The sequence below is a fragment of the Heloderma suspectum genome, chromosome 6, assembly GCF_057233095.1.
Source record: "Heloderma suspectum isolate Gila_16-S chromosome 6, 16-S_ref, whole genome shotgun sequence".
Taxonomy (NCBI): Eukaryota; Metazoa; Chordata; class Lepidosauria; order Squamata; family Helodermatidae; genus Heloderma; species Heloderma suspectum.
Window position 1 is genome coordinate 84,504,927 of NC_139463.1, and position 144,179 is coordinate 84,649,105.

At 45.6% G+C, this 144,179-nt stretch overlaps 7 protein-coding genes and 3 pseudogenes across 7 annotated transcripts; all 10 read right to left on the minus strand.

The window, feature by feature from the left end:
• Positions 1-3,941: 3,941 nt before the first annotated feature.
• Positions 3,942-4,868, minus strand: LOC146341629 (olfactory receptor 14A16-like). The gene has a single exon (XM_084807582.1). The coding sequence runs from the start codon at positions 4,866-4,868 to the stop codon at positions 3,942-3,944; it is 927 nt and encodes a 308-aa protein (XP_084663708.1).
• Positions 4,869-12,059: 7,191 nt separating this feature from the next.
• Positions 12,060-12,974, minus strand: LOC146341630 (olfactory receptor 14J1-like). The gene has a single exon (XM_084807583.1). It carries the CDS (start codon positions 12,972-12,974, stop codon positions 12,060-12,062), a length of 915 nt encoding a protein of 304 aa, XP_084663709.1.
• Positions 12,975-23,071: 10,097 nt separating this feature from the next.
• On the minus strand, positions 23,072-24,022 carry LOC146341631 (olfactory receptor 14I1-like). Its single transcript, XM_084807584.1, has one exon. The coding sequence runs from the start codon at positions 24,020-24,022 to the stop codon at positions 23,072-23,074; it is 951 nt and encodes a 316-aa protein (XP_084663710.1).
• Positions 24,023-47,535: 23,513 nt separating this feature from the next.
• LOC146341632 (olfactory receptor 14I1-like) lies at positions 47,536-48,486 on the minus strand. The gene has a single exon (XM_084807585.1). It carries the CDS (start codon positions 48,484-48,486, stop codon positions 47,536-47,538), a length of 951 nt encoding a protein of 316 aa, XP_084663711.1.
• Positions 48,487-58,132: 9,646 nt separating this feature from the next.
• Positions 58,133-59,083, minus strand: LOC146341633 (olfactory receptor 14I1-like). The gene has a single exon (XM_084808391.1). It carries the CDS (start codon positions 59,081-59,083, stop codon positions 58,133-58,135), a length of 951 nt encoding a protein of 316 aa, XP_084664517.1.
• Positions 59,084-64,853: 5,770 nt separating this feature from the next.
• On the minus strand, positions 64,854-65,805 carry LOC146341634 (olfactory receptor 14A16-like; annotated as a pseudogene).
• Positions 65,806-86,222: 20,417 nt separating this feature from the next.
• On the minus strand, positions 86,223-87,149 carry LOC146341635 (olfactory receptor 14I1-like). Its single transcript, XM_084807586.1, has one exon. It carries the CDS (start codon positions 87,147-87,149, stop codon positions 86,223-86,225), a length of 927 nt encoding a protein of 308 aa, XP_084663712.1.
• An 11,902-nt stretch (positions 87,150-99,051) lies between these two features.
• LOC146341636 (olfactory receptor 14A16-like) lies at positions 99,052-100,004 on the minus strand (annotated as a pseudogene).
• Positions 100,005-116,588: 16,584 nt separating this feature from the next.
• Positions 116,589-117,545, minus strand: LOC146341637 (olfactory receptor 14I1-like; annotated as a pseudogene).
• Positions 117,546-118,273: 728 nt separating this feature from the next.
• On the minus strand, positions 118,274-127,353 carry LOC146341638 (olfactory receptor 14A16-like). The gene is made up of 3 exons (XM_084807588.1): positions 126,319-127,353; positions 125,283-125,365; positions 118,274-118,446 (listed from the first exon to the last, which is right to left on the minus strand). Exons 1-3 carry the CDS (start codon positions 127,209-127,211, stop codon positions 118,274-118,276), a joined length of 1,149 nt encoding a protein of 382 aa, XP_084663714.1. The 5' UTR covers positions 127,212-127,353.
• Positions 127,354-144,179: the final 16,826 nt, after the last annotated feature.

Here is a 144,179-nt window from a genome sequence, read left to right on the forward strand (position 1 = left end):
TTCTCCATTTATTTTGATCCAGATGCTCTCCATGGGACTACCAAGCTCATCCTCCAGTATTTCAGTGCAGAGATATGTATTTCTCACATACAGTGCAACCCCATCTCCCTTTCTGTTCCTCCTGTTCTTTTTGAACAAGTTATATCCTTCAATTGCTGTATTCCAGTCATGAGAGTCATTCCACCAAGTCTCAGTTATACCTATCAACTAGTCATAATTTCCCTCTTGTATTAAGAGTTCAAGTTCGTTCTGTTTGTTTCCCATACTCTGGGCATTAGTATATAGACATCGAAGACCATGTGCTTCATAGTCTGGCCTTCTTCCTACATGTGTCTGAAGACTATTATTGGGCACTATTAGAGCTGTTCTCTCCATTGTGGTGCATGAGCCTTCATCCATTGTTACCCCCAACTTTACATCTCCCTTCCCCGTAGGATTCAGTTTAATGCCCTCCTGCTGAAGTTCTTCATACTGTCGTCAAACACAGTCTTCCCATCCTTTGTGAGGTGCAACCCATCCCTTGCCAACAGCCCATCTTCCAGGAAGTATAGCCCATGATCCCAGAATCCAAATCTCTCACATCGGTACCACCTTCGTAGCCAGTCATTCACCCAGAGTATTATTCTTTCCCTTTCTATCCCTCTTCTAACTACTGGAAGGATGGATGAGAAAACTATCTGGGCCCCAAAGTTCTTGAGTTTCGTTCTCAAAGCTTCAAAATATGACATGATTTCTTCATAGCTCTGCTTGGTGGTATCATTTGTTCCCACATGGATGAGAAGAAAGGGATACCTGTCAGTGGGCTTTATGAGTGCAGGCAACCTTTCAGTCACGTCTCTAATCCATCCTCCCAGGAGACAATATACCTGGCAAGTCCACGGGCCTTCACAACATACTTGGGTCTCGATCCCACGCAGCAAGGAGTCTTCCACTACTACTACCCTTTTCTTCTTGTTGTAGGCCTGGGTTTCATCGCCTCTGCTTGACTGACCTTCAGCCTCTTGCTCACTCTCATGCAGGTTCCCCTGTGATTCTTCCTCTGCAGGCTGTCCTTCAGTCTCATCCGCAAGTACCTGGAATCCGTTCCACAGCTCCACTGCTTCCACTGGTGCAGAGTGGCATCTAGTTCATCTTCTCCTAACTGTCACCCTTTTCCAAGGAGTATCCTCTACTCCATTTTTCCTTGCCTCAGCATTTCCCATTTCTGCCTCATCTTGCTGTTGCTCTTCAAGCTTCTGGTCTTCACTTTGCTGCTGTAGTTCCCCCATTCTGTCCAAGAACTCTTTGTGTTCTCTTGTTCCCTGGAGGGTCAACAGTCGCGACTCCAGTCCACTTACTTTGTCTTCCAGCAGCGTGATCAACTTGCACTTGCAGGTGTAGGCCATGTTGTTCTCAGGCAAGAAAACAAACATAGAATATAATTCTTTATAGAATAGAGCTGTTCTCTCTGTTGTGGTGCATGAGTCTTCATCCATTGTTCATCCTTCATCTATATTCTATAGAACAGAATGTAATTCTATTCCTTGGCCTGTTAATCCCTCCTGGCTTCAAATGTATCATCTACTAAACTATGCACTAGTTGGGGAAGTCAGCAACTACTGGCTGAGAATGTTACTGCAGGCTTCAACTTCATGGATCCATCTAAATTCATTACAATTATTAATGTAGTTTAAAAGCAATGTAGTTTCGTTGTTGTTGTTGTTATTATCATAATTATTATTATTATTATAGATACACAGAATCTGAAGGGGTTTCTGTCCAGAAAGCTACATTTTAGATCCAACAGGTGACTAGCCTGTGAGATGTTTGGGCGAGACCACCCGGACTTTGGGTGTGGTGGATTGTGACCATGACCCATCAGAGCCACACATTTCTAGGTGATTAGGGAGGCCTTCCCATGTCACCCCTTTCCAGGATCCCACAATTCTGACAGGGATGACAACCCTGTACCCACCGTGCGTGACACCAGGGATGTAAGAACTCACTCTAGCTCGGTTTCTCCAGGCACTCGCCAAAGCAGTGCCCCTGCTCGCACTCCTCTGGACCCGTGCTCGGGCCATCCATGAGCTTGGCAAGTTCCCAGGGCTCACCGCAATCCCATTTGGTGAGCACCTGCCATTTTCACACCTTTGATTTCTACGTTAAACAGGAAGTTAAAAAATGTGCATATTTATATATGCACAGTTTGGAGCTGAGAAAGCTAAATAAGCGCAATATTAGAGATATAATCCCTCCTTAAGATAGGCCCAGCCTAACTTAAGGAACGCCTCCAGCAACACCAGACAGGCCACTTAAAAAGATCAGCCTCGGATGGCCTTCTCTCTGTCCCATCAGCCAGGACAGCTAGACTGGGGGGGGGGGTGAGGGAGAGGGCCTTTTCTGTGGTGGCCCCCACTCTGTGGAACTCCGTCCCTAGGGAACTCCGTCATGCCCCCTCTTTAATGAGCTTCCACCATGCATTAAAAACGTGGTTGTTCAGGCAGGCATTTGCGGTGGGTTAGGGTATTTTAGAAAATGTTTTTATTGTAGAATTTTATTGTTTTAAACTGTTTTATTATATGCTGTACATCACCCAGAGTGGCTGGGTGACCAGCCAGATGGGTGATTAATAAATTTAATAAATAAAATAAATGCCAGGCGCTCACCGAATGGGATTGCGGTGAGTCCTGGAAAGCACGAGCGGGAACGAGTGGGGGGCAAACAAGGAGCGTCTCATTGAGCACAGTCCAGGGGTTGAGAGCAGGGGGAGCCCAACGAATTCCCAGACCCAGTCAGGTGCCCATGACATCCCTATGTGACACTCACTGAACCCCCAGGACATGCAAATGGGGGCCTCAAAGGGGGAATGTCCACAACATTTCAGGTATATACACCTGTAATGTTGCAGACATTGCCATTTAAGGCCCCTGTTTGCAAAGATGAGATACAGAAAAGAATAAGCAGCCATTTGAGTGGGGATTGGTGGTTGAGGGAGTAGACAGCCATGTGCTTGCCTGGATCAGTGCATGCCAAGCTGGGAAAGCACTGGGGTTCGGAGACTGGCACTTCAGGGGCTGAGCTGGAGATTTCTCATTGGGCTTTGAGCCCCAACCCGCACCTTCCCTAAATTCTGAGTGGGTGAGCCAAATCAGCCCCAAATGCAAACCATACCTCACTGACTGGTCTTATGGACAGGTGCCCCCGATCTGGTTTCTTCGGGCACCCGCCCAGCCCCTGCCCCCACTCATATTCCCTGGACCCACATTCAACCTGCCACACCCCTGCACTCACTGAGCCACCCACACTCATCCAGGAGCCATTGGCGATCACTGTGATCGCCATTTTAAACCTAATAATAATTAACAATGGCGATCGCAAAATATGCACAAATCTAATTGTGCACGAAATGGGGGCATGAATGGCCCTTATATGCAAGATTACAGGTGGGTGGAATGGATGCAGGGTTTGGTGCATGTGGCTTGCTGTCGCAGGTGCGGAGGAATCTGCTGGACCCCCAGACCCAATCAGGCTCCCACACCATCCCTAACCTACAGCCCTGAGCAGCAGCCCTCAGGAATCACCAATCACCATCAACACACGTCAGCATGCTCACCTTTACTATACTCTAACTCCATATACTTGCCACAAATGTCATCAAACGAACCTAAATTATTCTATCAGCCTGAATAAATAACTTTATTGCCCAACTTAAGTGCATGGTAGGTAACCCCCCACCCCAGTCCCTGCTACCTGCCCAATCTGGTGGCAGATGTATGCATTCATTGCTACTTTGATGCTGGCATCATTGTACCTCACAATGCCCTGTCTGCAACATCATCGTCACATGGAGGCTTGCCAGCACGGGGGAATGGCTATGTTAATTATGCAAATGGAAACAGTGTGGGAACCACCATTTCCACACTGGAAAGCATACAATCCAAAGCTTGCAGAACAAGATCATTTTAGAGCAAATGCCCAAATCTTAACTTTTTCCACAAAGCAGCCTTGATCTCTTTGTTTCTCATGCTATAGATGAACGGATTCAACATGGGAGGAATTATGGCATATATCACAGCAAAAGCTATATCCAGATCAGAAGAAACATCAGAAGGTGGCCTTGCATAGGCAAAGACTCCACTGAATAACAACAAAGAGACAACAATGAGGTGGGGAAGACAAGTGGAGAGGGCTTTCTTCTGACCATGTGCAGAGGGGATTCTGAGCACTGTAGCAAAGATCTGCATGTACGTTATGATGATGAAGATAAAGCATCCCAGTGCTATAGTACAGCTTAGTACAAGAAGCCCAACTTCAACTAGGTAAATGGCAGAGCAGGAGAGCTTTAATAACTGTGGGATTTCACAGAAGAACTGCTTGACGATATTGGAACAGAAAGGGATTGCAAAGGTGCCACCAGTGTGTAATACAGCATAAAGGAGACTAAAAATCCACCCAAAGGCTACCATCTGAAGGCAGGCTCCTTTGTGCATAATTCTCTCATACTGGAGTGGTTTGCAGATGGCAACATAGCGATCATGAGCCATAATCGTCAGAAGGGCAAGATCTGATGTTGCAAAGAAGAAATAGAAGAAAACTTGAGCAACACATCCGGAATAAGAAATTGACCTGTTATTCATGAGGGACATTGCCATGGATTTCGGTACAATGACTGAAATTGTGCCAAGGTCCAGCATGGCCAAATTCATTAGGAAGAAGTACATGGGGGTGTGCAGGTGGTGATCAAAAACTACTGCAATGATGATGAGAATATTCCCTGCTAGTGTCATCAGGTACAATGCCAGGAATAGAAAGAAGTGTAAGATCTGTAGCTCTTGGTCATCTGAGAATCCCAGCAGCAGAAATGTGAACATGGATGTATGGTTGCTCATTTGGTCTCATTACTTGCTTACTACCTGTGGAAAGAAGAAGGCAAAAGCTTTTAATCTAGTAACATTGATTAGCTGGTTGATTTTTTTTTAAAAAAAGATTCCCCTAATTTACCAATGAAATCCACCAGCTGTTTCTATGCTAAACTAGTGGTGGGCAAAGAATTGCAGTCATTTTTTTTTTTTCTTCTCCACAAAGTTGTCATGGCAGTAGCCCTTTGTATTCTTCCCTGCATAGAGCAAATTCCTCTAGGGGAAAGCAGGGCTGTTCCCCCCCCCCCCCGCAATTTCTCCATATTGAGTGGAATGTTGGAAAGGAGAGCATCTGTGCAGAAATCTGTATGCATATACACTCCTTCCAATTAGGTCCTCCAGTTATGCAGAAATGTTGTATCATGATTTACTGTGGTTGATGGTCCAAAGATACGAAAAACAACAACAAAATCTTAATTAAAAAGTGTGGAGGAATACAATTTGAAATACATCATCCATTGCACTCCGGGTGTGCTGACCCCTGTGATTTCCCCAAATGCGAGATACTCGACTGCATAATTTATTTAATTAAGATAAATAAATCTTAATTAAAAAGTGTGGAGGAATACAATTTGAAATACATCTGTGAAAGGAAGAAGACTACGAGGAATAGTACTGCACATGGGGGGGTGTTATCTTTGTGGGTTTTCTTAAAATCCTGCCAATTCCTTTAAAATTGTTAATTTAATAATAGAGCTTAAAGTGATATTTTACCCAGCCTTGCTGCCACCATAAAATATTGCACCCTTATTTTGTTGTTGTTGTTCAGTCGTTAAGTAGTGTCTGACTCTTCGTGACCCCATGAGCCCATGGACCATAGCACGCCAGGGCTTCCTGTCCTCTGCTCTCTCCCGGAGTGTGCTCAAGTTCATACCCTTATTTTTACTAGTTACCATTTATCCCTACAGTAGCTGGGTAAAAATGTAGGACAAAATAGACAAGAAGTTCATACAAGTTAAACAAATGGATAGTAAATTTATTTTAAAAATCAATGTAACTATAGCAGAATAGGTTTACTTAAATGGAATCTGCATTATAGAGTTTAGGATTACTATGAAGTACCATATGTTATTGTTCATTTAAATACATCACTCATAAACAACAGTGGTGTTACTGTTGCTGGCTATGTGATAACTGTAATTCCACTCTCTATTCAGACCCTTAAGGCTGCAATTCTAGACCCATTTCCTGAGAGTAAGCCCCACTGAACAGGATTAATTCTGTTCTGTGTCCACATGTATAGGATTGTGCAGCCAGCCTAATTCCCTACAAAGTTCTAACCAAATGAACTCACAGGCTGGTTCAGAGGGCTTTACTTGCATTTCCCCTCTGGTTGGAGTTCACTGAGGTACTTCTCAGGTTTCTTCCAGGGCTTCAACTGCAGTCTTCCATCTGGTGGAGGAACTACTATTGCCTCATGTGCACTGCAATCCACTGTCACTCTGGCCTCAGCTCCTTCCTGAAGGCTGCCTCAGGAATCCACCACCACTATCTTACAAACCTTCTCAGCTCTTGCCATGGTTCTTCAGTTTTCCTTCAGCTCTTAATCTCCCTGCTCCAGGCTCTCATCAAGCTTCTGACAGCCACCTCTGAGCCTCTTCTTAAGTCCTGCCCCGTTCTTCTTCACTGTCCACACCCTGAGTCTGATTCCCCATATCTGACTGTTCAACTGATTGACTGACTTCCCCAACTGCCCTGTACTAGTGCTGCACCTGTCCTTATATTCTCTCCAGCCAGGATCCTTCAGCCAATCAGCTCATTTTGAGGTGGAATTCCACACCCTCACTATTCTCTAATAATGGACCAATTGACTTAAAACGGAATGTCCACAAACTAACCAATCGTAACTGACCAGTGAATGATTCCACCATTCCTGTATAAAAAGGCAGAGACCTCACCTAACATAGCCATCTCCTTAAGCAACACTGTTTACCTGTCTTTGCCAGATTGGTACCACAAAATTTAACCTTTGTATGTCTTCTGTGGCACTAGCCAAGGGTAAAAGGCACACCATTTTTCTCTTCTGCAGTTAACCACTCACAACTAGGGATGTACGAAATACTTGCCTGGTATCATCCAGGGACATCTGCAGTGGGGGGGAGGCACTCTGTCCCTCTCCCCAAAATTCTCCCCGGCCAGCTCCGCTCCGTGGCAACTCTGTGGAGCTGCCGGCCGGGGCCACCTGCAGCCGGACATCTGGCCCCTGGGCTGCACAGGGACGCAAATGGCGGCCGCCATAGCTGCCGCCATTTGCGTCCCTGTCTTTTGCCATGATAGGCTACGTATATATTTATGTAGCCTATCACGGCTGAAAAAAAAGGGAACGCAAATGGCGGCTACAGCAGCTGCCATTTGCATTCCTGTTTTTTTGCTGTGATAGGCTACATAAATATTTACGTAGCCTATCATGGCAAAAGACGGGCGCAAATGGCATAATGGCCGCCATTTGCGCCCCTAACTTTTGCTGTGATAGGCTACGTAAATATTTAACAATTTAACAAATAGGGATGCAAATGGCATCCCTGCATTAGCTGTGATAGGCTACGTAAATACTTACGTAGCCTATCATGGCAATAATGAAGAAACGAATGGCAGCCGCAAACGCGGTCACCATTCGCAAAGCAGTGTGAACGGCACCAGGTAGGTGCTCTGTTTTGTGCACCTTTTGTGGGGTGGTGGGGCAGTGGGCTTCGTTCCGCCACGGATTTTGGGGGGCCAAATGCACTGGCATTCAGCCTCACTGAGTTCTGTGGTGGAATTCTCCAACATCCCTACTCACAACTCAGTTCTTGTTCCAAGACAACATTTACCTTAGGAAAATGTCTCAGTTTCTTTACACAAGATAAGACATAACAACATAGAAATCAAATGTAAGGTTGGAAAGGTGAACTTTCAAAAAGATCACTGTTTTCTTTCAAATGAACAAGAAAAAAAAAAGCATGTTGCAAATGTTTCTATTAACGAAAGAGGAGCCATGATCTGTCATGAGCTCACTCTCACATTATCTCACGCATACACCCCTATTGAATGAACCGTTATTTCCAGGGCAACAGCTGGAGTGGATACAATGATGCCTTCATTTGCTCATATTAACTTTCATGTAGGATATACCACACCAGATGGCCAGTGAAGATTTATGTCAATCAGTGCAGTGATGTCTTCTTCAGCATTTTAATGTAGCAAGTAATTATGGAAGCACTTCTAAATATCTTAGCAAATGCATGATGAAATGGATCTGAAACTGTTGTTTTATTCTAGTTAAGTCCCATTGACTTTGTTAGTGGAGGGAATTCTGGCAGCAAAATATCCTTCCAAGATTAATCATTTATAAATCAAGTGGAATTGATAGTCGGTAGAAAGAAAGATGGATAGAAACATACATGCATGCATATAGAAAAGGGGGAAAAATGAACTGATAATAGTAGATAGGTAATTGGGTGGATGGATGGATAGAAAGTTTCAAAGAGAAATAGAAAAGTAAAAAAAAAAGACTACTCTGTATTACACCAAAATCAGAGTAAACTGTACAATTACCAAACACTATAAAACATTTCAAATACTCACCAAGATACAAGTTCCACCTTCATATTCCTTTAGGACATGATGTGTTAGCGATGCATGAGTCCATCCATTCTGCCATCCAAGTATTTTGAATAATTTGGTGGCATATGGGACTGACTGGTGTTTTGTCTACAGTAGTATTATATGAAAATAATATGGACAGAATTTTTCAGCAAAAAATATTACAGCATGTCACAGGTGAGTAATTTAAACCTATTTTGGTTTCTTGGGATATTATACTTTCTTGGGATCTTACTCCCAAGAGTCCAGAACATCTGAGCAGGAAACATTGTTGAAATTCCTACCTCTGCAATTTTGTTTCTTCTACTTCTCTCAAAAAAACTGAAACAGATAATTAGAACATGACAAATTCTACTGGATCCTTGGGAAAGGAACGCACTTGTGAGTAAAATCCATGTCTAAATTACCTCAGTGGGATTTTTTAAAATATCGAAGTACTGTTGGCAAATGATTTAGTGTCAAAGTGTGAGGATGGAAAACAAAGAAAGCAAATGTCACATCTTTATGTAAAAGGATGAGAATGACATAGACCATGCGATGAGATCTTTTATCCAGAAAGGCCATATTGCTAAGTCGGCAAGAAACTTTAACTGGTCTGTGAGCATTATAACAAAATGGTAGGCTTCCAAAAGAAGATGGAGGAATATGGATGAAATAACCCCTCCGAGACAGATCAGATTTGGATTCATCAAGAAAACAAAAATTAAAGTTTGTATTTCAACTGCACATCCAGAGGATATTCTTTGATGAGCTTCCACTGGGCTTTAAAAACCTGGCTGTTCAGGTGGGCATTTGGGGTGGGTTAGGGTTTTTTAGAACCGTGTTGCTTTGTTGTTTTGTATTTTTGGTCAGTTGATCATGTAAATTTGTTATTAGTAGTGTACACTGCCTAGAGTGGCCAGGTAGCAGGCCAGATGGGTGGCTAATAAATCAAATACATACATACATACATACATACATACATATTCAAGATTTGGCTCTCTTTGCTCCAGCACATCCTTGGTCTTAGCATCAGCAGCACACAAGTATCAACATATTATCAGTAGTATTATTAGTATTAGTATTATTATTAATAATAATAATGCCCACAATCCTGTATTACTTACTACTGACTTTGACCTCAATTGCCCTCATTACCTTCATAGAGTTAGAGAAGGCCCCATCTAATCAATATGGGAGAACATCCAAACTGGTTCCAAATCTGAAGCAGCCATCAGTGAGGTTCCTTCCAGTGAGGCTCTGCACCCTAGTGTGGGCTACATCCAACCAGCAGTCTTACTGCCTGTGAGCCAATTGTCACAATTCCTTGGCCCGTTAATCTCTCCTGGCTTCAGATGTATCAACTCAACTGCTAAGCTATGCACTGGTTAGGGAAGCCAGCACCAAGTGGCTCAAAATGTTACTGCAGGATTCAACCTCATAGACCCATTACATCAATTAAGAGAGCAATCCTATGTCCTCTAGAGGACTTTTTGGTTTCCCAGTTCTGAGCTCATAGACAGCGCTATGAGCTTGGAGCCAGGAAACTGCATTCCCCAGCTCCCTCATTCTCCCCCTCATAGCCAGAGCAGAGAGAACAGCACTGGCCGCCCCTCCGTGCTTGTAACACGGAGCATGAAGACAGCGAACAGGGGGTGGCCCTGATAGTGGGGCAGAGAAGAGACTGCAGAAGCTGTTTTAGACAGCTTCCTATGCAGTCTCCAGCCCTGTTCCTGCCCCCTCTCCAAAACCATGTTTAGACCCCCGAAATCAGGCATCTAAGGCAAACTGCAGGGCAGATGGCGCAGAGGGAATCCTCTCCTTCGTGCTTCAGCCACCCTGCACTGGATAGATGGTTGCCTGTGACTTCAGAGGAGTAGGGATGTACAAAAGTCACTTACCTTTTCAACAGGGTGATTTGCGGTGGGGGGGAGGCGCTCCACACCTCCCCCTGAAATCCTAATCCGGCCAGCTCTGCTCCGTGGAGATTCCGTGGAGCCGCCCACTGGGTCTGCCCGCAGCCGGACATCCAGCCGCTGGGCAGCCTTCTGGAAAAAAAAAACCGCATACGCAAATGGTGGCGGCTACAGTGGCCGCCATTTGTGTTCCCTTTTTTTCGCTGTTTTAGCCTACATAAATATTTACATAGGCTAAAACATCGAAAAAAAGGGAACGCAAATGGCAGCCGCCATAGCCGCCGCCATTTGCATACGCAGTTTGTTTTTCTTTAGCTTGCCGTGATAAGCTACGTAAGTGTTTACGTAGCCTATCATGGCAAAGGCAGCTACACAAATGGCATGGTGGCCACCATTTGTGTGGCTGCCTTTGCCACGATAGGCTACATAAATACTTATGTAGCCTATCATGGCTGCCTGGCCAGATGCAAATGGCGGCCGCTACGGCGGACGCCATTTGAGTCCGCAGTAGCCGGCCGAGAGACCAGCTGCTGCCGCTGGAGCTGCCGCAGGAGCCACCGCCGCTGGAACATCCACCCCAGGTAAGCTTCGTCCTGGGGGCGGGGGGTGGGAGGCCGTTCGGCTCGGGTTTCGGGGGGCTGAATGCCAGTGCATTCGGCCTCACTGAAATCCGTGGTGGAATTCTCCACCATCCCTACAGAGGAGGCCGGAGATGACCAAGGATCTCAATAGGATCACACCCTAAAAGTATTAACACATTTTTAAAACAAAACAACTGGGGTTCATTAGCATGCATGCCAAGTTTCAGGTATTGAGGTTTCATAATCTTGGTGCTATGGCAGTGATGGAGAGATAGATTACTGTTCATTTTATTATTATTACACATTTATTGTATATTATATTATATATATTTTACTATATTTCAGGAAGAAAGGGAGCATTTGAATCATCTGCTTCCCATCCACCCCACTCCTGGTCATGTGGATGCCTGAGTTGCATCCACTGTAAATTGGACTATCTGATTAAATTAATCTGGGCAATGCTGGGTACTTCAGCTAGTTATACAGAAACAGAATCTGAAGGAAGATTTGCAGGAAGCTACATTGTACCTCCATCAGGAGTCCACCCTGACTTTGAGAGTGGTGGACTTGTGACTACCTCCTCAGAGCCACACATTTCTAGGAGGGTTTCCGATGTCATCCCATCCCAGGGTGCCACAACTCTGAATGGGTGAGCCAATCCGTGTCTTGCCCACTGGTCCTACAGCCCTGAGCAGCAAGCTTCATGAATCATCAGTCACCATCAAGGTGTCTCAACATGCTCAGCTATGCTACATTTTAACTCCATTTCCCACGCACACCTGCCATGCAACTGTGACTAAATTGACATAAACCATTCCATCACCCTGAATAAATACTTTCCATGCCCAGCGTAAGTGCAGAGGAGGCAAAACAAACAAACAAGCCAACAAAAAACCTTCCAACCAGGGCCAATGTGGCGGCAACCTTATGCATCCATTGGCACTTTGATGCTGGCATCGTTGCATCTCATGCTACCCCATACTCAAATGTGTCCCTACATGGATGGAGGCTTGCTGCCACAGGGAATGTCTGTGTTATTTATACAAGCTGAACAACCACTTACAGACAGAAAACCATACAATGCAATGTAACAGAAGAAGGTGTTAGAGCAAACCCCCAATTCTTAATGTTTTCCACAAAGCAGCCTTGATCTCTTTGTTTCTCATGCAATAGATGAATGGATTCAACATGGAAGGCATTATGGCATATACCACAGCAAAAGCTATATCCAGATCTGAAGACGAATCTCTGGGAAGCCTTCCATAGACAAATATTGCACTGAATACAAACACAGAGACAACAAGGAGGTGGGGAAGGCAAGTAGAGAGGGCTTTTTTCTGACCATGTGCAGAAGGGATTCGGAGCACATCAGCAAAGATCTGCAAGTATGTTAGAAAGATGAAGCTAAAGCATCCTACAGCTATACAACAGCTTACTACAAGAAGTCCAACTTCAACTAGGTAAATGTCAGAGCAGGACTGCTTTAACAACTGTGGGATTTCACAGAAGAACTGCTTGACAATATTGGAACAGGACATGAGTGCAATAGTGAAACAGGTGTGTAATATGGCATAAAGGAGACTAAAAATCCACCCAACAGCTACCATCTGGAGGCAGGTTCCTTTGTGTATAATTCTCTCATACTGGAGAGGGTTGCAGATGGCAATATAACGATCATGAGCCATTATAGTTAGGAGGGCAAAATCTGTAGCTGCAAAGAAGAGATAAAAGAAAATTTGAGCAGCACAACCAGACCTGTTATTCATGAGGGACATTGCCATGGATTTTGGTACCATGATTGAAACTGTTCCAATGTCCAGCATGGCCAAATTCATTAGAAAGAAGTACATGGGGGTGTGCAGGTGGTGATCAAGGGCAACTGTAATGATGATGAGAAGATTCCCTGTCAGTGCAATGAGGTACAATGCTAGGAACACAAAGAAGTGTAAGATCTGTAGCTCTCGGTCGTCTGAGAATTCCAGCAGTAGAAATGTAAACATGGAAGTATGATTGCTCATAATGTCTTCATTACTTGCCTGCAGAAGAAAGAAGTCAAGATCTGTTAATCTACAAATATTGATTAGCCAGTTATTGAAAACAAATTCCCCTAACTTATCAATCAATATCACCGTAGTTTCTAGGGATGGGCAGATTCCCTACCTGTCATTCTAGAGGGGAATCCACCCATGGGGGGAGGCAATCCATCCCTCCCCCTGGAATCCATCCAGGCCAACTCCACTCCACGTCGATCCTGCGGAGCCGGCTGCCAGCTCCGCTTCGCTGGCGAATTTCATTGATATGGGCGGCCGGCAGCCATTGCCATGCTGTATCTCTGTATAAGTAAGTCTCCGGACACAAATGGCATAGTGGGCGCCATTTGCGGACATAAAGCTGGTAAATTAGCCTAAATGCAGCCATTTATGGCTGCATTTCGGTTAATCTACCAGCTTTACGGCCGCAAATGGCGTCCACTACGCCATTTGCATCCCTGGTTTTTGACATGATAGGCTACACAAATATTTGTGTAGCCTATCATGTGAATAGGGATGCAAATGGTGTACTGGATGCCATTTGCGTCCCTGTTCATGCGATAGGCTACGGAAATATTTGTGTAGCCTATCACATCAAAAAACAGGGATGCAAATGGCGTAGTGAATGACATTTGCAGCCATAAAGCTGGTAGATTAACCGAAATGCAGCTGTAAATGGCTGCATTTAGGCTAATCTACCAGCTTTACAGCCGCAAATGGCACCCACTATGCCATTTGCGTCCGGAGACTTACTTATACAGAGATAGGGCATGGCAATGGCTGCGGGCTGTATCGACTTTCAACAGTGATGTGGAGCAGGCGGCCAGCTCCACAGGATCGACGTCAAGAGGGATCCAACCCGGACAGATTCCATGGGGAGGCAGAGGTGAGTGGTCTGTTCTGCCATGAACTCCGGGGGTTCTAAACTCTAAAGAATCCGGCCTCATTGGAGTCTGTGGTGGAATTCTCCGCCATCCCTAGTTGTTTCTATGGTAAATCAGTAATGGGCAAACAATTGTAGCTGATTTTTGTCTCCTCGAAGTTGTCATGGCAGTAGCCCTTTGCATTCTTTCCAACATAAAGCATATGCCTATGGGGAAAAGTTCCACTTTTCCCACCAGCCCTGCCCATGATCTCTGCACATTCAGTGGAAAGTTGGGAAGGGGAACATCTGCACAGACATTTGTTTGCGGGTTGTTTTGTTGCAACTGTGCAGACATTTGTATGCAGTAAGCTCTGTCCAATTAGTCATGCTCATCATGAAGACTTTATGATCAGGTGGAGAGCCTTCTTCCAAACACCAATACATACATAGGTGTCCCTTTCATGCCACTGAACACACTCTTGGCCGTGATCCTCCTATATGCACAACTACAGTAGACTTTTGTGAGGAGGAAAACACTGGAATCAACCTAATATAAGGGCATTAAGGAGAGGGGCATCATTCTAGTCCATTAGATTTCCTGTCTCCTTCATGAATGAAACCATGAATGACACTGACCAAAAAAAGGTTAAAGCAGGCAGAAAGGATGAAATGGTGGCGGGGGGAGAAAAAAAGATGTATCAGGGGAATGTGGGGGGAAACTACAATAATAAGAGGCACAAAAATTCAGGAAAATTGTACTCACTGGCAGATGAAGAAAGAAAAGAATTGGAGCTGTAGAGGAGAAGAGTCTAAGGGCCACAATAATGTAGTTTCACAGTCTGAAGTACTTTGGCCACATCATGAGAAGACAGGATACCCTGGAGAAGATGCTGATGCTACGGAAAGTGGAAGGCCAGGGCCTGCAGGAGAGGCCACCACCACCACCGGGGAAGAGGCGGGCCTGCTGCTGCTGGGCCTGCTGCTGCTGGGCCTGCTGCCGCCGCCGCCACCACCGCCACCAGGCCTTCCCTGGAGACTTCTGCCTGGCAGACCGCCAGTCCCTGCAGGACCAGGCCCCCAGGTACCGAGCCAGCTGTGCTGCTCCACCTGCCCTCCCTGGAGGGGCTACATAAGCTGGCTGGCTGAGGTGGCCTGGGAGAGCCAGGGCCTGCAGGAGAGGCCACCACCGGGGAAGAGGCGGGCCTGCCGCCGCCACCACCACCACCACCACCACCACCACCACCACCACCACCCCCCCTGGCCTTCCCTGTGGACTCTGGCCTGGCATTATTTTTAAGGGGATTTTTAATTGTTGTGTGTGTGTGTGTGTGTGTGTGTGTGTGTGTTTTTCCTGGGGGATTTTGTTGTGGTTTTAGGGGTGGGTAGCCTGCCTGATAGGCGGGAGCGAGGGGGCATGTGTCCACCTGATGGAGGCAGTGGGGGGAGTGTTGGGGCCCAGAAGATACCGAGGCTGGGCGGCAGGTGGTGGCGGAGTGCTAGGGGCAGGCCATGCCAGGTAAGGGGAACAAGGGAGAGATGTGTAGTATCTGTCCCCTGCTCTGGGCCTGTCCAGAGCCAAAGGATGGCTGGGGGAGGCGTGACCCCATCTTCTGGCCCTCGTTTGCTGCTCTGCAATGCCAGGTCTGTTACCCAGAAAACCTCCCTCATCCATGACATGATCCTGGATGAGGGTGCAGACCTGGCATGTATTACGGAGACCTGGCTGGCCGAGGCTGCTGCTCCAACCCTTGCAGCCATGTGTCCAGCTGGATTTTCGTATGCACAGCAGCCGAGGGCTGGGGATCGGGGAGGGGGAGTGGCTGTTATCTACTGAGAGTCCTTCGTCTTCACCAGACCCCCTCTCCGGGAGACCAAGGTTGCTGAGTGCATGTACTGGAGGTTGGGCCCGAAGGGCAGTCTGGGGATTCTGCTCATGTACCGTCCACCCCGCTGCATGACTGACTCCCTGGTCAAGGTGCTTGAGGTGGTCTCTGATATGCGTGTACAGTCCCCTAACTTACTGGTGTTGGGGGACTTCAACGTACATTCGGAGGCCATCCTCACAGGAGCACCTCGGGACTTCATGGAGACCATGGCCTCCTGGGAGCTGCACCATATTCTAACTGGGCCCACCCATGTAGCCGGTCATGCACTAGACCTTGTGTTTGTTTCTGGAGAAGTGGGGAGTGATCTGGAAGTTGGGGGTATATCCACCACCCCCTTGTCATGGTCAGATCACTATCTGGTGACGTTGGACTTCTCGGTTCCACAACCCCTCCGCAGGGGTGGAGTACCCATTAAAATGGACCGCCCCAGGCGTCTTATGGATCCAAATGGATTCCTGAATGCGCTTGGGGATTCTCTGGGGCATGCCAACGGCCACTCGGTCGAGACCCTGGTGGGTGGCTGGAATGCCGCAATCACTGGGGCGTTAGATCAGGTGGCTCCGAAACGCCCTCTCCCCCTGAACAGGGCTCGGACTGCACCATTGTTCAATCCATGGTTACGAGCTCTGAAACAGGAGGTGAGGTGGTTAGAGCGCCGGTGGTGGAAGTCTCGCTCCAAAGATGATCAAACACGGGCTAGAGCTATATCTTCAGCCTATCACGTGGCGGTGAAGGCAGCAAAAAAGGAATATTATGCTGCCTCCATCGTGTCTGCAGAGTGCTGTCCCAGGAGGCTGTTCCAAGTGGTCCGGAGCCTGGTCGGTCCTGTGGCTCCGGAACCACTGGAGCATTCTAAGGCCTCCTGTGAGGCCTTGGCAAGGCACTTTGCAGATAAAATTGATCAGATTAGGTGTGTTACTCTGCACGCTGTGGATACAGTTAGTGAGCAAGAGGCGGCCTGTGGCAAACCGGTTTTGTGGGATCGGTTCCAGCTTCTTCCTCCTGATGAAGTGGACAAGGTGCTTTCATCTGTACGGCCGACCACCTGCTTACTTGATCCTTGCCCATCTTGGCTCATTATGAGCTGCAGAGAGAGACTGGGTGAGGGGATCAAGGCAGTGGTGAACGCCTCCCTTGAGGAGGGAGTGATGCCATCAGCCCTCAAGGAGGCAGTGATAAGACCGCTCTTGAAGAAGCCCTCCTTGGATCCTCAAGTTTTGAACAACTTTCGCCCAGTCTCAAATCTGCCATTTTTGGGCAAGGTGATTGAGCGGGTGGTGGCGGTGCAGTTGAAGGCACACTTGGAAGAAACTGATTATCTAGACCCATTTCAGTCGGGCTTCAGGCCTGGGCATGGGACAGAAATGGCCTTGGTCGCCTTGGTAGATGATATGAGGAGGGCTCTGGATAGGGGTGAATGCTCCTTCCTTGTTCTCCTCGACCTCTCAGCTGCTTTTGATACCATTGACCACGGTATCCTCCTGGACTGCCTGGAGGGGTTGGGCACTGGGGACACCGTATTGCGGTGGTTCCGGTCCTTCCTCTCTGGCAGGTACCAGAGGGTAGCACTGGGAGAGGAGGTTTCGGACCCGTGGCCACTTACTTGTGGGGTGCCACAGGGTTCCATCCTCTCCCTGATGCTATTTAACATCTATGTGAAGCCGCTGGGGGCTATCAGGAGGTTTGGGGTGCAGTGTCATCAATATGCGGATGACACACAGCTCTACCTCTCGTTTAAATCTTCACCAAGGTTGGCCGTAGAATCCCTGTCCAAATGTCTGGAGTCGGTGAGTGGCTGGATGGGGAGGAATAGGCTGAAGCTGAACCCTGACAAGACCGAGGTACTTTTGGTGGGAGACAAGAGGAGGCTGGGGGATGTTGACCTGTAGTTGAATGGGGTATGGCTACCCTTGAAAGACCAGGTCCGCAGCCTGGGAGTCATTTTGGACTCCCAGCTGTCCATGGAGGCTCAGGTATCAGCTGTGAGCCGGACAGCGCTGTATCAACTCCATCTGGTACGGCGGCTGCGCCCCTTCCTTCCTGACCATCTGCTCCCATCGGTAGTACATGCCCTGGTCTCCTCTCATTTAGACTACTGTAATGCGCTCTACATGGGGTTACCCTTGAAGACAGTTCGGAAACTGCAGCTGGTACAGAATGCGGCGGCTTGCCTGAACAAAGGCAGCCGCCAGCGAGATCACATCACTCCAGTGCTGAAGGAGTTGCACTGGTTACCAGTTGTGTTCCGGGCCCAATTCAAGGTGTTGGTTTTGACCTTTAAAACCCTATATGGTTCCAGCCCAGCCTATCTTAAGGAGTGCCTCCAGCAACACCAGACAGGCCACTTAAAAAGATCAGCCTCGGATGGCCTTCTCTGTGTCCCATCAGCCAGGACAGCTAGACTGGTGGGGACGAGGGAGAGGGCCTTTTCTGTGGTGGCCCCCACTCTGTGGAACTCCCTCCCTAGGGAACTCCGTCATGCCCTCTCTTTAATGAGCTTTCGTCGTGCATTAAAAATGTTGTTGTTCAGGCAGACATTTGGGGTGGGTTAGGGTATTTTAGAAATGTTTTTATTGTAGAATTGTATTGTTTTAAACTGTTTTTATTGTATGTTGTACATCGCCCAGAGTGGCTGAGTGACCAGCCAGATGGGCGATTAATAAATTTAATAATAAAAATAAAATAAAGGCAAAAGGAAGAGGGGCTGACCAAGAGCAAGGTGGATGGATGATATTCTGGAGGTGACGGACTCAACCTTGGGGGAGCTGGGGGTGGCGACGGCCGGCAGGAAGTTCTGGCGTGGGCTGGTCCATGAAGTCACGAAGAGTTGGAAGCGACTAACTGAATAAACAACAACAACAACAGTCTGAAAATGAGTCCCCACACACCAATAAATCCTAGGGGAAAGCTCCCATTCAGGGCAATGGTGTGTTTTTTCCCACTAAAGCTGCCTTTACACTAAAGAAAAACCCCTCAGTCCTCCCGTTCTGCAGCCTTTCTGCATTTACACTGGGCTCCCAGATAGCAACCACGTGATTGCTGAGAGGGGAAGCTTTTAATTTTCAATTTCAAAGGTCCCCTAGAACTCAATGAAACAGTGTCATCTAGTGGCTGTTTTAATCACATAACAGTCTGAGTTTCAAAGATAGTTCATTAGTTCCAGATGTATCTGTAATGAGAAAACCAGGAAATACCTCTGGATGTGCCCTGGAGGTTCATACCCATATAATGAGGCCACAAACTTCTGTGAGTGAGCAATCTCAATAGCAGGATACAAGCTCCGTGTGAAGTAGCCATAAGGCTAATTGTTGCATGAAAAGATGACTTCCCTTGGGATCATGGCTGGGGAAAGGAAGGGGTTAAACCTCCCTTCCCCAGGCACTGCAGCCTGGATGAAAGGTGCCTCCTCCCCATACTTGGTATCATTATTCATTTTAAAAAACACACACACACATACCAGACATAGTTGCTAATCAAGCTATTTAACTAACATGGGGTTTGGCCCTAGGTGTAGTGGAAGTGGCTTTAGCTAAGACTGGGCAGGAAGTTCTTTGATAAGAAATTCCAGCTTGAAATTTTGGGGAAGGGGGGAAGGTGCCCTGAGCCCATCCCCAAGGTCAACTTTTCTCACTGCAGTGAACACAGCACTCCTCTGGACACTGGGACCCACCACCATTTTAATTTCTAGATGTCCGCTGGGAACTATATGCAGCATTTTTTTCCAGATGCTTTGGGTGGGGTGAGGAGAGTCCCCACTCACCAGAAAGCACACTAAGGGACCTTAGACCAGACACACACTTTTAGCTTAACCTATCTTACTGTAGGGATAAAATGGAGTAATCCCACCACCAGCACCACTGTCCTCCTTGGATGTAAGAAAACATGGAGCAACTGGGAATAGGATGTGTCTTCCCATTCTTCACTGTGAGAAGCAATGATGAAACTGCACTCATCGTGCAGCACAGGGACTCAGGGATTATTACCTAGTTGTTTGATTATGCAGATATGTGCCATTCTTTCCAACCCCCACAAAATGGGCTTATACCTTTTGCTCCAATTTTCAACCAACCCCCACCAGCAGGAAAAGATCACCAGAAAAGGAGCCCTTTTCACAGGGTGGAAGTGTTCACAAAAAACAGCACCCTCCAACATTTCAGTTCAGCCCTACACTGAAATAATCCAAGTGTAGAGACCCAGCCAGAGGAGATCACAAAGACTGTTCCAATTGTCAGTTGCTGGTTGTGCTGTACCCAAGACAGAGAAGAGGGGGAAACCTGGTGGCAAAGTAGAAAATTAGGACTCACCATACAAAGTTCTTGCTCACTCAAGAACATGGGTGTGCTCCATGTACAATGTAAACCACCACTATAGAAGAAAACGTAAAATGTTGGTATTTAAGAAAGAACAATGGTACTGTCTTAGGTGGTAGCTTCATGGAGAAAGAGGGAAAGGTTGCCGGAAAATAGGTAAAAATAGTCATTAAAACCAAACTACATGTGGCATTAAATGTCAGACAACGTCATCTTTATGTTCTTATAGTAACTGGAGGTCAGGATTAGGACCCTAGCAGGAAGGCAGGGGGAATTCAACTGTTTACTTCACTTCTGTGGTTCTCACAGAAATCAAAGCTACCCACATACTATTTTCATTTGAAAGAATAAGTTATTAATATCTACTGGACATTCCTTTCAAATGTATCTAGGAACTGGGTAGCTTCAATTTATGTTAGGAGTCCACAATCCTGGTTACATAGTGTTTGGCCCTTAGATATCCACTGAAGAGGACAATGTGGGTCTGGAAATGTTTAATATATTGAATTTCTAATATAGTGAAACATATAATTAGAACATGGCAGATGCTTCTGAATCCATGAAAAGATCACACTTCGTGTAACATCCATGTCTAATGTTATCTCAGAGGTATTTATTAAAATACTGAAGTACTGTTGGCAAATTATTTAGTGTCAAAGTCCCATGATGGAAAACAAAAGAAAGCAAATACTAGGCTTCAAAAAGAAGATGGAGGAACAGGGAAGGAATAACCACTCCCCAGACAGATCAGATTTGGATTTCTCCAGGAAAACCAAAATTAATGGTGGGATGCCAGCTGCACATTCAGAGGATAATCAAGGTTCAGCTCTCTTTGCTCCAGCACATCCTTGATCTTAGCATCAGCAGCACACAAGTATGAAGAAGCCTACCACCCTGTATAACATTCTACTAACTTTGACCTCCTTTGCCCTCACTAATGTCACAGAGTTAGAGAGGGCCCCATCTGATCAATATGGGAGGGCATCAAAGCAGTGTGGCTCTGCAACCTACTGTAGGCCACATCCAACCAGCAGTCTTACTGCCTGCGAGCCACCTGCCATTTTGACAATGCCATAAAACATCTCCTATCCTCCTGCTCTGTAAAGTTGAGCCAAAGAGAGGCAGCAGGTGGGCCACCTCAAACACTGATGGGCCTTCAGCAGATGTCTGGCTATGTTGTGCTCTGCCAGCAATTCTGGAGGATGTAACAGATGTCGCAGAGCCAGAGGCATGATGTTGATGGAGCTTAGAGGCCTTCAGGTATGCCATGTCCCTCTGGCACGGATTGAGCCCTCCCTGCTGCACAAGCACCCTAGTGAATCATTCGGGAGTGGACTGGGCAGGGCTCAAAATATGCCAAGGTGGTTTTCAGACCACCATTGACAGCAGGTTTACCAAGTGGACTTTTTTTAACCATTCTAACTTATTTCATGCTGCTTTCAACCACTTGACAGATGAAGTTTTATTTTAAAATGGGGGAGCCCATTTGCCTCTGCTGATGTTTGTCCCATCAATTTATTTCTTTCATTTTGCACATGCGTCCATTGTGCATGCATGCATAGACAGCTGGAACCATGGGCTCCAAATCTGGGAGAACCGGGGAGTGCAGTGGCTGCATGTTGCATTGGGGCAGAGGAAGAGGAGTGTGTGTTGGGGGGGGGGAGACCAAGTGGCAGAACTGGAATGAGGGCTCTGGAGCGAATAGTGCTACCTAGCCTACTAGGTGACTTTCTCTAAGTGATGGCTGATGGGGGCTATGGTGGCCAATGGTGCAACTACATAGTTTTAGGCCCTGGATGTAATGGTCTTATGTGGGGGGGGGATTAGATGATGAAAAGGTGTTTGGCAACTAAAAGAAGAAGAAAGAGTTTCTGGGAATGTGCCATGTTTTAAACACACTTAACTCATTAGGGCATCACCATGACTACAGGACTACAGTTGCGTTTGCTTCTGTTGTCCTGATGCAAAAAATATTCTCTTGAGAGTAAGCATGATTTTGCTGCAGAAAGTGATCTTGTTCTAAAGTAAAAAAAATCTATTTAAAAAAAAAACCAAGAAGGAAGAGAGGATGCTGTAGCAACCAGCATCTGGCCCTGTTGGTTCTGGCACGCCCCTGAAATCCCAGATACTGAAGCTTGGCCTGTTTTCCACACCCCTCATCACCTCCTGCTCTCTAGGTGGTCAGGAGTGGGGGGCTGTGAGGCCCTGGACTTCAGCCCAGAGGTCCAGTGCTAGCTGCCTCAAAGGTAGCAGCAGCATGCTGGCACTGGCAACAGTGAGGGTGATTATTATTACTTATTTATTATTCAATTTATGAGTTGCCCTATAGCCAAAGTTCTCAGGGTGACATACATAATACAAATAAATACAGTAAAACCAATGATAAAACGATATTAAAATAATGTAAAGGAAGCAACAATAATAATTTAATATAATTTTAAAAGGAGGAATAAATGTCAAAGCAGCTAAAACATGGAAACAAATGGTTTTAAAAAGAGCGTAAGTCACATCATTGCAATCAAAACAGTAGCTCATAAGTGTTGTTGTTGTTGTTGTTGTTTTTAAAAAAAGGCCTGGGAGATCAAACAGGTCTTTGTAGTGCACTGAAAAGTCAAAGAAATAGGTGCCAGGTAAACCTCTCCAGAAAGGGCATCCCATGATTCGAGGGCTACCACAGAAAATACTTGTGAATAGACACCCACTGAGTGTATGTGGGGCTACCATTGAAAATACTTACTTGCGAATAGACACCCACTGAGTGTATATTTGGGCACTCAGAGCAGGTCCTCAGCTGATGACCTCAGGGCATGGACAGGAACATATGGGAAGAAGTGGTTCTTCAGATACCATGTAGCGAAGAATGAGAGGAAATGGACAAACAGGGAAAAAAGCACCCAATATAAGCTAGAGGGGATGGAGAGCAATCCATGTAACTGCATTAATGTTTATTGAACACTGAAAGGTTTGTAGTATAAGATTAAACATTGCAGGGACAACCATTTATATGCAGAATACAAACCACTATCATCGAACAACTCTAGAAAGTGTTTTACGGGAATGCCCCAAATCCAACCATTTCCACAAAGCAGTCTTGATCTCGTTATTTCTCATGCTATAGATGAATGGATTCAACATGGGAGGAATTATGATGTACACCACAGCAAAAGCAATATCCAGATCAGAAGAAGCGTCAGTGGGAGGCCTTGCATAGGCAAAGACTCCACTGAATACAAACACAGAAACAACTATGAGATGCGGAATACAAGTGGAGAGGGCTTTCTTCTGACCATGTGCAGAGGGGATTCTGAGCACTGCAGCAAAGATTTGCATATATGTTATGAGGATGAAGATAAAGCATCCTAATCCTATACTACACCCAAGCACAAGAAGCCCAGCTTCCACAAGATAAATGGCAGAGCAGGAGAGCTTTAATAACTGTGGGACTTCACAGAAAAATTGCTGGACAGTATTAGAACAGAAGGTGATTGCAAAGGTGCCACCAGTGTGTAAGATGGCATTAAAAAGACTAGCAATCCACCCAGTGGCTACCATCTGAAGGCAGGCTCCTTTGTGCATAATTCTCTCATACTGGAGTGGGTTACAGATAGCAATGTAACGATCATGTGCCATTATAGTTAGGACAACATAATCTGTTGATCCAAAGAAGAAATAAAAGAAAACTTGAGCAACACATCCAGAATAAGAAATTGACCTGTTTTTCATGAGGGACATAGCCATGGATTTGGGTATCATGACCGAAACTATGCCTATATCCAGCATGGCCAAATTTATGAGGAAGAAGTACATGGGTGTGTGTAGGTGATGATCAAGGGCAATTGTAATGACGATGAGAAGATTCCCTGTTATTGTTGTCAGGTACAGTACTAGGAACACAAAGAAGTGTAAGATCTGTAGTTCCCGGACATCTGAGAATTCCAACAGCAGAAAAGTGGACATGGAAGTAAGATTGCTCATTTTGTCTTCAGTACTCACATGCTACCTGTAGTGGGAAGAAGTCAAGACCTGTTAATCTACTAATATTGTTTAACCTGTTAATTTAAACAGCATTCCTCCATTTTAAGAATGCAATCCAAGAGATGTTCCTTTGCTTTCTCAGTAGTGGGCAAACAATTAAGATGGAATGTTTTCTCCTCAGAGATGTGATGACAGTAGCCCTGTTCATTCATTCCCCTTTCACACTTAAAGCAAATGTGCAGAGGGAGACATGGGATTATGCTTGTCAGCCATGCCCCTGATATGCAGGTGTTCAGTGGAACATTGGAAAAGAAGCCTACATAGAATCATAGAATCATAGAATAGTAGGGTTGGAAGGGAACTATAAGACCGCTGAGTCCAACCCCCTGCTCAATGCAGGAATCCAACTCAGAGCATCCCTGACAGATGGCTGTCCAGCTTCACCTTGAATGCCTCCAGTGTGGGAGAGCCCACTACCTCCCTAGGTAATTGGTTCCATTGTCGTATTGCTGTAACAGTCAGGACATTTTTCCCGACGTTCAGCCAGAATCTGGCTTCCTGTAACTTGAGCCCATTCTTCCATGTCCTGAACTCTGGGATGATCCAGAAGAGATCCTGGCCTCCCTCTCTGTGACAACATTTTTGGTACTTGAAGAGCACTGTCATATCTCCCCTCAGTCTTCTCTTCTCAAGGCTAAACATGCCCAGTTCTTTCAGTCTCTCTTCATAGGGCTTTGTTTTAGTCCCCTGATCATCTTTGTTGCCCTCCTCTGAACCCTCTCCAGTTTGTCTGCATCCTTAAAGTGTGGCACCCAGAACTGGACACAGTACTCAAGATGAGGCCTAACCATTGCGGAGTAGAGGGGGACTAGTACTTCCCAGGATTTGGAAGCTCTACTTCTATTAATGCAGCCCAAAATAGCATTTTCCTTTTTTGCAGCCACATCACATTGTTGGCTCATACTCAGCTTGTGATCGACAACAACTCTAAGTTCCTTCTCACTTGTAGTATTGTTGAGCCAAGTATCACCCATCTTAATCATAGAATAGTAGGGTTGGAAGGGGCCTACAAGGCATTTGATTTCTTTTTCCTAGGTGCAGAACTTGGCATTCATACCTATTAAATTTCATTCTGTTGTTTTCTGCCCAGTGCTCCAACCCCTCAAGATCACTTTGAATTCTGTTTCTGTCTTCCAGGATATTAGCTATCCCACCCGATTTTGTGTCATCTGCAAATTTGATTAGCATTCCCTGTACCTCCTCATCAAAGTCATTAATAAAAACATTGAAAAGCACTGGGCCCAGGACTGAGCCCTGCGGTACTCCACTCGTTACCTCTCCCCAGTCTGAGACGATCCCATTGATAAGCACTCTTTGAGTCCGATCCTGTAGCCAACTGTAGATCCACTGGATCGTTGATTCATCTAGCCCACTTTGAGCTAGTTTGCTCATCAGGATATCATGGGGAACTTTGTCGAAAGCTTTGCTGAAGTCGAGGTATATGATGACCACAGCACAGCATTCCCACAGTCCACAAAGGAGGTTACCTGATCAAAAAATGAGATCAGATTCGTCTGGCAGGATTTGTTCTTGACAAATCCATGTTGGCTTCGAGTAATCACTGCATCGTTTTCAAGGTGCTTATAGATGGATTGCTTTATCATCTGCTCTAGAATTTTCCCAGGAATTGATGTCAGACTGACTGGTCTGTAGTTCCCAGGTTCCTCCTTTTTACCCTTTTTGAAGATAGGGACAACATTAGCCCTCCTCCAGTCATCCGGCACTTCCCCCGTCCTCCATGATTTCTCAAAGAGAATAGACAGCGGTTCTGAGAGTTCTTCTGCCAGTTCCTTTATTGCTCTAGGATGCAGTTCACCTGGCCCTGGAGATTTGAACTCATTCAAAGTAATTAGGTGTTCCTTGACCATATGCCTATCAATCTCAAGCTGCAATCCTGCCCCTTCAGCCTGTACTTTGCCTTTGCCAGGGGGCTCATAGTCCCTCTTTTGGGAGAAGACTGAGCCAAAGTAGGAATTGAGCACCTCTGCCTTTTCTTTGTCATCTGTTATCATTTTGCCATCCTTATTTAATAGCTGAACAACCATTTCCTTCCTCTGTCTTTTACTGTGCACGTAGCTGAAGAAAGACTTTTTGTTGCTTTTAGCATCCCTCACTAACCTCAACTTGTTCTCAGCTTTAGCCTTCCTGACGCCATCCCTGCAATTCTGTGCTATCTGCCTGTACTCTTCCTTTGCTGCTTGGCCTTCTTTCCACTTCCTATAAGTGTCCTTTTTTTGTTTTCAGGTCATCTCTAAGCTTTTTGTGAAGCCACATTGGCTTCTTCTGTTGTCTTCCATCTTTTCTTCTTGTTGGAATTGTTTGTGATTGTGCCTTGAGAATTTCCTTTTTGAAAAGCTCCCACACATCTTGGACTCCTTTTCTCGTTAGAACCACTTGTCGTGGGACCTTACTGATCATTGCTCTGAGTTTATTAAAATCAGCTTTCCTAAAATCCAGGGTACGCGTTTGACTACACTCGGCTTTTGCTTCCCTTAGAACCAAGAACTCAAGTACAACATGGTTGCTACTTTAAGTATGTAGCATACCAGTGTTCCTTTCTTTTTTATCTTCAAGTAACCAGTTGGGGGCTCGATCTGGATCAGGAGCAGCACACACAGGTAGGGGAGATTTAAACCTTCCCAAACAGATGCTTCACTAAATTATCCCCCCCAAAAAAAAAAAAATCATGGTGCCAATGGAGGTTTCCCCCTGCCCCCAATGTTTAGCCCTGGCATGGGTGGTGCATGTTGGTCCCAACCTAGATTAGGGCCCCACACATTTACTTGAAGGGAAAAAGAATTTAGGATAATCTGCATGCTATGCAATTAATGCAGCACGTGGTTTAGCCCCAAGTGTACTGGAAGTGGTTTCTAGTAAAGTTCTGCATTGAGAACTTTGGGGTTGGATCCCAGTTTAGCTGCATGTAATGGAAGCTGACTTTGCTGCCCCTCCTCCCCACCACAGACCCTTCAGCTTCCTGAAAATGTCTCACAGAGTGACAAGGGGCTCTGCTGAATTAGCTCAATTGTGGTGTGCGTGTGTGTGTGCAACGCTGTGCATGCATGCGTGCATGCGTGGGTGTGCGTGGGTGGGTAGGTGGGTGCAAACAGGGATAAATCCATGAAAATCATGGAAGCATCTCTCAAGTGCATCTCCTCTGTCTGTGGAAGGCAGCTCCAATCCCTTGGTTGCAAAATGTGGGGAGAGGAGGGGGAAATTATGCTGAAGTTATCCCCACTCACACACATACACACACTTTGCAGCTCACCTTTTTCCACTGTTGCTAGCTACTAGCTGATGGAAGTGGGCAGATGGACAGATGAGAACCAGCAACCAGCTTTCCAATGTTGCAGAAGTCCACTGAGAACAATGTTGTATGTCATCACAGAGTGTTCTTCCAAGGGTCCTTCTCAGCAGGATGAGGAAGGCTGCCCACTCACGATAAAGCTCACTGGGTAGTCTCGGGACACTCATGCACTCTTAGCCTCACCTAACTTACAGGGAGGATGAAATGGAGGAATGGTCCAGGCAGCATTGTTCCCATGGGCATTCTGGCCCAGGAAATGTGGTAAGGAAGCTGCAGACTGGTAGGGAAGCTGCAGAGAAAAAAGGAGGTAAGAGTGCTTGCCCACCTTGTATAAAGTTAAGCCACAGCATTAAGCACCCTTGCCCTCCACCCCTGTCAGGGGCATTTTCATAGCCAATGAATATCTATGGATTACCAAGAAACAAAACAAAAAAAGCAATGCTGTTCATTTCAGCACAGCTCTCTTTTCATGTCAGCAAACTATAAATATCATAAAGGTAGATGACATTTTACTCTAAGGCTATGAACACCATCGGATTAATTTGTGTGACAAGAAGGTGGTGGTGAATCGTAGAGTGCTTCTAACACTCTAGAGATTCACTGCTTGAATCTGTTGTGAGCATTCATAGAAAGATACTTGCATCGCGATCCTGATACAGTTACTAATACGGCTGTTGACTCGCACATCCCTTGATGACTACAACCTCAAATGTCTATTTGCATGTCAGCATTCATAGATCAGCCAGGGGGTTCCATATAAGCTCAAACACAATACTTGTCAAAGTCAAGGCAGTTCATCAGACACTGTTCTTTATCAGGTCAGACTATTTGTCCATCAACCCAGGATTGTGTACTATGACTATCACTAGCTCCCCAGCAACTTTGGCAAAGATCTTTCACATCAGTTGCTACCCAATCTTGAACAAATAACTGGAGATGCCAGGGATTGAAATTGGGATCTTCTGCATGCAAAGCGTATGTTCTGCCACTGAGCTATGAATTCTCCCCCTTCTCAGTTCTGAGTTACTGAGCAATGCAGCATAGAGTAGGCATGCATTTATGAATCAGGTCAAAATCTAAGGTAGCAAACAGTGTGAATTTATACTGCTACAATTAAATCTCTAACTGTATGCATCAATTTAACTGAAAACCACCAGATGAATTTCACTGGCCCAAAGGGCTACTGTTCATGTCAAAACATATGTCCAACAGTTCAGTGGGTGATACGGATCCGCGTTCCTAATGACTGAGACATGGAGTTTGGTGTAATGTTGGAAGTGTGTACTTACACAAAATCACTCTTTCCTTTGGGTGATCAGGTCATAAACATCACGTTGCACATTTTCTAACTAGTGAAAGAGAAGCTGTCATCAGGCATAATTTCACTCTCCCATCATCCCGTGCACATATACACAGCTCAGCTGAATAGACACTTATTTGCAAGGCATTAGCTGAATACAATAATCATGTCTTCATATTTATTTATGTAGAGTTTTTTTTATCATACCAGGGATCTATTGCCCATTTAAATCAAACTGTATAATGATTTCTCCCTCAGCATTTTGACGTATTAGGTATATTTGAAACTATTTGGAAAACATTTTTACAAATGCATAACCAAATGAAGCTGAAGCGGTAGCTATATTCTACTTTAGTCCCGTTGACTTCAGTAACTGGAAGATTCTGAGAGTAAAATATACTTTCAAGAGGAATGGTTTATAAATCAAGAGGATTAATCAAATACAGATAGAGACAGAGATGGAGTAGTAGATGACATGAAAGGAAAAAGCTGACCAAAAAATCCAGCTTTCAAAAAACAACAGAACTTACCCAAGCACATGACATCATTTTTATAGAGAGAACTTTTATTGAAAGATACAATTTCCCCTACAACTGCTTTAGGAAATTATGTGTGAGTCCATGCCTCCTCTCATCCAAGCAGTTTAATCTTCCTGTCACAGTTGCCACTGTTTGTGTAACTGTTTTTGTTGTTGCTGCTCTACTTTTGTAACACAACACAACAAATATTATGACATAGTTGCAACGTGCATGGGAAGGAGAGTCACTTTTACCAGCCATTTATGCTTCTTGGGATTTTATTCTCAAGAGTATAGTACACCTGATGAAGAAACATTATTGAAACTCCCAGCCCCATGGTTGCCTCCCATGTAATTAAGCTAAACAAATATAACCACATAATATTAATTATACTAGGTAGATATGAAAATATGGAGAACTTCGACTGCAGGTCAGGCTGACTGTGGAAGGTCTCATTGTAGATTGTATTGTGAGTTGTTTTCTTTTCTGACAGTGCTGCAAAATCAAAAACCAGAAAGGTCCTAAGTAAGTATACATACTCAAGGCATATACAGCCTTGAAGTTATATGCTCTAGTACCCTCACTTTAACCATCCAATGAAATCCCACTGCCCCAGCAAAAACACAGTTATTTATAATGGGGGGAGGAGAGAGAGAGAGAGAGAGAGAGAGAGAGGTTTCATTTATTGTATCCTCATCTGTAACAGAAAGTTGGAGGTAAAATCATCTGGATTGTCCTGCAGATAAAGTCAAAGCATCAGATAAAAGCATAGGGCAGAACCAAATGAAATTAGGGCTTCAAACACAAACAACAGTACAACGAAGTGTATGTGTACTTTGTTCATGATGACATCTATGTAGAGATGTCATCTCTCTGGATCAGTCTATTTTTGGCTCGTGTCAATATTGCAGTATTGCATGTCTTCATTCATGAATCTGTTATGACCCATTTCTGCATTAATCTCCATTGAAAAATGTAACAATCTGTATGAACATTTGTACTTAAATATGTACTGAAATGCATATTTTAATATATTTTCTCACAAAATGCAGATTCCTAAATGCATTTCTAAACAAATATTATTTCAAAAATACAGTGGAATGGTGGGGTCTCCACCAATGAGGTAGGGGTGAGAGTGGGAGTTCAGCTAAAGACTTGGGATATGGTGCTTGTAACCATGTTTTCTAGCAGCATCACTGTAATGAAAAAATATCAAAGCACAGTTTGAAAATAATCCATCTGTTTCAAATCTTCCAGAGGCATAAAAAATGGTGCAACTTGCCAGTATGGAGCTGGGGAGAGAACTTACTGATTTTTAGTAGGAATGGGTTGCTTAATTATTTGAATTTCAATGCACTGGTAGGCCAGCTCCTTTTCCCCTCTAAAATGTGCTCATGGGAACTTACATAGAACATGACATTAGACAACTGAGCTCACAAAAATTAGCCTGCACCTCTTTGCTGTTGTGACATTGGAAGAATGCAATCTGAAGAAAAGAAATGGTGTTCAAGAAGAAAGTTCTTAACTCTACCATTTGTCACTTCTTTTCAACTGCAGTCCCTTACCACACAAATTGTTTTACCCCCACCAAGCATCTCATGTTCCAAATAGGGATGTCAGAGAATTCTGCCATAGATCTCAGTGAAGCCGAATGCCAGTGCATTTGGCCACTCAAAATCCGTGGCGGAATGAAGCCCCCCGCCCCACCACCTCGCGAAAGGTGCGCGAAACGGAGCACTTACCTGGTGCCGTTTGCACTGCTTTGCGAATGTCGGCCATTCACTTCTTCATTATTGCCGTGATAGGCTACATAAATACTTACATAGCCTATCACGGCTAAAGCAGGGACACCATTTGCGTCCCTGCGGAGGCCGTGATAGGCTACTTAAGTAGTTACGTAGCCTATGACGGCAAAAAAAGGGAACACAAATGGCGGCCGCTGTAGCCACTGCCATTTGCGTTCCTGGTTTTTTTTTGCTGTGATAGGCTATGCAAATATTTACGTAGCCTATCACGGTAAAAAACAGGGGTGCAAATGGCATGGTGGCTGCCATTTGCACCCCTGTCTTTTGCCGTGATAGGCTACGTACATATTTACATAGCCTATCACGGCCAAAAACATGAATGTAAATGGCAGCTGCCATAGGGGGTTGGACTTGATGGCCTTGTAGGCCCCTTCCAACCCTACTATTCTATGATTCTATGTAGCCGCCGCCATTTGTATCTGCAGGCTCCAGACGCCTGCGAATGCACCCGGCCAGCAGCTCCGTGGAGTTGCCGCAGAGCGGAGCTGGCCAGGTTAGGATTTCGGGGGGATGTGCGGAGCGCCTCCCCCACACTGCAAATCACCCTTGCAAAAAGGTAAGTGACTTTCGTACATCCCTAGTTCCAAAGCAATTGTAGATGTCTTCCAGCATATCTGCTGGTGGAAATATCAGTGTTGTACATTATTATCCCACCCCCCTTCATCATGTTGTATTTCCTACTCGAGAACAAGAAAGATGAACTCCCATGTTATTCAGTCTTAGTAGTACCCCAGAGAAAACAGCTGCTCTGCATTGAGCAAGCATAAGAATGGTGAAAGGTCCAAGAAGAGGTCCCCTCCCACTGTTTAACACATCCTGACAACTACTGAGGTAAGCAACAAACCACATGGGATTCCTCTAGCAAAACAGATGCCTTATAAGGCAATACAGGACCAGGACAACATGGGGCATCCTTGCTGGTCCCAGGTACTCCATCATCTCCATCTAGATTTGGGCCTGAAAGACCAAAGACAAGTTTGGGTGCATGGAGGGTAAGTTGTGAGCAAGTACAATTTGTGACATTGTACAACATCATTCCTGCTCATAGGGCATGACTTCTAAGGCATCGGCCTTAGCTTCCTATATCCTGGCTTTGAGCAGCTTGAGCCAACATGAGATAGCTTTAACCAACTCTGGTCTTAAACTGGCAGGTGTTTAAATAACTGAATATAGAAATACAAGAGAAAATGGAGTAGAGACATCTACAGCTAGATGTAATTAAATAGAGGTCTTGTGTAAAATTGAACATATCCTCAGCTAGTATCTGAAAAAAATGCAAATTATAACATACCAATAACTATCTACTCACCCTTATAATAACTTTCTGAAAATAGAGTTTTCAGAGGTTCTACTAGTGTTTTCTGGAATTTCAAATAATTCCTGCATTTATTCCAAGCACTCCTCTAAAGCCCCCCCCCCCAAGAGAGAGAGGGGTGGGGGGAAGGAGGGAGAGACTTTCCTAAATGGAAAATTTCCCAGTTGGCCAGTGCCCTACTTGAAATAGCTTCTATGTTAAGATCTTGTATTAGGGACATTAACATTTTCTTTCATTAACAATGTCACAAATGCACGATAGAATTGAGGATAAACTTGAGCCCCTAGTCGACCTCCAGTTTGTTGTTTCATATTGTACTGGTGGACAATTACTACTCATGGTAAGAGCCCTAACTTCTTGAATAAGGAGATTCATTTTTTCTGTATAATGGGGGGATTCCTGGAGAAGGGAACAGGCTTGCCATTTCCTGACAGGAGGGTAGAAGTAGGGATGTATGAATCCCACTCACCCATCTGTTCCGGGGCATCCGTGGCGGGGAGAGGTGCTCCATCCCTCCCCCTGGAATCCTCCCCGGCCGGCTCCGCTCCGCAGCAACTCCACGGAGCCGCCAGCCGGGGCCAGCCACAGCCAGAATTCTGGCTGCCGCCGGGCTGCTGTAGCCACGAATGGCAGCCACTACACCGGCCGCCATTTTCATGGCTGCCAAGCCGTGATAGGCTATGTAAGTATTTGTGTAGTCTATCACAACAAAAGGCAGCCATGCAAATGGCGGCCACTGCGCCATTTGCGTGGCTGCCTTTTGCCGTGATAGGCTACGTAAATACTTACATAGTCTATTACGGCAAAGAGCAGGGGTACAAATGGCGTAGCGGCTGCCATTTGCGCCCCTGCTCTTTGCCATGATAGGCTACATAAGTATTTAAGTAGCCTATCATGGGAAAAGGCAGCCAGGCAAATGGGCAGCCACTATGACGGCCACCATTTGTGGCTGCAGCATCCACCGCCACCACCGGAGCCGCCTCCAGGTAAGTTCCATCCCAGGGGGATTCCGCGGGGTGGTGGGGGGGAGGCTGTTCCGCCATGGAGTCCGTGGCAGAATTCTCTAACATCCCTAGGTAGAAGTCAGTAGAAAGGGTGCCATCTTTCTTTAGCATTTGTGTTGGCTCTCTCCATAATGACTGTGAGGAGGTCATGATCCCTCAGTAAGAGATAACAAAGGAGTGGTACAGTCAAGTCAGCCAAGCAGAAAAGTACTCAATCAGTAAGGCCCAACAATATCTTGCATTGTCTGGGGGAGCCCAAGTCCCAGTGTGTGCACATGAACCTTCAGATTTCCAAACTTGTTTTGTACTGTTGACTTTGTTAGGTCAAATGCAGCTTGGCTTGGCTTAGTTTATTCATCTAGAGACCATTCTGGCTGGGTGCCTGGGTCCATGAGCAGGTAGAAGAGATTTAAGGGCCTGTCTAATGTTGCCTAAAAGACATGAACACTTATAATATTCCCTGATGTCACAGATGGAGTGAAACAAATATTTTAATGTTGCCTCAAAAACCGCTGTCTCCTATTCAGTAGAAAATGGATGGGTTCACATGTCACATTAAGCCAACCTACAAATGAGCTATGGTGTGGGTTGTTCTGCGAATGCCCAACAGACCAGCAGGCTTACCATGGCTTGTTTTCCCCCTTCCTCCCTTTCAGTCCTCCAGCACACATCCCAGTGTCCTTCATGGCAGAACCCATCTTGTCTCTTTGTCCTGGCCCCCCTCCCACTCCTATCATGACCCCTATCAGTTCACCACTCCCCCCCCCCAGAGCTTCAGGAGAATTCAAATGGGGTCATATTTTCATCTATCTATCTATCTATCTGTCTGTCTGTCTATCTATCTATCTATCTATCTCCCTGAGAACTGCACAATTGTGTTTGTTATTTTTATGTTATATTATTATTATTATTATTATTATTATTATTATTATTTTCCTGTTCTTTTGCAAGTGCACAAGTGTGCAGATTCGCCTGTCTGGTACGTGTAGTCTCACCTTGTCAACGTCTTTGTGTGTTTCAGCTGTTAAAGGGAGTGAAGTACAGTATGTAGCATACAAAGAAATTGACAAAGTGAAATTGCATATAGGCAAATTTATGCACACTTGCCAAGGACCCAGGGGAAAGTCATACTAAGGGAGAAGAGGAACCCATTACTGCAATTGAGAAGCACCAAAAAAGGTGGGGAAAGCAGGAGAAGTAGGTGTACCAAAAGGTCAATATCTCCCACTTAGCTAGGTAAACTTCTTGCTATTAAGAGTTGAACTGACACTTGTCAGTGTCCCACTTCCATTCAACACTTCTTCAAATCTCCAGCAAGTCCAGAAATGAGATAGTGGTTCCCTCCCTTTTCTGAGGCTCCTTTTCACAGCATTTTCTTAAGTTGTGCAAAATGCTCCTTTCCCTGCGAAGCCTCTAAATTTGTGCCAATTTTCCCTCCATTTACATCCCTGCCTTTACATTTGTGCAAATATTTCTGAGAGTTTAGAAAAACAACAACAACAACCCTACTGCAGGAGTAACCGCTCCAAAAAGAAGTCCTGAAAATGGGAGGGGGGAGTAATCTCCGTGTTCTGGACTCACTGGAGACTTGAGGAAGTGTTGAATGGAAGCAGGACACTGATGAATGTCAGTTCAACATTTAAAAGTGAGAGGATTGCATTGCTAATAGAGAGCTATTGTCCCTCCCCCCACCTTTTTGGTTCACCTATTTCTCCCACTTTTCCCCGTTTTCCTCTCCTTTAGTATTATTTTTCCCCTGGACTTTGACAAGCGTGCCCAAATTTGCCAATATGCAGTCTCACCTTGTCAATTTCCTTGTATGTTCCCTACTCCACTTTGCTCCCTTTGACAGCTGAAACATACAAGGACATTGACAAGACAAGAGTACACACGCCAGGCAGAGGAATCTGCATACCTGTGTCCTTGCACACTTGCGATGCTCTGGGATACCAACAACAACAATAGCAATAACAATAACAATAATAAAAGATTACTAAGACATTTGCACAATTTTCTGGGATCAAAACATATATATATATATTTTTAAGTAGTGGTGAACAAGCGATGGTCCCTCCTAAGTGCCGTTCAGGCATCAGTGTTGTTCATGACAATTCAGCCACCCTGTGAAAACTGCTGGGTTCAGATGACTTGACAACCTATTGTGGCTAGCAGCCCATGACGGGTTGTGTCATGTGAACCAAGTCAGTGACTGGGTTTGCATGACATGACAACCCACCATGGGCAGTCAGCCATGGTTGGTTGTCATGCTGTGATGCCTGGGATACATGCCAGAGCTTGCTGGAGGACTGAGGATGAACAAGGGAGAGAACAAATTATGGAAAGCCTGCTTGTCTGTCAGGCGTACTGTGGGTTGTTCTGCAAACAAACAACCCACCATGGCGTATTCACAGCACAGGGTGGCTTACCATGATGTGTGAACCCACCTAGCATGTGAGAAGCTTGTTACTTTCTGAATATATGGACAAAATATTTATGAACAATATGTATGTTACATAATAAATACTAAAGCAATGTTTTTCATTGATAAAGTGCTTTCAAAGCATTACACCTATATTACCTCCATAATCCTTACAACATTATTATCACCAAATTGCAGATGGTGGGCTGTTATGCTGACTATGACCTGGACCTTAAATCAAGCTATGGGTTATTTGAGGGATTGTCTAACTCTGAAACATTCCTTGCCACCTGAGCTCACATGACATGACAAGCCATGGCTAGCTAGGCATGACGCAACTGCCCCCATGGATAAATTAATCCATAGTGGGCTGTTGTGTCATGCAAACCAGGTTATAGTGTTCTCTTTTACAGAGAACTGTCCTTTGTTTGAAGGGCTGCCAGAGGACTACCCTCTATTTGAAGGGCTGAAAATTCCAAGTCCAGTTTAAAGATGAGAAACCATCAGAAGGAACAACTGGGCCTTGAAGTTGCCCATCAAGACCACCTGGACAGCAAACCTGCTCAGCAAACTTGGCAAGGAACACAGATAAAAAAATAATAATAATCCTATAATTGTAAGTTGGCTTGAATATAATTTTCTTGGAAGAAAGTCAGGGTTCAAGTCAAAGCTATATAAAAATCACATGGTCACTGTCTTCTACACTATGGTGGAATGTACTATATTGTATTTAAATCATAATACTTATTTCTAAATTTGCAACTATGCATATAAATTATCATATGCAAATTTTATGGAGATTGGTGTCCTCTTCTGTCCTCTTTTTTGGTGCTGCATTTCCACTTTTTTGCTGATTCATAAGTAGCCATCCTATGGGCTATGTTTGTGTGTGAGAGACATAATGACTCAGCTAACATAACAGTAATTGTAGTTGTATAATAGTTCAGAGTGTTCAACTCACTTCACATACATGATTTATTTGTAAGATTTTGATCCTACCTCATTCCTTATTGCACATGGCTTCAAGAACCGTAACCTTTTCAAGACGCACTGTCAAATAGGCTATTATATGTCCATACTGAAGATGTATGGAGGGTATGGAGATGAGACATAAGGACTCACATAAAGCTACCTGATTGATTTCATAGCAGAGGTGAGATTTGAATCCTCAGACTTTTAGCTCTAAAGTACATAAAGCAAGCTCAACAGTGAGAATCTGGCATTTTGTTCTCAGAAGAACATTTACAATCTATCAGTTTCCAAAGAGCAAATTTAATGTCTTTGTTCCTCATACTATAGATGATTGGATTCATCACCACTGGTGATATCACTCTATAGATTGAAGCAACTATCCAGACATGAAGGTGATGTGGCAGTAGGCTTCAGACAGGCAAAAGTGCCAGTAAAGAAAAACAAGAAGACAACCATAAGATGAGGGAGACATGTAGAAAATGCCTTTCTCCTTCCATGAAGTGAAGGGATTTTCACCACTGCCCTAAAGATCTGGATGTAAGAAAATATTATGAACAAAAAGCAACCCAGAAGTCCAAAAGAAACTGAGATGAGAACCCCAGCTTCAATGAAATACAAGTCAGAACTAATGAGTTTAAGTAGCTGTGGAATTTCACAGAAAAACTGATTGACTTCATTTGAACAGAATGGAACTGAAAATGTATGTAGCATTGCATGAAAAAATGAAACCATCCAAATGCTAATGGCCATCTGGATACAAGTTTCTCTTTTCATCCTTGCATCATGGTGCAGAGGATTGCAAATGGTGACAGATCGGTCATATGCCATGACTGTGAGGAAAAAACACATCTGATGACATGAAAAAAAATCAAGAAAAAGGCTTGGGTGGTACATTTGGAAAACATAATCTTCCTAGTGTTGTTGGGGGAATTGATCATGGATTTGGGGACAGTGACAGATATAAAGCCCAGGTCAACAACGGCTAAATTCATCAGGAAGAAGTACATGGGGGTGTGCAGACTATGGCTGAATGCCACAAAAGAGATAATCAGAATGTTCTCAATTATGGCTGCTTGCTAGATAAATAATGAAAAATACAGCAAAGTGTAAATTTTGGAATTCAAATTTGTCAGAAAATGTGAAAAGCCAGAATTCAGTAACTGAGCTTTTGTTAGGCATTTCTTGTACATTGCCTGTGGAGGAAAAAGGAACAGCAGTTATACAGTATATTAGTGAAATATTCCCTCTGATAATTTCAACAGGGAAATTCAATTATTCTTAGAGATATTTTAAATGAATAAATGTTTTACAGTTTTAAAATATACAATCAGTAGTATGATGGTTCCTTCTTCATTTCCTAATGTTTCTGGGGTTTTACCTTTGAATCCACATGTTCAAGCTTTAGAGTTTAAGTTGGGGGGAGGCAACATAATCCTATTTTTCAGTGTGATCAAAACCATAGACTAATGTGCAATTCTATCCATGCCTAGCCAGAAGAAGTCCTACAATTCCCAATACTCTGCATGTCTAAACTTACATGGGATTGTGCCTTTATTTGCATACAAGAACATGGGTTGGATCCAGAACTAGTCATACATGGAGTAGATCCATTGTTTTCAATAGCTCTACTCTAAGTGTGACTAAGTTTGGATCCAACCCATCATGTACGAGTAAGTGGTTAATCCAAACAAATTCTATGTTTGCTACCATGTAATAAGTACAAAAACTTAAGCCAGTGAAAGTTAATGTCAGCAAAATCAGTACATTAAGGGTACAATCCTATGCAGATAGGTGGCCACCTCTGAATTCAGAGGTGACTGCCTATCCAATGCAGGGCAGGAGAAGAAGCAAGGAGGGGATCGCTCCCTCCATGCTTCTCCTGCCCTGCACTTGTGGCTAGACAGCCGATTGCGGCTGTCTAGTGGCAGGAGGGAGGAGTGGGGGAGGAGGCTGCTGTACGTCGACACATAGGATGTGTCATACTGGCATTTCCGCCCTCCCTGCCCTGGAATGCCCCCCAGAATGCCCTGTTTGGGCCGCTGCAAACACTCCTCTTGTGAGTGTGGAGCATGGAGCTGTTCTGCGCTGCCTGCGAGGCAGCGCAAAAGGCTGCAATGTCGGTTCTCCAGGAACCGACCTCGGAGCATGAGCTTTGAGGTCGGTTCCTGGAAAACCAGATATCCTATGGCTGTCTAGCTACTGACTAGTGGCCATAGGATTTCCCCCTAACATACTAAGGGAGATACACCTGGAAAGCATATTACAGCCATAGAGGTGAAGCTGCGGCCACACCCTGCGCTAGGGTGGCCCCTAGGGCATCCAACCCACTATGGGGCAAATTAGACATGTCAACAGTCATGCAAGTAGAGCTGGTTTAAAAAAGAAGTAGCAGCCATAGACTGTGGTGTCCATATTGAGACCATGGCAAGAGGGGGAAAAGACAGGTTTAACCCTTTTCCCACCAGCACTATAGTCCCAATGTGGATAGTCCCAATGTAGAAGCTTTTCAGTTGAAGCAAATATCAACTTAATGGGGTGGGGAAGGGTAATATACACTGGGACCAAAGCAAAAACAAAGGATGACACTCTTCCTTCCTCACAACATGGTACCCATCCAGAATCCTCCCATCCTGCATGCCTGCTATTTACTTATTTATTATGCAACAGTTGTTTTATTGTCATCACAACTAATTTGACCCTATATTAAATTTCTTCAGCTGATGCAGAACTAGTTATTTGAATTGCAGACTTTTAATGCAGTCTAAACTAGAGATACTTTTTAATATACCTTTAATAAAGTCTACACCTAAGCTGTTATCGCACTTAGGTCGGCTTATTTAAGTCTTCCCTCAGCAGCTGCACAGTTTATTCTCATATCTGCGGATGAGTATGGATAACATAATAAGATAAGAAAATGTTCTAGTTCTTATGTTCTGAACATATTTAAGTAGCAGAATTGTGTGTCTCCATGTGAATCAAGGTGTGTTTGTGTGTGTGTGCATTTGTGTGTGTTAGAGGGAGAATTGTGCACATGAAAGTATGTAGATAGATAGCAAAGGGGGAAAAAACACATATATGTTTGGGAATGAATAGTAACGCAGAAAGATCCATTTGAAAGAGAGGAATTTACCTAGTGATTTCTTTGAACCAGATATCTGGATTAGGCAACGAGCACAGAAATGACAAAGAATTATAGGTTTTGAGATTCAAAGAGATGAAAGAAATGAAGGAGTATGTTGATTGACATAATCATTAATATTTGCCTGAGATAATCATGCACAGAGAGCAAGAGAGAGACAGAGACAGAGAGAGAGATGGCGAGAGGGGGAGCATTAGAGCTGGGAGAAATACAATGTAAGTTTTTCTTCGTACCTTTCAAACATTGAGATGATTTTTCCTTGCAGGCCAGCTGTATTTAAATAGAAACACGCCTCTCTCTTTTTATATCACAATATTTGATTAGATCCTCAGTGTATTTGTTCCTAAATATTGTTCTCTAAGAAATATTACTTCAATCGGTGTAAGTCGACATGTATTTGTTAGGTGTGAGTAGGTGATTTCAGGCCACACTAGAACTAAAAGGGTTGTTTGTGATATGTTTATCTACATCTGGTCTTGTTCAGTTCTTCAAAGCTAACTCCATAGAGTCCCCATTAGCTTAACAGCAGATTCCCAGAGAAAGAACAATTAACTTTTCTGTCTAAACCTATCAGCAAGTAATGTGAAAGGCCCCATGTTCAGTCCCTGGCATCTTCAAGCACCACAGAGAAAAACTCTTCTCTGAAACCCTGGAGAGATGCTGTCAATCAGCAAAGATACTACTGGCCTATGTAGGTGAACCAATCTGACTCAAAATAAGGCAGCTTCCCATGTTCCTCATTAGAGCAGATGACAGTTTGGCTTAATGCATATCAGGAGATCAGGAGCATGGAAGATTTTACTCTGTGTGTGTACATGTGTTAGTCACTGATTCAGCAATACATCTATTAAAAAAACAAACAAACACCTGCCCATTAAGACCTGAATTAAGGCCTCTCATGACAGCTCAAGTGCCACAAAGCCAGGAAATTGGAGGCTAAGGCTAATGCCTTAAATGACATGTCCTCAGTAATGATTCCAACAGCACAAGAGACGACTCTACACATGGACATCACCAGATGGTCAATATCGAAATCAGATTGATTATGTCCTTTGCACCCAAAGATGGAGAAGCTCTATACAGTCAGTAAAAACAAGACCTGGAGCTGACTGTGGCTCAGATCATGAGCTGCTTCTTGCAAAATTTCAGCTGAAATTGAAGAACGTAGGGAAAACCACTAAACCATTCAGGTATGACCTAAATCATATCCCTGATGAATATACAGTGGAGGTGAGGAATAGATTTCAGGGATTAGACCTGATAGACAGAGTGCCTGAGGAACTATGGACGGAGGTCCGTAACATTGTTCAGGAGGCAGCAAGTAAATCCAACCCAAAGAAAAAGAAATGCAAGAAAGCCAAGTGGCTGTCTGATGAGGCTTTACAAGTAGCTGAGGAAAGAAGGGAAGCAAAAAGCAAGGGAGAAAGGGGAAGATATATCCAACTGAATGCAGAGTTCCAGAGAATAGCAAGGAGAGACAAGAAGGCCTTCTTAAATGAACAATGCAAGGAAATCGAGGAAAACAACAGAATGGGAAAGACTAGAGATCTCTTCAAGAAAATTGGAGATCTCAAGGGAACGTTTTGTGCAAAGACAGGCATGATAAAGGACAAAGAAGGTAGGGACCTCACAGAAGCAGATGAGATTAAGAAGAGGTGGAAAGAATACACAGAAGAACTATACAGGAAAGATCTTAATGTCCTTGATAGCCATGATAGTGCGGTCACTGAACTTGAGCCGGACATCCTCGAGAGTGAAGTCAAGTGGGCCTTAGGAAGCATTAGTAACAACAAAGCTAGAGGAGATGACAGTATTCCAGCTGAGCTATTTAAAATCCTAAAAGATGATGCTGTTAAAGTGCTGCATTCAATATGCCAACAAATTTGGAACACTCAGCAATGGCCACAAGACTGGAAAAGGTCAGTTTACATTCCAATTCCAAAGAAGGGCAATGCCAAAGAGTGTTCAAACTACCGCACAATTGCGCTCATTTCACATGCCAGCAAGGTGATGCTCAAAATCCTACAAGCTAGGCTTCAGCAGTATGTGAACCGAGAACTACCAGAAGTACAAGCTGGGTTTCGAAGAGGCAGAGGAACTAGAGATCAAATCGCCAACATTCGCTGCATCATGAAGAAAGCAAGAGAATTCCAGAAAAACATGTATTTCTGCTTCATTGACTACGCTAAAGCCTTTGATTGTGTGGATCACAACAAACTGTGGCAAATTCTTAAAGTGATGGGAGTACCAGACCACCTTACCTGTCTCCTGAGAAACCTGTACAAGGGTCAAGAAGCAACAGTAAGAACCGGACATGGAACAACCGAGTGGTTCAAAATTGGGAAAGGAGTACGACAAGGCTGCATATTGTCACCCTGCTTATTTAACTTATATGCAGAGTACATCATGAGAAATGCCGGGTTGGATGAATCAGAGGTCAGAATTAAGATTGCCGGGAGAATTATCAACAATCTCAGATAAGCAGGTGATACCACCCTAGTGGCAGAAAGCGAAGAGGATCTAAAGAGCCTCTTGTTGAGGGTGAAAGAGGAGAGTGCAAAAGCTGGTTTGAAACTCAACATTAAAAAAACTAAGATCATGGCATCTGGCCCCATCACTTCCTGGCATATAGAAGGGGAAGAAATGGAAGCAGTGACAGATTTTACTTTCTTGGGCTCCACAATCACTGCAGACGGTGACTGTAGCAATGAAATTAAAAGACGCTTGCTCCTTGGGAGGAAAGCTATGGCAAACCTAGACAGCATAGTAAGAAGCAGAGACATCACCTTGCCAACAAAGGTCCGTCTAATCAAAGCTATGGTTTTCCCAGTAGTAATGTATGGTTGTGAGAGCTGGACTATAAGGAAGGCTGAGCGCCGAAGAATTGATGCTTTCGAACTGTGGTGCTGGAGAAGACTCTTACGAGTCCCCTGGACTGCAAGGAGGTCAAATCAGTCCATCCTAAAGGAAATCAACCCTGAGTGCTCATTGGAAGGACAGATACTGAAGCTGAAGCTGAAATATTTTGGCCACCTAATGCGAAGAGAAAACTCTCTGGAAAAGACCCTGATGCTGGGAAAGACTGAAGGCAAAAGGAGAAGGGGACGGCAGAGGATGAGATGGCTAGATAGCATCACCGATGCAATGAATATGAACCTGAGCACGCTCCGGGAGAGAGTGCAGGACAGGACGCCTGGCGTGCTATGGTCCATGGGGTCACGAAGAGTCGGACACGACTGAACGACTGAACAACAACAACAACAGTAATGATATTGTGCAATGTCAGAAATCGTGCTTGCTTACAACTTCCCCTCCATGAATCCACACATTTCCTTGGTCTTTGAGGCACAAATTCAGATGGGAAGGATGGATTGCTTGAGACCACTAAAGATGTTCCACGTTGATCTGGTCCTGTATTGTCTTATAAAGCATCTGAGCTTTAGTGTCCTTCTAGTGGAATCCTCCTGTGAGTTGACCCATGCCTGTTTTTTGCTTACCTCTTGACTAATGTAAGACTTCATTGTCATATTCAATGAGTATCTCTACACAGGCCTAAAATCCTGCATTTAAAATGGGGCTTTCAGCTTCCATTTTAAATGCAGGATCATGACGGACTCCCTTTACATATGCTTCCTTCCCCCCTTCCCCCCTTATCTGAGTATTCCATATGTTTCATTATACAGCCGCTAGATGGCACTGTGGTCTAGCTCCTCTTATTGCGGGAATTATTATTCCTCTTTTCTCAGACTGAACTCAAGCATGGTAATTTGATAGCTCATTATCTCCAATCTTTTAAACAATGGAATAAAGGTCATTTAGTGTGGGAGCCAGGAGGTACCCTGGAGGTTAACAACATAATCTAAAGGACCCGAAACCTTCCATCAGTAACCAATGTCAATAGCAAGATAAAAGCTCTGTGTGAAGAAGCCCTGTAACTAAACCTGGATCCAACCCAATATTTTACATTGTTCCCAGTTATTTCCTTTGCTATTCACCCTTTGCAAGATTGGGACCACTACTGCTCCAGAAGAGATTTGAGATCATAATACAATACCGGCAACCCCACAGTACAGAAGACTGCCTGGATGAATCTGTCAACAGATCTGATGTTCTGTGAAAGTTCATAATAGATGCTGAAGCCAGTAACTCAGAATTAACATAGTTACAAGTACACATGACAATAGATGATCTATCCAAAGAACTAGCTAGGTGGCCTTATCAATGGAGCATGAAAAACATTGTATGTAATTCTATTATCTGGATTGCAGAGAAAAGAATCAATGTAAGGAAAGATGTACAGGTGGACAAACATTGGTTTTTTTTGTGATCTCACCATTACATTTTAATAGGGATATATGAATCCCTTACCTGGTTCCATTCCGGGGCATCTGCGGTGGGGGGGGGAGGCGATCTGTCCCTCCCCCCGGAATCCTCCCCAGCCAGCTCTGCTCTGTGGCGAGTCCGTGGAGCCACCGGCTCGGGCCGCCTGCAGCCGGACCTCCATCTGCTGCCGGGCTGCCATTTCCCCTGCCATTTGCCCTGCATTAGCGATGATAGGCTAAATATATATTTACGTAGCCTATCAAGGCAAAGAGCAGGGACGCAAATGGCAGCTGCTACGCCATTTGCAGCCCTGTGTTAGCTGTAATAGGCTATATATATATTTACGTAGCCTATCACGACAAGAACAGGGACGTAAATGGTGTAGTGGACACTACTTGCTCTTTGCCATGATAGGCTACGTAAATACTTATGTAGCCTATCACAACTAAAGTAGAGAGGGAAATGGTGGCTGCAGACCAGGGCCGCCATTCGCAGCCGCAGAGAAGGGCAGCGGATGGCCTAGAGCAGATAGGATCCATCCCGGGGAAGTTTCGCGGGGGGGGGGGGCATTGCTCTGTTCCGCCACAGACTCCGCAGTAGGGATGGCAGAGAATTCCACCATGAAATCGGTGGCGGAACGGCCTGCCCCCCTGCCCCCCCCTGCGGATCCCCCCAGGACAAGACTTACCTGGGGCAGATCTTCCAGGCAGCAGCGGCTCCGGCGGCGGCTTCAGCAGTGGCGGCTGCGGCAGCTGGTCTTCCGACCAGCTGCCGCCGCTGCCATTTGCAGGTTTGTTTGGGGTTTTTTTACACCCACGTGATAGGCTACGTAAGTTTTTACGTAGCCTAAAACGTCTGGGTAAAAAAAAAAAAAAGTGTATGCAAAAAGGGATGTATGAAAGTGACTTACCTTTCCGTGGATTATGTTGATGCTGGGGGGGAGGCATTCCTTCCCTCCCCCTGGAATCCTGGCCGGGGGGGGAGGCGCTCCGTTCCTCCCCCCCCCCAGAATCCTGGCTGGCCGGCTGTGCTCTGCAGCGATTCTGCGTAGCCGCCGGCCGGCTCCACCAGCAGCCGGACATCCGACAGCTAGCTAGCAGGGACGCAAATGGCGGCGGCCATAGCCGCCGCCGTTTGCATCCCTGCAGTCAGCCGTGATAGGCCACGTAAATGTTTACGTAGCCTATCACAGCTGATTTTTTTTTTTTAAGCGCATACGCAAATGGTGGCAGCCATGGCCGCCGCCATTTGCGTTCTTTATTTTGGCACATCTTAGTCTACGTAAACATTTACGTAGACTAAGACGGCGAAAATAAGGGGAACACAAATAGCGTTTGTTTGTGTGTGTTTTTTAAGTCAGCCGTGATAGGCTACGTAAACATTTACGTAGCCTATCACGGTGATTTTTTAAAAATCTAGCCAAGATAGGCTACGTAAATCTTTACGTAGCCTATCACTTTTTTTTTAACTGGAAATGGTGGTGGCGGCAGCCGGTCGGAAGACCAGCCGCCGCAGCCACCGCCGCCGAACCGCCGCCGGAGTCGCCGCCGGAGCCACCGCTGGAGCCGCCGCCGCGAGGAAGATCCGCCCAAGGTAAGTCCTGTCCCGGTGGGGACGGGGGGGCGGGCCGTTCCGCCACCAATTTCGGGGGGCCAAATGCGCTGGCATTCGGCCTCCCCGAGATCCATGGCGGAACTTTCGTACATCCCTATATGCAAATGGCGGCAGCTATGGCTGCCGCCATTTGTGTTCCTTATTTTGGGCCATCTTAGTCTATGTAAACAATTATGTAGACTAAGATGGCGAAAATAAGGGGAACACAAATAGTGTCCACTATGCTATTTGCGTTCCCCTTATTTTCACTGTCTTAATCTACGTAAATATTTACTTAGATTAAGACGTCAAAAATAAGGAACGCAAATGGCAGCGGCCGTAGGCACCGCCATTTGCGTACGCAGGTTGTGTTTTTGTTTTTTTCCCCAGAGTCCTCCGTGGCCGGAAATCCGGCTGCAGACGGCTCTGGCCTGGCTGGGCCTGGCCAGCTGCTCAGCCGGCTCAGGAGGATTCCGGGGGGGAGGAACGGAGCGCCTTCCCCCCCGTCCAGGATTCCGGGGGGAGGGATGGAGCGCCTCCCCCCCACCATCAGCATAATCCACGAACAGGTAAGTGATTTTAATACATCCCTACTCCATGGGTCCTTCTCTAGAATCCGGCCTCACTGGAATCCGTGGTGGAATTCTCTAACATCCCTACATTTTGAAAGCACAGATTCCTGTCTTCTCATTGGGATGACTGAACTGAACCTTGATCCCCTATTACACGTTTCTAATGATGACATCAGCATCTGATTGGATTCAGCTACATGAGCACTGGACAAAGGCATATGGATTCTCCAACAAGGATGATGGTCTGAATTTGACCAACAAACAAACAAGCAAACAACCCACACCAAAACCCACCACCCCATATTTAATTGAGTGCCAGACCTACATTGAATATTAGGTAAAGAAGATCATGGGCACCACTATCATGATTCTTGAAGTATCCCAAGATTCAGTAGAAGTATCCCAAGACTACAGGAATAATGCAATATACTGGAAATTTGGTTGAAAAGAATGATGTGAATGATCTAATTATTGATAGGTTGATAGACTGATTCATAATATTACCAATTTTCCCACAAAGGCAACCAAAGACATGTCATAATAAAATTTAAACAATAAACTATGATAAAGCAACACATCCATATATAGCTGTTATATAAATATCTTTGAATTTCATCACTTTGCTAGGTATATCTGAACCAAAAAATACTGACCCACATTTGCATCCCCATTTTCAGAAAGTGGAAGTGGGGTGACATTTTCTCTGATGTTCTTGAGTGGAAGGGAGCAGAAGAAATTCTGAAAAAAACTGGACACAGGAGGTGGGGAGAGGGGCTTACTGTGACAAATGGTGGGAGCAGAAGGTTGGGTTGCCATGTTCACCCATTATGCCCCAGGAACAACGCTACATCATGACACAGCTATATTCCAGAGTCATTGTTGGAGGTTGGATGAGGGTAACCAGTGGGGGTCACCTTATTTTTACCTGACAAGGCCTGTAAAAACTGCATTGCATCATGTATTGTGCAGGAACACGGTGGTAGCCAACTGCGGCCATCATGTCTAGTTTGGCTCACACTGGGGTGAATGCCATTGTTTTGTCGTGTGGAAGATAGTGAAGTGGGGTATTAGTCTGCCAGGGTAACTGTTCCCCTCCTGAACAAAGAACAACCCATTGGGCTTTCATCATTATTCTAATAATGGCTGCATGCCCAGTGGCATATTCTCCTTCCCAGTTGGACTATCTTCACTGAATAGTTCTGGAAATAACATTAAAAGAGTGCCAAACACCTAAGAGCTTCCGCAAGGCATCCTTGAGGTTCTTGTTTCTCATACTATAGACCACCGGATTCATCATGGATGGAACTGTGGTATATATAATAGCAAAGGCCAGGTCCTGGTTAGTCGAGGTGATAGTTGGAGGCTTGATATAGGCAAATGTCCCAGTGATCACAAAGACAGAGACAACAGTGAGATGGGGAAGGCAAGTGGAGAGGGCTTTTTGTTTCCCCTGCATGGAAGGGTTCCTAAGCACTGCAGTGAAGATCTGTATGTATGTCACAATAATAAAAATGAAACAGCCAGACGACATGCTGCAACCAAACACGAGAAGCCCAACTTCAACTAGGTACAAGTCTGAGCAGGTCAGCTTCAGTAATGCTGGAACTTCACAAAAGAATTGATTGACAACATTAGAGCAGAAAGTGATGGAAAACATGCTGCCGGTATGAATTGCAGCATACAAAAGACCACAAATCCACGCACTACATGCCATCTGGATGCAAGCTGTTTTGTTCATGATTCCCACATATTGAAGTGGATTGCAGATAGCAACATACCGGTCATGTGCCATTATAGTTAGGAGGGCAAAGTCTGATGCTGCAAAGGAGAAATAAAAGAAAACTTGGGCAACACATCCAGGATAAGAAATCAACCTGCTCTTCATGAGGGAATTTGCCATGGATTTGGGTACAGTGACAGAAATGGAGCCAAGGTCCATCAAGGCCAAGTTGACTAGGAAAAAGTACATGGGGGTGTGCAGATGATGGTCAAGGACTACAGCAGCAATGATGAGAAGATTCCCAATCATGGTTGCCATGTACAATACTAGGAATGAAACAAAGTGTAAGATCTGTAGTTCGCGGATCTCAGAGAATTCCAACAGCAAAAAGCCAGAGTTCAAGGTGAGATTGGACATCTTTCTCCTAATATTATATTTTATGTTTCCTGTCAAAGGAAGAAAAAGAATCATTACTCGACTAGTAACAACCATAGCAGTTTACAAGTGGGGGTACAAGTGCTCCTTTTCAGGATTCCAGGCATTTCCCATTTTTCTTTTGCAATTGACATTCAGCTGAAAGTATTCAATCCTCCTTTGTTTTTAATTTTAATTTTTACTTCTCTAAACCTCGGCATGCTCCTAGGCATGTTTATCTTCTTGTTTCTCAGTTGCCTCACTATGGATGTAATCCTGTCGTCATTCACCACCTGAGTTTGCTATAGGAGGGAGTGATATTAAACCCTACTTCATAACAACATTTTAGTCTACAAATGCAAAAAAAAAAAGTCATAAAACAATCATTTCTTATAAAGAAAAAACAACAACCCATGACTGTTTTAAAACGTTGGCCTGCATATCTTGTGGCAAAAGCAAAGGAAATGATCTTTTCCATACTCTTGCCATCAGTAGTAACTAAAATTACAGTTGCTACTACTGTGGTAAATTAATCAACCAGAAAGCAATGACAGAATTATTTATATCTTGCCTTCTTATATAAGGAATAGTTAAATGAATAATTGTATTATTTATTCAATTATCAAAAAACCTTTCAGTTTAACGTGTTGTTTTAATGGCTTTCCATGTTCCCTGAAGCCTCCAGAAAGCCAGGATATTATGCCTGTTAAGGGCCATGCCCTGAACACATGTGTTATTTAAGCAATATTCATATAGAATGGTATCTTATACTGTGGTTAGTTCCATCTTCACTACTACCTTGGAGCTGGATGGCTGTCAGTAGTAGAGTGATGGAAACACATCCTGGATTTGTCTATTCACTGCAATGGACACAGAGAGACCTGGTTCACACATCATTTCAGCCCATCAAGGGCTAATTCAGCTGCTGCACATGTCAGTCATTAGTATGAATATTATTCAGCTCATCACTGAGGGTTGTTGTTGCCTGCAGCCATTAAGATTGATGCGAGGGTTTAATGAACCTTGCATAACCCTACAACAGGCCATGGGTTATGTGAGGATTGTTTATAATATACCCTACCTGAGTTCTCACACAATGACAACCCTCTCTGGGGTGTTGCATATTCATACTAATCGCTGGCATGCCCAGGGGCTCCTCAAGGCTAAATTAACCCTTGATCAGCTGTCATGATGTGCAAACCGGCCCAGAGTCTATGCAACTGAAGCTATCATGCAACTTAACCTGCAATTCCACATTGCATGTACCCACCTGACAACCAATGCCATGTGTAATGCAGGTTTGTCTGGTTGCCTAGGCAACTCAACAAAAGCTCACCTCTCTCCCTCTGTGATCTTTGCTCATTGCAGATTGAAGAATGCAAGTGGCTACAGTGATTCACTGTAGGCAGCATATTCATCAAGCTCCAACAAGAAGGGGGGATTTCGGGTTCATGGTGCTTCACCTTTTGTTCCCTTCTACATTTGGTCTGCAAGATGGCAGGGTGATTGCTGTGAACAAGCCATGGCTTTAAGCATGGTTTGTAAACCACCCGGCAACCTATCCTTGCCACATTCAGATGTTATGGCAACCCATGCCCGGCAAAGGCGATTATGCTAATAAGGCTGCTTGTGACCAGAATGCATATGGAGGGAAAATAAGCCACCATGGCTTATTTTCCCTCCATGATCATGCAAACCTACCCAGTGAGTTCATGGTAAAGGTGAGATTCAAACTGGGGGTTTTCTGATTCATAGCTCAGTCTCTTAGCTAGGGATGGCATGGGCATCTTGTTGGGGCTCGAAGCTGTAGATTCCCATGCTTGCCCAACTCGGTGCACACTCAGCCACCTGCTCCCATGTCAAGATGCCATTTTGTGTAAAAATGGCAGCTCGGCCTTTTTCGTGAATAACCATTTATGCAAATGGAGGCTGCCAAGGGGCCATTGATGCAACATTACAGGCACACATAGACTATTTAATCTGTAATGTTGCATAAATGGCCGCTTTAGGGCTGCCATTTGCATAGATGGTTATTTACAGAAAAGGCTGAGCTGCCATTTTTACACAAATTGGGAGATGGGCGAGTGAGTGGGTGGCCACACATCTCTTGCCGGGTGCCTGTGGACCATCAAGCAGCTTGCCATGGGTAGTGAACAGGGTCAGCTGGCGGAGATCCAGCGAGGGGCCCATGGCATGGGATGGGGTGAGTTCGCCCATCCCTACTCTTAGCTTTACAGCACAATCATGACTCATGAGAATGCTTTATCAGAAGTACATCCCACAATGTTCAGTGAGGCTTACTCCCAGGTGAGTGTGCATTCAATTGCAGCCTTAATGTAAACTCCTGAAGATTTCTTGGAGCAGCCTTGTTTGACTGGGCCCTTTGAAATATGTCCTCCAATCTGTGTACAACAAAGTTGATGATGATCCTCTGCAGACTTACACTCAAGTAACTCCCCGTGAACTCTGTTATATATAATAGCTATAAGACTATTAGGTCCAGGGTCTAAAATTAGTTTCCTACCTACAATACTGATAAAACCATAAGCAGATGAGAGTGATCTTAAATGGAAAGCTACTACTACTAGTAGTAGTTATAGTAGTAATTAAACTTCAGCAAATCAGGAGAGAAGGATTTTATCACCAAAGCCACTTCTGTTTCCATGCCAAAGAAATCAGACAGCCCTCCCCCCCGACTATCTATAAGCTAGAATCTGAACATTTGGGGGAACACCGCTCATGGATACATTGTGCAGTTGTTCTGTCCTTCTCTCATTAATGAAATATCTGCTGTAAGAAAATAGATGGAATAACTGGTCGGGAAGCATTGGTTGGTGACAAGTGGAAGATAACAGTATCTGGAATACCTGAACAATTCTGAGAATGAGGCAGGCCAGTTACACAATACAAGCCTCATGTGAAAGTACCCAAAGGTCGCACTACAATATTGTGTACATTCTGATCCATTGTCTATTGACTTAGGAGTAAGTCCCACTGAGTTCAATTGACTTAGTCCCAAAGTAAGGTTTGCAGCATTGCAGAAGTGATTAGTACACTTAAACATGAGGGCTTATATTTTCAGATTCATTTAGCTCATGTGTATCAATCAGACTAAAAAAATAAATAAATCTAAAACTCATTGCTATAGAGTAAGTTGTTTTAACCTTCAGTGTGCTTCCTCATGTGAAGTAGAGTAGCCAAGTGTCCTACTTTACAGAGGAGCAGTCCTCAATGTGAAGGGTTAACAGAGGACAGTCCACTGTGGAAAATAGTTGAGCTGGGATGTGGGTGGAGTGCATAGAAGGAAAAGCAAGATGTCAAACTCTTCCAGCAATAAATAACTTTTCAAAATCTTACCTTTCCCCTAAATGTCATCCCACAATAGATAGAATGACTCCTCTAGCTGCATCCTATCATTATGCAGGAGTCCATCCTTCCATCCATGAGTTCTCTTTCTTCTTTTGAGGCTTGCTTCCATGTATGCAGCTAATGTCTATCTGAAGTGAAAATATAGGATTCTTATGATGAAAGGAGGTTTGCTCTCACTTCTTGGAGAGACTCACCTTGTCTCCCAAGAGTCCATTACAGTTGACAAAAAAAAGATAATGAGATCCACACCTCTCCTACACCTTCCCAACCTGTGTTTGTTTTCCTAGCAACCCTAATTAGATAATAAACACATGTATGCAATATCTGAATACATGAAAACCACCAGGCTTAGGATAGCTAAATAAATCTGTTGTGTCAGATTTCTTCCTTGATTCAGTTAAGTGTGAACTCCAGATGTAGAGGGGGGAGGGCTTGGGAAAGATGCCTTCAGTGGGTCACCCTCCCTGAGTGGATCCACCTCATTGGCCCCTGGCTTACTTTCTCCTCCTTAGCCCAATCTGCACCACTGCCCAAAGAGTTAGGGTGGCCAGATGTCCTCTTACATGTGCCCAGACAGCTGGGTATATCCCATGCTTCTTTAGATGAAGAAGAACCATGGTGGATCAGACCAAGGGCCCATCTAGTCCAGCCTTCTGTTCACACAGTGGCCAACCAGCCGCCCATGGGAAAACCTACAAGCAGGACATGAGTCCCATAGCATCCTCCCACCCATGTTCCCCAGCAACTGGTGTACATAGACATTCTACCTCTGATACTGGAGGTAGCATAAAGACTAATAGCCATGGATAGCCTTCTCCTCCAGGAATTTGTCCAACCCCCTTTTAAGGCCATCCAAATTGGTGGCCAGCACTACATCTTGTGGTAGCAAATTCCAAAGTATAATTATGTGCTGTGAGAAGAAATACTTCAATTTATCTGTCCTGAGTCTCCCATCATTCAGGTGTATGGGATGGTTTCCCTTCATCATGTAAAATTACAAGAAATCAGGTGCTCATGAAATGGTGCTTCAAGGTTGTTGGTGAGTGATGGTCTTTCCTTTATTTTTAATTTAATTGAGTCCAAAGATGAAACCAATTCCAGGAACCTCCACCCTCCTTACAAAGCAGAGGCACTGATCATACCTCCAGGTTCTGTCTCTGTGTAGAAAGAGGCAAATATATATTTAAAAAAAAAGTTCAACCTTCCAGAAGCCAATGCTGCATCCTACTGTGTAGCAGCTTCACACCAATGAATTAAGTCCAGCATCAAAAACAATGAGTGTGTTCGCATGTCACAACAGCCCACCATTGGTCAATTTACCCAAGGGGGCAGTCATCCTGTGCTGGGGGACCTCAAGTGCCATTTTGTCTAACCCTCAAACAACCCCTGCTGCCTGGTTCACACAACACAACAAGCCATGGTAAGCGGTCATGCAAAAATGGCACCCGAGAGCACCCAGTATGATGTGACACCCCGATGGAGAAATTAAGCCATGGTGGGCTGTCATGTCCTGTGAAACAAGTCAATATCTTTGACAGCTCCAGGAGAAGGTAGTATTATTCCAGAAAGAGAGAGAGAGAGAGACAGAGAGAGAGAGAGAGAGAGAGGAGAGAGAGAGAGAGAGAGAAGAGGAATAAGTGATTTGTGATGATCTTAGTGTATGTGCAAATTAATTAAAGAATCTTTTTGGTATGGTTTAAATGGGAAATCAGCTTAGCTTCTATGAAATTTAAATTCTAGTAATTATTATTTTGCATCTATACATAACGATTTGCATATGCAAAACTGATGCAAGGGCATCCTGTTTTGTCCTCTTTTTTGGTGGGGCATATCCTTTGTTTTGGTGAGGTGTAAATGGCCACCCTACCCAAAAGATTCAAGGAAACTTGCTCTTATCATGGCTTGCATGCTTGGAAAAAGGCTGGTGACCTGGAAGCAACAACAAGGAAGAAGAGAAGCAGGGGCAGGAGGCTTTGGGAGTCACCAGAAACACCCTGTTCCATGAGCGGAAGGAGAAAGTGGACCACACTCATTCCTGTGGCCTTTTCCATTGGTAGAAATGTTTCTCTCTCTCTCTCTCTCTCTCTCTCTCTCACTGCCTCCAGCAAATCAGCCTTAAAACTCTCTCTGGTTCTCAGGTATCCCTACTAAGACTTTGCCCTATCGACCTTTTCCTTCAATAAAATTTTAACTTCTGGACTTCTGGTCTCTATTTTTTCTGGATTTCCCACCCCACATCTAATAGCCAACCCCCACACTATGTGAATGAGATACCTGAGAACCAGAGAGAGTTTTAAGGCTAGTTTGGTGGAAGCAGTGAGAGAAAAACCTAGTTGTTGTTGTTGTTGTTGTTGATGTTGTTGTTTTCCATTTCCACCTAGTAGCACTGGAAAAAGCCACAGGAAAGAAAGGGCCAAAAGGAGTGTGGCCCGCTTTCCCCTTCCCCTCATGGAACAGGGTGTTTCTGGACTATAACAAGCCCTCTTACTAAAAATGCATATCTGTTCTCTTTGATACTGTGGGTAGATGGTGACAAAGATCTCAGATATGCCACTGAAACCACTGTACTGAACTCTGATTCATTCACCTACAATGTGTTGTGCTGGTTGAATTTCCACCATGCATGCATTTGGCAATGCACCACTCAACATGCAGCATCTTTCTATTGAAATGCAAATAAATAAATAAATAAACAAACAAACAAACAAATAAATAACTGAAAACCTATTGTGGAACTAAACAGCATGTACTTTGGACTTCTGGTTCAAAATGAATAAAAGCTTTGCATGACCCAGTGGGTAGATGGAGATGCGCTCTGAAGTCTGCTACTGAACATTACAAAAGTGTGATGAATTATCATCCATTCCCACACAATGACATGTTATTTCATCATATCTGCAGATACTTTGCCTGCCTCTCTCTTCCAAAGGTGTACCTAGTGAGATGGAGCTGGAAATGGGGAAATCTATAAAGGAGTAAATATATATATATATATATATATATATATATATATATATATATATATTGTTGTTGTTGTTGTTCAGTCGTTCAGTCGTGTCCGACTCTTCGTGACCCCATGAACCACAGCACGCCAGGCCTTCCTGTCCTGCACTCTCTCCCGGAGTGTGCTCAAGTTCATATTCATTGCATCCGTGATGCTATCTAGCCATCTCATCCTCTGCCATCCCCTTCTCCTTTTGCCTTCAGTCTTTCCCAGCATCAGGGTCTTTTCCAGAGAGTTTTCTCTTCGCATTAGGTGGCCAAAATATTTCAGCTTCAGCTTCAGTATCTGTCCTTCCAATGAGCAGTCAGGGTTGATTTCCTTTAGGATGGACTGATTTGACCTCGTTGCAGTCCAGGGGACTCGTAAGAGTCTTCTCCAGCACCACAGTTCGAAAGCATCAATTCTTCGGCGCTCAGCCTTCCTTATAGTCCAGCTCTCACAGCCATACATTACTACTGGGAAAACCATAGCTTTGATTAGACGGACCTTTGTCGGCAAGGTGATGTCTCTGCTTCTTACTAAATGGATGGTGTATCCTCACTATCCATATCTCCATATTTTATCATTTTATACATTATAATTATACCTTACATTTTGTTACCCTGAACTAAGTTTTAGAAAACTTTTTTTTTTTAAATCCTGAGGGCTGGTTTAGTCATGTAGTGGCCCCAACATGAGCACCCTGGGAGCGTGTGGAGCTTTTACCAGGCTTCCCATCAACCTGGGTGCCATGTAGGGATGTTGGAGGAACCCATCCCAAGGGTGAAGCTCACTGAGTAATCAGTTCAGCCCCCTGAAATTTCCCCCTGAATGTCAGCTCACTTTCCCATGATCTGGCTGACTTGATCTGCATCAAGTCAGGCCAGTTCACACACACACAAAGTGTAAAAAGCTGTCAAGTTTCCCCTTATGACCTGGACCCCCTAAGCAACACCTTAAAGATCTCTTGCCTTCTTAAGAGTCCCACCTTCCTTCCTTGACCTTTCCAGTAACATGGTGTTCGAGCTGTGGGAATGAGGTGACCAACTCTCTACTCATAGGGTTTAACCGTAAGACTTTACTGGCAAATTAAAGAAAGCAGAATGCAACTAAAGGTATTTACACAGTAGAGCTGAGTGTCACAAAACAAAAGGCATTAAGAGAAAGTAAAAATTTCAAAATGCAAGTTCCTTTGCCCTAGCTGTACTCACACTTCTCCAGGCTGCTTTTTCCTGCTCCCTCTTGTTCCTGCTCCTTCTCCCCCCTCCCTCCCAGACTTTGGTCTCCCTGACTCAGCTCTTACTGGATCTCTCATTCATAGGGATGTGCAAATGCACCCCTGTCTGGGTTCTCCCAGTGCCCTCTCAGCCCCTTCCTCCGTTTTCCATTCCCTGGACCATACTCAAGCCCCTCCTGCACTCGGCAAGTAGCCCACACTCACCCAGGTGGCCTCATCAAGCTCTGCAGTCACTGTTTAAAAAAAGATAACATAGCAATCTCAACAATGTGCGTATTTGCACATGCCCCCAAATGTGTATTTTGTTTTCCAAATGCATGTATTACTGTAAAAATTTGCATTTGTGTACATATGCAAATATGTGCATTTAGCGAAATGTGCATTTCCGCATAGGCAAATATGTGCATTTACAAAATGTACATTTTCACTCACCTACACACATATGTGTGTTTTTGCAATTACCATTTTATTTTTCCAATAATGTTGATCATGGAGCTCGACGAGGCCACCAAGGTGAGTGCAGGCCACTTGCCAAGCAGGGGGTGAGCAAGGGCAGGGGCTCAGCAAGCAGGGCTCAGGGGTGTGGGCAGGAGGGGGGGTCTGCTGAAAACTTGGATGGAATTGGGCCCCCACTATCTCCCTACTCATTCTCTTTGTATACACTCCTCCTTCAAAACTGAAAGTACTGTTTCAAACCTCAAGAAATGAAACTTAAGTGGAGAAAGGAAACTGAAACTTAACCAGGGAAAGGAAACTACTCCTCTCAGGGACACCCCCTCCCAACAAAAAACAACAACACTCCAGACCTCTAAGCCTGTCCTTTCCCCCCCCCATGCCTCTGTAGACGTCAAAACTTCACAAAAGCAATTTGCACCTAATTTGTGCAAATTCTGGCCAAAATTTGCAAAACTTGCACACATTGCTTTTATGAATTTTTTTAAGCCAAAAAAGTTCCCAGATTTCAGGAAGAAACCTGTGTCTGGGCTTGCAAATGCAAGCCAAGTCAGGGCTGCCATGGAAATCCGGCAAGCTCAAAAAAGGGCTGGATTTCCCAGCAACAGACATCCCTATTGCCTAGTGACATGGTTTCACTTTATTGGATTAAGACAATAATTGCAAGACATAAGGTATTACGTCCGTTGAAGCAATATCCCTGATGAGTAAACGGTGTTTAATTTCATGTGAATGTCTGCATGGATCAGAAATTAATGCATGGAGCTGGCCTTAAAGAAGCTTCAGGTGTATATAGCTAAGGAAGAAGGGAGATGAACAAAGAAGGAGGAATGACAGAGAACATAAGCAAGGGGAGGATGGAGAGCACTTCATGTGACAGAAATAATGTGTGCGGAACACTGAATTGTGCAATCAGGCAGTAATACAGAGAGAAACAATGGGTTTAACTAGGGCCACATGTATTGAATATATACAGAATCTGAAAGAGTCCCTGTGCAAGAAGCTATCTTTTACCTCCATCAGGAGACTAGCCTGTGAGAAGTACAGGTGAGACCACCCTGCCTTTGTTAGTGGTGGAATTGTGACTTCACCTCCTCAGGGCCACACCATTCTAGGTGAAAAGGGAAGACTTCCCAATAACACCCTCTGCCAGGGCCCCACAACTCCGAGAGGGTGAGCGAAGTTAGCCCCAAAGGCAATGTGGATCTTGCCCAGCACCCCCACCCCACCCCCAGGGAAATCACCAATCACCATCAAAGAGCTTCAACATGCTCACCTATGCCATTATCTACCTGAGATTCCTTCACATAGCTGACATGAAAATATGACCAAATAACTAAAATGAATTCCTTGAATAAAGAACTTCTTATTTGCCCAATATCAGTGCAGAGTAAGCAAAACAAAAGCAAAACAAAAACCCTGCTGCCTGGCCCAATCTGGAAGCAGCCTTATGCATCTGTCTTCTGGCATCATCACAACTCACACTGCCCCATCAGCAAACCTGTCCACACAGACAGGCTTCCTGGCAAAGCGAAATGTCAGTCTGTGTTTATTGTGCAAGGTTAGTAAGTAGAGGAGGGACTATTTACATAATTATGAAAATTCTCTTACAGAACAACTCTAATGATGGTTTTAGAGGAAAAACCCAGATCAAACAGCTTACACAAAGCAGCTTTGATCTCTTTGTTTCTCATGCAATAGATGAATGGATTCAGCATGGGAGGTATTATGGCATATATCACAGCAAAAGGTATATCCAGGTCAGAAGAAGCTTCAGTGATAGGTGTCACATAGGCCAAGAATCCACTGAATATAAATACAGAGGAAATAATAATGTGGGGAATACAAGTGGAGAGGGCTTTTTTTTTACCATGTGCAGAGGGGATTCTGAGAACGGCAGCAAAGATTTGGATGTATGTGATAATGATGAAGATCAAGCATCCAAATGCTATACAAGAGCCTAGTATAATTATCCCAACTTCAACTAGGTAAATGTCAGAGCAGGACAGCTTTAATAATTGTGGGATTTCACAGAAGAACTGATGGACAATATTAGAACAGAAGGTGATTGCAAAGGTGCCACCAGTATGTAATATGGAATAAATGACACTAGCTATCCACCCAATGGCTACCATCTGAAGGCAGGCTCCTTTGTGCATAATTCTCTCATATTGGAGAGGGTTGCAGATAGCGACATTGCGATCATGAGCCATTATAGTTAGGACAACAACATCTGATGATGCAAAGAAGAAATAAAAGAAAACTTGAGCAACACATCCAGAATAGGAAATTGACCTGTTATTCATGAGGGACATAGCCATGGATTTCGGCAGCATTACTGAAACTGTCCCAATGTCCAGCATGGCCAAATTCATGAGGAAGAAGTACATGGGGGTGTGTAGGTGATGATCAAGGGCAATAGCAATGATAATGAGAAGATTCCCTGTTATTGTTGTCAAGTACAGTGCTAGGAACACAAAGAAGTGTAAGAGCTGTAGTTCTCGGGCATCTGAGAATTCCAGCAGCAGAAAAATGGACATGGAGGTAAGATTGCTCATTGTGTCTTCCTTACTTGCTTGCAATCTGTGGGAAGAAGGAGATGAAACCTGTTAATCTACTTATTAACAGTGGGGCTGTGGTGGCTTAGTGGTTAAGACGCTGAACTGCAGACCAGAAGGTCGGCAGGACACCAGTTTGAGACCCGAGTGCTGCATGAGGGAGTGAACTCCTGTCTTCAGTCCCAGCTCCTGCCAACCTAGCAGTTCGAAAGCAAGAAATTGCAAGTAGATAAATAGGCACCGCTTTGGCAGGAAAGGTAACAGCGTTCCGTGCACCTCAGTCATGCCGGCCACATGACCACGGAAGCGTCTTCAGACAACGCTGGCTCTTCAGCTAAGAAATGGAGATGAGCACCACCCCCTAGAGTTGGACACCACTGGTTGGGGGCACCTTTACCTTTTAATCTACTTATATTGATTCACCAGTTAATTTCAACATGATTGCTTCAATAAAATCCACCACATATTTCTTGGCTAAATCATTCCTAGGCAAACGATTGGGATGGATTTGTTGTCTCCCCAAACTTGCCATGGCAGTAGCCCTGTACATTCTTTCCTACAAAAAGCAAACACCTGCACTGGAAAATGTGACTGAACCACCAGCCCTTCCCACACTGTCTCCACATTTAGTGGAATCTTGGAAAGTGGAGCATCTGTGAAGACATTTGTATAAGCGCCATCCAGTTAGGAATGTTAATCATGCAGAATTTTTGATCAGATGGAAAGTAAGATACACATGTGGGGTTCTCAGTCTTTCATTTTACTTAATGTCCCCCATCCTCCTTTACAAACATATATAGTAGATATATGGAAGGGGAAGAACTTTGGAACCAAACCAACCAACAGTAAGGGACTAAAAAGCGCAATTCAAAAGATTGGTAGTTCATAAGTTTTTTATATGTCCTTATCCAATGACACCAAAATAGTGGTGAAAGAAGTTAAAGAAGGCAGAAAGGATGGAAAGGAGGGGGTGGGTTGCACAAAAGGAATTACTGCTGTTACATTTACACCATGAAATACTTCCCCCTTCCATTTTGCCAATGGGAGTTTTCCCCCCAAGATGGTCACATAGAGGACTTTGTAGACACAGTCATGATTTTCTTTGGGCTCATTCCTTGGGTTTGAAACAGGAGTGGACAATTTTGGGGGCTCCAGGGGACAATTTCTAGGCCACCAAACTTCGAAGAGGCCAGCAGCAAAGCAGTATTATTTACTTGGTTTATATTCCACCTTTCTTCTATGAAAATAGCTCTCAATGAGGCCAACCACTGGTTTGTTGCTGAATATTGATGGCAAACTATGATGGTGGCTAAAAAATCCAAATTCAGCTCAAAAATGTGGCTTTAAAGGTAAATTTTGTCTTTTTAGTCCACCATCAGTTTCCCACCAAATTTTGGTGGCAAACCACAGACTGTCTTGCTGCTGCCACCACAGAGGCAAATTTGGAGGCAGAACTTTAGGCCAAGAGGCCACATGTCACCAGCCCTACTTTCAAACTTCTCTGAGTGCTGTGGTCTTGATGAAAGTCACTCTTTCCCTAATCTCAGAACATACATACATACATACATACATACATATATAATACCGAGACAAGGTTGCTAATATTGCTATGTAAGTAACATCTGGCTCGGCTCTAAGTGTCGTGGAAATTATTTCTGCTGAGACAATGGTCATTCCCTTCATCCCCCACAAGATAGGTGCATGCTTTGGCTTCAGTTTCCATGCCTTTAATTTCTTCATTTCATTTCTTCTCTTGCAGAAGCATCAAAGGGGGCAATTTTGACAGGAGTGAAAAGTTTCTCACAAAAAAGACTTTCCTTTCAGCCTTACACAAAAAGTCACCCAAGAATGACGGCGGAAGGTGCAGTGGCGGGGGCGGCCGCTGCTGGGCGCACCGAACGCAAATGGCAGTGGCTACAGCAGCCGCCATTTGTGTTTGTTATTTTTAGCCGTTCTAGCCTATGTAAGTATTTACGTAGGCTAGAATGGCTAAAAATAGCTAACGCAAATGGCAGCCGCCATAGCCACCACCATTTGCATACACGTTTGTTTGTTTTTTACTTTGCTGTGATAGGCTACGTAAATATTTACGTAGCCTATCACGGTTAAGTACAGGGACGCAAACAGTGGCGGCTACGGCCACCGCCATTTGCGTCCCTGCTGCCCAGCAGCCGGATGTCCGGCTGCGGGCGGAGCTGGCCAGGCAGGATTCCAGGCGGAGGAGCCATTTGCGTCTAATAGGGATGTCAGAGAATTCCGCCACGGATCTCAGTGAGGCCGAATGCCAAGGCCAAATAAAAAAGGGAACACAAATGGTGGCCACTGTAGCCGCCGCCATTTGCGTTCGCTGTTTGTTTTTTTTGCCGGGATAGGCTACGTAAATATTTATGTAGCCTATCATGGCAAAATACAGGGATGCAAATGGTGGCGGCTATGGCAGCCGCCATTTGCATCCCTGTGCAGGCTGCCCAGTGGCCGGATGTCCGGCTGCGGGCAGCCCTGGCCGGCGGCTCCATGGAATCGCCATGGAGTGGAGCCAGCCAGAGAGAATTTGGGGGGGAGGGACAGAGCACCTCCCCCCCACCATGAATGTCACCCTTCAAAAAGGTAAGTGATTTTCGTACATCCCTAGCATCCAATCACTTCCTGGTTCCATGGAACAGAATTGGACAGGAGGGGAGATTCGGCCCGTTGCATCTGGGATTGCAGGGGTAAGTACATATGTTCCACCACAGACTCCGGGGGGGGGGGGCGAATTCACTGGAATTCGGCCTCATTTGAGTCCATGGAGGATTTTGCGGCCATCCCTATATCCCACCTTTCTTCCATTGTGGAACTCAAAGCAGCTACGTGCGGTTCCCAGGTGGTCTCCCTTCCAAGCACTGACCAGACCCAAACCTGCTTCGCTTCAGCAAGGTGGCTGCCTCATGTCCTTTCAGGCCATGTCCTTTCCTCCCAAGCAGGGAGAGAAGAGTGTTTGCAAGCACAGGGGCACCAGCTGAGAGCCAGCAGACCCCACTCAGGAAGAGTATGTATTTATTTAAGAATATCCTTTATGAATAATAAATTAATGAATAATAAGATGAGATTAAAACCAGATAGGCATCGGATATTTAAGACTAAGAGTGTAGTGATTCCCCCCTCCCCAGCATTTTAAATAAATAATAATACCAGATAGCTCCTGAATATTTAAGACTAAGAGTGTAGAGATATTTCCCATCTGGTATATATTGGAGCACTTGAAAATATCTTAGCAAATGCATTACCAAATTAAAATGCGATTACTCACCCAAACATTTAAAACATTTTCATTGGTAAGGCTTCCTGCATACATCATGATGTGTCAATGGTGTGTCCTTCAGTAGCAATTGCCACAGTGTGTATATTAGTCCATGCTTAAAAGCAGTTCATGTGTGATGAGAATAGGGACCTAATTTTGCATCAACTAATAATTACAGCATTCATCAGAATACGATTCATCTACACCTGCTTTGGCTTCTTGGGATCTTACTCCCAAGAGTCCAGCAGACCTGAGCAGACAACATTACTGAAACTCACTCCACCCATCATATTTCTTCTACAGTAGTATGGTTTTGTAACAAACCATAACAGATAATTAATACATCCAATATATTTCTGAATACATAAAATGAGCACTCTTGGAAGTCCATGTCTAGCATTCTCTTAAATGGATTTTGTGGTCAAATTGAAGTCCTGTTGGGAAATGATAATGCATCAAGGTACCATAATATTGGGGCAGGGGACCAAAACACAATACCTTTATGTGAGAGGATGGGAATGGAATAGAGCATGAGAAAATATGAGATTTGATCCAGAAGGGTCATGTTACTGAGACAGAAAAGGAGCCCCTTGACTACAATTTCCAGAAAATGCTAGCCTTCTGAATGGAGATGGAGGAATAGGAGTAGTATACCCCCCTTCCTCTGAAAGACAAGACTGCAATTATCCAGGAAACCCAAATTTAATTTTTAAGTGCCATTTGGACACCCAACGAATAGTACAGATATCAGGTCTCTGTGATCCCGCACATCCTCGATTTGAACCTCAGTGGCATGTGAGTAGGTATCATGAGGCCTGTAAGCCTGCATCACTACTCTGTGCCCATACTAATTGCCCCTGTTGCCTTTGCGAGCTCCAGAGAGTTAGGGAGTGTCCAACTGAATCGATTCATAGAGGGCATAGAAAGTGCTTTCCAGTTAGAAGTAGCCATCAGCAAGGTGTCACCTAGTGGGGCCTCACCGAGAGTCCTAACGATTGTGAGCTGCCCGGGATTTTACAGTGCCTCTAGAGGCATTGTGGGAATGTCGACATGCGGTTCCCAAGTTACAGGAAAGGGGCAGTGTTGCAGTTATTTCATGAGAATTGGGGCAGAGCTAGTCTTAGGATCTCTATAGCCTACTGTGTGGTTTCCTAGTACTCCCCTTCCTTCACCCACCCACCCAGACCTCCTCTACTGCTGGAAGCAGTTGTGTTTGCTCTGTCTTGCTCCTGTCAGGGTTATAGAACACAACAAAATGGACTGAACAAAGTATTTTGAAACCCTATGCTGTACTTGCATCTTTTATTTATTTATTTATTAGGCTCCCAGAGCAGCTTACAATCAATGAACAAAGAAGACAGTCCCTGCCCGCAGGCTTACAATCTAAAAAAGATACGACATGCAAGGAAAAGGCAATCGGGACGGAAGAGGAAGAAAAAATAATTATGCAAAGTGTCAGCAGGGCTGGTGGGATGGCCCTGCTCCCCCTGCTCATCTCCCAAAAGGAGGGGAAGTCCAACTGGAGCAGGCCCTGATGTTCTGTTTGCCTGCCCCCTAGCACCATCTTCTTCCCCACAGGGCCATGGATGTCAGTTATCCCGGGGGGGGGGGGAGTCCAACTGCAGCACACCCTGATGCTCCCAATATGCAAGAATATTGTGAGGAAACAATTTTCCTGTTCTTCACTAAAGAGGAGTAAGGTCTTTTATTCTAAGATATCCTTGTGTGCACGTAGGGCTGGTGAACACTCATAATATTCTGCCTTTTCTTTCCTCTGCTATCTGTCTTTCCTGCAGGAGGCAGCAATACCAAATAATCCCATCAGTTTAACCTTCAATTAGTCAATAAGGCCAGGTTAGATCAATCCAATTGGGAGTTGTGCAATTAAAATGGCTGTAGCACTCACCCAGCAAACACAGCAGCTCATCATGGGTTAAATCACCCAGGATTATCTGGCTGTGTCATGAGAACCAAGTCATGGAGTCTATGCAATTGATAGGATCATGGACCTGAAGCTAAATGTCTACATTATAAATACCCGACTGGTAACCAGTGAAAAGTGAAAATTGAAAAGCGTGTATAGGAATGAATGATGGAGGCTTGGTGGGATGTGTGACTTACAGAATGGCAAAACAATGAGAGAATGAAGAAGCTCTATATGGGACTATGAATGAAAAAGGGGGAGAGAATATGTGGGATGAATGGGCATGTAAAGGGGTGTATGTAGATATAGACAGGAGAGAAGACAATATTAGAAAATTTGGTTAAGTTTTTTCTTTTAAAAAATACACATTTCTTACAGCCAGGCTGGCTCCATCTGCCAGCAGTTTTATGCATATCTCTGCTGGCATCATCACACCTCACAGCAACCTTTCAGCAATGTTGCTCCCAGCTGAGGTTGCTGGCAAATGGGAGCATTTGTGTTTATTGTCCCAAGTTACTAGGTATAGGACTGATCATTTACAGGCAGAAGTTTATACATTCCAGTGCTTACAAAAGAACTCTAAAGAAAGTTTCAGAGTAAAGCCCCAGATCGTAACTTTCTCCACAACGTAGCCTTGATCTTTTTATTTCTCATGCTATAGATGAATGGATTCAGCATGGGAGGCATTATGGTATATACCACAGCAAAAGCTATATCCACGTCTGAAGGAGTATCAGTGGGAGGCCTCACATAGGCAAAGAATCCACTGAATAAAAACACAGAGACAACTGTGAGGTGTGGAAGACAAATGGAGAGGGCTTTCTTCTGACCATGTGCAGAGGGGATTCTGAGCACTGCTGCAAAGATCTGTATATATGTTATGATGATGAAAATAAAGCAACCTACTCCCATACTACAGCTTAGTACAAGAAGCCCAAATTCAACTAGGTAAATGTCAGAGCAGGAGAGCTTTAACATCGGTGGGATTTCACAGAAGAACTGATGGACAATATTAGAACAGAAGGTGATCGCAAAGGTGCCACCAGTGTGTAATATGGCATAAAGGAGACCAGCAATCCACCCAATGGCTACCATCTGGAGTGAGGCTCCTTTGTCCATAATTCTCTCATACTGGAGAGGGTTGCAGATCGCAACATTACAATCATGTGCCTTTATAGTTAGGAGGGCAAAATCTGTAGCTGCAAAGAACAGATAAAAGAAAACCTGAGCAACACATCCAGAAAAAGAAATTGACCTGTTATTCATGAGGGACATAGCCATGGATTTGGGTACCATGACTGAAACTGTCCCAATGTCCAGCATGGCTAAATTCATTAGGAAGAAGTACATGGGAGTGTGTAGGTTCTGATCAAAGGCAACTGTAATGATGATGAGAAGATTCCCTGCTATTGTTGTCAAGTACAGTGCCAGGAACACAAAGAAGTGTACGATCTGTAGTTCTCGGACATCTGAGAATTCCAGCAGCAGAAATGTGGATATGGAAGTAAGATTGCTCATTCTGTCTTCCTTGCTTGCATGCTACCTCTGGGGAGGAAGAGGAGAAGAGCTATCAATCTACTATTCTAAATTAGACAGTTAATTTAAATATGGTTCCTACCCATCAAATCCACCAGATGTTTCTTTGCAAAGTCAGTATTGCACGAACAATTGAGATCAATTCCTTTTCCTCTCAAAGTTTTCATTCCAATGGCCCTGTACATTGTTTCCTACATAAAAGGAATGCCTGCAGGAGTCATATAGGCTTTTCCCACCGGCACTGCCCACAACGTCTCCACGTTCAGTGGAATAATGTAAAGGGGACCATCTGTGCATACATTTGTATGTATATAAGCTCCCCTCAGTTAGGAATGTCAGTCATGTGGATTGTTTGATCTAATTGCCTTTGCGAACCTATGTGCCTTTGAGATCTTACATGCATACAATGATACGTATGTATGGTACACTTCTTGTCATTCCACCGAATACATGGTTGGCTCCCATCTTCCTATACACATGCATATTGTAGACATATGGAAGGAAAAAAAACATAAGAACGAACCTAGTAAAAGGGACTTAAAAGGAGACATTACTGTTGTGAGGAAGATTTCCTGTCTCCTTATTCAATGACACAATTCATGACAGTGGTGAAAAGAAAGTTAAAGCAGGAAGAAGGGATGAAAATGTATGCGTGTGTGTGGGGGGAGGGACTGGATAAAAGGAATCTTCAAAAGAGGTGATGAATGCGAGGGCAAAACCAGACACTAGATTTATAGCATAAAATACCGCCTTCCCCTCTCCAATGTGCTGGTGGGAGCTTTTCCTCCTTAGGGTGTCACACAGAAAAATATATACACAGTGGAATGATCTTCTTTGGATCATGCATTCGGTTGGCATGAGGAGTGGGCAACTTTGGGTGCTCCAGGGGACAATTTCAAGGTCAGCAAATTTTGAAGGAGGCAAGAGCAAAACAATATTAATTATTTGATTTCTATCCCACCTTTATTCCAAGGAAATGGCACTCAAGGCAGCAAATCAGTGATTTCTTGCCCGATTTTGGAGGCAAAGTATCATGGTGGCCTAAAAAGTCTGTATTTAGCTTTAAAACAAGGCCTAACACTATATTTCACCTTCTTAGCCCATCATCACAGTTTCCCACCAAAATTCTGTGGTAAACCACTGACTATCTTGCCGCTACTGCCACAGAGGAAAATTTGGAGGCAGTACTTTAGGCCAAAAGCCCACATTCGTGATACAGGCATGAAATTTGGGGACCCTCCCACCCCCCATGGAGAGAAGGCCACCTGCCAAATTTCAGACAGTTACGCCCAGAGGTTTTTGCACTGGGCGGAGTTAAAATCTGATGTTTCCCACAGCAACTCTCAAAGCAAAGAGCTGTAACTAGGGATGGGAGGATTCCCTACCTCTCGGTCCATGGGGAATCCACCTGCGGGGGGGGGGGAGGCAATCCGTTTCTCCCCCCGGAATCCTCTTCAGACGGCTGTGCTCCGTGGTGATTCCATGGAGCCACCAGCTGACTCTGAAGCACCAGCGATATGGCTGCCATGCCGTATCGCTGGCTGAGGGGTATTGACTGACTGCAGACACAAATGGCATCCAGGATGCCATTTGCAGCTGTAAAGGTCTTAGTTTAAGGTAAATGCAGCTGCAAATGGCTGCATTTAGCTTAAACTATGACCTTGACCACTGCAAATGGCATCCTAGATGCCATTTGTGTCCCTGCTTTTCATTCACGCGATAGGCTATGCAAATATTATTATATTTATATTACATAGCCTATCATGTAAAACAGGGATGCAAATAGGGATGTACGAATCCCTTACCTGGCTCCGCACAAGGGCATCCGCGGTTGGGGGGAGGCACTCTGTCCCTCCCCCTGGAATCCTGCTTGGCTGGCTCCACTCCGCGGCCAAGCCGCGGAGCCGCCGGCCAGCTCGAGCCACCCCCAGCCAGACATCCAGCTGCTGGGCAGCCCTGCAGGGATGCAAATGGTGGCTGTCATAGCCACCGCCATTTGCGTACACTGGGGTTTCCCCCCCCCCCGCCATGATAGGCTACGTATATACCTACGTAGCCTATCACGGCCTCCGCAGGGACGCAAATAGCGTCCCTGCATTAGCCGTGAAAGGCTACGTAAGTATTTACGTAGCCTATCATGGCTAGGAAGAGGAGGAAGCGAATGGCGGCCAGGATGGCCGCCATTCGCAAAGCAGCGCAGACTGGAGCAGGTAAGTGCTCCATTTCATGCACCTTTCATGGGGTGGGGGCAGTGGGGACTTTGTCCTGCGTGCCTTTCGTGGGTTGGGGGGACAAGGGCTTCGTTCCACGATGGATTTCGGGGGGCCGAATGCACTGGCATTCAGCCTCACCGAGATCCATCACAGAATTCTCTGACATCCCTAGAGGTAAATGGTGTAGCCTATCGTGTGAACGAAAAGTAGGGACGCAAATGGTGTCCAAGACACCATTTGGGGCCTTAAAGGTCTTAGTTTAAGCGAAATGCAGCCATTTACGGCTGCAATTACTTTAAACTAAGACCTTTACAGCCGAAAAAGGCATCCTGGATGCCATTTGCATCCACAATCGGTCCCCTTCAGCCAGCGATATGGCATGGCGGCTGTATAGCTGGCACTTCGGAGCAGGAGGATCTGGCCGAAGAGGATTCCACTGGAGGTAAGTGTTCCGTTCCTCCACAGGCTCCGGGGGGGGGGCAGATTCTTTAGAATCCAGCCTCATTGGAGTCCATGGCGGAATTCTCTGCCATCCCTAGCTGTGCCTGTAACTTCTCCCTGTTTCCACACATACACATGACACCTTGGCCCTTTCCAGCCCCTTCGAGGGCATCACACTTCCCAAAGCTTGGGCAGTTTGGCCCACTGGCTTGTGTGCTAGGCGCAGATGAAATTTGAGGTTTTTTTCCAGGAAAACTCCCAAAGAAAAGAGCTGTAACTTCCCCCTCCCTGTTTCCATGTACACATGTGAAACCTGGGCCCCGCCCAGCCCCCCTTGAGAGCATCCCACCCACCAAAGTCCAGGCAGTTTGTCCCACTGGCTTATGTGCAAGGTGCTAGTGAAATTTGATTTGTTCCACAAAAACTCCCAAAGAAAAGAGCTGCAACTTCTCCAAGTTTCCATGGACGTGTGTGCAACCCGCCCTCCCAGCCCCCCTCGAGGGCAACCCACCAGCCAAAGTCCAGGCACTTTGGCCCACTGGCTTGTGTGCTAGATGCAGGTTGAATTTGATATTCCCAGAAATTCAGACCAAACTCAGAAGGGAAAGTGTGTTGAAGCAGAGGTCACTATCCCTAATCTCTGCTGCAGGTTTCTTTGAAGTGCAAAACAACCGTTATTCAGAAGAATCACCAGCTCAGCCTCTCTATGGCTGAATACAGACATTACCTGGCAGGCAGGCTGGAAGAGGTTATTTCACCCTACCTATTCAATCTGTATGCAGAACACATCATGGGACGTGCTGCGCTTGATGAAGCCAAGGCTGGGGTTAAAACCGCTGGAAGAAACATTAACAATCTCCGATATGCAGATGATACCACTTGGATGGCTGAAAGCAAGGAGGAGCTGAGGAACCTCATTATGAAGGTGAAAGAAGAAAGTGCAAAAGCTGGGTTGCAGTTAAACCTCAAAAAAATCAAGATGATGGCAACCAGCTTGATTGATAACTGGCAAATAGAGGGAGAAAATGTGGAGGCAGTGACAGACTTTGTCTTTCTAGGCACAAAGATTACTGCAGACGCTGACTGCAGCCAGGAAATCAGAAGATGTTTACTTCTTGGGAGGACAGCAATGACAAATCTTGATAAAATAGTTAGGAGCAGAGACAGCACACTGACAACAAAGGTCCGCATAGTTAAAGCAATGGTATTCCCCGTAGTAACCTATGGCTGTGAGAGCTGGACTATAAGGAAGGCTGAGCGAAGGAAGATAGATGCTTTTGAACTGTGGTGCTGGAGGGAAATTCTGAGAGTGCCTTGGACTGCAAGAAGATCAAACCAGTCCATACTCCAGGAAATAAAGCCAGACTGCTCACTTGAGGGAATGATATGAAAGGCAAAACTGAAGTCCTTTGGCCACATCATGAGAAGACAGGATACCCTGGAGAAGATGCTGATGCTAGGGAAAGAGGAAGGCAAAAGGAAGAGGGGCCGACCAAGGGCAAGGTGGCTGGATGATATTCTGGAGGTGACGGACTCGACCTTGGGGGAGCTGGGGGTGGCGACGGCTGACAGGAAGCTCTGGTGTGGGCTGGTCCATGAAGTCACGAAGAGTCGGAAGCGACTGACCAAATAAACAACACAACAAGAGCACACTAAATGTGTATTTTGAATGTATCTTGAATGAATAAGGTCAGTGCCTATCCCAGACAGGCTACAGGTTTTTGAAAGCGGTCAGTGCCTATTTCAGAAGGGCCACTGATTTTTGAATGCTGGAAACCTCCACCTGGTGGACTCATACTTCCCCCACCCCTTGGTGGCCTGCCTAAGCCTCTTGGGGGTGAGAGACAGAGAGCTTGCAGGAGTTCCAGGGCCACTACCAGCCTTCTGCTTGCCCATGCTGCCAGCATGCTGGGACGTGGGGTCCTCTTCCCCGAACAAGACTTATTGGTGCTGCCTCCTTAAGTTCAGGAGCAGGCTGCTGGTGCTGTAGTGCCCTGGCTGCCCCCCGTCCCCACCCCCTGAGACAACTTGTAGTGGTGGCACACGGCAGTGCTGGGATTGGCTCCCAACTCAAAGTGTTCCCACACAATGCTGCCCTGACATTCCCAGGGAGGAGGAGAAGCAGACTGCCTGCTTTGAGCCTGAGGGGGGGCACCACACAAGCGGGGGGAACAATGGAAGAAGGGCGGGGTGCTGGAGCCTCTGCCTGCTGCTCCTCCTCCAACACACCCTGGAGGATCTCCTCCTCTTCACCCTCCACCACACTGAGGACATGCGACACCTCTGACCTAATGTCCATCAGTGGGCTCCCCTCTTCCACTACAGAAGGAGATGCTGCTCCGCCTTGAGCAAGAGTGCGACTGCTGCACCCGCCACACCAGCCTCCTCAAACACTGACCTCCGAGGACTGCAACTGGCCTCTGCACTCTGCTGCCCTACCACACCGGGATGCACTATCTGGACTAGGGGACAGATAGCTGGCCTAATGGTGCTGCTACTGACAGCAGCACCTCGCCCACCTCTGCCCCTGCCAAGACCCTGAAGATGCCTCATATTGCGCTGGATTGCTTTGCCACACAGTGGAGTGTTATTGGAATAAGAAGGTAATTAATATAAATGTTATGTGTCTCATGCTTTTTCAACACTGCCTTGAAATTGGAATGTGTAGTGTTGGTGGAACAACAACCGAGAACGCACACACACATGGACACAGACATGCAAGAGATAAAGAAAAGCTGAACTACCTAAGCAAATGACGGGCGTCTTTAATTTATTGTTTTATATTTCATGTTCTTTGATGGAAGGCAGGACAACTTCAAGATATGCAGGGAGACGGCGGAGGCGATTAGATAACAGCCAAAACACCACCACCCCTTTTTAAAGACCATCTTTATTTTCTGTTTTGGGAGGATCAACACAGAGAAGACACAGATGGTTCAATTCCACAGGGGGAAGGGGGCAAAGACTACACATATAGGCTGCTATAATATGCCTTTCTTTAAGCATTTAGAAAGAAAGAAAAAACTAAATGCTTGAATAAGACTTAAAAAGGGGCGGGGGAGGAACATGCCCAGAAGACAATGTTTGCTTTTAAAAATCAAAATAAGACTGGATTTGTAAACATCTAAAAGAGACAGAGTCCACTGACAAAAGTGACAAGGAAATAGAACGGAGAAAGTAGAAGTAAGGGTCTATGTTACACAAGAAATGAGGACTTTTCTGGAATCCAAACTCGAGATAAACAAACACTGTAATAGTGGGGGAAGGGGGAGCATGGCATGGCAGCAACTTGAAAAGGAAAGCTATGTTAGTTTGAAAAAAAATATGGAAAGGGGAGATGAATCTAACCAAATACAAATAACACATGAGTTGGAGGTACAAAGATATAGGAGAAAGCGGCTGGAAGAGGTGCTGCAAAAGACCCAGTGGGGACGGATGATCAAGGATCGAGGGAAGGGAACGCTCCCGATACAATGAAGCTGTTTCTTTTTAATTTATATTTTGAGGAAAGCCTAACAGTGATCAAAATTGAATAAACTGAAGGAACAACTCCTAGGAATTCACCCACGTGCACGCACACACAGAGACACACACAATCATCTACTCACACCAGCCCTCTCTCCCAAAGACACAGCTAGCACAATAACCGAATGCAGCCTATTGCTGAAGTATATATACCCCCTTCCTCCACCACTCTCTCTAATTGGAGACTGCTGGCATCACTTCTGGCTGAGAGGTCCTATTCACCAAAGAACACTCCCTCCTCCTCCTGCGATGGCCTCTCCGCCTCCCCCCACCTTCTCACATCCGCTTGCCTTCCTCCTCCCTCCCTCCTCCTCATGCCCCTCCATGTTAGCATTCAGAAGTTGATACAATTTGGTGACAGCCTGTCTGGACTGCTCAGGCATTAAGTAGACCTCCAAATATACAAGGTGGAGTAGGCGCTCCATAGGGGGCGGACTTCACCCCAGGGCACCTCAGTACTGCTCTGAACCACCTCTTATCACGAGGATTTTGCTCTGAATCAGCCCACTTCACCTTGTTATTTGGGCTTTGTAAGGAGGAGATGCACACCCTAGTACTAAGTAGGGATGTCAGAGAATTCCGCCACGGATCTCAGGGAGGCCGAGTGCCAGCGCATTTGGGCTTTGTAAGGAGGAGATGCACACCCTAGTACTAAGTAGGGATGTCAGAGAATTCCGCCACGGATCTCAGGGAGGCCGAGTGCCAGCGCATTTGGCCCCCTGAAATCTGTGGCAGAACGGCCTGCCCCCCCACCCACCCCGCGGATTCCCCCAGGATGAGACTTACCTGGGGTGGATCTTCCGGGTGGCAGCGGCTCCGGTGGCGGTTCCAGCGGCAGTGCGTTTCATTCACAATTCAACCTGAATTGTTTCAGGTTGAAACTGGTGGAAGGTTCTCTCAGTCGGTCCCCAAGCCACCTTTCTTTGCTACTGCTGCAAGCATTACTGCAGTACACACAGCCCCCCTCTGGGAGCCATGATTTTAATTTCCAGAAGTCCCAGGAGTTCCCCAAACACCATAAAGCTCCCTGTGTGACCTTTTGGCCAACACAATCTCCTGGCTTAACCTTTCCTCCAGGTCTTTTGTGGGCTTGAAATGGGGTAATTATATGCCCATTGCCCTCATGCAGGGAGGAGCACACACACACACACACACACACACACACATACACACACAGGCGACTGGGCAACATTATGTGTCTTCCCATACATCACCGTGAGAAGCAATGAAACTGCCTTCAGAGTGCAGCAGAAAGCACAGGATATATCATCTACTTGTTCTGATTAGGCAGAGACAACAGGTCCTTCTATTCATCCCAGACCAAATGGGTGCACACTTTGGCTTGAATTTCCATGCCTGCCCACCCCCAAAAAGCACCAGAGGGGGCACTTTTCACTGGGGTAAAAGTTTTTCAAGAAAGGAACTCTTGGGGGAGCCCTGATAGCAAAGTAGAAAACTAGGGCCAACCATCCAAAGTTGGTTGTGAAGGAACACTGATGTGCTCCATGTACAATCCAATTTTTCTACTGAAGAATAGAGTGTTGGTACTTAAGAAAGAACTATGGTAAAGTCTTAGGATCCACCTTCTGCTCAAAGAAGGGACCATCTGCTCAAGGAAGGGCTCTGCTCAAAGAGGGTCCCTCTGTATAAAAATGGCAGCTTGGCGTTTTTCATGAATAACCACTTACACAAGTGGTGGCTACCAAGGGGCCATTGATGCAACAAAATAGATGCAACAAACAGACCTTTTGCACCTGTAATGTTGTGTAAATGGCCCCTTTCGGGCTGCCATATGAATAAATGGTTATTCACAGAAAAGGCTGAGCTGCCATTTTTACACAAATTGGGAGATGGGTGAGGGAGCAGGTAGTCACACATTGCTTGCCGGGTGCCTGTGGACCATCAAGCAGCTTGCCATGGGTAGTAACAGGTCAACCAGTGGGGATCCAGAAAGGGGCACACAGCGCGGGATGGGTGAGTTTGCCTATCCCTACTCTTAGGTGCATTGCTGCACTATCTTGACAGCACAATCATATGCATCCTTTATCAGAAGTCCATCCCACAATGTTCAGTGAGGCTTACTCGCAGGGGAGTGTGCATTTGATTGCAGCCTTAATGTAAAATCCTGACGATTTCTTGGAGCTGCCTTGTTTGAATGGCCCTTTGAAATATGTCCTCCACTCTGTGTACAACAATGATGGTGACCCTCTGCAGACTTACACTCAAGTAACTCCCTGTGAACTCTGTAGGCTATAAGGCTATTAGAACCAGGGTCTAAAATTACCTGCCTATACCACTGATAAAGCCATAAGCAGATGAGAGTGATGTTAAATGGAAAGCTGTTCATAATCATAATATTTGTAGTTCTACTTAAACTTCAGCATATGATATCAGGAGAGAAGGATTTTATCACCAAAGCCACTTCTGTTTCCATGCCAAAGAATCACCCCTGACAAATTTATCTATAAGCTAGAATCTGAGCGTTTGGGGGAACACCACTCATGGATACGTTGTGCAGTTGTTCTGCCCTTTCCCCATTAATGATTTTTCTGCTGTAAGAAAATAGATGGAAGAACTGGTCAGGAAACATGGGAGAGTGGCAAGTGGAAGACAGTGACTTCTGGAACACCTGTACAATTCTGAGAATGAGGCAGGCCAGTTACACAATAAAAGCCTCATGTGAACATATCCAAAGGTCACACTGCAAATATTGTGTACATTCTGATCCAGTGTCTATTGACTTAGGAGTAAGTCCCACTGAGTTCAATGGACTTAGTCCCAAAGTAGGGTTTACAGCATTGCAGAAGTGATTAGTACACTTAAACATGAGGGCTTATATTTTCAGATTCATTTAGCTCATGTGCATCGATCAGACTAAAAAAATAAATAAATCTAAAACTCATTGCTATAGAAGAAGTTGTTTGAACCTTTGGTGTGTTTCCTCGTGTGAAGTAGAGTAGCCAAGTGTCCTACTTTACAGAGGAGCATTCCTCAATTTGAAGGATTGACAGAGGGCAGTCCACGGTGAAAACTAGTTGAGCTGGGATGTGGATGGGGTGCATAGAAGGAAAAGCAATTATGTCAAACTCTTCCAGAAATAACTAACCTTTCAAAATCTTACCTTTCCCCTAAATGTCATCCCACAATAGATAGAATGACTCCTCTAGCTGCATCCTATAATTATGCACGAGTCCATCCTTCCATCCATGAGTTCTCTTTCTTCTTTTGAGGCTTGTTTCCATGCATGCAGTTAATGTATATCTGAAGTGAAAATAATGGATTCTTGTGATGGAAAGAGGTTTGTGAATGTTTTCCCTCACTCACTCCTTAGAGATTCTCTCTCGCCTTGTCTCTCAAGAGCCCATTACAACTGATTAAAAAGTTAATGAGATCCACCACACCTTCTCTAACTTGCCTTTGTTTACCTAGCAGCCCAAATTTGAGAAAAAGCACAAATGTATGCAGCATTTGACTCTATGAAAAACAACATACTTTGGAGAGCTAAATAAAGGCATTGTATCACACACACACACCCCTGCTTGCTTAAGTGAAATGTCAATTCCATATGGGGCAAGGGGGAAGACTTTGAAAACATATCATCAGTGGCTCACTGCCCCTGAGTGGATCTGCCTCATTGCCCATTGGCTTACTCTCTCCTCCTGAGCACAATCTGCACCACTGCCCAATAGGGGTGTATGAAACCCCGCTTAACTGGCTCTGCCGGGTTCTCCAGGTGGGGGGAGGCGATCCGTTCCTCCCCCCAGAATCTTCAATGGGGGGGAGGCGATCCATTCCTCCCCCCTGGAATCCTGCCCGGCTGGCTCCGCTCTGCTCCGCAGCCAGGCCACGGAGCCGCCGGCCCGGGCCAACCCGCAGCGGGGCCTCCAGCCATTGCCGGGCTGGTGCGGACACAAATGGCGTCCTGTGTAGGGGATGCCATTTGCATCCCTATGCCGGCCCGTGATAGGCTATGTAAATATTTACATAGCCTATCATGAAAAAAAAACAGCGAACGCAAATGGCAGCGGCTACGGCGGCCGCCATTTGCATTCCCCTTTTTTCTGCCGTGAGAGGCTATGTAAATATTTATGTAGCCTATCACGGCATGGAAAAAAGGGAACGCAAATGGCGGCCGCCGTAGCTGCCGCCATTTGCATTCCCTTAGTATTGCCGTGATAGGCTATGTAAATACTTACGTAGCCTATCACGGCTTCCGCAGGGACACAAATGGCATCCCTGCATTAGCCGTGATAGGCTACGTAAGTATTTACATAGCCTATCATGGCTATATGGACGAAGCAAATGGCAGCCGTGGACGCAGCCACCATTCGCTATGCAGCACAGACAGCAAAAGGTAGGTGCTCCGTTCTGGGCCCATTTCGTGGGGCGAGGGGCAGGGGGGCTTCGTTCCACCATGGATTTTGGGGGGCCGAATGCACTGGCATTCGGCCTCACCGAGATCCGTGTCGGAATTCTCCACCATGCCTACTGCCCAAAGACTTATGGTGGCCAGATGTGCTCTTGTATATCAGACAGCTGGGTACTTCCAATGCTGCCTTGGATGAAGAAGAAGAGCCATGTTGGATCAGACCAAGGGTCCATCTAGTCCAGTGTTTTGTTCACACAGTGGCCAACCAACTACCCATGGGAAAACCCACAAGCAGGACAAGAGTTCCAAAGAAACCTCCTGCCCATGTTCCCCAGCAACTGGTATACATAGGCATACTGCCTCTGATACTGAAGGTAGCATATAGCCATCAGGACATCTAGCCACTGATAGCCTTCTCCTTCAGGAAGTTGTCCATCCCCTATTTAAACCCATCAAAATTGGTGGCTGTGACATCCCCCTCCCCTTTTCCTCAGGCTCTTCCCTATTATCCCTTCTCCCTTAGATTAATAAGCCTAAACAAGTGGGACGTCACTGCCATGTCAGCTGTACCCACTGCCCTTGCTAACCTTTAACCCAAAGCACAAATAATGCCAAGTGTGCCTATTCTATTGTTGTTCCTGTTACTTCTAATTTGGGAAGTGAGTGCTGGCTATTATGTGTTCTTGAATAAGACAAGTAAACAAAGACAACACTGGCACATGGATTTAACTCAGGAAAATAAAATAAAAGTGTATTATTTACAAGATGTTATTTCAGTGTTATAGATGTTATTATTTCTTTTACATAGATATTGTTAGTTAGCCTAAACCTGCCTCATTACCCTTCTAAATCCTCCCTCCCCATCTAAGATGATGCTGTGTTGAACTCTAAACCCTTGAGGAAAGTCAAAAGGAACATTAAACCCCCCTGTGACATCTCTCACTCCCCCCATCCACCCCCAGGTAGAACTAAAACAGCCAATAACACAGAAGCTCCCTCCTGCTCACAGTTAACCCCTTCTTACCTGTACATACTTTCCCTGCAGAACTATACATACTAATATTAATACAACAGAACAGATCAATACAATAAGCAGGTGGTTTTGTCACAGTGGCCATCACTACGTCTTGGGTAGCACATTTCATGGTTTAACTATGTGTTGTGTGAAGAAATACTTACTTTTATCTGTCCTGAATGAATCTCCCACCACTCAGCTCCATGGGATGCTGCCCTCTTTCTCAGTTCATCAGGTAAAATTCCAAGAAATTAGATGCTCATTAATGGGAGCTCCAAGGTGGCTGGTAGGTGATGGTCTTTCTTTCCTTTTCTTTTACTTCACAAATCCAGAGATGAATCCAATTCCCAGAATCTCCACCCTATTTCAAAGCAGAGGTGTTGAACATATCTCCAGCTTCTGGCTGTGTGTTGAAAGAGGCAAAAGCATTTCTTTAAGTTCAACCTGCATCCTAGTGTGTAGCAGCTCCACACCAATGAATTAAGTCCAGCAGCAAAAACAATGGGTCTGTTTGCATGTCACAGCACCCCAACATTGGTTAATTTCCCCTCAGGGGATGTCATATTATGCTGGGGGCCCTTGGAGGCCATTTTGTCTAATCCTCAAACAAAACTTGCTGCCTGGGTTCACACGTCACTACAAGCCATCGTAAGCGTAGGGATGTCAAAGACTTTTTCCACGAATCTCCGGGAGGCCGAATGCCAACGCATTCAGCCCCCCGAAATTGGTGGGGAAATTGTCCAACCCCCCCCACCCCCCCCAGGATGGGACTTACCTCGTGCGAATGTCCCTCGTGGCAGCGGGTCCCGGCGGCGGTGTGGCGGCGACGCGGCGGCTGCGGCCAGTCTTCCGACCTGCTGCCGCTGCCGCCATTTCCAAATAAACTGTAAAAAAAAAAAAAACGTGATAGGCTACATAAAGATTTACATAGCCTATCACGGCTAGATTTTCAAAGTCAGCCGTGATAAGCTACGTAAATCTTTATGTAGCCTATCATGGCTGACAGAAAAAAAAGAAGCATGTACGCAAATGGCGGCACCCATGGGCACCGCCATTTGCGTTCCTTATTTGGGCATGGGTAGTCTACGTAAAGATTTACGTAGCCTGTCACATTTTTGTTTTGTTTTTTACACTTTACTTTTTTCTTTCGCGGCCGGGGAGATGGGGCGCTCCCCCCCCCGGCCAGAATTTCGGCAGGGAGGGATGGGGCGCCTCCCCACCTGCCAAGAATTTCGGGGGGAGAACCAGAGCGCCTCCCCACCCCCGAAAAAAGCTGCGGGACCAGGTAAGGGACTTTCGTCCATCCCTAGTAAGCAGCCATACAAAAATGGCACCTGTGGGCACCCAGTATGATAGCCCCATGGACAAATTGAGCCATGGTGGGCTATCATATTGTATCCCTGTTAAGCTTTTCCCTATTGAAGTTTTCCTTCAATAAAATTTTAACTTGTGGTCTCTATTTTTTTCTGGATTCCCCACCCCACATCTAATAACCAACCCCTGCGCTATGTAAATGAGATACCTTTAAGGTTGGTTTGCTTTAAGCAGTGAGAGACAAAGATCTCCACCTAGTGGCAATGGAAAAGGCCACAAGAACAAAATGGCAAAAAGGAGTGTGGCCCACTTCCCCTTTCCCCTCATGGAATAGGGTGTTTCTGGACTTTAACAGGCCCTCCTACTAAAACTGAGCATCTCTTCTCTTTGATACTATGGGTGGAAGTTGACAAAAATATCAGGTGTGTGTGCGCCACTGGAAATAGACAGTGGATTAGAGTTCACCGTACTGAACTCTAATTCATTCCCTACAATGTGTTGTTAGAAGGACGTGATATGAGAATATCACACCAGGTATTTTCCCTCCCTCTGCAAATGTCAGCCAATGATGCAGAGCAGAGGTTGAAGAAATGCATGATGGGATGATGCCATATCACCATTCTGGATTGCTAGAGATAGGCAAGGAAAATGAGGAAAAGCTCAACACAGAGCTGCCTTATCATTGGCAAACCATAGGAGGAGCAACTCTGATGCAAGGATGTCTCCATAGGAGGAACATAACATGATGATGGAGATGATGAAGATGATGATGCTTCAAGTTCAAACTCATAATGAAAAACAATTGTCAGCCAATGATCTCGGTATGAAAATGCACAATGGACTGATATATCATGAATTTCCATTTCTACAAGCCTCAAGTAAAATGAGTAAAAACTCAATGTAGACTTACAATTTTCAGTGATAAACCTATTCCTTTAGCAGGACATAGCATGATGCAATTGCATCATATGGTATACTTCTATTTTCTCCTGCTGCCCAGAAATGCATGGGTGTTGTGTCTTCATCATCCCCAGTTCCATATTAACAACATTGTTACACTGAAATACATTTTAGAAACTTTCTTTTCTTATACAGGACAGCTGGCTGACTCAGGCAGCAACCCACATATGAGCACCGTGAAAGTGTGTAGAACTGGAACAAGGCTTGTCACCATCTATGGAGCCAGGAGCAATTGAATTAGGAGGCCTCACTGCATTGGATTAAATGGAAAGGAGCAAGGAGCAAGCTGTTTATGCTTTTAAAACTATGATCCGGATCAATAAAATAGTCAGTAATCATAAAAGCTTTCAGTTGTACATGTTGTGTTAAGGTCTTTCCATGTTTACTCAAGCTCCAAAATTTCAGGACACTATGGCTGTTAAGGGCCATGCTCTTAAGAAATGCACTATTTAGTCAATATGCCTTTGGTATGGTATCCTGTGCTGTGGTGAGTTCCAGCTGCACCACTACGTTGGAGCTGGATAGCTGCAAGTGGCTAAGTCATAGACCCAAGTCGCAGATTTGTCTATTCTCTGGAATAGCCAAACAGGGCTGATTCTCACGACATGTTCAGCTAATGCTGGGTTATTTAACCCCAAATGAGCTGCACTGAGTTACACTGAAATAACCCGAAATGAGCTGCAGTGGATGTCGAGTGTATGCAGCTGCCATTTTATGTAACCCCTGATTGGCCCAACTGAGGCTCTCTCTGTATCCTCCAAATCCGGTCATCATGGGTTATTCGAGGTTTAAACAACCCCTATTGCAAATCATGGGTTAAGCCTTCCCCAGAAGGTCACCGCCCCTTTCCCCTGAACACCAGTAATTTGGTGTACTGCAGATCTAGAGAGCTTCTCCAAAACTGAATCCAGTGCTCTGGCTGAATGAACTTCCATTGACGGTGGATAATGTAGCAGATGTTGCAGGCTTGGAGCCATCTGTACAATGACACACACACTGATGATATCATCAAGGGTATTCTGGAGCTTAGGTGCCTGCAAATATGCTATGTCCCTCTGGCATGGATTGGGTCCTCCTGACTGCCCAAGCACCCCAGTGAGTCACCCAGGGACTGGAATGGGGAGGCTTAAAATATACCAGAGTGGTGTAGAGACCCTAATGAGAGTAAGGCTGCCAACTGTCCTGTTTCACTGCTGAAACAACCTGTTCATTTTTTTGTTCATTATTGTTATATGCTAGTTGCCAGATGAAGGTTTCTTTTCTTTTCTTTTTAATGAGGGAGACCATTTTTCCCCTCTGTTCCAGTTTGCCCCAATCAATGTATTTATTTTGGTTTGCACATGTATGGAGTGATGCTTAAAGGATAGCTCAAAGCATGTCCTAAGTATGTGAAAACATTGGTGAATGTTCACCCTGTGCTTCTTAAATTGGGGACAGAAGGAGGAGGAGGAGCCAGGGAAGATGAGGCCACAAAGTGAGGAGGAGGACATTACACCAAATAGGGCAACCCAGCCTGCTTGCTTGCACTCAGTTATGGCAGCTGACTAATGGAGCTGTGGTGGCAGGAGTGGCTTGACTGCATTTGATGGCAGCCTGGCCTCCCCATTAGAACCCCATGAGGCTGATCTAGTAGGGAAAGTCTGGCATCAGCTTGGCTCAAGCATGGCTGTCCCACATCCACTGCCCACCTGCCTACAAGGCTCAGGCATGCTAGCATTGGGTCTGGCAGCAGTGCTACACTACACAGCCCTGTGGAGATTTGTGTAAAGGAGAAATTGGGAGAGAATGACATCTGTGCCTGGGTGTGAGAGAGAAGCCTGGCTTACATATAACGAGAAATGGCGGTAGGTGTATTTCTCTGTGGGGCTTCTCATCTTGGAGGCAGCTGCCATTCTGAATATTCAGGGCATGGCAGGGGCACACTGTAGCATCTGACATTTGAAGCTGGCAAGAGTGGATTGTGGGGTGGTTGACAACCCATCCACAACCCTAAAACAGGCCATGGATTCTGAGTGGCTTACACACCACCCCAACAATCCACCCTTGCTTGGTTTGCATGTAATAAGAAGCTGTGTTGGTGGGGGCTTGGATTGGTAATCTGGCACCTGTCGAAGGTGCAACCCACCAGGGCTAATAAGCGACAGTCGGCTGCAGTTATCATGCAAACTAGTTCAGAATGAATGAGGGAGGTATGTTGGGGTGACTGAGTTATAGAATGAGAAAGTGAGAGAAAGAAGGTGGTCTGCGTGGGAATATGAATGTGATAAGTGGGGAGAGTGAGTATGTGGGATGAATATGAGAAAAATGTACTGTGGAAGAGTTGGTTGCTTTTTTAATTTAATATATTTCTTAGCTGTATACCACTTAGCTGCATTTCAAGACCATGGACTTCCCAATGTGGCATAAAATATAAAACGATAAGCACTCCTGAGTGTAGGTTTTAAGTTCCCTGCCATGTATTAGAGGTGGATTGTTCCTAAGCCCCTGGAAGCCGACACAGACTGGATACATTTGGTGTCTGAAAATCCATACATTTCCAGTCAATGATGTGGTCTGTGCATCAAAGAAACTGCATCTGATGAAATGCATGCACTTAACAAATACACAAAGAAAAATGTGTACATTTTTAAAATGCACATAATCAATGGGATCATGCATACAAAAGTGTGTACTTTAAAAAAATGTACACACAAAAGGATCTCTGCAAAATCATTGTCGTCATCATCATCTGCACATAACCCATCAGATAATGGATTTAGGGATGAAAAATGGTAGAAGTATGCAGAACCAGATATCGTGTACCCACCTGTCCTTACTTGAAACTTGATAACAACAAGAAGAATAGCAGCAGCAACAATGGAACAACAAAGAGAAAGTTCTAGGTTTGTGACATTATGTAGATGGATAAGGCACAAAACAATTTATTATATCAAGGTTTTCACAGTCATGTTACGGAGCAATTAAAATGCTAACAGCAAATATGAAAAAACTAGGATGAGGAATTGCCATCAGTGTAAAAACAAGGCAATACATGGATACTGTTGTGTTTTCTTCCAGTGTCTCTATGTAGCCCAGGGATTAAAACCAAGTGGTAAGGAATGATTCTAGCCTAAATGGATCTTTGACATCTGCTAACGCACAATACCATACTTCCGCCATCAATTACCTATCAGTGGTAGAGTACAAATGACTCCACTTACTTGCCCAGACAAGCTTTTCCAGGTTTAGTTGTGCTCCTATATGTACTTACATTCTCTCCTCCTGCTCAGAAATGGATGGTGTATCTTCCCCATCCACAGCAACATTTCATAACTTTATACTTTTAAATTGTAACTGTTTTTTGTTACACTGTAAGGACATTTGGGGGGGGATCTAAAATAAACTCCTAAGGGCTGTTTCACTCATGCAGTGACCACACATCAGCACCCTGGGAGTTTGCCATGCTGCCACCAGTTTGCCCTGCTTGCAATGAACCTGAGCGTGAATTGTCATTCAGTTATACAGCATTTCTACAAATCCCATATTTAAGATGGGGCTTTCTGCTTCTGTTTTAACTGCAGGATCATGACGGATTCCCTTTTCACATGCTTCCTTCCCCCTTTTCTCCCTTATTTGAGTCATTGATATGTTTCATTATACAGCCACTAGATGGTGCTGTGGTCTAGTTCCTCTTAAAGCGGGTTTTCCTCTTTTCATGAGGGAACTCAAGTGGAACTCTAGTGTTGCAATTTGATAGCTCATTATCTCCAATCTTTAAAAAAATGGAATGAATGTCATTTAGTTAGTGCAGGAGATGCCCTGGAGGTTGGCGACATCATCTAAAGGGCATGCAAACTTCTGTGAGTAATCAATCTCAATAGCAGGATAAAAGCTCAGTGTGGAGAAGCCCATAAGGCTTCACTTTGTTGGATTAAGATGGGAGTAACAAGAAGCATGGCCTTAGCTATTACAGAAATGGTCCTGAAGATGAATAAAAGGTTGGAAGTATTGATTGCCTTTTTATTATTTATTTATTTATTTATTTATTTATGTAATTTCTATACTGCCCAATAGCTGAAGCTCTCTGGGCAGTTCACAAAAATTAAAACAAAAGAGCACACAATAAAACAATATAAAATATATAAAACATTAAATCCACAGTATAACAATAAAACCAGAATAAAACCTAGCAGCAATGCAGAGATTTAAAATACAGATTTAAAACAGCAAAGCTAAAAGTCTAGAATGCTAAAATGCCTGGGAAAATAAAAAGGTATTCATTCACCTGACACGGGAAGGAATACAATGTGGGTGCCAGGTGAACCTTATTAGGGATCTCATTCCACTGCCGGGGTGCCACAGCAAAAAAAACCCACCTCACTTCCTTTGGCAGGGGCTCACGGAGAAGGGCCGCTAAGGATGATCTTAAGGTCCGGGCAGGCACATATGGGAGGAGGCGATCCTTCAGATAACCTGGCCCCAAGCCATTAAGGGCTTTGAACATTAATACCAGCACTTTGAATTGGGCCCGGAAATGGACTGGTAGCCAGTGCAGCTGGAAAAGTACTAGCATAATATGAGCTCATTGGCCAGTCCCTGTTAACAATCTTGCTGCCCTATTTTGGACCAGCTGAAGTTTCTGGACCATTTTCAAAGGCAGCCCCATGTATTAACACATTGCAGTAATCTAGACTAAGTATGTACAAAACCGCCCTTACCTGGCTCTGCCGGGTTCCGCTGGGGGGGGGGCTCTCCGTCCCTCCCCCCGGAATCCTCACTGGGGGGGAGGCGCTCTGCGCCTCCCCCTGGAATCCTGGCCAGCTGGCTCCACTCCACAGGGATTCCACGGAGCCGACGGCTGGCTCCGCCAGCAGCCGGACATCCGGCCGCTGGCTAGCAGGGACGCAAATGGCAGCATCCGTAGCCACCACCGTTTGCATCCCTGAATTCAGCCGTGATAGGCTACGTAAAGACTTATGTAGACTATCACATCTGGGTTAAAAAAAAAAAACGCGTATGCAAATGGCGGCAGCTACAGCCACCGCCATTTGCATTCCTTATTTTTGGCCATCTTAGTCTACGTAAATATTTACGTAGACTAAGATGAAGACAAGAAAGGGGAACGCAAATAGCGTAGCGGACACTATTTGCGTTCCCCTTTATTTTCACCGTCTTACTCTATGTAAATATTTACGTAAACTAAGACGGCAAAAATAAGGGGGAATGCAAATAGAGTCCGCTACGCTATTTGTGTTCCCCCTTATTTTCGCTGTCTTAGTCTATGTAAACATTTACGTAGACTAAGATGGCCAAAAATAAGGAACGCAAATGGCGGTGGCCGTAGCCACCGCCATTTGCGTACGCGTTTTGTTTTTGTTTTTTAACCGAGACGTGATAGGCTACATAAGGCTTTACGAATAGGGGAAAAAAAAAACAGACTGCAAATGGCGGCGGCGGCCGGTCGGAAAACCAGCCGCCGCCGGTGAAGCCGCCGCCGGAGCCGCCGCTGCCCGGAACATGTGCCCCAGGTAAGTCTCATCCCAAGGGGGATCCACGGGGGGGGGCGGGGGGGCAGGCCGTTCCGCCACGGAGTTCGGGAGGCTGAATGCACTGGCATTCGGCCTCACCAAGATCTGTGGTGGAATTCTCTGACATCCCTAATCTAGACGAGAAGTTATCAGAGCATGGATAACTGTAGCTAGGCTATCTCTGTCCAGATAAGGGCATAGTTGGTATACCAGCCTAAGCTGATAAAAGTGCTCCATGCCACTGAGTTCACCTGTGTCTCAAGTGACAGTTCTGGCACAGACCTGTGCCTATATCTCTATGCATGGTTTATAAATCAGGTGATGGAGCTGGACTTGAAGCATGTCATGGTGTATGTAGCTAAAGAAAGGAGGAGATGAAGGAAGGAAGAAGAATGATAAGTTAGTGGGGATGGAAAGCAGATTGTGCAGTAAAATATTGAATGGCAAGTGTAAAAAAGAGGCAGGACCAAAAAAAGGGCTGAACTAGAGGTACTTTTATTGAATATAAGCAGATTCTAAAGGGGTGTTTATGTGGGAAACTAAAGTTTGCCTCCATGAGCTAACTAGCCTGTGAGATGCTTGGATGAGACTACCCTCAATGCCACACCATCAGTGAGGCTTTCCCATGTCACCCTCTCCCAGGGCCCCACAACTCGGAGTGGGAGAGCAAAGTTATACATACCAATAGGCAATCCATATCTTGCTCACAGGTCCTACAGCCCAGAGTGACAAGCCTTAGTCATCACCATCAAGGTGCTCAGTGCGCTCGTCTGTGCTATATTCCACCTGCCTTTTCTACGCATAACTGCCAAATGTGACCAAATTAACCTAAGTGAATTCACCTCCCAGAATAATAATAATAATAAAAAACCAAGCCTGATGAACAGTAGTGCAGAGTAGGAAAAGAAGCTGCTGCCTGGACTAGGCTGGCCACAATTTTCCGGATGCATGTGGACACAGGCATTGAATGTTTGTGTTTATGATGCAAGGTTAGTAACTGCAGGAATAACCAATTACACGCAGAAGGGCATTCAATCCAATTCCTACAGAGAGTTTTAGAGTAACACCCCAAATCTTAACTTTTTCCACAAAGCAGCCTTGATCTCTTTGTTTCTTATACAGTAGATGAATGGATTCAACATTGGAGGAATTATGACATATATCACAGTAAAAGCTATATCCAGATCAGAAGACACATCAGTGAGAGGACTTGCATAGGCAAAGAATCCACTGAATATAAACACAGAGACAACCGTGAGATGGGGAAGACAAGTGGAGAGGGCTTTTTTCTGGCCATGCACAGAGGGGATTCTGAGCACTGCAGCAAAAATCTGCATGTACGTTATGACGATGAAGATAAAGCATCCAAGTCCTACACTACAGCTTAGTACAAGCAGCCCAACTTCAACGAGGTAATCATCAGAGCGGGAGAGCTTTAATAACTGTGGGACTTCACAGAAGAACTGATAGACAATATTAGAACAGATGGTGATTGCAAAGGTGCCACCAGTGTGTACTATGGCATAAAGAAGACTAGTGATCCACCCAATGGTGACCATCTGAAGGCAGGTTCCTTTGTGCATAATTCTCTCATACTGGAGGGGATTGCAGATGGCAACATAGCGATCATGTGCCATTATAGTTAGGAGAGCAAGATTTGACGTTGCAAAGAAGAAATAAAAGAAAACTTGAGCAACACATCCAGAATAAGAAATTGACCTGTTCTTCATGAAGGACACAGCCATGCATTTTGGTACAATGACTGAAATTGTTCCAAAGTCCAGCATGGCCAAATTCATTAGGAAGAAGTACATGGGGGTGTGGAGGTGGTGATCAATGGCAACTGTGATGATGATGAGAAGATTCCCTGTAATTGCTATCAGGTACAACGCTAGGAACACAAAGAAGTGTAAGATCTGTAGTTCTCGGATGTCCGACAATTCCAGCAGCAAAAACGTGAACCTGGAAGTAAGATTGCTCATCCCCCCTCCCCTTTGTTACTTGCATTCTATCTGTGGGAGGAAGAAGAGAGCTGTTAATCTAATAACCAGTTAATTTGAACATGATTCCTCTAATTTACCAATCAAATCCACTCAGTATTACTTTGGTAAATCAATAGTTTACAAACAATTTTGTTTATTTTTCTCTCTCAAATATCTCTCAAATTTAAATCCCCTCCCCCATGAAAGATCACCAGAAAAGGGCCCCTTTTCATGGAGGAGGGCTAGGATTTTACAAAAATGGAACCCTCCAACATTTCAGTTCAGCCCTATGGAGGAGTAACCCAGGAGCAGGAAGGGAGGAAACCAAGCCCCTACTCACACACTTACTAATAAAATATCACAAAGAAAATCATGGGTCTCCACAGGAATGGGGAAAGGGGTGCATTCCCCTCGAATGAGCCATAATCTCCACATTCCCAGCTTTCATTTAAAAGAAGAAGCAAGTCTCTAAGTCTTGTAGCAACCAGGCTATGAGGCAAAATGTGCAGCCACTATTTTGCCTATTTGTTTTGTGAGAAACTAACCTCCTCTTAACTTCCAATGTTGACAGCCAATGAATGAAGTCCTAGCAATGGTCAACACACCCACTGTCTGGGTGTGTTATCCCTTCTGGTTGTGTTAGGCCTTTTGTGGATTTTCCCGGTTAGGAGGCAATTGCAGCCTCATAAAACAGCAACAACAACAACAACAACAACTTAGAGAATCAGGAGTTTAGTGTGGCTGAGCTTGGGCAATAGCGTGTCTGCCAAAAAACAAAGTTAGCAGCAAAGACAGCAATTCATGAGCTTTCCAACTCAGGTCTTATTATTTTTTCCCTTAGTTTATGAACATTTTAATAGGGCTGTATACTGCTTTGGTCCGAAGCCCGACTAACAAGTCGAAGCGGGCTGCTTTGGAGGTGCCTCCGCATGATACGAGGCAGAGCAGAATAGCAAGGAGGTGCCCTGAAGCGAAGCGGCTTGTGTACAAAGCACCTTGTCCCACTTGGTGATTCGTTCTGAGCAACCCAGACAGCCTGGTGCCACAAGTATCAACTTGAGAAAGTTCAGTGAGGAGTTGAGGAGGATGCAGGGAGCTTTGGCAAATGGAAACTCTGGTTGCCACATGAGGGCTGAACATAACCCTGCAATCTCCAATCATTGACAGTGGAGGAGGAAGGGGGAAGACTGAATAATTGGAGAAAAGCAGCTACGTCTCAGAGAGAGAGATCATTCTGGTCATGTTACTCAGCGATGTGAGAACCCACCCCTGTCTGGGTTCTCTGGAACCCACCCCCCAGCCCTTGCTCTGTTCCCCAGTCCCTCCACTTCCACCGTGATCACCATGTTTTTAAAAATCATGGTGACTGGAAGTCTATGTGCACATAGACTTATATGCAAAAAGCACTGTGAATCTTGAGTATATTGGCGATTCGCAACACTTTTTGCATATAAATCCATGTGCATACATAGACTTATATGCAAAAAGTGCTGTGAATCACCCAGGAGGAGGAGAAGGCACAGCACACACCCCGCCACTTGATAGCCGTCTCCTCCTCATGCGCAGGAGACAGCTAATGGCAGGGGGCATGCTCCGCACCTCCTCCTCCTCCTACCTGGTTGGCTGTCAAGAACAGCCAACCAGCAGCACGGCACCTCCCCTGACTGGTTGCTACTGGTCTCCTCCTCATGAGCAGGAGATGGTTAGCAGACATTGACAGCTGAGCAGGCAGAAGGAGGAGGTGGGGCAGGGATGAGAGGTTTAGCTCTTTGCTTTGAGAGTTTTTGTGGAAAAAATTGAAGTTCAGCTGCACCTAGCACAAAAAGTACTGGGCCAAACTGCCTGAGATCTGGCAGGTGGATTCCCCTCCATGTCAGCAGAGAGGCCACCATGTGTCACATATTTATCCTGAAAACTGAAAAAGTTATGGCCATTTGTGTTTTCCCATCCAAGTCAATGGGAAAACGCCCAAAACAAGTGATCTGGATATCTGAATCTCATTTCAGATCTGGAACCAAGTTGAAGCAGACAGGGTCTGAATTGGTTGGAGTCAAAGTGGGGCTCATTTGGAGGGTCCAAAGTGGCATCCAAAGTGAAGGGGGGGTCTGTGCACAGCTCTACATTTTAACAATTACCCTGACAACTTATTTATTTATTTATTTATTTATTTATTGCATTTATACCCCGCCTTTTTTCCTCTTGCAAGGAACCCAAGGCAGCTTACATTACCCTTCTCCTCTCCATTTTATCCTCACAACAACAACCCTGTGAGGTGGGTTGGGCTGAGAGTCTGTGACTGGCCCAAAGTCACCCAGTGAGCTTCCATGGCCGAGTGGGGACTAGAACCCGGATCTCCCAGCTCCTAGTCCAACATAAAGTTCATTAGGCAGAGCTGTGATGAGAAAGTGTGGGTTATACCAGTCCTGTCAAGTAGCACAGTGCTGTTATTCCCACTCTTCAAGATGGAAGTTAGAGCATTATAAGACAATTCTACATTGTAGTCCAATGCTGTTACCCAAGCTCCTGCTGTATCTGGTGTTTTAGGGAGATTCAGATGGAGCTGTGAAGTTTATTGTAGACATAGTGTAATTTATTATGGGCCAGAGGGTGGTGTGCGTGCATGTGTGTGTGTGTAGCTTTCAGAGAACCTGCCATATTTAGCTCTTGCTGGAGGCCCAGGTGGAGCCTCTCCCCATCTCTCTCTTAGTCCAGGGCATGGAGCTAAGACAGTGTGCCACACAGAGGTTAGTGATTTCTCAGGTACTGCAGTAATAAATAATCCTGTTTTGAAGGTACTTGAATCTTTTGTGCATTGCCTGTACAGCAGACCCTGGAAGTGGACTGTGAGCTGAGCAGGTCACCCAGTCAATATTAACCACAGTCTTCTGTAATGGTCATTGGTCCAAGGGGTATTACATGGGTGAACAGAGAAAAAAGTAGGGTTTCAGTGAAAGGAAAGACATTGTTCAGATAACAGGTCTACCCACTGAGAAACAAGAAAAGGGTAGACCTGGTATACAAATTCATCAGAGGCCAAGTTTACCTATCTTAGTGGACAGGGTGCCCAGGCCTTGTCACTGCTTATTCTTCAGATATACAAGAAATGGTTGATCTGTTTTCTGATGCTATCAGGGCTTCTTTAAAAAAAAAAAAAGTGCAACCATACACAAAATGTGTAGTTCCAGGAAAAAAGATGCAGTTCCAAAAGAACATTGCTCCATTTAAAACTTAAAGCTCTGCAAAACTTGTATTCTTAGCTGGTGCCAAAAATGGTTGATAACAATATGGAAAGCAAAGTGAGGCTCCTCTAGAAACCTAAACCCTGATTAAGTGTTCTCATTTCTCTTCCCACTGCTAAAAAAAAAAATCTATCCACAGGTTCAACTGCTACTCCCTAGAGCCATATTCCTCAACCTGGTGCCCTCCAGATGTTTTGGACTTCAACTCCTATCAGCCACAGCAAGCATGGCCAATGGTCAGGAATGCTGGGAGTTATAGTCCAAAATATCTGGAGAGAACCAGGTTGGGGAAGACTGCTATAGAGAAAGAAGGAAATCACTCTAAGCAAGTCATGTGGTGAATGTTATGATCAGGGCAGTGATGCCATAAAATATCTGATATGATATTCTTAAGACTGCTGTATTTTGCTTGTTCATTTGGTTTCCTCTCCACCCCTTTGTTTCTAAGTGTGTGTGTGTGTGTGTGTGTGTGTGTTTTATCCCTCACTCCAAATAAAGCTTTGTTGGATTGCATGATGCTTCTTGAATATAACACTTTTCTCCATTAGCGCTATCCAGTTCCCAGAATCTACTTGTATTTTGTGCAGGCTTTTATATATCATGGAAGGTGATGTTAAGCAACAAAGTGCACACAGAAGAAAAGCGCACAGGTATGTTGTAGCAACACCTTCTATGCATGTGGCTTCCAGCTACAAACTGAAATAAACTGCAGCTTTGTGCCTCCTACCCCTGGAAAAATTCCTGGGGATGCCCATGAGGACAATCAGCTGAGGCCAGATCATGGTTGTGCTGTACGAAAAAGAGAAGAGAGGGTGGCTTGATGGAAAAGTAGAAAATTAGGACTCACCATCTAGAGTTCTTGCTCAGGACCATTGATGTGCTCCATGTACACTCCAAAATGCAATTATGGAAGAAAAATAGCTTATTGCTACTTAAGGAATCATTGTGGTATTGTCTTAGATGGTAGCTTGAGAGAGAGAGAGAGAGAGAGAGAGAGAGAGAGAGAGAGAGAGAGATTGGCTGAAGTTAGATAAAAAGTAACAATTAGGGCCAAATTATATGTGGCATTAAAGATAAGGCCTAACATTATGTGCATCATTTTAAAACAACAAATAGCAGTAGCTGGAGGTCAGGATCATGATCCTAGCAAGCAAGCAGGGTGAGCTTAACTTCCCTGTTTTGGTTTTGACACAAATCACAGCTACCCACTAATATTTTCATTTGTAAGGAAGTTGCTATTGATACCTACTGGAGCTTCCTTTCCAACATAAACGAAAACTGTGTAGTCTCAGCTCTTTTTGCAGTGCCTGGTTCTGGTAACGTGCAGTTTGGCCCTTAGATATGAGCTGAAGAAGACAATTTTGGTCTGGCAATTTTTGAACTGTTCTTCTCTGCTTAAAATAGGCTTCCAGAGATTAAACCAGTCCTTATACCATTATTCTGAGTGTGAGATACAGTATGTATATTCCTTAAAAAAATACCCCTGTGACATATCAGAACCACATCTGAGCCATACTCAGCTCTGAAACTCACCACAATTTGCTAACTTCTGGGACAGATTTGCAACTATGACCTCCTTGTTAGATCTGCTCAAAAGTAGGAAGCCACTTAAGATTGGCTTCTGGGTCAAACCAGACAGTACTTTTATTACAAAAAGGGCAGCTCCCTGTCTTGTTCTTACGTACTTGATATTTTAGAGCCTAAGCTATATATGCAGACACCCAATCTGGATCAGGACCACTGAATCAGGAGTATAGGACACTGCCTTTTATCAGGTCAGACTATTTGTCCATCTCCCCCAAAACTGTCTTACCTGACTAGCAGTATCTCTTCAGCATATTTGATCTTTGATGTCACATGCTACCTAATCATGCTTTAGAAAAAACAAAACCTGTCAGGGTTTAACACTGAGATCTCCTTCATGCCAAACATATAGTCTGCCACAGGCTTATGAGGTCCTTACCATTTTCGGTGGGAGATGCAGCATAAATATACATTCACTTACAAATAGACTCCAAATCTAAGGTGACAAAGCATTATGAATTCAGACCTCTACAATTAAATGTTTACCTTGAAACAAAAGCGCCATGATCCAAAGGTCCAAAGGGTTAGTGTTCATGCCAAAGTATGTCTAATAGTTCAGTGAATGGCACCCGTCTCAAATAGATTTATGTTCCTATGCAATGCAAAATAGAGATAGTGCAAATGTTATGGCAGATGGATTACCCTGCAGGTCACTGATTACATGAGTGTTCATCACCATCATCATATATACTATTATCAATGGAACAAAGTAAGAAACAAACACATACAATAATCTTAATTGCAATATGTAGAGGCACATAATGTGGAGGAACACATAGGTTCTTCCTCTGCTGCCTCTAACTGTGAAAGACTACTAGGAGTAGCTACTTCGAAGCTCAATCTTTGTCGGTTTTCTTAAAATCCCACCACTTTTTTTAAAGTCTTAAATTAAAATACAACTTCAAATAATCTTTTAGCCAGTTCTGCTGCCCCCATTTTATATGAAGCTTTTAATTTACTTGTTACCATTTATCCCTACAGTAGCTGGGTATAGGTGTAGGACAAAACAGACAAGTGGATTGTACAAGCAAAACAAAGTGATAGTAAATTTACTTTAAAAATCAATATACCTATAGCAGAATATGTTTACTTAAGTATAAGATGCAATACAAATCTTAATATTACTGTTAGATACCATATATTCTTGTTTGTTTAAATACATCACTCCCAAACATGAATGGTGTTACTGTTACTAGCTATGTGATAGCTTAGCTATAGTTCCACTCCCTGTCTAAAACCTTAAGTGCAATCCTATCCCTTCTTTCTTGGGAATAGGCCCCAGTGAACTCAATGGGACTAAGTTCTAGCAGAAATGCATAGGATTGTGCAATAAGCCGATTTCCCTACCAAACTCTACCCCATTTAATTCACAGGCTGGTTCAGAGGGTTTTACTTACATTTCCCCCTCTGGTTGGAGATCACTAAGGTACTTCTCAGGTTTCTCCCAGGGCTTCACCTACAGTCTTCCATCTGGTCCAGACCAGTAAGCACTATTTCCTCATGGACACTGCCACCTGCTGGCACTCTGGCCTCAGATCCTTCCTTAAGGGTCCCTCTCCCTCATGAATCTCCCACTCCTCACTTGCAGATCTTCTCCGGCTCTTGCCTTAAGCAATTTCAGCCACTGGGTTGGTCCTTCAGTTTTCCTTCTGTTCTTCACCTCTGCTTTTGCAAGCTCTCCTCAGGCTTCTCTCAGCCACCTTTGAGCCTCTCCTTAAGTCCTGCCTCATTCTTCTTCACAGTCCACCCAGAACTGCCTGTCTGTCTGTCTGTCTGTCTGCCTGCCTGCCTGCCTGCCTGCCTGCCTGCCTGCCTGCCTGCCTGCCCCAACTGCCTTGTACCAGTACTGAACCTGTCCTTATAGTATCTCCAATGAGGATCCTCAAGCCAATCAACTCATGTTGGGGTGGAATTCCACACCCTCAGTGTTCTCTAATAATATCAGTTACCAATCGTAACTGACCATTGAATAATTCCACCATTCCTGTATAAAAAGGCAGAAACCTCACCTAACATAGCCATCTCCTTGGTAACAAGAAGCAACCCTGTCAGTTTACCTCTCATTTGCAGACTACTGGTACAACATTTAAACAATGTATGTCTTCTCAGTCCCTAGCCAGGGGTAAAAGACACACTATTTTTCTCTTCTACAGTTCAACATTCACACCTCAGTTCTTGTTCCAAGACAACATTTACCTTAGGAAAATAACTCAGTGTCTTTACACAAAATAAGACATAACAACAAGACATAACAATATAGAAATCAAGTGTAATGTTGGAAAAGTGAACTTACACAAGATCACCCTTTCCTTTCAAACGAACAAGAAAACATGTCACGAATGTTCCTATTAATGAAAGAGGAGCCATGATCTGGCATGAGTTCACTCTTCAATTATTGCACACATTCACTGCAACTGAATGAGCAGTTATTTGTGGGGCAATAGCTGGATATAATGTTGTCTTCATTTGCTCATGTACCATACTAAATGGCCATTGAACATTTACATCAAAGAGTGTGGAAAGAACTGTGTCGGTAAAATGTTCTTCCAAGTGGAACTATTTATAAATCACAAGGAATACATGATAGATAGATTAGATAGATAGATAGATAGATAGATAGATAGATAGATGATCAGAGAGATAGGGAGATCAGAGATATAGGGAGAAAAACTGACTCTGTATTACATCAAAATCATACTAAGTAGTGCAATTACCAAATACCTTAAAATGTTTTCAAATAGGCATCAAGATCAAACTTCCCCTCAGTCTTCCTTTAGGACATGATGCGTCAATAATGCATGAGTCCATGCATTCTATCATCCACCTACTTTTGATCTTCTGGCGGCATATGAGGCTGATTGTTTTTTTGTTTTGTTTTTTTGTTTTGTCTACACTAATATTAAAAACACTTCATCTGTAAAGATAATAGGGACATAACTGTCAGCAGTAAAGATTACAACATGAATGGCTAGGACAGTCATTTAAGTCTGTGTTGGCTTCTTGTGATATTATGGTTTCTTAGGATCTTACTCCCAAGAGTCCAGTACACCTGAGAAGGAAACACAGTTGAAACTCCCACATCTACAATGTCATATTCTACTTTTCTAACAAACTGAAACAGAAAATTAGAACATGGCAAATGCTTCTGAATCCATGAAAAATGAGCACATTTGTGAGTAAAATCCAAGTCTAATATATCAGAGGGATTTTTAAAAAATATCAAAGTACTGTTGGCAAATGTTTTCATGTCAAAGTACCAGGATGTAAAAGTAGGGATGTATGAAAGTGACTTACCTTTTCCAGATTCTGTTCATGGGGGGGGGGGGAGGCGTTCCATCCCTCCCCCTGGAATCCTCGACGGGGGGAGGCGATCCAGTCCTCCCCCCCGGAATCCTCGACGGCCGACTGTGCTCTGCGGCGGCTCTGCGGAGCAGCCGGCCAGGCCCAGGCCAGGGCCATCCGCAGCTGGATTTCTGGCCACAGAGGGCTCTGGGTAAAAAAACAAACGCATACGCAAATGGAGGTGGCTATGCCGCCATTTGCGTTCCTTATTTTTCGCTGTCTTAGTCTATGTCAATATTTACGTAGACTAAGACGAAGAAAAGAAAGGGGAATGCAAATAGCATAGTGGGCGCTATTTGCGTTCCCCTTTCTTTTCTTCGTCTTAGTCTACGTAAATATTGACATAGACTAAGACAGTGAAAAATAAGGAACACAAATGGCGGCGGCCGTAGCCGCCACCATTTGCGTATGCGTTGTTTGTTTTTTAAAAACCCAGACGTGATAGGCTACGTAAGTCTTTACATAGCCTATCATGTCTATGGGGGAAAAAAAAGAAAAAAACACAGACTGCAAATGGCGGCGGCAGCAGCTGGTCAGAAGACCAGCCGCTGCCGCTGCCACCGCCGAAGCCACTGCTGGAGCTGCTGCCATCTGGAACATCTGCCCCAGGTAAGTCTCATCCCGGGGGGGGATCCGGAGGGGCCGGGGGGTGGCAGGCCATTCCATGATGGATTTGGGGGGGCTGAATGCAGTGGCATTCGGCCTCACCGAGATCCGTGGTGGAATTCTCTGACATCCCTATGTAAAAGCAAAAGAAAGGAAACACTGTACTTTTATGAAGAGGATGGGAATGGCCTAGAGCATGTTATGAGACTGTATCCAAAAGAGCCATATTACAAAATCAGCAAGAGACTTTCACTGGTCTGAGAGCATTCTAAGAAAATGTTAGGCTTCCAAAACAACATTGGGATGAAATAACCACTCCCCAGGAAGATCAGATTTGGAATTATCCAGGACAACCAAAAATTATGTTTAGATGTCAACTGGACATCCAGATAATATCCAAGATGCCAGCTGTCTTTGCTCCAGCACATTCTTGATCTTAGCATCAGCAGTGCACAAGTATCAAGAGGCCTATAACCCTGTGTCACATATTACCAACATTGCCTCAGCACCTTCACACAGTTAGGGAGGGCCCATCAGATCCATACAGGGAGCACATCAAAACCAGTTCCAAATCTGAAGCAGACATCAGGAAGGTGCTATTCAGTGAGGCTCCACTGTAAGGACCAGATCCAACTAGCACTTTCATTGCCTGTGAGTCCCCTGCCATTTTGGCAATATCAGAAAGGATTTCTTATCCTCCTGCTCAGTAAATCTGAGCAAAAGAGAGGAGGCAGGTGGGCTACCTCAAGTGCTGATGGGCCCTCAGCAGATGTCTGACTATGTTGAATGCTGCCAGCAATTCTATTCTATGCTGAGTGCTGTGAGGATGTAACAGATGTGGCGGATTCAGAGGCAAGATGGTGATGGAGCTGAGAGGTCTTCAGGTGTGTTTTGCCCTTCTGCCATGTATTTGGTCCTCCCTGCTGCCCAAGCACCCCAATGAGTCGCCCAGGACTAGAACCGTCAGGGCTCAAAATGTGCCAGTGTTTTGAGACCACTAATGACAGTACGCTTGTCTAGTGGGTTGTTTTTAACAACTTGTTTCATTGTTGCTTTCAGCCAGGTGACAGATGAAGGTTTCTTTTAAAATGGGGGAGGCCATTTCCCTCTGCTGAAGTTTGTCCCATTTATTTATTTAGTTTTGCACATGCTTGCATTGTACACACATGCATTCTGGAGGGCCGGAACCCTGGCAGGAACTAAAACAGTGGCAGAACTGGGAGGGGGATTCTGGAGCAAATAATGCTACCTAACCTCCTGGGTTGCATTCTCTGAGTGATGGATGATGGGGCTGTGGCAGCCACGAGTGCAGCTACATAATTTTATGCCATGGACTTAATGGCCTTGGGGGAAGGGGCAGTTAGATAATGAAACATGTTTGACATTTAAAAAAGGAAAAGGAAAAGAGGGAGATTTTGAGAATGTGCAGACATTCATGTTTTAAACACAGTTAATTCATCATGGCATCCTCATGACTACAGGACTACAATTGTGTTTGCGTCTGTTGTCCTGATATCAAAAATATTCTCTTGTGAGTAGGGATGGATGGACTCACCATCATCCAGTTTCTCCAGGTGTTTGCCAGCCTGGTGTTGCTGCTGGCTCCCTCTGGACTCACTCACTGAGTGGCTCTGAGCCTCTGCGCTCACTGAGACCTGCTCATCGAGCAGCCATGCTCCTGGTGAGCACCCAGCAGCTATCTGTCCCCACCTATCTGCCACCATTTTTGTTAAAAGAAATAGAGTTGTTGTTTTTCTTCCTTAACCTCCTTGGACCCCAGCCACAGGTTTAGATGAAGAAGCTGAGCAGGACCAGTGCCAGCAGCTTCTCCTGCCTGTCTCCCCTGGCCATAGCCACCACCACTATCCTAGGCCTGAAAGGACAGTGCCTAGGGCCAGCTGCCTCCATCACTATGCACCAATGGGAGAGGGAGGAGAGTGCAGCTCAGTGCCCATCACTGATGGCATTGAGCGACTGACCCATCTCTCAGTCAATCAGCTGGCCGGCTCCCTCATGGCCTACCTACAGCCACCATCCCCCATCTCACCCACATTTCCTCCTATGCCCTGGAATGGAAGCGGCTCCAACCCAAGCCTGATCTGCCTTCCTGCCCTTCCTTTCCCCTTCACAGGCCAGGCCTGCTCTCTCCTGTAATGCTGTGTACATGGCCTTTTTATGGCACCTTTTATGCAACATGAGATTGGGAAGGGGGGGGAGATGAAGAAAGAAAAGATGCTGTGGCAACTAGTATAAGGCCTGCATGGCTTTGGCATGCCCATGCCATACTAGCTGCTGAAGTTTAGCCTATTTTCCACAACCTTCATCATCTGCTGGTCATCATGGGGTGGGGTGGGGTGGGGTGGGGGGATGTAGGGCCCTGGACTTCAGTCCAGGGATCCAGCACTAGATGTACAATTGGTGGCAGCAGCAGCATGCTGGTAGCAGTGAGGGTGATTATTCATTATTTAGTTGTTTTTGATTTTATGACTCACCCTTTAGCTCTCATAATATAATATACATAAAAGCAATGATGAAACACATTAGAAGAATTTAAAAGCAGCCATAACAATAATTAAAAATAATTTTAGAAGGAGGAATACATATCAAAGCAGCTAAAACATGGAAACAGATGATTTTGAAATGCATCTTTAAACTTAGCATTACAATCAGACAAGCAGCAGTTAAGGTGTTTTTGTTTGTTTGTTTTCATTTAGGCCTGGGAGAATAAAAAGGTATTTGCTTGACACTGAAATTCAACAAAGCTGGTGCCAGGTGGGCCTCTCTAGAGAGGACATTCCACAATCTGAAGGCCATTCCAGAACATGCCTGCTCATTAGTAGCCACCCACTCACTGAATCTTAGTATGGGGTCACTCAGACCAAGGCCTCCATTGATGATCTCGGGGTATAGCCAGGAACATATGGGAACAGGTGGTCCTTCAGATACTGTGTATCTAAGAAGGGGAGGAGATGGACAAACAAGGAAGAATGGCACAGAATATAAACTAGGGGGGATGGAGAGCAATCTGAGTTGTAGAATCAGTGTTTATTGAATACTGAAAAGTTTACAGAACAAGATTAACCATTGCTAGGGATAACCATTCACATGCAGAAGAATATACAATTCCACTTTTATTGAACAACTCTAAAGAAAGTTTCAGAGGAATGCCCAAAATCCAATAGTTTCCATAAAGCAGTCTTGATCTCTTTGTTTCTCACGCTATAAATAAATGGATTCAACATGGGAGGAATTATAGTATATATGATATATCACAGCAAAAGTGATATCCAGATCAGAAGAAGTTTCAGTGGGAGACCTTGCGTAGGCAAACACTCCACTGTATACAAACAAAGAGACAACAGTGAGGTGGGGAAGACAAGTGGAGAGGGCTTTTTTCTGACCATGCACAGAAGGGATTCTAAGCACCGTAGCAAAACTCCGTAAGTATGTGATGAGGATGAAGATAAAGCCTCCTACTCCTATATTACATGCTAGCATGAGGAGCCCAACTTCAACTAGGTAAATGTCAGAGCAGGAAAGCTTTAATTACTGTGGGATTTCACAGAAGAACTGATGGATGATATGAGAACAGAAGGGGATTGCAAAGGTGCCACCAGTGTGTAATATGGAATAAAGAAGACCAGGAGTCCACCCAAGGGCTACCAACTTAAGACAGGCTCCTTTGTGCATAATTATGTCATAGTTGAGAGGGTTGCAGATAGCAACACTGAGATCATGTACCATTATGGTTAGCAAGTTACAATCTGATTATGCAAAGAACAGATAAAAGAAAACCTGAGCAACACATCCAGAATAAGATATAAGGGAGAATAAGGGAGATAGCCATGCATTTTGGTACAATGACTGAAACTGTGCCAAAGTCCAGCACAGCCAAATTCATTAGGAAGAAGTACATAGGGGTGTCTAAATGGTGATCAAAGGCAATTGCAATGATGATGAGAAGATTCCCTGTTATTGTTGTCAAGTACAGTGCTAGGAACACAACGAAGTGTAAGATCCGTAGTTCCCGGACTTCTGAGAATTCCAGCAGCAGAAAAGTGGACATGAAAGTATGATTGCTCATGTTGTCTTCTGTACTTGCATTCTACCTGTAAGGGAAGGAGGTGATGCTGTAAGGGGAAGAAGATGAGAACTGGGATGTGCATCAGACTCATCCAAAGCCTGAGCCAAATCGGATCCATGTAAACCATTTTATGTACTCAAAATTATTTAACTCTCAGTGTACGTCTTTTGAAATAGGTTCCAGCTGGTGAAACTTGAGGTACATATAAAATGCACTCAAAGCAGATCATGCAAGCATGAAGTCTGCCTCCCCCTGACATATAGTATCCCAACGGAGCAGACCTAGTATAAAGGCCTTAAAACTTTGCTTATCAAAATATTTTTGTTCTATCTATCTATTGCATTTATATCCCACCTTCACCCAATGAAAGAATTCACGACAGCGGCTAAAACGTTAAAGCACAAGGAAATAATTAAAAAGGGGGAAGACCAGGACACATCAGGAGAGGTAAATGAAGTGCAGTAATCTGAGGTGTAAACATGAAGAAACCATGTATTCAATGGCACCTGGAGGGAAATGGGTCTGGTGACTGCTGTTGTCTGTTCAGGGGATATCTGGCCCTTTTTTGGCTGGACGAATCCCCACAGTGCCCCCAACTTGGCTTGCATTTGTGATCCAAACTGCGAGACAGTTCCTGAAACACATGAACTTTATGGGGTGTATTTGGTATTTGTGCAAATTGCAATTTATGCAAAATTGCAGCTGTAGAAAGAGCAATTTGTGCAAAATTGTGGGTGCAAATGGTCTAACTTGTGCAAATTAGACTGGTTATTGTGCAAATTGTGCTATTTACAGCCACAATTCTGCGCACGTCGTGGTTTGTGTAAATTTTTAAAACCCTGAAAATCTGTGAGCTGGCCCAACTCGGCATGTGCCAAATTGGGCCAGCTCATGGATGAGCAAGCCAGAGTACTGGGAGTTGGGGGCAAGCTGGAGAAAACTTGCCAAGATCCACCCCTGAATGGATTTCTCCAACATCCCTACTGGTGACTCAAATCTGTGTATCTGAAGAGATAGAAAGTACACTTTTCGCTTGCTTTCTGAAACAAGTGAAACTAAGTGCATTGGAAGTTTCTTTGCTCAGAATCTACATCCAGATATAGTTATGTGCACCTAGGCTGCTGGAAATGGACTTTGCCACCCCTTCCTCCCCCACCATCCATGAGCTGAGCCCTTCCATCCAGTGGAGGCTTGTGGCTCTGATTTCAGTGGGGCTGTGAATCCATTCTGAGTTTCAATCAGAACCAGCCAGAACTCTGTGAGCTATCCAAGGTGCTGAACCAATTTGGTGGATAAGCTTCAGCACTTTGGATAGCTCTTTTAGATTTCTGGCTGTTTCTGACAGAAAGAAACCCAGAATGGATTTACAGCCCACCCGAAATCAGAGCCACCAGCCTCCCCTGCTTCCTTCCATGCAAGGCAGATCCTGGATCCAACCTTTGGTCTTGAGTAGGCATGGGAAATTTACCCTGAAGCTTCCTCCCCTTCTCCCTCCCCCTGCCCCCAGCTTACCTTTTTCCACTGTTGCTACTATTAGTTTTATGGAAATCACAGCACTACTCTTCTGGGCAGATGAGAACCAGAAACCAACATTTAAGTATTGCAGATGTCCCTTCAGAGTAGGGATGTTACAGAATTCCACCATGGATCCCAGGAAGGCTGAATTCCAGTGAATTCAGGCCCCTGGAATCCATGGCGGAACGGAGCAACCCGCCCCACCACCCCACAAAAGCCCCATGAAACAAAGCCTACCTGGCTGCAGCTCCGGTGGCAGCGGCGGCTCCGGTGGCAGCAACAGCTCTGGTGGCTCCAGCTGCTGCCAGGCTGTGGCCACAAATGGCAGCCGCTACACCAGCCGCCATTTGCATCCCTGGCAACCCATGATAGGCTACGTAAGTATCTACATAGCCTATCACAGCTCAGGGCAGGGATGCAAATGGCGTAGCCACCGCCATTTGCATCTGTGTCTTTTGCCATGATAGGCTACGTAAATATATACGTAGCCTATCACGGCAATAAGAAGGAACGCAAATGGTGGCCCCCATAGCCGCCATTTGGTTCCATGTCTTTAGCCGTGATAGGCTACATATATATTTACATAGCCTATCATGGCTAAAGACATGGACGCAAATGGTGGCGGCTATGGCGGCCACCATTTGCGTCCCTGTGCAGCCCAGCGGCCGGACGTCCAGCTGCGGGCAGCCTTGGCCAGCAGCTCCACGGAGTTGCTGTGGAGCAGAGCCAGCTGGGGAGGATTCCAGGGGGAGGGATGGAATGCCTCCCCCCCACTGCGGATTGCCTGGCATGGAGCCAGGTAAGAGTTTCGTACATCCCTACTTCAGAGCCATGTTATATGTCATCACAGATTGTTGTTCCAGTGATACTTCTTGTGTGTTTGGTGGGGGGTGGAGGAGGTGGACAGAAGCTCTACTCACCATAAAACTCACTGAGTGGCCTTGGGACACCCTTACACTCTTAGCCTAACCTACCTTACAGGCTAAAATGGAGCAACCCCCCCCCCATTAGCATCAGGCTCATGTTCCCATGAGCATTTGACCCAGGAAACATGGCAAGGAAGCTGCAAACTGAGGCTTAAAAAATGAAAATGAAGAAAGAACACATAGTGTAAAGTGAAGCCACCACCACAATCCTCAGAAATTTGCCTTCCCCTCCAATCCTCAGGGGTATTTCCTTTTTGCTGAACTCAATGAATTGCCCCCAAAACCTTAACCTATGCATTTCAGCAAGCATTCATAGATCAGCCCATAGCTTCTGTCTCGGTCAATAGCTTCTGGATCAGCTCAAACAAAATACTTTTCACAATATTTATTATTTATTCTATTTTATTTATTCAATTTATAACCCCCCTGTATACAAATATGAACTTGAGCACACTCCAGGAGAGAGCGGAGGACAGGAAGGCCTGGTGTGCTATGGTCCATGGGGTCAGGGTCACGAAGAGTCGGACACGACTTAATGACTCAACAAAAACAATATACAAATACTCTAAGTGGTGTACAGTAGGACATGTTCCTATGGAAATAGAAGCAAGCTTAACCAAGAAATTAATTGCTCCTGAAGAAGATACTTTATCTCAAAATATATAGAGCAGAGCATTTTAGAGATTTGTGCAGTGAATAAACAATTATTATAGACCAAACACAGTGGTGCTTTGGGATCTTTTTCCTTCCTGGTGTTTTTTTTGGCATACAAAGTTAAAAAAATTTAAACAAAAAATCCAACCATAAAAACAACACAGCATAAAAACAGTACATAAGAGTCAACAAAGAGCTATGTGTGAGAGTTCTAAAAAGGGAAGGCCTGCCAGAATAATAGAGTCTTTAATTCCTGCTTAAAAACCTTCAAAGAGGTCAGCAGGCACATTTCAGCCGGCAGGTCATTCCACAGGTGAACCTCTCCAGAGAGGGCTTTCCATAATTTGAGGGCCACCACAGACAATGCTTGGTTGCGAACAGACACCCACTGACCCCATTTTAGTATGTGGGGGTACTCAGACCAGGTCCTCAGTTGATGATCTTAAGTCGTGGACAGGGACATATGAGAAGACAGGGTCCCTCAGATACTTAGGAAGGGAGGAGATGAACAAACAAGGGGGAAAAAACAGTGGATATCATATAAGCTAGGGGGATGGAGAGCAATCTATGTGATAGCATTAATGTTTATCGAATACTGAAAGCTCTGTAGTACAAGATAAAAAATTGCAAGGAAAACCATTCATATTCAGCAGAACATACAATTCCACTTTTATTGAACAACTCTGAAAAGAGTTTTGGAGGAAAGCCCCAAATCCAGCAGTTTCCACAAAGCAGTCTTGGGGGGTTTCTCCAAGACAACAGAAAGAGACAGAGGGAGAAGCCAATCGTTGCTTAACTGGATTTTTCAAGGAGCCAGCTTTGGTCCTCATAGGGCTCCATGAGCAAGTGCATCACACCAGTAAAAGTCGCTTCACAGAACATACTTCCAGGTAGGGTATGTGAGTGTGTGGTGGTGATGGTGGTGGAGGAGTAAACATCATCTGACCGGCAGGGGATGCTCAACCAATAAGACAGGCTCTCCCCCCCTCAAGGCTCTCCCCCCATTTTGATAAAATCCTGAGAGGTTTCCTCCCCTGTCTTTAGGGAATTAGTGCTTTGAAATGGGGTGGGGGATCTCAGTAAATTGTAATCTGCGCACATTTAGGGGACAAGCCACATTGCCCACAATGGGAGTTACTTCTGAATAGGCACTAAGTGGTTTGTGTTGGGAAACACAAGGGGGGCAGGAACAATCTCCTTCTCTCCCTGCCCCCTGCATTACTTACTTCCTTAAATAAACAATCATTAGAGGAACACAGTGTTCTTGCTGCCTTGCTGAGATCAATCAAACCTTTGAAGCTTTGACATTAAGGTATTAATATCAAATAAATTACCTCTCTAAATGTGGTATTTTGATTCATGGGAATCTCAGTAACAGGACAAGCTGCGGAGCCGCTGGCCAGCTCCAGCCACCCGCAGCCAGACATCCGGCTGCTGGGCAGCCCTGCAGGGACACAAATGGCGGCTGTCATAGCTGCCGTCATTTGCATCCCTTTCTTTTGCTGTGATAGGCTACGTAAGTATTTACGTAGCCTATCACGGAAGGGGGAAAACCCCAGCGTACGCAAATGGCAGTAGACGCCGCCATTTGCATACGCTGGGGTTTCCCCCCCCCTGCCGTGATAGGCTACGTAAATACTTACATAGCCTATCACGGCCTCTGCAGGGACACAAATGGCATCCCTGCGTTAGCCGTGATAGGCTACATAAGTATTTACATAGCCTATCATGGCTGAAGAGGAAGACACGAATGGCAGCCGCAGGACGGCCACCATTCACACAGCAGTGCAGACGGGAGCAGGTAAGTGCTCCATTTCATGCGCCTTTCATGGGGTGGGGGCGGCGGGCACTTCATCCCACTCGCCTTTCGTGGGTTGGGGGTGGGGGCTTCATTCCGCGATGGTTTTCGGGGGCCGAATGCACTGGCATTCAGCCTCACCGAGATCCGTTGCGGAATTCTCTGACATGCCTACATCTAAGCCTGTTTTAATTCCTTGGGATCTTACTCCCAAGAGTCCAGCAGACCTGAGCAAAAACATAGTTAAAACTCACTTTCCCCCATGATATTTCTTCCACTATGGTTGTAACAAACCTAAATAATTAGTTGAATATAGTTCTGGATACATGAAAAATGAGCACATTTGTGAGTGAAATCCAGGTCTAGCATTCTTGTGAAGGGAATTTGTTGTTGTTAGATCAAAGTACTATTGACAAACGATTTTGTGTCAAGGTCCCATGATATTGAGGTGGGGGACCAAAACACAATACCTTTATGTGAGAGGATGGGAATGGAATGGAGTATGATAGATAAGAGGTTTGATCAAGAATGGTAATGTCTTTGAGACAGCAAAGGAACTCTTTGACTGGTCTGAGAACATTCCAAGAAAATGCTAGCCTTCCAAATGGAGATGGAGAAATAGGGATAGTATAACCCCCTTCCCCCAACAAACAAGACTGGACTTATACAGGAAACCAAACTTAATTTTTGGGTGCCATCTGGACATAGGGATGTACGAAAGGCACTTACCTTTCACGGATTATGTTGATGGTGGGGGGGAGGTGCTCCATCCCTCCCCCCGGAATCCTCGATGGGGGGGAGGTGCTCCGTCCCCCCCCCCTGGAATCCTGGCTGGCCAGCTGTACTCCACAGGGATTCTGCAGAGCCGCTGGCCAGCTCCGCCAGCAGCCGGACATCCGGCCTCTGGCTAGCAGGGACTCAAATGGCGGCGGCCATAGCCACCACTGTTTGCGTCCCTGCAGTCAGCGGTGATAGGCTACGTAAATGTTTACGTAGCCTATCACGGCTGACTTAAACAAAAAACAAAAAACGCGCGTACGTAAATGGAGGCGGCCATGGCCGCCACCATTTGCATTCCTTATTTTGGCACGTCTCAGTCTACATCAAGATTTACGTAGACTAAGACGGCGAAAATAAGGGGAACGCAAATAGCGTAGCGGACGTAGTGTAGCTATTTGCGTTCCCCTTATTTTCGCAGTCTTAGTCTACGTAAATCTTGACATAGACTAAGACGTGCCAAAATAAGGAATAGAAATGGCGGCGGCCATGGCCACCGCCATTTGCGTACACGCGTTTTTTGTTTTTTTTTAAAGTCAGCCATGATAGGCTATGTAAACATTTACGTAGCCTATCATGGTTTTTTTAAAAAACTTAGCCATGATAGGCTACGTAAATCTTTACGTAGCCTATCACATTTTTGTTTTTGTTTTAACTGGAAATGGCAGTGGCAGCAGCCGGTCGGAAGACCGGCCGCCACTGCTGCCGCCGCCGAACCGCCGCCGGAGCCGCCGCCAGAGCCACCGCCACCAGGAAGATCCACCCCAGGTAAGTCTCGTCCCGGGGGGGCACACCGTTCTGCCACCAATTTCAGGGGGCCAAATGCGCTGGCATTTGGCCTCCCAGAGATCCGTGGCGGAATTCTCTGACATCCCTATCTGGACATCCAAAGAATAGAAAAGAAATTAGAGCTCTATGCTCCAGCGTATCCTTGATCTTAGCACCGAGGGCACATAAGTATCAAGAGACGTACAACCCTGTATCACTTCTCTGTACACATCTTAATCTCCCCCAATGCCTTTGCTAGATAGGGAGGGTCCAATCTAATAAATACAGAGATGGCATAGAAACTGCTTTCCAGTTAAAAGCAGCCATCAGCAAGGTGTCATCTAGTGCAATGCATTACTGCAATGCACTCTATGTGGGGCTGCCCTTAAGGCTGCTCTGGAAGGTGGAGTTAGTGAAGAACGCAGAAACCCGGCTGTTGTCAGGAGTTGCCCCTTTTCAGCATGTAACTCCTTTGCTGAGGGAACTGCACTGACTGCCTGTTCGCTACCAGGCCTGGCTTAAGGTATTAGTACTAGTGTACAAAGTCCTAAACAGCTTGGGACCAGGATGCCTGATAGAGCGTCTTCTTCTTTACCAACCTGCCTGGTCACTGAGGTAATCAGAGGGCATGTCCCTGGTGGTTCCACATAGACCCATGGCCTGGCTGGAGTCCACAAGGGAAAGGGCCTTCAGTGTGGTGGCCCTCTTCCTGTGGACCTCCCTGCCTTTGGAAGTCAGGCAGGTGCCAATGTTGCGTTGCTTTCAGCGCCTCCTGAAGATGTTGTTATCTAGAGAGGCCTTCCTTGAGTGACCAGCTGCAGTTTATTAAGTTCAGAATCTGGTTCTTTTAAAATGATTTAATTGTTTTAATGTTTTATTGTTATAATTATATAATTGTTTTATTCTTTTATCTTTGTTGTTCACTGCTCCGAAATCTTTGGATGTGGAGCAGTATATAAATATTGTAAATAAATAAATACATACATACATACTAGGGATGGTGGAGAATTTCTCCCCGAATCTTCGGGAGGCCGAGCGCCGACACATTCGGCCCCCCGAAGTTGGTTGGGAAATTCTCCACCAGCCCCCCGCCCCCCCGGGACGGGACTTACCTTCGGCGAATGTCCCTCTCGGTGGCGGGTCCTGGTGGAGGTTCGGCGGCGGTTCGGCGTGGGCGGCGGTGGCGGCCGGTCTCCCGACCGGCTGCCGCTGCCATTGCAAAAAAAAAAAAACTAAAGTAAAAAAAAAAAACAACACCCATGATAGGCTACGTAACAATTTACGTAGCCTATCACGGCTAGATTTCCAAAGTCAGCCGTGATAGGCTACGTAAATCATCACGTAGCCTATCACGGGTGACTTTGGAAAAAAAAAAGTGCGTACGCAAATGGCGGCGCCCATGGGGCACCGCCATTTGTGTTCCTTATTTTGGCACGTCTCGTCTACATAAAGATTTACGTAGACTACGGTGAAAATAAGGGCACGCTATTTTACGGTGAAAATAAGGGCATGCCATTTGCGTTCCTTATTTTGGCACGTCTAGTCTACGTAAAGATTACGTAGACTACGGCGAAAATAAGGGCACGCTATTTGCATTGCCCTTATTTTCGCCATAGTCTACGTAAATCTTTATATAGACTAGACGTGCCAAGATAAGGAACGCAAATGGCGGCGCCCCATGGGCGCCGCCATTTGCGTATGTGCTTTTTTTTTTTTCCAAAGTCATCCGTGATAGGCTACATGACGATTTACATAGCCTATCATGGCTGACTTTGGAAATCTAGCCGTGATAGGCTACGTAAATCATCACGTAGCCTATCACGGGGTCTTTTTTTGTTTTGTTTTGTTTCGCGGCCGGGGAGACGGGGCGCTTCTCCCCGACCTGAATTTCGGCCAGGCGAGGCACGGCGCCTCCCCCCCCAGCCTGAATTTCGGCGAGGCGGGACGCCTCCACCCCCTCACCTGAACTTCGGGGGGAGAAGCAAAGCGCCTCCCCCCCACCACGAAGCCAAGCTGCGAAAAGGTAAGTGACTTTCATACATCCCTAATACATACATACATAAAGTGAGGCCCTACTGTGATGTCTTAATGATTGTGAGCTGCCAGCCATTTGGACATCCTCATAGTGCCTCTACAGGCAGTGTGGGTAGGGATGGCGGAGAACTCCGCCATGGACTCCAATGAGGCCGGATTCTTTAGAACCCCCAGAGTCTGTGACAGAACGGAAATCTTACCTCCGCCTCCCTGCAGAATCCTCTTTGGCCGGATCCTCCGGCTCTGGATTGCCAGCGATACGGCCGCCATGCTGTATCACTGGCAGAAGGGGATTGACTACAAATGCACATGGTGTCCAGATGCTATTTGCGGCCGTAAAGGTCTTAATTTAAGGAAAATGCAGCCATAGATGGCTGCATTTCGCTTAAACTAAGACCTTTACGGCCGCAAATGGCATCCAGAACCCCATTTGTGGCCCTGTTTTTTCATGCGATAGGCTATGCAAATATTTGCGTAGCCTATTGCATGAAAAAACAACCAGGGATGCAAATGGCGTCCAGGACACCATTTGCGGCCATAAAGGTCTTAGTTTAACCTAAACACAGCCATTTATGGCTGCATTTACCTTAAACTAAGACCTTTATGGCTGCAAATGGCATCCTGGATGCCATTTGCATCTGCAGTCAATACCCTCAGCCAGCGATACGGCATGGCAACCATATCACTGGTGCTTCGGAGCCGGCCGGCGGCTCTGCGGAATCACTGCCGAGTGCAGCCAGCGAAGAGGATTCCATGGGGAGGAACAGATCGCCTCTTCCCCGTGGGCAGATTCCCCATGGACTGGCAGGTAGGGAATCCACTAGGGGTGTATGAAACCCCCTCACCTTTGGTCTGCGGGAGTCCGTGGGGGGACTTACCTGGTTCCGGTCGGGGCATCCACTGGGGGGGGAGGTACTCCATCCTTCCCTCAGGAATCCTCGATGAGGGGGAGGCAATCCAGTCCTCCCCCCCGGAATCCTGCCCGGACGGCTCTGCTCCGAGGCAGCTCTGCGGAGCAGACAGCCAGGGCCGTCTGCAGCCAGACTTCTGGCCGCGGACGGGCTGCTGCGGACACAAATGGTAGCTGCCGTAGCGGCCACCATTTGTGTCCTTCCAGGCTGCTGTGATAGGCTACGTAAGTATTTACGTAGCCTATCACAGCATGCCCCCCCAAAAAAACTGGCGTTCCCTATTTTTCGCCGTTCTAGCCTATGTAAATATTTACATAGGCAATTACGGCGGAAAAAAAGGGAACCGCAAATAGCGTAGTGGGCGTTATTTGCGTTCTTCTTTTTGCGCTATTTGAAAAAGAAATGCAAATAGCGCCCACTACGCTATCTGCGGTTCCCTTTTTTTTTCACCGTAATTGCCTATTTACGTAGGCTAGAATGGCAAAAAATAGGGAACACAAATGGCGGCCGCCATAGCTGCCGCCATTTGCGTACGCTGGGTTTTTTTGGGGGGGGGTTAGCCGTGATAGGCTACGTAAATTCTTATGTAGCCTATGACAGCTGTAAGGATGGCAATGGTGGCCGCAGCAGCCTGGCCACGGCCAGCCAGGAGACCAGCCGCCACAGCCGCCGCCGCAGCTGCCGCTGCTGCCGGAATCGCTGCCGCTGCAGCCGCCCCAGGTAAGTTCCATCCCAGGGGATTACGCAGGCGGGGGGGCAGGAGGCCGTTCCGCCATGGATTCTGGGTGGCCAGATTCTACAGAATCCAGCCTCAGTGGAATCCATGGCAGAATTCTCTGACATCCCTAGCCCTGGCCGGCTCCGCTCCGCGGTGAGTCTGCAGAGTTGCCAGCTGGCTCCAGCTGCTGGGACACAAATGGCGTCTGTGTATCGGATGCCATTTGCATCCCTGTTCTTTATAGTAATAGGCTACATAAAGATTTACGTAGCCTACTACTGCAATGAACAGGGACGCAAATGGTGTAGCAGCCACCATTTCTGTCCCTGCTCTTTGCTGTAATAGGCTACATAAATATTTACATGGCCAGTCACCAGCAGGGGCACAAATGGTGGCCACTACGATGGCCGCCATTTCATTCCACAGCCCGGCTGCCGAAGGAAGACAACGACCTGACCCGGAGCAGCCCACACCACCAGGTAAGGTCCATCCCAGGGGGATTTCGTGGGGGGGGTAGTCCGTTCCGCCATGGACTCCAGGGGGGTGGATTCTTTAGAATCCTTTAGATTCTAAAGAATCAAGCCTCACTGCAGTCCATGGCGGATTTCTCTGCCATCCCTAGAATCTGCTCATCCCTAATTGTGGGGATGCCAATGTGATGTTTCCTATCTGCCTGCTCAGTAAATTCAAGCCAAAGAGAGGGGGCAGGTGGGAGGGCCCATGTACTAGTGGACCCTCAGCAGCTGCCTGTTGAGTGCTGCTACCGACCCTGGATAATGTAGCAGATGGAGGAGACTCAGAGACATCTAGACCATGATACGAACAATGATGATGACATCAATCATATAACGGAGCTTAAGTGGCTTGAAGCATGCTATGTCCCTCTGGCATGGATTGGGCCCTCCTTGCTGCTCAAGCATCCCAACGAGTCACTGAGTCACTGGAATGGGGAAGGCTCGCAATATACCAGAGTGATGTTGAGACCATAATGAAAGTAAGGTAGCTATCTGTCCCCTTCATGGATCACTGCCTTGTTGTGGTGAAGGGGCTTGTGTAACTCAGTGAAGCCATAAGCTATGCCGTGCAGGGCCACCCAAGACGGACAGGTCATGGCAGAGAGTTCTGACAAAATGTGGTCCACTGGAGAAGGAAATGGCAACCCACTCCAGTATTCTTGCCAAGAAAACTCCATGGAACGTATCACAAGGCTAAAAGATATGATGCCAGAAGATGAGCCCCTCAGGTCGGAAGGTGTCCGATATACTACTGGGGAAGAGCAGAGGCTATTTCCAAGTAGCGCCAGAAAGAGTGAAGCGGCTGGGCCAAAGCCGAAAGGACACTCAGCTGTGGATGTGTTTGGTGGTGAAAAGAAAATCCGATGCTGTAAAGAACAACATTGTTTAGGAACCTGGAATGTAAGATCAATGAATCAAGGTAAGCTGGAGGTGGTCAAACATGAGATGGCAAGATTGAACATCGACATCTTGGGAATCAGTGAACTAAAATAGACAGGCATGGGCGAATTTAATTCAGGTGACCATCATATCTACTACTGTGGGCAAGAATCCCTGAGAAGAAATGGAGTAGCACTCATAGTCAACAAAAGGGTGGGAAAAGCAGTACTGGGGTACAATCTTAAAAATGATAGAATGATCTCAGTACGAATTCAAGGCAAACCATTCAACATCACAGTAATTCAAGTCTATGCTCCAACCACTGATGCCGAAGAAGCTGAGGTTGATCGGTTCTATGAAGACCTACAACACCTTCTACAACTAACACCAAAAAAAAGATGTCCTCTTCATCATAGGGGATTGGAATGCTAAAGTAGGCAGTCAAGAAATCACTGGGATAACAGGCAGGCATGGCCTTGGTGTACAAAATGAAGCAGGACAAAGGCTAATAGAGTTTTGCCAAGAGAACACGCTGATCATAGCAAACACTCTTTTCCAACAGCACAAGAGGCAACTCTACGCATGGACATCACCAGATGGTCAATATCGAAATCAGATTGATTATGTCCTTTGCAGCCAAAGATGGAGAAGCTCCATACAGTCAGTAAAAACAAGACCTGGAGCTGACTGTGGCTCAGATCATGAGCTGCTTCTTGCAAAATTTCGGCTGAAATTGAAGAACGTAGGGAAAACCACTAAACCATTCAGGTATGACCTAAATCATATCCCTCATGAATATACAGTGGAGGTGAGGAATAGATTTAAGGGATTAGACCTGATAGACAGAGTGCCTGAGGAACTATGGACAGAGGTCCATAACATTGTTCAGGAGGCAGCAACGAAATCCATCCCAAAGAAAAAGAAATGCAAGAAAGCAAAGTGGCTGCCTGATGAGGCTTTACAAGTAGCTCACGAAAGAAGGGAAGCGAAAAGCAAGGGAGAAAGGGGAAGATATACCCAACTGAATGCAGAGTTCCAGAGAACAGCAAGGAGAGACAAGAAGGCCTTCTTAAATGAACAATGCAAAGAAATCGAGGAAAACAACAGAATGGGAAAGACTAGAGATCTCTTCAAGAAAATTGGAGATCTCAAGGGAACGTTTTGTGCAAAGACGGGCTTGATAAAGGACAAAGAAGGCAGGGACCTAACAGAAGCAGATGAGATTAAGAAGAGGTGGCAAGAATACACAGAAGAACTATACAGGAAAGATCTGAATGTCCCTGATAGCCATGATAGTGCGGTCACTGAACTTGAGCCAGACATCCTCGAGAGTGAAGTCAAGTGGGCCTTAGGAAGCATTAGTAACAACAAAGCTAGCGGAGATGACAGTATTCCAGCCGAGCTATTTAAAATCCTAAAAGATGATGCTGTTAAAGTGCTGCATTCAATATGCCAACAAATCTGGAACACTCAACAGTGGCCACAAGACTGGAAAAGGTCAGTTTACATTCCAATTCCAAAGAAGGGCAATGCCAAAGAGTGTTCAAACTACCGCACAATTGCGCTCATTTCACATGCCAGCAAGGTGATGCTCAAAATCCTACAAGCTAGGCTTCAGCAGTATGCGAACCGAGAACTACCGGAAGTACAAGCTGGGTTTCGAAGAGGCAGAGGAACTAGAGATCAAATCGCCAACATTCGCTGCATCATGGAGAAAGCAAGAGAATTCCAGAAAAAGGTCTATTTCTGCTTCATTGACTACGCTAAAGCCTTTAATTGTGTGGATCACAACAAACTGTGGCAAATTCTTAAAGTGATGGGAGTACCAGACCACCTTACCTGTCTCCTGAGAAACCTGTACGAGGGTCAAGAAGCAACAGTAAGAACCAGACATGGAACAACCGATTGGTTCAAAATTGGGAAAGGAGTACGATAAGGCTGCATATTGTCACCCTGCTTATTTAACTTATATGCAGAGTACATCATGAGAAATGCCGGGTTGGATGAATCAGAGGTCGGAATTAAGATTGCTGGGAGAATTATCAACAACCTCCGATATGCAGACGATACCACCCTAATGGCAGAAAGCGAAGAGGATCTCAAGAGCCTCTTGTTGAGGGTGAAAGAGGAGAGTGCAAAAGCTGGTTTGAAACTCAACATTAAAAAAACGAAGGTCATGGCATCTGGCCCCATCACTTCCTGGCATATAGAAGGGGAAGAAATGGAAGCAGTGACAGATTTTACTTTCTTGGGCTCCAAGATCACCGCAGACAGTGACTGTAGCCATGAAATTAAAAGACGCTTGATCCTTGGGAGGAAAGCTATGGCCAACCTAGACAGCATAGTAAGAAGCAGAGACATCACCTTGCCGACAAAGGTCCGTCTAATCAAAGCTATGGTTTTCCCAGTAGTAATGTATGGCTGTGAGAGCTGGACTATAAGGAAGGCTGAGCACCAAAGAATTGATGCTTTCGAACTGTGGTGCTGGAGAAGACTCTTACGAGTCCCCTGGACTGCAAGGAGGTCAAATCAGTCCATCCTAAAGGAAATCAACCCTGAGTGCTCATTGGAAGGACAGATAATGAAGCTGAAGCTCCAATATTTTGGCCACCTAATGCGAAGAGAAAACTCCCTGGAAAAGACCCTGATGCTGGGAAAGACTGAAGGCAAAAGGAGAAGGGGACGGCAGAGGATGAGATGGCTAGATAGCATCACGGATGCAATGAATATGAACTTGAGCACGCTCCGGGAGAGAGCACAGGACAGGAAGGCCTGGCGTGCTATGGTCCATGGGGTCACGAAGAGTCGGACACAACTGAACGACTGAACAACAACAAATAGTGGGGTGGTTTGCCATTGCCTTCCCCAGTCGTGACTACCTTTCCCCCAGCAAGCTGGGTACTCATTTTACCAACCTCGGAAGGATGGAAGTAGGGGTGGACGAAAGTCCCTTACCTGTCCTCGAAGGACGTTCGCGGTGGGGGGGAGGCGCTTCGCTGCTCCCCCCGTGAAGTTCAGGCCGGGGGGGAGGCTTCCCGCCTCACCCCGGCCGAAATTCAGGCCGGGGGGGAGGCTTCCCGCCTCGCCCCGGCCAAAATTCAGGCTGGGGAGGAGGCTTCCTGCCTCGCCCGGCCACGAACGCGAAAGTTAAAAAAAAAAAAAAAAAAGCCCCTTGATAGGCTACGTGACGATTCACGTAGCCTATCACGGCTAGATCTGCAAAGTCAACTGTGATAGGCTACGTCAATCGTCACGTAGCCTATCACGGCTGACTTTGCAAATCTAGCCATGATAGGCTACGTGAATCGTCACGTAGCCTATCAGGGGGTGTTTTTTTCTTTTTCTTTTATTGCAATGGCGGCGGCGGCAGCCGGTTGAAAGACCGGCTGCCACTCCCGCCCCGCTCGAACACCCGCTGAACCGCCGGCCGGACCCGCCGCCAGGAGGGACATTTGGCGAAGGTAAGTCCCGTCCCGGGGGGGGTGCGGGGGGCAGGGGGGGTTCAGAGGATTTCTCCCTGAAACTTGTTCGGGGGGCCGAACACATTGGCGCTCGGCCCCCTGAAGTTTCGGGGAGAAATTCTCCGCCAACCCTAGATGGAAGGCTGAGTTGACCTGAGCCGGCTACCCGGGACCCAACTACTGCTGGGATCGAACTCAGGTCGTGGGGAGAGTTTCAGTTGCAATACTGCTGCCTACCACTCTGTGCCGCACGAGGCTCTCAAACCATGTCTCAAATATTTGAAAATATTAGGGATGTACGAAAGTCACTTACTTGTTCGCGGATTATGTTGATGGGGGGGCATTCCATCCCTCCCCCCAGAATCCTCGCCGGTGGGGAGGCACTCCATTCCTCCCCCCCGGAATCCTCCGAGGCCGGCTGTGCTCCATGGCAGCTCCGCGGAGCAGCCGGCCAGGCCCGGCCAGGCCAGAGCCGTCCGCAGCCAGATTTCAGGCCACAGAGGGCTCTGGGTAACAACAAAAAAAAAAATCGCATTCCTTATTTTTGCCCTCTTAATCTATGTAAATATTTACGTAGACTATGATGGCGAAAATCAAGGGGAACACAAATAGCGTAGCAGGCGCTATTTGCGTCCCTTTTTGATTCCCCATTTTAGCCTACGTAAATATTTACGTAGGCTAAAATGGTGAATCAAAAAGGGACGCAAATAGCGCCCGCTATGCTATTTGCATTCCCCTTTATTTTCACCGTCATAGTCTACGTAAATATTTACGTAGATTAAGAGGGCAAAAATAAGGAACGCAAATGGCGGCGGCCGTAGCTGCCACCATTTGCATACGCAGGTTTGTTTGTTTTTTAACCCACCCAGCCATGATAGGCTACGTAAAGATTTACGTAGCCTATCATGTTGTGTTTTTTTAAAAAAAAAACTAGTCATAATAGGCTATGTAAATCTTTACGTAGCCTATCACATCTTTCTTTCTTTCTTTTTCTTTCTTTCTTTTTTTTTTACCAGAGTGGAAATGGCGGTGGCGGCAGCCGGTCGGAAGACCAGCCGCCGCCGCCAGAGCCGCCACCGCCAGAGCCCAGAAGATCCACCCCAGGTGAGTGTCGTCCTGGGGGGATACGCAGGGGGGCGGGGGGGCAGGCCGTTCCGCCACGGAGTTCAGGGGGCTGAATGCACTGGCATTCGGCCTGACCAAGATCCGTGGTGGAATTCCCTGACATCCCTAGAAAATATGGGTGAATGCTCAGCCTGTGCTTCTTAAATGTGGGGGGGGGGACAGGAAGAGGAGGATAGACCAGGGAAGATGAAGTGGAAGAAGTGGGAGGAGAGGGCGATGCCCGATAGGGCTACCCAGCCTGCTTGCTTGCACTTAGTGAAGGGTGACTGATGGAGTTGTGGTGGTAGCAGTGGGCTGGCAGCACTTGAGAATAATTGCAGCCCGGCCTCCAGCTACTTATCCTGACCATCAGAAACCAACAGGGATGCTATAGTAGTGAAATCCTTGGCTCAAGCATGGCTGTCCCTAGTCAGAAATGCTTGTGTTTATAATGCAAGGTAGATAACTGCAGGAGTAAACAATTACATGCAGAAGAGCATTCAACCCAATTCCTACAGAAAATTCTAGAGTAGTGCCCCAAATCTTAACCTTTCCCAGAAAGCAGCCTTGATCTCATAGTTTCTCATGCAATAGATGAATGGATTCAACATCGGAGGAACTATGACATATATGAGAGTAAAAGCTATATCCAGATCAGAAGAAGAATCAGTGGGAGGACGTGCATAGGCAAAGACTCCACTGAACATAAACACAGACACAACCGTGAGGTGGGGAAGACAGGTGGAGAGCTTTTTTCTGACCATGTAGAGGGGATTCTGAGCACCACAGCAAAGATCTGCATGTATGTGATGAAGATGAAAATAAAGCATCCTAGCCCTATGCTACAGCCTAGTAATAGGAGCCCAACTTCAACTAGGTTGAAGCAGGAGAGCAGGAGAGCTTTAATAACTGTGGGACTTCACAGAAGAACTGATGGACAATGTTAGAACAGAATGCGTTCGCAAAGGTGCAACCAGTGTGTAGTATGGGATAAAGATGACTAGCAATCCACCCAGTGGCGACCATCTGAAGGCAGGCTCCTTTGTGTATAATTATCTCATATTGGAGTGGGTTGCAGATAGCAATGTTGCGATCATGTGCCATTATAGTTCGATCATGTTGCAATCATGTGCCGTTATAGTTAGGAGGGCAAGATTTGATGTTGCAAAGAAGAAATAAAAGAAAACTTGAGTAACACATCCAGAATAAGAGATTGACCTGTTGTTCATGAGGGATATAGTCATGGATTTGGGTACCATGACTGAAATTGTTCCAAAGTCCAGCACGGCCAAATTCATTAGGAAGAAGTATATGGGGGTGTATAGGTGGTGATCAATGACAACTGTAATGATGATGAGAAGATTCCCTGTAATTGCTGTCAGGTACAATGCCAGGAACACAAAGAAGTCTAAGATCTGTAGTTCTCGGACATCTGAGAATTCCAGCTGGAGAAACGTGAACATGGAAGTAAGATTACTCATTTTCCCCTTCATTAATTGCATGCTCCCTGTGGAAGGAAGAAGAAAACAGTTTTTGGTCGACTAATACTGATTAACCGGTTAATTTAAGCATGATTCCTGTAATGCACCAACCAAATCCCCCAGATATTTCTTTGCTAAATCAGTACTGTGCAAACAAATTTGTTCATTTTTTTCTCTCAAATTTTGATGCTCTCCTACCCCAATGCTAACCAGAAAGGGGACCTTTTCATGGCAGAAGGCCAGCATTTTACAAAAATGGAACCCTCCCACATTTCAGTTCAGCCCCACAGAGAAGTAGCCCAGGAACAGGAAGGAGGCAACCAAGCATGTACAGTACTCACATGCTTACCCATAGAACATCACAAATGCCCTACCCTGACTATGACTTGCCTGGCTGAGGTGGGGGGCATTGTGGGGGGGGAGACGTAGGCTATCACCACTGGTGGTTCCAGCTTGGTGCCACCACCTTGGGACGGGTCTGGGAAGTGTTTTAGCTCTCCATGTCCATCCTTCCCACCTCTTCAAAGTGCTGAAGAGCCCTTCCCCCCTCCCTAGATGCAGTGTGGGTTGTCCTGGTCACACCTTTTCAGGGCCGAGTAGGATTTTTTTGGCTCATAGTTTGATTGGCTGAGGCTGTGTGTCTTTTTGCCTACTCCACAGTGTATGTTTGGGCAGGGGTGTCCATTAGGTGGATCAGGAATTCTGTTCTTATGGTTTGTTTAATTTGGTCACATTTTTTCCAGGTTGGCTGCTAGAGGGGGCACTGCTGCTGAGAACAGGGATGGTGAGCATTCTGAGGCACAGTTTTCATCACAGGTGATGCCTAAGGCTTCCTGCTGTGGGTTTTGTGCCCCAAGCAGGGGGATGAGGGTCACTTGTGAGGCCAACTCAACTCCCCCACCTGATGTTTAGCAGCCTGGGAAAGGGTGACAGGGGAACGCCTCCCTTCCCCCAAAGGGGGTAGACCTGGGGGATGCAATCTCATAGACACTACTCAGCAGGCCAAGAACGTTTCACCCATTGTATTCCCTAGCTAGCTGCTGGCATAGGATAGTTGCCTGTCCCTGCATTTCCCCTTTGCAGATTTGCCCTCCTTTCAGCCACAAGTAAAACATGGCTCTCGGCAGGAAGGGGAGTTGGATATTCAACCATAATCTCCAGATTCCAAGCTTTTGTGTGTGTGTTTTTTTAAAAAAGCTAATCTCCAGGTCTTGTGGAACCCGGGATATGAGACAAAATGTTCAGCCACCATTCTGCCTATTCGTTTTGTGAGAAACTAGCCTGCTCCCACCTTTCAGTGTTTATAGCCAATGAATGAAGTCCTAGCAATGGTCAACACATCCACTGCCTGGGTGTATTAACCCTTCTGGGCGTGTGAAGCCTTTGGGGGTCTTCCCTCTTAGGAGGTAATTGCAGCCTCATTAAACAACAACAGCAGCAGCCACAAGAACAAACAATTTAGAAAAACAGGAGTTTGGTGTAGCTGAGTTTAGGAAGTAGTGAATCTGCCAAAAAAAAAAAGTAGCAGCAAAGTTCATGAGCTTTCTAACTCAGGTCTTCTTATTATTTTTCCACCTGAGTTTATAATCATTTAAAAAATTAGCCTGACAATTTATGCAGATAATGTTCACCATTATTATATCCCTATTGCAAGAATCAGGGCAATGGCCGATAAAGTGTGGGGTACCCCATTCCTGTAAAGTAGCCCGCTGCTGTTATTCCCATTTTGCAGGGTGGGAATTAGAGTGGTGTAAAACAATTCTGTGGTGTAGTCCAATGTTATTATCCAATCTCCTGGTGTGTTGATCTTTTAGGGAAATTCAGATGGGGCTGTGAAGTGTATTGTAGAAGCAGGGTAATTTATTAAGGGCCAGAGAGGATGGTCTTTGTGTGTGTATATAGCTTTCAGAGAACCTGGCATTTTTAGCTCTTTCTGGAGGCCCAACTGGAGACTCCCCACCCCTCTTGTCACTGCTTAGTCTCCAGATGTATGAGAAAGGGTTGATGCATTCTCTAATGCTATCAGGGCTTTAAAAAAAATGCAACCATACACAAAATGTGTAGTACCAGGAAAGAGATGCAATTCCAAAAGAACATTGCTGTGGTTAAACATTCAAGCTATGCAAAACGTGTATTCTGAGTAGGGATGTCAGAGAATTCCACCATGGATCTCGGGGAGGCCGAATGCCAGCGCATTCAGCCCCTCAAAATCTGTGGCGGAACGGCCTGCCGCCCCCTGCCCCCCCGTGGATCCCCCCGGAATGAGACTTACCTGGGGCTGATCTTCCGGGTGGCGACGGCTCTGGTGGTGGCTCCGGCTGGTCATCCGACTGGCTGCCGCCGCCGCCATTTCCCATGTAAAAAAAAAAGATGTGATAGGCTATGTAAAGATTTACATAGCCTATCACGGCTAGGTTAAAAAAAAATGTGATTTATGTAGCCTATCACGGCTGACTACAGGGACGCAAACAGCGGTGGCTATGGACGCTGCCATTTGCATCCCTGCTAGCCAGCGGCTGGATGTCCGTCTGCTGGCGAAGCCGGCCGGCGGCTCTGCAGAATCCCTGAGGAGCACAGCCAGCTGGCCAGGATTCCAGGGGGAGGGACGGAGCGCCTCCCCCCCACCATCAACATAATCCGCGAAAGGTAAGTCACTTTCGTACATCCCTAATTCTGAGCCAGTGGAAAAAGTGGCTAATAAAAATGTGGAAAATAAAGTGAGTAATCCAGGCTCCTCTAGGAACATAAACCCTGATTAAGTATACTCATTTCTCCTCCCACTGCTAAAGAATCGCTTCATAGATTAGACTGCTAGTCTCTAGAGCCACCTTCCTCAACTTGGTGCCCACCAGACGTTTTGGATTTCAACTCCTTTCAGCCCTAGCCGGCATGGCCAATGGTCAGGATTGCTAAGAGTCGTAGTCCAAAATATCTTGGGGGAACCAGGTCAGGGAAGACTGCTACAGAGAAACAAGGAAATCACTCCGCACAACTGATGTGAAGTTGTGAATATTATGATAAGGGCAGTGATGCCATAAAATATCTAATATGGCCTTCCTAAGACAGCTGTACTTTCTGCATTTGCATTTTTTTCTCTCGTTCTTAGGTGTGTGTGTTTTATCCCTCACTTCCAGTAAAGTTTGGCTGGAGATCATCATGGTTCTTGAATATAACAGTTTTCCGCATTAGTGCTTTACAATTCCAAGAATCTTCTACTATTTTTTGTAGGCATTTAAATGGAATGTGATGCTAAGCAGCAAAGCACAGACAGAAGAGGAGAGCACATATATGTTGTACCAATTCACGCTATGTGTGCAACTTTGAACTACCAACTGCTGTGCACTGCAGCTTTGCCCCCACCCCATCTTGGAAACATTCCTGGGGATACCCATGAGGACAACCAGCTGAGGGGAGATTGTGGTTGTGCTGTACTCAAGAAAGGGAAGATGGGGTGGCATGATAGAAAGATGAAAAGTAGGACTCACCATCCACAGTTCTTGCTCATGTCAATGAGTGTGCTCTATATACAATGCAAATCTCCACTATGGAAGAAAAATAGTGTGTCGCTACTTAAGGAAGGACAATGGCATTGTCTTATATGGTAGCTTTACAGAGAGAGAGAGAGAGGCTGAAATTAGGTAAAAATAGCAACTAAGGCCAAACAAACTAGGCATTAAACATAAGGCTTGATGTAAGGCATATCTTTTTAAAACAACAAATAGCAGTAGTTGGAGGTCTGGATCAGGACCCTAGCAGGCAGGCAGGGGAGTTCAACTTCCCTGTTGTGGTCCTGACACAAATCACAGCCACTTATTTATGCTATTTTTGTTTCAAAGGAAGCTGCTATTGATACTTACTGGAGCTTCCTTTCTCATGTATACAAAAACTGTGTAGCTTCAACTATTTTGGGGCACCTGGTATGGTCACAATCCTAGTTATGAGTAATTTGGCCCTTAGATATCAACTCAAGAAGGCAATGTTGGTCTGGCAATGTGTGAACCGTTCTCCTATTATTCTAAACTTGAGATAGGCTATGTATATTTCTTAAACATACCCCTGTGACTGATCAGAACCACATTTGAACCATAGCCGGCTCTGAAACTCAACACACCTTGCTAACTTCCTGGACAGATTTGCTGCCATCACTTCCTTGTTAGGATCTACTCCACAGTAGGAAGCCCCTTAGGACTAAAGATGGCTTCTGGGTCAAAGTACACACTGCTTTTATCACAAAGTGGGGAGTTCCCATTCTTGTTCTTATGTACGCGAAACTAGTGGTATGCCAAATTTTTCAGTCTCTTTTTTTCAAACCATTCAAATGGGGGGAGGGTCAAAAAGAAATTTCATATGAAAATTGTGGGAAGTGTGAGAATTTTCACAGAAATTTTCGGGGGTGAGGGACTTTGACACTTACATGAATACTAGGAGCAGGCCAAGAGGGGTGTGTGTGTGTGTGTTTTCTTTCCTTTTGCCTTCCACATACTGTATGTCCTGTGCTAGGAACCCTCTTCTCCCGCAGGAAGTGCTGGCATTGGCCAGTGCCCCTGTGCTTGGAAAAGCTCTTATCTTCCATCCTGGGCAGGCAGGTGGATCCTGCTGCTGCCCTCTGAGCAGGAATAATAGTGCAAAGAGCTTTGGAAGCACAGGATGTCATCTCTCCTGTAAGTATTTACATAGCCTATCATGGCAGCCTGGCAGGATGCAAATGGTGGCCGCTACGAAGGCCGCCATTTGCAGCCGCAGCAGCCGGCCAAGAGACCAGCCACCGGAGCCACCGCTGCTGGAGCATCCGCCCCAGGTAAGCTTCATCCGGGGAGGATTCCGCGGGGTGGCGGAGGGTGGGAGGCCGTTCCGCCATGGGTTTCGGGGGGCCAAATGCCAGTGCATTTGGCCTCACTGAAATCCGTGGCGGAATTCTCCGCCATCCCTAGGTTCAGCACCTATACTCACTGAATAGTGATTCATGATCAGTTAGTTTTTGTTGTGTGTGTATGTAGTAATCTCTCTCTCTCTCTCTCTCTCTCTCCCCCCTCTGTGTGTGTGTGTATGCAGTAATCTGTTTGTGTGTGTGTGTGTGTACACACACACACACACACAGAGAGAGAGAGAGAGAGTATTCTGAATTTATTTTCTCACAAAATACAGATTTATAAAAGCATTCCTAAACACGTGTTATCCGAAAATAACATAGGAAATAGGGGGTCTCATCTGATGCAGTAGGGGTGAGAGTGGTACTGATGCTATTGATTTGGGGTGTGGTGCTTGTAACCATGTTCCCCAGCAGCAGCACTGTAATTGATTATGGTTCCAGTTATGAAAAATGCCAAAGCAAGTTCTGAAAATAATCCACCCATTTCATTGATCGTTAAGAGGCACCAAAAATGGGTGCATCTTGGCAGCATAGGGGAAGGGAACATCGTGGTTTTAAGCAGGAATGGCTTGCTTCATAATTTAGCTTTCAGTGTATGTGTAGACCAGTGCCTCTTTCCCACTTAAAGGGACCCACAGGAACTTACATAGGATATCAAATTATACACTTGAAATTATATACTTGCAAATGTTAATCTGCAAAATGCTAGTAAATACAAAAACCCGGGATTAGGAATTGCCATAAATGTCATTAAAATAGCAATACACTGATACTGTTGTGTTTTCTTCCACTGTTTCTGTGTAACCCAAGGATTAAAACCAAGTGATAAGGAATTATTCTAGTCTAGATGGATCTTTGACATTTGCTCAAGCATACCTTCCCAATCAATTAACTATAAGTGGTTGGGTACAATTGACTCCACTTACTTGCCCAGGCAATGTTTCTCAGATTTAGAAACCGATACTACAGGGATATGCAACTGCCTTCGAACTCGAAGGTGACTACTAGGGATGTACAAAAGTGAGTTACCTTTTGCGGATTATGTTGATGGTGGGGGGGAAGGCAATCCATTCCTCCCCCCGGAATCCTCGATGGCCGGCTGTGCTCCACGGCAGCTCCGCGGAGCAGCCGGCCAGGCTCAGCCCAGCCTAGAGCCATCCGCAGCTGGATTTCCGGCTGAGGAGGGCTCTGGGGGGGGGAACCACATACGCAAATGGCGGCGGCTGCGGCCACCGCCATTTGTGTTCCTTGTTTTTGGCCGTCTGAATCTACGTAAATATTTACGTAGGCTATGATGGCGAAAATAAAGGGGAACGCAAATAGCATAGCAGGCGCTATTTGCAACCCTTTTTGATTCACTGTTTTAGCCTACGTAAATATTTACGTAGGCTAAAACGGTGAATCAAAAAGGGACGCAAATAGCGCCTGCTACACTATTTGCATTCCCCTTGATTTTCGCCGTCATAGTCTACGTAAATATTTACGCAGACTAAGACGGCCAAAAACAAGGAACGCAAATTGCAGTGGCCGTAGCCGCCGCCATTTGCGTACGTGGTTGTTGTTGTTGTTGTTGTTGTTTTAAACCCACCCAGCCATGATAGGCTACGTAAAGATTTACGTAGCCTATCACGTCTTTTTCTTCTTTTTTTAACAAGACTGGAAATGGCAGCGGCGGTGGCAGCCGGTCGGAAGACCAGCTGCCGCAGCTGCCACCACCACCCTGAAGTTCCGCCCCAGGTAAATCTCATCCCGGGGGGGAACCGCGGGGAGGCAGACCGTTCTGCCATGGAGTTCAGGGGGCCGAATGCACTGGCATTGGTCCTCACCAAGATCTGTGGCGGAATTCTCTGCCATCCCAAGTGACTACCTATCCAATGCAGGGCAGGCAAAGTGCGCAGGGGATCTTTGGCTGTCTAGCCGCAGTGCTTCAGAACAGGGGTGGGAGGGATGGCCAGACAATGCATCATAACTATGCTTCTGCCATCCCCTCCCCTCCCCACCCCCAGGAACACCCCCTTTTACCCAGCTCCTAATTGTTCTTCTGAATCTGAGCACAGAGTTAGGGACGAATCATGGCTCTTACGAGGGGGAGGGGGTGGGGGTGGGGAGGGGGTTTTCTAGGAATGGAAAAATCCTATGGCAGTCTAGCTGCTGTCTAGCGGCCATATGATTGCACCCTTAGCTGTACTCCCATATGTACTTACATTCTCTCCTCCTGCTCCAAAATGTATGGTGCATCTTCACCATCCACAGCAACATTTCATAACTTCACAGAGTTTTTTAATTGTAACTATTTATTGTTTTTGGTTACACTGAAATATATTTTAGAATAAAAGGTTTGGGGTTTTGATTTGTTTTGAATAAAACCCTAAGAGCTGTTTCACTCATGCAGTGGCCATACATGAGCACCCTGGGAGTTTGTCATGCTGCCACCAGGCTTGCAACCCACCTGAGTGCAAATTGCCATTCAGTTATGAGGCGTCACTATTGTTGGATGAAGATGGGAGTAGCAAGAAACAAGGCCTTACTGATCTTACAGAAATGGTCCTGGAGATTAATGAGATGTTGGAAGTATTTAAATTGTGCATAGGTTTATGCATAGATCATAAATCAGCTGATGAGCTGACCTGGAATGGAAGCATATTAGGGTTTATGTAGCTAAAGGAGGGAGGAGATGAACAAAGAAGGAAGAATGATACAGAATACAAGTTAGAGGGGATGGAAAGCAAGTTGAGTGACAAAATACTGAATGGTGAGTGTAGGCAGTAATAAAGAGGCAGGACACAAAATGGGCTGAACTAGGGGCTCTTTTATTGAATATGAACAGGCTCTGAAGGGGTGCTTATGTAGGAAATATGGCCTCCAGCCTGTGTGATGCCTGGGCAAGACCACCCTGGCTTTTGGAGTGCTGGACTTGTAACTGATGGCATTTATTTGGTATTGATGCCTCCTGTTGAAAAGGTAGTTAGCAGAGAAAAACAAAAGGCAGAACGGAAATGAGCACTTACCACAAGGCTTTAACAAAAGAACACCACACCCTTCTTTAGTGAAGAAAGAAAACAGCTTTATTCACAAGTACTCTTGCACACAAGATTCAGGTAGAGAACAGGGTTTCAAGAGAGTATGTTCAGTCCATTTTGTTTTGCTTTACACACGCAAGAGCAAGAGAGCAAGCCATGTGCTCCCAGCAATGGAGGGGGGGGCAGGAAGGGGGAAGCACATTGTAGTCTATAGAGATCCGAAGGCAAGCTACGCCCATGCACTAACTAAGCAACTGCAGCAGTGCCCCTTTCCTGTAACTTGCAGGCAAGGATGCAATATTCCCAAGAATAACTACCTCCTCAAGGCCACACCGTTCTAGGTGATCAGGGAGGCTTTTCCATATCACCCCTTCCCAGGGCCCCACAACTCAGAGTGGCAGAGCCAAGTTATACCAATAGGCAATCTGTATCTTGCCCACATGTCCTACAGCCTGGAGTGGAAAGCCTTAGCAATCGCCATCAAGGTGCCTCAGTGTGCTCACCTGTGCTATAGTCCACCTGCCTTTTCTGCACATACCTGCCATGCAAATGTGATCAAATTAACCTAAATGAATCTACCTCCCAGACTAAAAACAACAACCCCGATGAACGTCAGTGAAGACTAGGCAAAAAAGGCTGCCACCTGGACCAAACTGGCGGCAGTCTTCTGGATGCAGCCACATGCGGACACAGGCATGGTCACATCTTACCCCATGCCATGTACAACCCCATCTCACGCTGTGGCATCCCAGCGTGGAGGAATGCTAGTGTTTATTATGCAAGTTTAACAGCTGCAGGAATAAGCAGTTATACACAGAAGAGCATTCAATCCAATTTCTACAGATAATTCTAGAGTAACATCCCAAATCTTAACTTTTTCCACAAAGCAGCCTTGATCTCTTTGTTTCTCATGCAATAGATGAATGGATTCAGCATAGGAGGAACTATGACATATATGAGAGTAAAAGCTATATCCAGATCAGAAGAAGCATCTGTTGGAGGCCGTGCATAGGCAAAGACTCCACTGAATAGAAACACAGAGACAACCATGAGGTGGGGAAGACAAGTGGAGAGAGCTTTTTTCTGAACATGTACAGAGGGGATTCTGAGCACCACAGCAAAGATCTGCATGTACGTTATGATGATGAATATAAAGCATCCTAGTGCGATAGTACAGCCTAGTAAAAGGAGCCCAAGTTCAACTAGGTAAATGTCAGAGCAGGAGAGTTTTATTAACTGCGGGACTTCACAGAAGAACTGATGGACAATGTTAGAACAGAAAGTGATTGTAAAGGTGCCACCAGTGTGTAAAATGGCATAAAGAAGACTAGCAATCCACCCAGTGGTGACCATCTGAAGGCAGGCTTCTTTGTGCATAATGCTCTCATACTGGAGCGGGTTGCAGATAGCAACATAGCAATCATGTGCCATTATAGTTAGGAGGGCAAGATTTGACGCTGCAAAGAAGAAATAAAAAAACACTTGAGCCACGCATCCAGAATAAGAAATTGACCTGTTATTCATGAGGGACATAGCCATGGATTTGGGTATAATGACTGAAATTGTTCCAAAGTCCAGCATGGCCAAATTCATTAAGAAGAAGTACATGGGGGTGTGTAGGTGGTGATCAAGGGCAACAGTAACAATGATGAGAAGATTCCCTGTAATTGCTGCCAGGTACAATGCTAGGAAAACAAAGAAGTGCAAGATCTGTAGTTCTCGGACGTCTGAGAATTCCAGCAGCAAAAACGTGAATATCGAAGTAAGATTGGTCATTTTTCCCCTTCATTACTTGCATCCTACCTTTGGAAGGAAGAAGACAGTTGTTAATCTACTAATATTGGTTTACCAGCTAATGTAAACATGATTCCCCTAATTTACCAACCAAATCCCCCTGATATTTATTTAATAAATCAGTAGTGTGAAAACAAATGTGTTCAATGTTCTCTCTCTCAAATTTCCATGACCCCCCCTCAGAAAAAAAGCTGAGGAAGGAAAAAAACCAGGAAGGGCCCCTTTTCATGGGGGAGGGCCAGGATTTTACAATAAAGAAACCGTCCAACATTTCAATCCCCCCCTATGAAGAAGCAACCCAGGAGCAGGAAGAGAGGCAACCAAACCCCTACTCACGCACTTACCCATAGAACGTCACATGGAAAACCATGGGCCTCCACAGGAAGGGCAAATGGACATTGAACCATAACCTCCAGATTCCCAGCTTTCATAAAAAAAAAAAAAAGCAAATCTCTAAGTCTTGTGGAACCCAGAATATGAGGCAAAATGTGCAGCCACTATTCTGCCTGTCCCTGCATTTCCCCTTTGCAGATTTGCCCTCCTTTCACCTTCAAGTAAAACATGGCTCTTGGCAGGAAGGGGAGTTGGATATTCAACCATAATCTCCAGATTCCAAGCTTTCGTGTGTGTGTTTTTTTAAAAAAGCTAATCTCTAGGTCTTGTAGAACCCGGGATATGAGGCAAAATGTTCAGCCACCATTCTGCCTATTCGTTTTGTTATAAACTAGCCTGCTCCCACCTTTCAGTGTTTATCGCCAATGAATGAAGTCCTAGCAAGGGTCAACACACCCACTGTCTGGGTGTGTTAATACTTCTGGTCTGTTAAGCCTTTGGGGGGTCTTCCCTGTAAGGAGGTAATAGCAGCCTCTTTTTAAAAAGAAAAGAAAAGAAACATTTTTGAAAACTAGGAGTTCAGTGTACCTGAGTTTGGGCACTAGTGTGTCTGCCAAAAAACCCCAAAAGGTAGCAGCAAAGTTCATGAGCCTTCAAACTCTATAACTTGTTATTACCCACCCCCAAGTTTAGAATCATCTAAAAGATTACACTCAGGACAGGAAGGCCTGGCGTGCTATGGTCCATGGGGTCACGAAGAGTCGGACACGACTGAACGACTGAACAACAACAACAAAAGATTACACTAACAATGTCTGCAAAAATCTCATTATTATTATACTCCCATTGCAGGAGGCAGGGCTGTGGCTGAGAAAGTGTGGGTTATACCAGTCCTGTAAAGTAGCCCACTGCTGTCATTCCCCATTTGCAGGGTGGGAATCAGAGTAGTGGGAGACAATTCTGTGGTGTAGGCCAGTGTTGTTACCCAATCTCCTGTTGTGTGGGTGTTTTAGGGAAATTCAGATGGGGCTGTGAAGTTTATTGTAGAAGCAGTGTAATCTGTTAAGGGCCAGAGAGTGTTCTTTGTGTGTGTGTGTATTGCTTTCAGAGAACCTGCCATTTGTAGCTCTTGCTGGAGGCCCAAGTGGAGCTTCTCCCCATCTCTTTCTTAGTGCAGGCCTTGGAGTGAAGAGAGTGTGCCATGCAGTTTCACAGAGGTTAGTGATTTCTCATGCATTGTAGTAATTGTGAAGGTATCTGAATCTATTGTACGTTGTCTGCAGAGAAGACCCTATAATGGCCATTGGACCAAGGTCTATTACATGGGGAGCCACGGTGGCTTAGTGGTTAAGATGCTGAACTGCAGACCAGAAGGTCGACAGGACAACAGTTCGAGACCCGAGTGCTGCATGATGGAGTGAGCTCCTGCCTTCAGTCCCAGCTCCTGCCAACATAGCAGTTTGAAAGCAAGAAATTGCAAGTAGATAAATAGGCACCAATTTGGCAGGAAAGGTAACAGCGTTCCGTGCACCTCGGTGTTCAATCATGCCGGCCACATGACCACGGAAGTGTCTTCGGACAGCACTGGCTCTTCAGCTTAGAAATGGAGATGAGCACCACCCCCTAGAGTCGGACATGACTGGCTGGGGACACCTTTACCTTTTCCCTATTACATGGGAGAAGGGCGTCAGGGGTAAAAATAGGGTTTCAGCTGTGAATGGAAAGACATTGTTCAGATACCAGGTCTGCCCTTCAGAAACAACAGAAGGGTAGACCTGGTACACAAATTTATCAGAGGCCAGGCCTACCTATCTTCGTGGGCATGTTGCCCAAGCATTGTCATTGCTTAGGCTGTCTTCACACCTGGCATTTTATTCCACTACAAACTAACCATTCCTTTTGAGTCCTGATTAGGGATATACGAAAGTCACTTACCTTTTCGAAGGGTGACGTCACTGACGTTTGCAGGGGGGGGAGGCGCTCCGTCCCTCCCCCCGAAATTCTCTCCGGCTGGTCACAGCTGTACATCCAGCTACTGGGCAGCCTGCACAGGGATGAAAATGGCATCTGCCATAGCCTATATTTATGTAGCCTATCACGGCAAAAAAAAAAAACAGCAAACGCAAATGGCAGCGGCAATGGTGGCCGCCATTTGCGTTCCCTTTTTTGGGGGGCCATGATAGGCTTCGTAAATATTTATGTAGCCTATGACGGCAAAAGAGATGGGCGCAAATGGCGGCCACTACACCATTTGTGCCCCTCTCTTTTGCTGTAATAGGCTATGTAAATATTTTCGTAGGCTATCATGGCCAAAAACAAAAGGGAACGCAAATGGCAGCTGCTGTAGCTGCTGCCATTTGCGTTTGCTGTTTTTGTTTTGCCGTGATAGGCTACGTAAATATTTACGTAGCCTATCATGGCAAAATACAGGGACGCAAATGGCATCCCTGCATTAGCTGTGATAGGCTACATAAGTATTTACGTAGCCTATCATGGCTATAATGAAGAAGCAAATGGCGGCTGCGGCCACCATTCGCAAAGCAGTGCGAATGGCAGCAGGTAGGTGTCCCGTTTCACACGCCTTTTGTGGGGTGAGGGGCGGGGGGGCTTCGTTCCGCCACGGATTTCAGGGGACCGAATGCACTGGCATTCGGCCTCACTGAAATTCATGGTGGAATTCTCTGACATCCCTAGTCCTGATCCTTTCCGGGATTTAGACTGGGCCTGTATACAGGCATCTCTCATAGCACATCCCTCCGCATTATATCTTTTCATGGCTGGGCCAAGCTGCACATAACAATCAGGACAGAAGGGGGCTGCTGGCTCCATACCCCCTTCCCTCCCCTGATCATTGGTTCCTGTAACATGATTGATGGCTCCGCCACATCCTTCCACTCCTCTACAGCAGGAGGGAAGTTGGAACTGATCTGGATAGCAGGCTATGGGAGCTGATCCCCTCCTTCCTCCAAGGGAGAGAGAGTCTTCTCAGTGGCTTACCCTGAGGTTGCTGGCACTGCTAGTCCTTCTCTGCTAAATATGTCAGTGTGTGATGGAATTAAATTCAGTATATTGCTTGCACTACTGAAGTAAGAAATCCACAAATGGGCTTGTATACATTCAATGCACCAAGCCATCCCTAGCAGCAGCAGCACTGCCCCCCCTGCCCCCGGTGACCACTTCACAGGGGATGCCTTCTTCATTAGCCCCAGCTTGCTTCACCACACACACACACACACAGAGTTTTTGCTCTTTCCCCTTATTCTGGCTTCCCAACGACCCTGCAAAGTGGGCTAGGAGTAGGGGTGTACGAAACCCCGCTTACCTTGCTCTGCCAGGTTCCGCAGGTGGGGGGAGGCAATCCATTCCTCCCCCAAGAATCCTGCCCGGCCAGCTACGCTCTGCGGCCAAGCCGTAGAGCCTCCAGCCGGGCCAACCCACAGCGGGGCCTCCAGCCACTGCCGGGCTGGTGCGGACACAAATGGCATCCTGAGTAGGGGACACCATTTGCATCCCTATGGTAGCCCATGATAGGCTACGTGAATATAGCCATGATAGGCTATGCCGAAGCCAGAGCCGGAGCTGCAGCCAGGTAGGCTCCGTTTCGCGGGGCTTTCACGGGGTGGAGGGGTGGGGGGCTCCGTTCCGCCACGGATTCTGGGGAGCCGAATTCACTGGAATTTGGCCCCCCTGCGATCTGTGGCAGAATTCTCTAATATCCCTAGCTAGGAGAAGAGATAGTGGCTGACTAGGTGGGAAGGAGTACTATGGAAAACCACCTCAGCATTCCTGCATTATATAAAACAACTCCACACCCCAAAAGGAAACTATTAAAAATGACTATTCCAAGCTCTGCATGATGAATTTATTCAGGGGTAGGGATGTACAAATCCCTTACCTGGCTCCATTCCAGGGATCCGTGGTGGGGGAGAGGCAATCCATCCCTCCCCCCGGAATCCTCCCTGGCTGGCTCCGCAGCAAGTCCGCATGGCCGCCGGCTGGGGCCACCCACAGCCAGACCTCCATCTGCTGCTGGGTTGCGGCCGCAAATGGCAGTTGCCATAGCGGCCGCCATTTGCGTCCCTGCGTTACCGTGATAGGTTACGTATATATTTGACATCACCTGCTGCCTAATCATACTTAGAAAAGAAAAGAAAAGGGACTGAATCTGAGTTCTCCTTCATGCAAAACATATGGTGTGTGACTGACCTATGGGGTCCTTACATTTTCCGTGAGAGATGAAGCATAAACATACATTCACTTATGAATATACTCCAAACCTAAGGTAACAAAGCATTGTGAATTTTGACTTTTACAATTAAGTGTTTAACTTGGGGGCGGTGGGAAGCACCTGATCAATGTCACTGGCCCAAAAAGCTCATGTTCATGCCAAAGTATGCTTAATAGTTCAGTGGATGATACTGGTCTCATATAGATTTCTCTTCCCATGTAACGCAACACAGAGCTAATGCAAATGTTATGGCAGGTGGATAACCCTGCAGATCACTGATTATGTGAGTGTTCATCACCATCCTCATCATATACTGTACTTGATGGACCAAAGTAAGGAACAAAAAATGCAATAATCTTAAAACGTAGGGGAACAGAATTTGGAGGGCCAGCCACATAGGTTATCCTTCTCCTGCCACCACCTGTGAAAAGAAGGAAGTCTACTAGGAATAGCTATGTAGAGGCTCACTCTTTGTGGGTTTTCTTAAAATCCCACCACTTCCTTTAAAACTGTTAAAGTAAAAATACAACTTAAAATTATCTCTTACTCTGTCTTGCTGCCTCCATAAAATATGAAGCTTTTAATTTACTTGTTACCATTTATACATGCAGTTGCTGGTCACAGGTGTAGGACAAAACAGAGAAGTGGTTTGTACAAGAAAAAAGAGATAGTAAATTTCTTTTAAAATCAATAAACATATACCAGACTAGCTTTATTTAAATGTGTTCTGTAATAATGGGCCAACAGACATAAAATGGAATGTCCACATACTAACCAATCGCATCTGATGATTGAATGATCCCACCACTCCTGTATAAAGAGTCAGAAGCCACACCTAACATAGTGATCTCCTTGGTAACAATAAGCAACACTGCCAGTTTACTTGTCCTTTGCAAGACTCGTAGCACAGCATTTAAACTTTGTATGTCTTCTCTGGCCCTCGCCAAGAGTAAAAGGCATACTATTTTTCTCTTCCACTGTTAACCATAAAGACCTCAGTTCTTGATCCAAGAGAGCATTGACTTTTGGAAAATACAGTTTCTTTATGCAAAACAAGACATAACAATAAGACATAAGAACATAGAAATAGAGGGTAATGTTGGAAAAGTGAACTTACACAAGATCACCCATTCCTTTCAAGCAAACAAGGAAAAAGCATGTCACAAATGTTCCAATTAATGAAAGAGAAGCCATGATCTGGCATGAGGTCACTCTTCCATTAACACACACATATAGCCCAATTGAATGAACAGTTATTTGCAGGGCAATAGCCTGATATCTTCATTTGCTCATCGTACTATTCATTAGAATATACCACAACAAATGGCCACTGAACATTTACATCAAACAGTGTGGAAAGGATTTTGACAGTAAAATGTTCTTTCAAGAGGAACTATTTATACATCAAGAGGAATATATGATAGATAGATGATAGAAAGATAGATAACAGGAGAACTGAGTCTCTATTAAAGCAAAAGCAAAATAAACAATACAATTACCAAATACCTTAGAAGTGTTTTCAAATGCGCACCAAGGTCAAATTCCCCTTCAATTTTCCTTTAGGACATGGTGCATCAGTAATCCATGGGTCCATGCGTTCTATCACCCAACTACTTTCAATCTTTGGGTGGCATATGAGGCTGGTTGTTGTTGTTGTCTTGTCTACACTAGTATGAAAAAAACCCTTCACATGTAAAGATTACGGGGACACAATTTTTCAGAAATAAATATTACACCATGTATGGGAAGGAGAGTCATTTAAGCCCCGTTTTGGCTCCTTGGGATATAATAGTTTCTTGGGATCTTACTCCCAAGGTTCCAACACACTTGATCAGAAATCATTTTTGAAACTCCCACCTCTGCAATGTTGCCTCTTCTACTTTTCTAACAAACTGAAACAGATAATTAGAACATGTGAAATGCTTCTGATTGTATCCAGAAGGGCCATATTACAAAGACAACAGGAGATTTTAACTGTTCTGAGAGCATTCAAATGAAATGCTAGGCTTCCAGAAGAAGACGGAAGAATAGGGATGGAATAATCACTCCCAGGAAGATCAGCTCTGAAATTATCCAGGAAAACAAAATAGAATGTTTGGATGTCAACTGGACATCCAGAGAATATCCAAGATGTCGGCTCTCTTTGCTCCAGCACATCCTTGCTCTTAGCATTAGCAGTACACAAGTATCAAAAGGCCTACAACCCTGTATCACATTTTGCTAACTTTGACCTCCATTGCCCTCACTATCTTCACAGAGTTAGGGGAGGTCCACTTTGATCAATGTAGGGAGGACATCAAAGCTGGTTCCAAATGGCAAGGTGCCATTCAGTGAGGCTCCACACCCTAGTAAGGACCACACCCAACTAGCAGTCTTATTGCCTGTGACCCACCTGCCATTTTGACAATGTCAGAATGGGTTTCCTATCCTCCTGATCAGTAAATTGAAGCCAAAGAGAGGGGGCAGGTGCACTACAGTCACGCCTTCCCTTTTAAGCAGATGCAAAGGTGTCTGCGGGGGGGGGGGGTCTGCCACGGATTCCAGCGGGGCAGATTCTAAAGAATCTGGCCTCACTGGAATCTGTGGCGGAATTCTCTGACATCCCTACGTGGATGCATGCAGTGTGGAGATACCAGTGTGAAAGCGGTGGCACAGAACTCCCTGCATGTCTGGGTTTACCCTTCCTTTGATCTTGACAGGCCTTAACCATGCAGCCTGGAGTTATCAACAAAAGATTCAAAGTTGGACTAACTCTCAATGGGTGTGGCTTTGTTTAGGACCTTCAAGAAGTTATTGCTTTATTGCCTGATGGGTTCATTCCAGGAATCATGCCCTTTCCATGTCTGGGGTTGGAACCCCATGAAAGGATTGCCTGGGACCCAGGAATCCGGAGTCCCTTCCATTGTGCTCAGAACAATGGAGAATGACAACAGGGAAACCACGCTGATGAGGATCTTAGTCACGTCATTAGGTTTAACTTTGGGCTAGGGATGTCAGTGGGGCTGCGGTGGCTTAGTGGTTAAGACGCTGAACTGCAGACTGGAAGGTCGGCAGGTCAGCAGTTCGAGACCCGAGTGCTGCGTGATGGAGTGAGCTCCCATCTTCAGTCCCAGCTTCTGCCAACCTAGCAGTTTGAAAGCAAGTAGATAAATAGGTACCGCCTTGGCGGGAAAGGTAACAGCGTTCCGTGCACCTAAGTGTTCAGTCATGCTGGCCACATGACCACGGAAGTGTCTTCGGACAGTGCTGGCTCTTCGGCTTAGAAATGGGGATGAGCACCACACCCTAGAGTCGGACACGACTGGTTGGGGACACCTTTACTTTTAGGGATGTCAGAGAATTCCACCACGGATCTCGGTGAGGCTGAATGCCAGTGCATTCGGCACCCCGAAATCTGTGGCAGAATGGCCTGCCACCCCCCTGCCACCCCGTGGATCCCCCCCAGGATGAGACTTACTTGGGGTGGATGTTCCGGGCGGCTGCAGCTGCGGCGGCTTGTCTTCCGACCGGCTGCTGCCGCCGCCATTTGCAGTCTTGTTGTTTGTTTGTTTGTTTTACACAGACATGATAGGCTACGTAAGTTTTTATGTAGCCTAAAACGTCTGGGTAAAAAAAAAAAGGCATACGCAAATGGCGGCTGCTATGGCCACCGCCATTTGCATTCCTTATTTTTCTTCATCTTAGTCTACGTAAATATTTACGTAGACTAAGACAAAGAAAAATAAGGAATGCAAATGGTGGTGGCCGTAGCCGCTGCCATTTGTGTACGCGTTTTTTTTTCCCTTACCCAGAGCCTGGAGCACAGCTGGCTTTTGAGGATTCCGGGAGGGAAGGATCGGATTGCCTCCCCCCCCCGTCGAGGATTCCGGGGGAAGGGACGGCATGCCTCCCCCCCCCCAGCGGAACCCAGCGGAGCCAGGTAAGCAGGGTTTCGTACACCCCTACTTTGGACTGTTCTGGAATTACATAGAGCCTATAGATATTGACCATCACCTATATGATTTCTGAAGAGTGTAACCATTAAGCTTTTCCCATAGGATTTCCTGCAATAAAGAAATCTCACTGATTTGGGTGTCTATTGTCAGATTGCCTGAGGGTGTGCACAGGGGGGATTGGGAAGCCTGGCAGGTGGGCCCTCAGGAGATGTCTGACTATGTTGAGTGCTGCCACGATGTAACAGATGTCGTAGACTCAGAGGCAAGTTGATGATGGAGCTTAGAGCCCCTCAGGTCTTCTATGCCCTTCTGTCATGTATTTGGTCTTCCCTGCTGCCAAGCACCTTAATGAGTCATCTGGGAATAGAATGGTGCGGTCTCAAAATATGCCAGACTGTTTTGAGACCACTAATGACAGTAGGCTTGCCAAGTGGGCTGCCTGTTTCTAATAGTTAGAATAGTTTCAAGTTTTTTCATTGTTGCTTTCAGCCAGTTGACAGATGAAAGTTTCTTTTAAAATGGGGGAGGCCATTTTCCTCTGCTGAAGTTTGTCCCACATTTGGCATTTGGGGAAAAAAATGGTGTTTTGGAGACTGTGCAGAAATTCATGTTTTAAAATAGTTAACTCATCATGGCATCATCATGACTACAGGACTACAGTTGTGTTGGTTCCTGTTGTCTTGATACCAAAAATATATTCCCTGAGAGGGAAGCATCATTTTGCTGTAGCAAGTGATAATAGAGTTCTAAAGTTAAAAAGCACTAAAAAGAGCATCTATGAGTATGTACATGGCCAGTCAACACCTAAGTATGAAATGTAAAAAAAAAAAAAAACAGGAAGAAAGAAAGGATGCTGTGGCAATCAGCATCAGCCCTGGTAGTCTCTGGCACAATAATGAAATTCCAAGTACTGAAGCTTGGCCTCTTTTCCACACCCATCATCAGCTCTGGGGGTGCTGCTGCTGCGAGGCCCTGGATGTAGGGATGTTGGAGAAATCCTCCACGGACCACAATGAGGCCGGATTCTATTGAATCCGGCCCCCTGAAGTCCATGGAGGATCAGATCTCCTACCTTTTCTTCCAGCGCAAAGTCTTCACCGGCGGATCCTCCATGCCGCCAGCTCCGAAGACCCAATGATACGGCCTCCATATGGCCGTATCACCAGACTGCAGACGCAAATGGCGTCCGCTACACCAATTGCATCCCTGCTCTCTAACGTGATAGGCTACGTAAATCTTTACATAGTCTATCACAGTAAAGAGCAGGGACGCAAATGGTGTCCACTTGCAGGAGCCGGTCGGGGAGAATTCCGAGGGGAGGACCGGATTTCCTCCCCCGCCCCTGCAGTCCCCCCAGTGGACCCAGGTAAGTGGGGTTCATATACCCCTACCTGGAGCCTAGGGCTCCAGCACTAGATCATAGAATCATAGAATAGTAGGGTTGGAAGGGGCCTACAAGGCCATCGAGTCCAACCCCCTTTATTATTCATGTCTCCCAGAGAGCCTTGGCTAAAGGGTGACTCATAAATTGAATAATAAATCATAAAAAATTATAAATAATCACCCTCACTGGTGTACAACTGATGACAGTAGCAGCATGATGGCATTGTGTTTTGGTACAATGACAGAAATTGTACCAAGGTCCATCATGGCCAAATTTATGAGGAAGAAGTACATAAGAGTGTGTAGATGGTGATAAAGGGCAATTGCAATGATGATGAGAAGATTTCCTGTCACTGTTGTCAGATACAGTACTAGGAATACAAAGAAGTGTAAGATTTGTAGTCCACGGACGTTTGAGAATTCCAGCAGGAGAAAAGTGGACATGGAAGTATGATTGCTCATGTTGTCTTCTGTACTTGCATTCTACCTTTAGGGTGAAGGAGATGATGCTGTGGGGGAAGGAGTTGAAAATTGTTAATTTACTAATATTGATAAAGAGGGATGTCCATCAGATTCATCCAAATCCTGAATCCAGTCCATTTGTACCATTGTGGAGCTTTCCCAGGCAACGCAATCTTCCCTCTGAAGTGATAAGAACTGAAGCTAGACCTTGCATAAGGCTTCCCGTGTGATTTGGGCATCAGAAAGGCATTGTGTCTCCAAAACTACTGTCTTTTTGTTTTCATTGCTGTAAACCCTGATGGAGGGACCAGGAGGGAGGGAATATAGTTGAGTGAACATGTTATTGAATATGCGCACTTGTACATGCATATGCACATCCCTGCACACGTTCTCATTGACACGCATTCACTAAACCAAGACAACTTCAAACATTAGTCATAGAGCATCTATGGCCAAGAGGAGACTCCACTGAAGCATCCATACACACAGGCTGTTCACCTAATTAGGCCCCCTATTTTGCAGGGTCCCTTATGAGGTTCTAGGCCTATGTGCAGCATGAGTGCACAAGCAGGCTCTGTTTCTAATATCTGGCAGATGATTTGGATGGCAGGGACAGGGTGGTGGGTGTACAGCAAGTTTGAACAGAAGTTCAATTTAGCTTCATAATAGATCTGTAAGGATTCCCAATCATTTAACAACAGCAGCAACAACAAAATGATTCCACCCCACCCTAAGTTGAAATAAATAGGGGTGGGGAGACAGGAGTATATTTGTGCGTAGAAGAAATGCCACACCACGAGTCCAGCTTGTTTGGCCTCATGGTGGGCTGTTGCGGGCGGGTGGGGTGAGATGTCATCCTCGGCCACAATTGGTGGCCTGCAGTGGTACCACTGGAGGTGAGAGGGGCTGGAGAGCCGACTTAAGCTCTCCGCATCTCTCCCAAACACCTCTCAAACATGCGGCTCCCTCCCCAGCCCTCCCTTATGCAGTGTGGGATTGGTCTGCTCATCCTTTTGGGGGGCCAAGTAGGAATTTTTGGCTCACAGTCTTATTGGCCTGGGCTGTGCATCTTTTCACCTACTTCACATTGTAAGTGGGGTCGGTATGTCCTTAGGCAAATCCGTGTTTTAGGTTTGATTCACAGTCATATTTTTGTGCTGCTAGGATGGGCACTGGGGATGAGAATAGGGACGGTGAGCATTCAGAGGCACAGTTCTTGTGACAGGTGACGCCTGAGGCCTCCCGCTCTGGGTTTTGCAGCCCATCTGGGGGATCAGGTTTACCTGGGTGGCCAACTCACCTCACCTGCCCAGTGTTGTGTGGCCTGGGCGGGGGTGACAGGGGAAGGCCTACCTCCCCCAAATGGGGTAGACCTGTGGGGTGGTGAGATGACATGCCACCACACAGGCTTTGAATGTTTTCACCCATGTCAGGGACAGCTAGAGGCTGGCTGCCCAGTTCGGCTGCCCATCCTGTTTTCCCCTTTGCAGATTTATCAATAAATGTGGCCCAATTTGAACCCAAGAACCTGTGTCAGACTCTTTATTTCCACATCTCCGCTTGCAGTGGTAAGCTGTCTTCAGTTATGATACTCAAAACAAAGTCCTGGGCTCAAAATTATTTAATTCCAAGTGTATATCTTTTGCAAAAGGCTCCAGTTGGTTAAACTAGAGATTCCAGCAACAAAAAACAACAGAACAACAAAACCAGCAAAGTATATCTTCCAGCCTAAAGTCTGCCCACCCCTGACATACAGTATCTTTGTGGTTGGGGTGGTGGAAGAGGCCTAGTATACAGGGCTTAAAAAGGGATATGACTTATTAATATATTTTCTTTCTCCTTTATCCAGTTAAACAATTCTGACAGTGGCTCAGAAATTAAAGTTCAAAGGAAGAATGAAAAAGGGGAAGGCCAGAACATATCAGCAAATAGCGTTGCCCTTATTTTCGCCGTAGTCTATGTAATCTTTACGTAGACTACAGCGACCAAATAAGGAACATGAATGGCGGCTCCCTATGGGGGCCACCATTTGCGTACGTGCCTTTTTTTTTTAAGTCACCCCTGATAGGCTACGTGACGATAGGGATGGTGGAGAATTTCTCCCCGAAACTTCGGGGGGCTGAGCGCCAACGTGTTCGGCCCCCCGAACAAGTTTCGGGGAGAAATCCTACACACACACCCTGCCCCCCGCACACACCCCCCGGGACGGGACTTACCTTCGCCGAATGTCCCTCCCGGCGGCGGGTCCGGCCAGCGGTTCGGCGGGTGTTCGAGCGGGGCGGGAGCGGCAGCCGGTCTTTCAACCGGCTGCCGCTGCCGCCATTGCAATAAAAGAAAAAGAAAAAAACGCCCCCTGATAGGCTACGTGACGATTCACGTAGCCTATCACGGCTAGATTTGCAAAGTCAGCCGTGATAGGCTACGTCAATCGTCACGTAGCCTATCACGGGTGACTTAAAAAAAAAAAGCGCGTACGGATAATGGCGGCCCCCATAGGGAGCCGCCATTCCCGTTCCTTATTTGGTCGCTGTAGTCTACGTAAAGATTTACGTAGACTACAGCGAAAATAAGGGCAACGCTATTTGCGTTGCCCTTATTTTCGCCGTAGTCTACGTAAACATTTACGTAGACTACAGCGACTAAATAAGGAACGTGAATGGCGGCTCCCTATGGGGGCCGCCATTAGCGTACGCGCTTTTTTTTTTTAAGTCACCCGTGATAGGCTACGTGATGATTGACTTAGCCTATCATGGCTGACTTTGCAGATCTAGCCGTGATAGGCTACGTGAATCGTCACGTAGCCTATCAAGGGGCGTTTTTTGTTTTTTTTTAAACTTTCGTGTTCGCGGCCGGGCGAGGCGGGAAGCCTCCTCCCCGGCCTGAATTTCGGCCGGGCAAGGCAGGAAGCATCATCCCTGGCCTGAACTTCGTGGGAGGAGCAGCAAAGCGCCTCCCCCCCACCGCGAACATCCTTCGACGACAGGTAAGGGACTTTCGTCCACCCCTACGATTGACGTAGCCTATCACGGCTGACTTTGCAGATCTAGCCATGATAGGCTACGTGAATCGTCACGTAGCCTATCAGGGGGCATTTTTGTTTTTTTTTTAAACTTCGTGTTCGTGGCCGGGCGAGGCGGGAAGCCTCCTCCCCGGCCTGAATTTCGGCCGGGCGAGGCAGGAAGCGTCATCCCTGGCCTGAACTTCGTGGGGGGAGCAGCAAAGCGCCTCCCCCCCACTGCGAACGTCCTTCGACAACAGGTAAGGGACTTTCATCCACCCCTACGATTTACGTAGCCTATCACGGCTGACTTTGCAAATCTAGCCGTGATAGGCTACGTTACTCGTCACGTAGCCTATCACGGGGGCGTTTTTTTTTTTTTTTTACTTTTATTGGAATGGCGGCGGCGGCAGCTGGTCGAAAGACCGGCTGACGCCTCTGCCCCTGTTGAAGACCTGACGAACCGCCGCCGGGACCCGCCGCCGGGACCCGCCACCGGGAGGGACATTCGGGAAAGGTAAGTCCCGTCCCGGGGGGGGCGGAGAATTTCTCCCCAAAACTACTTCGGGGGGCCGAACACATTGGCACTCGGCCCCCTGAAGTTTCGGGGAGAAATTCTCCCCCATCCCTAGGTGGGGGTAAGGGTGGAAACCATTTTATTGTTGCTGTTGTTGTTACATGATTGGGAATCAGCTATCCTTGCAAAACTGATAGGAATCTTAATCAAACTTCTGTTCAGCCTTGCTGTGCACCCACCATTCCATCCCTAACATCCACATCTTCAGCCAAATATCAGAAAGGGAACCTTTCATAGGCTGTTCGTGGGAACACAGGACGTTTCAGGGTCTTTGTCCATCTACCCGGTATTTTCTTCTATGAGTAGTAGTAGCTCTCCACTATTTTTGACAGAGATCATTCACATCACTTGCTACCTAACTTAAAATAACAACAACAACAACAACAACAACAACAACAAGAAGATGAGATGCCAGGGATTGAAATTGGGACCTCCTGCATGCAAAACATGTTGTGCCACTGAGCTATGGCTCCTTCCCATCTTCAATTCATGGTCACTTTGAGATGTAGGGTAGAGTACATATGCATTTATGAATAAATGCATAAATGTGAAGACATGTCAAATTCTAAAGCAGCAAAGCATAGTGAATTTAGACTGCTACAAACAGATATTAACTGTATACATCAACCTGATACAAAACCACTGGATGAATTTCACTGGTCCAAAGGATTACTGATCATGCCAGTGTATGTCTCCAACAGTTCACCGGGTGCTATTGATCCAGTGTGAGTTTGTGTTCCAATAGATTGCAACACAGAACCCAATGCATATATTACTGCAGCTGGGTAACCCTGCAGATCACTAATGACATGAGTGTAACGTTGGAGGAGTGAACTCACCTAAGATTCCCCTTTACTTCTGGTGAGCAAGAAAAAAAAAAATCGTGTTGCAAATTTTCCCATGAATGGAAGACTCTTCCATCATCACACATGCACATACATAAATACACTTCAATTGTATAGACAGTTATTTGCAAAGTATTAGCTGTATGCAATAGGGATGTATGAATCCTTTACGTGGTTCCGGTCACGGCATCCACTGGGGGGGGAGGTGATACATTCCTCCCCCCAGAATCCTCGACGGGGCGGGAGGTGATCCGGTCCTCCCACCCGGATTCCTCCCTGGCCGGCTCCGCTCCATGGCAGCTCCGCAGAGCCCCCGGCCAGGGCCATCCGCAGCCGGAGTTCCGGCCGCAGACGGGCTTCTGCGGATGCAAATTATGGCCGCCGTAGCAGCCGCCATTTGCGTCCTGTGAAGCTGCCATGATAGGCTACGTAAGTATTTACGTAGCCTATCACGGCAAGCCAAAAAAAAAAAAAACAGCGTACGCAAATGGCGGCGGCTACGGCGGCTGCCATTTGCATTCCCTATTTTTAGCTGTTTTAGCCTACGTAAATATTTACGTAGGCTATTACGGCGAAAAAAAGGGGAACGCAAATAGCATAGTGGGCGCTATTTGTGTTCCTTTTTTTTTTCGCCGTGATAGCTTATGTAAATATTTACGTAGGCTAAAATGGCGGGGGGGCAGGGGCTTCGTTCCGCCATGGATTTCAGGGGGACGAATGCACTGGCATTCGGCTTCACCGAGATCCGTGGCGGAATTCTCCGCCATCCCTATGCAATAATATCTTCATTGACTCCTGCTACTATATGCATTGATATAGAATGCTTTTACTGTACCAGGTGGTCATTGTCCATTTCAGTCAAACAGTATGATGATGTTTCCCTTAGCGTCTTGATATATAATATAAGCTATATATGGCAGCAGTTGAAAATGTTTTCACAAATGCATAACCAAATAAAACTGAAGTGGTTGTTTTATTCTACTTTAGCCCCATTGACTTCAGTAGTCAGGAGAGTTTGGAGAGTAAAATACACTTTCAAGAAAAGCCATCTATAAATAAAAAAAGGATTTGCCAGAGAGGGAATTAGATAGCAGAGAAGAAAAAGGCTGGCAAACAACTCTGGACCACCCCACAAACATAACAAAAAATAAAACTTACCCCAATGCCTTAAAATATTTTAAATAATCATATTTCATTGTAATATTGAATTTCCCCCTCTAACTGCTTTCCCCTTCCAGCTGCTTTAGGTCGTTAGGCGTCAGTGATGTGTGAGTCCATGCACCCTATCATCCAAGCACTTTCAGTCGTAGCTGATAATTTTTGTTGATGCTTATATTACAATGACTGCATACATAAAGATAAAAGGGACCTAATTTTGCAGTAGTGAGTGGCTACAACTTACAAGGGAAGAATGTTTCATTTAAGTCTGTGTTGGCTTCTTGGGATCTTACTCCCAAGAGGCAAGCACACCTGATCAGAAAACATTGTTGAAATTCCCTCCCACTCCCATGTTGTTCCTTCTACATTTATTACAAAGCTCAACAAATATTAGTACATAATTTTAATTATAGTGGGATGATATGAATATATACAATTCTTGCATTTCTGATCAAGCTACGGCTGTAATCCTATACACACTTACATGGAAGTAAGTCCTCTGGAACTCAGTGGAACTTACCTCTGAGTAGATATGCATGAATGTATTTGACTGGGAGGTCTGGTTAGGTTGTAATGTTAGTTGTACTTTTCCTTGCTAAGTACAATGCCGAAAAATATGAAACCAAAAAAGCCCTAAATGCATACATTCAGGACATAGACAGCCTTTTAACTAAAGGCTTTAGTCACTTTATCTAATGAAATCCCGCCCCCGTGCTGAACACTCATTTATAAGAGAGGGAGAAAGTTTCAGTTATCAAATCCCCATCTGAAAAACAATGTTAAAGTCAGGATCATGAGGTGGCTGTCCTCAAGGGGGGATTTGCTGTGAATTGGGAGCATTTTGAGGTCATTGGTGGCAGATGACATGGTGGCCAATCTGCAGCCACCCCAGAGATTTCCAGTGGAAAAGCCAGATTTTCTGAGACTAGTTTTACTCCATTTCATTTCTTTATTTGGGGTTCTCTGTGCTTCTGGTGCTGTGTGCCCCTATCCTTCACATTTACTTCAACATTATAGCCCTGCTCAGGGGT

What these genes read in the sequence shown, in the direction of transcription:
- LOC146341629 (XM_084807582.1), bottom strand. Translation starts at nt 4,868, where the DNA reads ATGAGCAACCATACATCCATGTTCACATTTCTGCTGCTGGGATTCTCA.
- LOC146341630 (XM_084807583.1), bottom strand. Translation starts at nt 12,974, where the DNA reads ATGAGCAATCATACTTCCATGTTTACATTTCTACTGCTGGAATTCTCA.
- LOC146341631 (XM_084807584.1), bottom strand. Translation starts at nt 24,022, where the DNA reads ATGAGCAATCTTACTTCCATGTCCACTTTTCTGCTGTTGGAATTCTCA.
- LOC146341632 (XM_084807585.1), bottom strand. Translation starts at nt 48,486, where the DNA reads ATGTCCAATCTCACCTTGAACTCTGGCTTTTTGCTGTTGGAATTCTCT.
- LOC146341633 (XM_084808391.1), bottom strand. Translation starts at nt 59,083, where the DNA reads ATGAGCAATCTTACCTCCATGTCCATTTTTCTGCTGCTGGAATTCTCA.
- LOC146341635 (XM_084807586.1), bottom strand. Translation starts at nt 87,149, where the DNA reads ATGAGCAATCTTACTTCCAGGTTCACGTTTTTGCTGCTGGAATTGTCG.
- LOC146341638 (XM_084807588.1), bottom strand. Translation starts at nt 127,211, where the DNA reads ATGACCAATCTTACTTCGATATTCACGTTTTTGCTGCTGGAATTCTCA. An exon ending in AAAGAGATCAAGGCTGCTTT is followed by an intron (nt 125,366 to 126,318) that starts GTGGAAAAAGTT and finishes CCTTTTCAACAG; the next exon opens with GAGGCATCAATACCAAATAA. An exon ending in CTTGCCCAGGCATCACACAG is followed by an intron (nt 118,447 to 125,282) that starts GCTGGAGGCCAT and finishes GCTAAACATCAG; the next exon opens with GTGGGGGAGTTGAGTTGGCC.